Source organism: Artibeus jamaicensis, unplaced genomic scaffold (genome assembly GCF_021234435.1).
Source record: "Artibeus jamaicensis isolate MK-2021 breed Jamaican fruit bat unplaced genomic scaffold, CSHL_Jam_final contig_3243, whole genome shotgun sequence".
NCBI lineage: Eukaryota > Metazoa > Chordata > Mammalia > Chiroptera > Phyllostomidae > Artibeus > Artibeus jamaicensis.
In genome coordinates this window covers 1,940,781-2,084,959 of record NW_026521766.1, presented here as the reverse complement: position 1 = coordinate 2,084,959, position 144,179 = coordinate 1,940,781, and the positions used below count along the sequence as shown (strand labels likewise).

At 38.5% G+C, this 144,179-nt stretch overlaps 1 protein-coding gene across 3 annotated transcripts; it reads right to left on the bottom strand.

Moving 5' to 3' along the window:
• Window positions 1-83,708: 83,708 nt before the first annotated feature.
• On the bottom strand, window positions 83,709-140,389 carry SLCO4C1 (solute carrier organic anion transporter family member 4C1). Of its 3 annotated transcripts, none has more exons than XM_037142640.2 (13): window positions 140,008-140,389; window positions 135,856-136,119; window positions 110,435-110,617; window positions 108,891-108,987; window positions 107,374-107,495; window positions 106,017-106,132; window positions 102,861-103,005; window positions 102,244-102,439; window positions 96,435-96,588; window positions 93,046-93,236; window positions 90,622-90,686; window positions 88,910-89,047; window positions 83,709-86,815 (listed from the first exon to the last, which is right to left on the bottom strand). In XM_037142640.2, the coding sequence occupies exons 1-13, from the start codon at window positions 140,321-140,323 to the stop codon at window positions 86,652-86,654; spliced, it is 2,151 nt and encodes a 716-aa protein (XP_036998535.2). In that variant the 5' UTR covers window positions 140,324-140,389; the 3' UTR covers window positions 83,709-86,651. The 3 variants fall into 3 exon arrangements, with proteins under 3 accessions (XP_036998535.2, XP_036998536.2, XP_036998539.2); XM_037142641.2 differs by having other exon boundaries at window positions 102,349-102,439; XM_037142644.2 differs by lacking the exons at window positions 83,709-86,815; window positions 88,910-89,047; window positions 90,622-90,686 and adding an exon at window positions 90,727-90,776.
• Between the last annotated feature and the right edge of the window lie 3,790 nt (window positions 140,390-144,179).

Sequence of the window (144,179 nt, the reverse complement as noted above, 5' to 3'; positions counted from 1 at the left end):
GAAAAAAGCAGCATAAATATCCTCTGGTCGCCTATATGACTTTTTATCTTCCTTACAATTGATTTTTCAATACCTCAGCAAATGTCCCCTTACTTCTGTATCTTTGACACTAAACATGGTGTTTTGATCACAACAAGAATTTGATAAACTGTTAAAGATAAATGCATATCATTCCTCCTAAGGGCCTGACAAAATATTGTTGTTTTTTTTTAATGTTGCTTGAAAATACTATTGCTTGGAAAGACAACTGACCTTGAAAAAATTAAGAATTTTTTTACTGGCTATATCTCATTTTATTTTACAAGTAAAATAGTCTACAGTGTTGTTTATAATTATTTTGAATGGTAATTAATGTTCACCTCTTCCAATCACACTTAGGTAAGAGTTCTTCCTGGATTCTGTGGCGAAAGAAAAACACCCAACCCATGTAAGGTATTAAAGGTTTATAAGATGCCTCGGATCAAACTCAGATGCAGCACTCACCCCATAATAATTATCATTACATATTCTTTAAATGCTTGTATCACACTGAAAATACAATGGACTCTCAGCAAAGGCTCTGTCTGCAGTAATTCACAAAAGAAGTCGGTCTAACTCTAAAGATTCATCACATCACTATACTTACTGGTTTACCTCACACACAGACATCGAAATGATCTGTGTATATGCTGGTCAGTGGGTGTGAAGTTTCATTTATGCCGGATGAGTTAGTTCTACAGATCTGTGTTTGTGTATATCCAAACTCGTCAAATAACACACACATTAAATATGTGTAGATATATGCATATTAATTATAGCTCAAAAGATGTTAAAATAATAATTTGTGTTTTCTTCAAAAGGTAAATACTTTCACAAGGTATTTCATAGCCTATTTATATAGTATTATTGGAGACTCGAACTATAAATCATGATACATTTCACTTAAAAGAACTATAAAATTAATTCAATAAATTTAGAAAACTAGCAGACTAATAATTTTTCTCTAATATTTTCCACATTTGTTGTGTTGTGTTTGAATTTACACATATATCCATATATATTTACATTAGTTTTTTTTACTCCATGATGAACTTCCCCAATACCTCCACTTATAACATTACCATTGTATTACAATAAACGAAACCACTGTAGCAGTGAACAGAATACTAAAGTAATCAGTCTCATTAACATGGATCATTTTTCTAAAGGATTTTCTTACCAGAACACAAGTACACAGGGGTGGGTAATACAGATTTACAAGCGTTAGTATGCAAAATGGTTTATTCTTATTATTAATTATATTATTAATTTGCATTACAACTGTAAACCTACCTTTCCTCACCTGTATTTAATTCTAAACTCTGTGTCATACCTCCTTGAGAAAGGAAGGAAGAAAAAAGAACTAAAAAAAAAAACTATTTTTTTACATGCTCCTACAGAAAGCAGAGGTAGAAAAATGTGCTTGATGCTGAAAAGGAAGAGTCAAAATAATGAATAAGTTACATTGTAAATACATAGAATCTAGCAACAGTGACTTAAGTAAAAGTGCCTAACCCTTCAAAATTGATCTGTAGGGGACAGGAGATTTAATTTGGATTGGAAGTTTTTAGCCGAGGAACTTCTGTCAGTTTACTGAGTAATTCTCCTCCTTGTCCATTGTCTGGGGTGACTCACATGTGTTGAGTGTGTGACTGGGGCAAACTCAGTTATATTGGGTTGGCCAAAAAATTCATTTGTTTTTTTTTCATAAGATGGTTCCATGAGCACTTAGCTGTTTTTAACTTCATTCAAAACAATTTTGTTAGGTTGTATTGTGACGGCTGTCATGTCGACATGCATTTAAAAAGTTATCAAAATTGGTGAATTTTATATGGTCATTTTAATATTGAAGATGGAAGAAAATATGTAGCATCTTATGCATATTATGCTTTATTATTTCAAGAAAGGTAAAAATGCAACTGAAATGCAAAAAAAAAAAAAATAAGACTTGTGCAATGAGTGTATGGAGAAGGTTCTGTGACCAAATGTGTCAAGTGGTTTGAGAAGTTCTGTGCTGGAGATTACTTGCTGAATGATGCCCCACTGTCAGATAGACCAGTGCAAGTTTATTGTGATCAAGGCATTAACTGAGAACTATCAATGTTATATCACATGGGAGATAGCCAACATAATCAAAATATCCAAATCAGTAAAGCTATTGCTGAAAATGAAAAATGTGTCCTTCATTTCACGGAGAAAACTAAACAGATTTTTTTGGCAAACCAACACACTACAGGGTCTGCCACATGCTGTGCAGGAGGGATGAGCAATGTGGTCCCCAAAGACAACATGAAGACCAAGCACACCATCAAGGTCCTGCATCAGCGCCTGACTAGATTCAAGGTGGACTTCAACAACAAGCCCTACACCACTGTCCCTGACAGAAACCTGGCCAAGGTGCAGAGTGCTGTGTGCATGCTTAGCAACACCACTGCCATTGCCAAGGCCTGGGCCTGTCTGGACCACTCCAGTTTGATTTCATGTACTCAAAGCAAGCATTGTGAGTTCTCTGAGGCTCGGAGGAGCTAGCAGCTCTGGAGAAGGACTGCAAAGAGGTTTGTGTGGGTGCAGTGACAACAGGAAGAAGAAGGTGAAGAAGACTAAATAGGAGAGTGAGGCTGGCAGCTGTTCCTCTCTCTCACCCTCTCCTGCCACCCTTCAGCACGGCTGGTGTCAAGTTGTTTACAATTAAAGTTCCTACATTAAATGATTAAAATCAGAATTTTGTGAACACTACAAACTACTGATTTTTTTTGCCTGAAAATGAGAGAATTTCATTGTATGTGAATTATGTCTCAATAAAACTCTTTAAAAAAACAAAACCAAAAAACTACCATCATTGTCAAGCCAGGTGAACCACTGCCCATCCCTGAAGCCTGTAAACTCCCTCCGCAGGACTTCTCTTCTCTCGCCTGCTGCAGGCACATCCAGGTGACTTATCTCTAGGAGGGTAGCCTGAACTTCCTTCGGATATAGAAGTTGTATTTCATAGCACTGCCAGAACAACCAAGGTGAATATTCAGTGACGTCCTCAAATTGATGTTTGAATTATAATTCCCTGGTTTGTGTGAGGATTAATAAACTAATGTATAAAGATACATTACATTTTCTAAAACACAACCCCAATGCCATGGTAATACATAAGTTAATACATGGTATGTCATGACATGGTAATACATGTTATCTCATTAATTCTGATACATTAAAATTTTACTGGAGTGCCTATACTTTTAAGTATTCTTATTGTGGTAAAATGTATGCATATAACAAAAATTGGCCATTTTAAGTGTGCAATTCAGTGTTGTTAATTACATTAACAATGCTGTGTAACCTCACCATAATCTGTTTCCAAAACCTTTCATCACACTGAACAGATACTCTGTATCCAAATAAGCAAAAACTCCACATTTCCTCCTACCCCCAGTCTCTGGTTACCTCTAATGTACTTTCTGTGTCTACAGACCACTCTATTGTAGATATTTCACGTAAGTGGGATAATGTATTTGCCCTGTGTCTAATTCGCTTAGCATAAAGTTTTCCAAGCTTTTCCATGTTGCAGCGTGTATCAGCACTTAATTCCTTTTTATGGATGAAACTCCATAGTATATATTTACCACATTATATTTACACTTTCACTTTCTGGCCACCGTGAATGCGGCTGCAATGACCATGGTGCACATGTAACTGCTTGGGTACCTTTTCTTTTTTTCTAAATAATTTTTGAATGCCCCATTTCAATTCTTCTGGGCAGGTACCTAGGAGATATTCTGGGTCATCGGGTAAATTTTGTTTAACTTTTGAAGTAAGAAACTGTTTTATATCACATACATGAGTAGGGACTAAAACCCATTATTCTTTCCACTTAAATACATTTAAGTGAATATAAGTTTCATGTGTTTTTTTCATTGAAAAATTGGTTTGCATGTTTTATCTATACATATATACTTGGCCACAGATGTTTTCTGCTGTGCTTTTTTACTTTATTTATTTATTTATATTATTCAGTTGGGAATACATAAGTGTATATATATTTGTTTCATTTGACTATCTCCCCCCACCCCCCTGGACTGGATTGTGTGCTTAAGATACCTTTCGTCTTACCTCCATCCATTCCTAAAATCACACTGTCTCATCCCCTGTGATTGGTTGCACCTAGCCACATAAACTCTTTAAAGAGGCAAGTACCAGATTTTGCCATATACAATGTACTCATGTATATAGTACACATACACATTTTTGGCCCAAACATTCAAGAAAAAAATCTTTCATTTTAATTTTTAACTCAATTTTTATTTATTTATATTTAGAAACAGAACTAATTATCATATTCCTGGGCATTATTTTGCATACAGGTATCATTGCTTTCTAGAGTTACACATAAGCATAAATAAAAGAATTAAAAACATTTATGTAGATATGGAAATAGTACTACCTATGTAAAATGCACAACCTACGTTTTTCCTCAAAAATCCAGGCAAAATAGTACACACTATATGTGGCAAAATATGGTATTTTTGATACACAAGTTATTGCACCTGAACTGAGGTCTCTCACGGCTAACAAACTACAGCAGTATTTTACTATTCCTTAAAGAAAGAGGAAGACTGTTTTCAAACTCAACTTTAAAATGTTTATTAGCTCTTAATTTTTCTACATTGCTTTCAAATAGCTGGAAGCCACTGCCCCTTGCTTATTAATAAATGCAAGAAAATGAATATCTAAAGAACAAAGGAGAAAACTCAGAAGACAGAATCTATTTCTATTTTATTTGTACTTATTTTTATTATATGTGTTGAGGGCTTATGTTTTTTTAGAGACATAAAAAGTAATTTGCCAGTAACCAATTAAGTTCATGCATATATGCTAAAATTGAACCAAACCCTGTTTCACCCAGAGCTGTTTGACCTCCAGAACTTCACACCTTCAACATACCTCACAGTCTTGAACTTGGAATGTTAGAATCATTATGACTCTCAACTGTTTGCAATTTGTAAGATCAGAGAAAATGCCACTGGAGAATGACTGGAGAACAGAGTGGCAATGAATCAGCAGAGCAAATCCACATGCCAAATGCAGAGTCATTCTTAGCCACACGAACCGAGACATTCAGACAAAGTGTTATGGGACAATAGATTTTGGGGGACTCTGTTATATCTTGAGACATCTTAATGAGAGGGAAATGATTAATGAGCAGCCATGCGAGACCTCTGATAGGATTAATAAATGGGAAATCTCTATCGCCAACCCCATCTAAGGATGCACCGATTATTACTTGTCATCTTAATAACATTTTAATGTCAGCTCCAGATTCATTGCATTTTTATGGAATTTAAATCATGCCCAAGTGTGGAACACCTCCGATAATGAGCATGAAAATGCAAAGAGATTTTGATTAACATCAGCTACTGAAGGACTGGAAATGTTTAGTGGGGAGCTGAGGGACTTCACAAACTGTTTGGGGGTCTTTTAGTCACTCAAGTTCAGTTATTATATTTACAGTATCTATGTGCATTAGGATTGTATCTATAAATAATGCTTTTTATTCTGGAATGTAAAGCTTTTAAAATTTAAATGTAATTAATGGACAATATTATATTAGTTTCAGGTATATAACATGGTGAGTTTTTACATTTATACACCTTACAAAGTGATAGCCACAAAAAGTTCCCTATATATTACTTTTCACACTAAGATTTAAGACAGGAAATTCTCATTATGAACAGTTCCTGTCATGGAGCATCCTAAGACACTCTAGTCAGCAGTGCACTTTACACAGACAGAAAATTTCTATTCACAACTTTTCTCCTACAAATGCACAAAGTAGAATGCAGCACAAAGTTTCTCGATTTGATTATAGAAGCCAAGAAAAAGAAATCAACATCATTAACTCTAACAGAAAACTATTCGACCTAATAGATGAATTTGACAAAACAGTGGGATATAAAGTTGACATTCAGAAACCAAAGGCATTTTTATACACCAGCAATGAAATATCAGAAACAGAAATTAGGGAAAATATCTCATTTACTACAGCAACAAAAAAAAATGAGATACTTAGGAATAAACTTAACCAAGGAGTTAAAAGGCCTGTACTCAGAAAACTACAAAAAACTGAAGATGAAGGAAGACACAAATAAGTGGAAGCATATACCATGTTCATAGATTAGAAGAATTATCATCAAAATGTCCATACTACCCAAAGCAATCTACAGATTCAATGCAATCCCTATCAAAATACCAATTACATATTTCACAGATATAGACAAATAATTCAGAAATTTATATGAAAGCATAAATGACCACAAATAACCTCAGAAAATTTGGGAAAGAAGAACAAAGTAGGAAGGATCACAAAAGCTGATATCAAACTATATTACAAGGCCACTGTAATCAAAAAAGTCTGGTAGTGGCATAAGAACAGACACATGGACCAACGGAATAATACAGAGGGCCAGGAAATAAACCCATGTCAATACTATCAGTTAAGATGACAAAGGGGGCAGAAGCATAAATGGAGTAAAAACGGCCTCTTCAATAAATTGCATTGGGAGATTTGGACAAGTACATGCAAAAAAATGAAACTTGACTACCAACTTACACCATACACAAAAATAAACTCAAATTGGATAAAAGACTTAAATATAAACGTCCTAGAGGAGAACATAAGCAGGAAAATTTCAGATATCCCACACAGCAATATTTTCACCAATACATCCACTAGGGCACAGGTAGCAAACGCAAGGCCCACAGGCCCAATCCAGCCCTCCACCTTCTTATCATCTGGCCTGGCACCTTATTTCTTCCTCGAGGAAGCGCTGAGCTCTCGCTTAACTGATTAAGGAGTAGTTACATTCATACAGTCCTAAAATTACATTCAGCCCTTTGAAGGCAACCGTGAGGCTGATGTGGCCCCCAGTGAAAATGAGTTTGACACCCCTGGTCTAGGGCAAAGAATGTAAAGGAAAGAATAAACAAATGGGACTACATCAAACTAAAAAGCTTCTGCATGGTTGAGGAAAATATCCACATACTGTGCAATGCAAAGGGCTAAAGTCAGAAATGACCACTATCATCATTTATAATGTACCGTCTAGTTGAAATGTTTCCATATTTGTTCTTGAAGAGATACTAAACGTCCTCTCTTCTGTACTCTCAGTACTTCTTATATATGACTCTGTTCATATTACTAGGAATGTTAGTTTACCTATCTGTCCACCGCCAGCCTGTCAACCTCACATGAGCAGAAACCCTGGCTAGTTCAACCTAATGCCTGGAGTATAGTCAGTACTCAGTACATCAATTGGTTTGATGAATGAATGAACAAGAATAAATAAGCTTCTTTCCTTTACCATATTTCTAAAAAATGCATAGGTTTTATTCTGTATCTGCACGTGTTTTTCCTACCCATAAGCACATATTTAACTTATCTTGATGTGGGAAAAGAATTTCTAAGTTGTGGAAAATATAACAAAACAAAAAAGACATTTTACTAGAGAATACCAAGAAAAATTACAAGAATATATCACCAAAATTTTAAGATAAATGACAAGAGAAACATTACTTTTACTGACTGTAACAAATATCCAACTTGACTGTTAATCATTAAGTTAATCAATGAATGTCAACTAAAACAATAATGAGATAAAACCCACCTTCGGAAAAGAGATTTTTTAATTCGGTACCATTGAGAATGTAGCCAAGTGGGCACTTGCATAGGCAACTGGAAGGAGGACACTTCCTGGAGAGTTGGGGTGGAAAGTGCCAGCCATTGGGCATCTGCAGGCCTTTTCCCCTCGCTGTTGGATGTGTCTTCATAACTTCCAAGTGGACCGCATGCAAAAAAAAAAATCCCAGAGGACACTAATATCTAATAATCTTTTAAATTATTTAAAATATTCGCAATGATATTACAGGGTAGGATGAAAATGGTTTCAGTTGAGACTATATGAAACAGAGGTTATCCTTCTACTATTATTTATTAATAATTACATTCCCATAAAAACAACTGCAAGCCTACTTTTTGCCACACCCTGTATAACCAATGGTTATCAAAAGGGAATTCTCTGTTTCTGAGCCAGAAATGGTTAAACTATTTACTTTTCCCTGAGACTGTGTATGCCACCATTAAAAACATCTTCCAAGAGTTCAAGAGGAAAAAAATCTTGTTGGAGACTGACCAGTTCTTTAGCTTTCTTTGTGACATCAAAGAAAGTGAAATTATTAAATTCTATTTGTTGCCAATTATTTACTTTCTAGTTGCACAGAAATTAATTGATCTTAAGGTGAAAGACCATCATTCTGTGTTGAATTGTGCTCCCCCCCAAAAAAGACAAAAATTATATGTTGAAGTCCTAACTGCCAGTACTTGAGACATGTCCTTTTTTGGAAATAGGATCTTTGCATTGGAAATAAAGTAAAATGAAGTCAGTAGGGTGATCCCTCATCCAATATGACTTGTATTCTTAAAAGAACAAAGCAGAAAGAAGAGAATAAATCATGAGAAATAACAATATGGGTAGATCATCTGTTAAACAAAGTAGCTCCTAACTGATAACCGATGCCAGCTAATAACATCATTAGCACTACCACCTCCTTACATAGTGTGACCACATGCAGCTCTCCTGCTAAAACCTTCCCCTTATACAATAGAACACTTGTATTTTCTGCAAAGATTCAGTTGTAGTTAGAGTTGAGTTGTAATCCAACAAATATTAATTAGGTGTAACTGTTAGCAATAAATCATGGCATTGCTTTTATTTTCCCCCTAAGACAATAAAACATTTACTAAATGCCAGCAATATGTGTGTTTATCTGATGCTTTAAGGAAATGCAAAAAAAATCAAATTCTAGCCCCTATATAAACCCTTAGAGCTTTGATATACTTAGAAAAAATGAGTATAACACAAATAAAACTATAATGACTCTTCAAAAATGTAATACAATAATGAATTATCAGACAGAAAATGTATTTTGTTATAATGGAATACAGCTTTTGTATTAATTCCTTTTGTTGAATAATTTTGGTAAACTAATTTATTCTGCTGACATGTTAGTCAATTACCTATAATTGTCTGGGTTTTTATAAAAGTTTTGCTGTAGTAGGCCTAAGTAAGGAATAACTTTTGCTGGCTTTGGATGAACTCAGCTGAAGTCATTACCATTCAACTAGGATATGGCCTTGGATAAGTAACTCTTCTCATTGTATCCATTCACTTTACTAAAGCAATCCCATTTACTGCAAGTGCCTCAATCTTCATTCACGTGATTCTTAAATCTATTCGCTAGACTAGAGCTTCGTATTGGACTTCAGACCTTATATCCAATTGCATACTGAAAATTTCCATGTATTTGTCTAATCATTTAAATGTATCCTATACAAAACCAAGCACATCATCTATGCCCTCCCACTCAACCCCACCATCATGCTGCTTTTGTTTCCTGGTCCTATGAACAGCATTCCTTCTCTAGGCAGACGTCTGCATCAGAAAACTGCCTTGGAACTGATCTCCTGGCCTCCACTTCTGCTCATCTGTAATTCACTGCCACATCCTGGCTTACCTAAAGCAAAAAGAACAGGTCAGTCCCTCTTTGACTCTTTCAAAAGCCTTCACCATTGACCACAGGATAAAATTAGAAATCCTTCATCAGACATAGAGGGCCTCCACTGTCTACTTCTCTGATTAACTCTGCAGTCATCTCTACCACAATTCATTTCCCCTCCCAGTCTCCCTTTACTCCTACACCACCATTCACCCAATAATTTTTTCTTACAACACATGATTTGGTCATTTAAAAATATATTTTTTATTTATTTATTTTTAGAGATAGTAATGGAGAGAGAAAGAGAGGGAGAGAAACATCAATGTGTGGTTACCTCTATCACACCCCAGGCATGTGGCCTAGACTGGGGAATCAAACCAGTGACGCTTTGATTTGCAGGCCAGCATTCAACCACTGGGCCACACCAGCCAGGGCGTGATTTGGTTGTGTTTGGCTTTTTCCTTCAAGACTTTGCACACACCCTTTCCTTTATAATAAATGGTCTTTGCAGCTACCTTTTCCTTGGTTAGCTCCTATTCTTTCTTCTAATTTAGTTATGACATGTCTTTCTCACTTTTTCTAAGAAGTCATCTCTGACTGGCTCAGAAATCCCAGTCATGTCATTATGACAGTTCCCAAATTATACTGTAAGTGCCCACTCATTGCCTTTATTCCTTACTGTATGAGAGTCCCGTGTTTGACAAGAATCTGTTTTCCTTGACTTTATCATCTCCAACCCATGGGGGAGTATATGGTAGATATTTTGATAGATATTGAATTACGTATTTAATGTTCATATACTGTCATTAATTTCTCAGCAGTCCAAAGACATCCTGTGATTATATTACAAAATAGTAAGTGAATCTAAACCTTTGACTATGGAATGAATGCCTTCTTCCAAGAAGCACAAGAGATTTAAAAGCCAACCTTAAAACATCTAGAGAAGGAAAGGGGAAATTTCGAGCATACCCCAATTAAGATTTCATAGTTCATTCGGTCACAAACAGCTTCTGACGAAGGCATACCTGTGTTCCTAGTAATAGTTTTTTTCACCTACAATGTGACCATCTGCCATTAAGGGTCTCTTTTCATGGCAAGGCCCTAGAAAGATTCACAACTTCATTTTCAAAAAGGACACACTAATAAATGAAGATAATCTATGGATTAAAACTACATTTCAAATAAACACAACCAGTTTGATTATGTGTTACCAAACCAAGCACCAATTCCCCCTAAACACATCTGGTTCCATTTATTCTAGTGAAGGTTCATTGGCAGTAACAATACGTAAATGTCTTTAGATAGCTTCCTCATGATTACAGTTTTCACTGGGATTCCAGACAATCATGGTAATAAATTTAATTGCCAAAGTTGACACATCCTCCCACCTGCATCCACTCCTCTAAATTCTTCCCAAGCTATTGCTGGTTTCCTCTCCAGATTAGAAAGATACAAAGATAAATAGATGATAAGTAGGTAGGTGGGTGGATGAATGGAGATGGATAAATAAAATGAACAGATTAATGGGTAAATGGGTGGGTGGTGGGTGAATGGAAAGGAAGAAAAGGAAAGGAGGAAGGAAATAGCAAAAGTGAAAAAATGAAGGCAGAGAAACTGATGAAAAGAAGACACGTCTAATGATGCAAATTACTTCAGAAAATACTTTTGAACCACTTCAAAATATCACGGGGCCTGTCCCACTTTGGTAACAGCACCACAAGGCTCAATGACTCACAGCTGCTTTTTTTCCTTTCCAGATAAATTACAGTATTGCCTGCACTGCAGTGAGAAATACCCAGAGTACACAGTGTACTGACATATAGATTTTCTAAATAATATTTACAATTGCATAGATTATGGGCATAGATTTCTGGGTATCACAACTATAATTTAAATACTATATTTTTAACTATGGTGAAATATTACATATTATACAACAAAACACCACCAAAGAGACAAATGGAAAAAAGACATTTCCCCTTGGTGTTATTTTTAAGACCTTGTAGAGGGAATAACAACAGGTGCTGAGTGGCAATGTGAAATTCTCTTATAGAGAGAGAGTCATCTGAAGGGCTTTGTCCTTCACCTTGTCAACAGCAACTTCCTATGTCACCACTGATTAAGGCAACCTGGTAAGAATGCTAGTGGTAGACAGGCTTCCCTGCCTGTCTGCATTTATGGGAGGTTCCTGGTCTGTGTAATTTCACTCTCAGTATCAGAATGTTAACTCAAACTAGTCTTTAGTGAATGACACACATACACTAAGAATTATCCCCATTTTACAAATAAGGAAAGAGATCCTTAGACAGATTAAAGATCTTCCCTATCAGATCACAGATGGTAAGGAATGGGACAAGGATTAAAACATTTCTTTCTGATTCCAAAGTCCAGTTTCCTTCTACAGGACAATCTTGGCTTCAGGAGCTTCTGGAGAGCAAAAGCTTCTGGAATGAAGGACCTGAAGCAAGGAGTGCACACTAAAGTTGTCAAATGCAGTCCGAGACCCTCTATCTGGGAAGTGTCCAGTAACATAGTTTTAAGAGGACTTTTTAATGGTCACTCATTTTCAGAAAGCACATAAGTGTTTTTCCTACACACATTTCTACCCCAATCTGCTGTGATCCTTCTGGGTACAAATTACTACAAGATGTCACAGTGGCCTGTGAACACAGGGCATCATCACTCAGCCTTAGGACAACTTCTAGAAACTTCAAATGATGGAGGTTTTGTGTAATTATTACCTTTTTTTTGTTTTTTTCCCCCCACTGGAAATAAGATGTAAAGACTTCCTTAAGCTGCTATTTTGAAAATTGCAATCCCCATTTTTTAAAATTCCAAGTTTTAATAATATTTTATATAGAAATGTCAATTTTTCTGAATAACTTTTTAGATATTTTTTAGTGAAGTACCATTTCCATGCAATGAAATGCACAGAACTTAAATGTTCGAGCTAATAGATTTTGACAGCTAAATTATATCTGTGTAACCGCCACACAAAATAGAATATAAATCGTTACCCTGAAAATTATCATTACCATAGAATATTCCCTCACACCCCTCCACCAGACAATCCATGACCCCTGCTTCCACACTCCACCCCTCCAAAATAAAATACTTTCTTATATTATCACCACATGTTGGCATGAAATTGATTTCTTTTGCTTAGCAAAATATTTGTAAAATTTGTCCAAGTTGTTGCATTCTCAGTAACATTTTAATCTGACTTTTTCTAAGTTTATTGGAGAGAAAATGAACTTCGGGATGTTATTCAGAGAATAAACATTTCTTTGTTAAGATAACAAATTACTATTTTAAAATGAGCTAGAAGCACCCATATTTGACTAACTGGATATGTCCAAAGCGCAAAAACCGCTTTGGGAGAAACAGCACCAATACAGCAACAATAGGCCAGTCCTTCGCATCAGTTGTGCTTATCAATCAGACTGAAGTTTGTAAAATATTCAGACTTCATTAAACCCTTTAGTTTAGGATACTCGGCTAAGGCATTTCTTTTTAACTCTATCAGAAACCAGTGCCACTCCAATGCAATCCTGAGCATTGCATTGGATAAACCTCTGCCACTGGAAAAACAGTGATCTTCAGAAGCATTACATTATACCCACGCAGACACAATGTAAGGACTGATTTCTATGACGTGCATGCAGAAAGATGTATTTCTCCCATCACTCACTACAGTCATTCACCCACAATCCCCATTAAAACATATGTATTTGTTTAATACCAAGTGTTAAGAAGCGCAGAAAACTCCATTTCACTTAAATCAACCAAGGGCACTTTAAGACCTTGACTAGCACTGTAGCATTGGCATAAGTAGCTGAAAAAGCATTGGTGCGGTAATATAAAATATGTCAAGAGTTACAGAGAGGACCATCCCCTTGATGTATGTTGTCCGTTAGATATAAAACTATCAAGAGCAAGTTGATAGAAAGCCCAGTGGCTGCTGTAAGGTATGCATACACAATTTCTCATTTTTAAAAGTAGCAAAATATGTATTAAAGCAAGTGCAGTGCTAAGGATTCGGAGTTCAGTTCAGGTTTGAATCCTTTGTTGAGGGTCATGGTAGAATCACAGCATTTAACTACAAAGGACCTTAGTAGTGTACATGCCTCATTACACTGATGAATAAATCAAGTCCTCAAGACATTGCTGCTGGCCAATGGCAGGGCCTACAGTTGAACTCTTGTGATCCTAATCCTCTCCTTTTGTCATAATAATATATTGCATTCCTCTGAAAATCCTTCTACTACTCAAGCCTGCAAAGCTTATTTTGATCCTTACTCTTTTTCTTTTAAAATTGTAATAACTGTTTCCTAGGATTTTTTTCTATTACAGAATTATAGGTAAAACCCTTCCCAGAAATAAAACAAGACAGCATATTTTGTTCAGTCCAAAATAATAAAATTGCAAATTCTTCAGCCCGTTACGATGTTTCTCAGCCCCAGCCAATGTTATTTCTGAGAATACAATGTTGAGGTACAGAGAAGAAAAAAAGGGGGGGCTAAGGAATGGTGAGTTCAAAGAACTATCACTAGAGATGGTAAACATTCACCTGCCCCTGTTCTTACCCCAAACCACAGGGACGGTTGCAGCCAGTGCACTGAATGTTGCTCCAACACTATAGTCCAAAGTTTCTGTCTTCACTGCCCTACTGTTGCCAAAGCTAAGATCAAACTGCTGCTTTTAATAGCATAAGTAAAGTTGCTTATGGGTGGGCCAGAGCCTCTGGGGTACTCCAGATGAGTCTAGAGAATATACACAAGACTCCTGTCTCAAGCTGAAGACTCAATATCTTACTGATTTTTTTTTTTTGCCATCTTGGTAATAGGAACCACCTTGGTGCTACCTCATAGTAAACAATGAACCTAAACAAAGGTTCATGTTTATTAATGTGCTCTTCTGCTTCTATGTACTGTCAAGATCCTGACTTTCAACTAATATTACTAGTTTTTTAAGGAGCTCTGAGTTCCTATCTCCTGTGCACTGTATACTTCTCAGACTGACAGTAATAGATTGTATCAATCAAGAACTCAAAGAACAAATCCAGGATTACACTGCATTCAAGCAACACAACAAAATCACCTACTTTGCCATTGAAAATTCTACTTCAACAAATTATTACGTGCTCATCCATGTATTCTATAATTCATTAAAACTATGGCTTAGACACCTCACAAATACAACAGCTTTTCCTACTTTTGTAGGGCAAGATGCCCTTTCAGTCTGCTCTGAATAAAGCAGACATTTACTGTCTACTCTAGGGCAGAGCTAAGTCCAGGAATTACCATACACATCAAAAGCCAAAGAGGCAAACCAAGTCTTCTGAAACGATCTAAGGATACAGATCTGTCCCCTTAGCCATAACTGATTTCAGAAAGTGATTTTCAAGGAAAAGAATTGCACCAAGTTAAAGACTGTGAGGACAAAATTTTATAATATTAGAAAAGAGAAATAGTATTAACCAATGAGAGCATAAACCAATATAGAGAATAAATGCCTTATTGGCATTCAATACAATCAAAATAAAATTTTTGAAATATGAAAATTTAATTTTGTTGAAAATGGCATTTGATAGAATAGATTGAGCCAGCTATTTTAAACTATCTTTTAAGATAGAAGAGACACAACTTTTCTTTATAGCTTGTTTTATAGTATACCTTTATTGTTGTGCTGCTCTTTTGCACTCAAATAATTTTCAGTGTTTTTCTAAACAAAAACAGTGTCTTCACATGGATCCATCTGATTTGACAGCATTATCCTTCTCACTATAACCATCAAGCTGGAGCTTGATTTCACTAAAGTGAAAATTGTTTTCCTAATGGAAAAATGTGTCAAAATTGTGCCAATATAATTTTTGTGCAAAGTCATTTAGCAATGCCAGATTTAACATCAACCCTTTACTTTGCAGAATTCCTCTGCAAATTGTTCCTCGGGACACCAAGCAGGTTTTTTTTTAATTTAGTTAGTTGATTGTTTGCTATTTTTGCTTTATTTTACTACCTATTATCTTATTAGTCCATTTTAGAAATCTGGCTATTTAATGAAAAAATGAGCTCTTGATAATGGAAAAATGATGCCAAATTTTATTTTTTAATATAACAGTTTATACTTTTACATAAAGCAACATGTTACCTTTAGCAAAACTAGAGATGTGGCTGTTTGGGACCACTCTGTGTGGTTTCAGAGACTGCAGCCCCGTGAGACCAGGCTCTGAAAGCGGCTAGTAAGTCTCCCTGGAAAACCAGGTAACACAGGTGGCAGACATGTCATGACCGAGGGTTCCTGTGGGAATCAGGCCTGAGAAATACATTGTATCCTTGAACCTTGCTGTTCTTTGCTTTGTACGGCTTTGTTGATACAAACCAGATGTTTAATTTCAAGGCATAAGGAGTAAACTCCCTATCTCATGAAACACGTCTTAATGACCCTCGGGCGTCAGCATGACTAACAGACCCTGACCTGTGACAGACCTCTGTGTTCCTTCAGTTGTTATCTATAGATAATACCTGTTTTTGTATTGCTCCTTGTAGCCTATTAAGCCTCTGTGGCTCCTTGCTGAATATTAATGAAGGAGCCTGGCTCTGGGGTTTAGGACCATCTTTAGGGCATGGGAAGCAGCCTGGGAGCAAGTGGGAGAAAGCTTGAGGGTCCATTCTTGCCTGCTCTTTGGCAGATTCACACTCACCGGTCCTGAGAAGCATGTTCAACTTGGCTGGATTTCGCTACCATTATTAGAGGGGGCAGCAGTCCATATATTCTGAAAGCCACACAGAAAATTGGGTGGGCGTAAGGTCTCCTGCTTTTGCAGCCTCTCAGACACTGTTGCGTAACTGGTGGACTGGCTAGAGGCAGGAGGCAGATCTAATGCAGGAGGAGGGTGCGGGGAGGGGACATAGGTAAATCCTGGAGATAAGTCCCCGAGCAGTGGGGCAGCCACCTCCTTCCTCCATCTGTGGCGGCTGAAAAACAGCCTGAGATTTAAAAGTGCCACCTGTTTCCTTTACTTGGAAAGACAGGCCCCCTGCTATTTCTGGGCTAGCCTATTCCTCTGTTGGGGGCAGTGGATTTTTATTATTAGGTTCAGCAACTATGCCCAGCATCGTCCCACAGGCCCCTTCTTTTTTGTCTAAGGTTTCCTGACCATGAGGTTTACTAGTACGAATAGGGATGAGAGCTGTTCTAACTAGGCTCCCGGTCAAGAAATGCTGATGTCCTATTAAGGCCCTGTTCTCCTGGTACCGTTTCCATTTCTGTCCTACTTTTTCCCACACTTTTTTAACTCTAAAGAGCCTTTATCTGGGAACCATGGACAGTAGCTCGTTACTGTCTTCAATAAGTTAGTTAAATTCCACTTTTTAACCTGACATCCTGCAGCTTGAAGAAGCTGCTGAAGCAGTCAAGAATACATCTCCTGCTCCTTAGAAAGTCCTGAGCCCATATTGGCAGCTGGGATAGTTTTTTATTTGGTTGGTTTTTTTGGTTTTTTACTTTCACTTTCATCTTCCCTCACCTCCCTCTGCCTAGCTAGTTCTGTACGCCTCTTCTGATTAATTGCTAGAGGATGAGATAAATGTGGTGGGCACAGTGTGATGCTTAAGAAATCTCCCTTCCCTTATCTTACAATAATGGGAGAAGATTCCAGGCAAGGCTCGACATGTTTCCAGGAGCAGAGCAGCTCCTGGTCCTCCAGAAGGAGGATTCGAAGTGTCGAAAGACACATGTTGTCATTGTTTTTCTTCCTGAGCTTTTTTTCTGTCTAAGAGGGGAGTGAGATCTTTTTCCTTCTTTAAATGATCGATTTAAATTCTTTGAGTAGAATCTTTATGATGTAACAACATTAGAGATCTCATTCTATTTATTAGAGGTTTAAGAAAGCATTTTGAGTTGAGGACTGAGCCATTCCTTTCAAAGCAGAAACAAAAGCAAAACCCAAAGCAAAGACAAAATTCAAGCAAACCAGTATTTTCAAATTAAATCCTCTAAAAGGAGGGAGTGAGACACTAGCCTTAGAATCTTATCTCGCACCACCTAGTGCTACAAATGACCTTGACAAGATTTAAATGGCACAAAGCCCAAATGCCAGAGACATTATCTGAAACCAACTGGTACCACAAATACACAAAGGCCCAAACAGCAAAAGACACTATCTCACACTAACCAGTAGAGTGAATAACTTTTAAAGGCTCAAATGGCAAACCCAAACAGCAGAGGCAGAAGGTTCAAGGGTTATACAAAATAAAGATCATGCCAAGTTTCCTGAAAGACAAGAAAGCAAGCAGCCCTGGCTCCGCTTATCTAACTCAAAACAGCCACTGGAGAGGCGGCCCTGGAAGAAATCCCCTTCCCTTATCTTAGACACACTGGCGGCAGAACCAAAAAACTCTTGGTTTCTCTGTCCCTTACCTGGATAAAAGGTGCTGAATCTCATCTATCTACATGTGCCTGTCCTTGCTGATGGCTCATAGCCTCTGCCACTGTTCAGGAAGCCAGATGTGGGAGTTACTCCATCCTGCAGAATTCTCCCAGCCACTGCGGATGAGAAATAAGTTGTCCCAGACAGAATCTTGCTGTTCTGGCAAGAAAGAGGGTGGAGATTCCCTCTAGTGGAGAACTCCCTGAGCCCTTCTCCCAAACGGCTTTCTTGGGAATGTATGTGTAGGTGTATAGCATGCATGTATAGCTCATCAATCAATATTAGAAAGGCTACAGTCCTACAAAAACAGGTATTATCTGTAGATAACAATTGAAGGAACACAGAGATCTGTCACAGGTCAGGGTCTGTTAGTCATGCTGACGCCAGAGGGTCATTAAGACGTGTTTCATGAGATAAGTTTACTCCTTATGCCTTGAAGTTAAACATCCAGTTTTTGTCAACAGCTATACAAAGCAAAGCATAGCGAGCTTCAAAGGATACAATATATTTCTCAGGCCTGATTCCCACAGGAACCCTTGGTGTTAGACTCAGGTCATGTCTGCCACCTGTGTTACCTGGTTTTCCAGGGAGACTTACCAGCCCCTTTAGGGGCCTGGTCTCTTGGGGCTGCAGTCTCCAAAACCACACAGAGCGGTCCCCAACATCTCCCCCTTTTTTTTTGTTATGGCGGACACAGTGGTAAGTCTGATGAAGCCTGCTACTTCATGTATAGGATCCCTGGAAAACAATTTGCATATGCAGAGGGTCTTAAAGACCCTCTGGCGTCAGCATGACTAACAGATCTATGACAGATCTTGATATTCCTTCAATTGTTTCTACAGATAATACCTGTTTTTGTATGACTACAGCCTTTTTGACATTGATTGATGAGCTATACATGTATGCTGTACACCTACACATACCATTCCCAATGAAAGCCATTTGGGAGAAGAGCTTGGGGCGTTCTCCACTAGAGGGAATCTCCACCCTCTTTCCTGCCAGAACAGCAAGACTCTGTCTGGGACAACGTATTTCTCATCCGCAGTGGCCCGGAGAATTCTGCAGGTTGGAGTAACTCGCACATGTGGCAACTAAGCACCAACGTCATTGATAATTTTAAAGAATTCCCAGAGAAAACACAGTGAGCTCCCTTTTGCTTTTTAAAATTTTGATGTTACTATAATTCCTTATTTTAGGTATCTAATGGCTTTCATAAAAAATCAAAGGTGTCACAAATTCAAATTTTACATTTTCCTAATTTTATGTCCCATTAGTCATACATGTACACTATTATCTAAAATGTCATTAAAATGCTGAATAGTAAAGGATCTCATCAATCAGCAATTAATTAGCTAATAATTTGAGTATTATTAAATGATAGCATATTAAGGGAATTTTAGCAGAATCAACAAGTACTCTAGAGATTATATGACAAAGAAGACCAGTCTAACTCAGCCATAAAAAATAAAATTTTGCCATTTGCAGCATGGTTGAAACTTGAGGGTGTGAAGCTAAGTGAAATAAGTCAGACAGAGAAAGAAAAATACCGTATGATCTCACTAATACATAGAATCTAAAAAACGAAAGTAAACAAGTCAAAACCCAGACTCATGCATGGATACAGTGAACACATGAGTGACTGCAGAGGGCAGGGTGTGGAGGCACAAGTTGGTTGAGGCAGAACCAAGGGCACAAACCTCCAGTCATACAATAAATCATTGGGATGGACTATACGGCACGGGGAATACAGTCGGCAGTATTTTGTTAACTTTGTACCGTGACAGGTGGTAACTAGACTTCTTGTGGTGACCATTTTGCAATGCACACAAAGGTCGAATTACTGTGTGAAACCCGGGAAACCAGTGCCCATTATTTGGTGGTGAGAATGAGTGCTGTGGAGAAGAATCAGTTTTATACTACACACTTTTCCCCCACTTGCTTGGAAAAAAGGTATTTTGCTATTCTTATCTTTCAAATTTGTCAAGGGTTGGACATATAAAAAACTGGAAGCATTCTTCCGTAAAATAATGTTTAAAATAAAAACATTAGGTACATTTTTAACTAACTTAAATAGCTGCTTACAAATTATATAAGGTTATTAGAAACCACACTAATGACACCAGGAAGAACCGTGATATGCATGAAGACATTTATTAGCCATTTACCATTATTCTACTTTGTGCCATACCCCGATCTCTTCAGGTTTAATAGCCTTCTGCTGCCCTGATAGGAATGTATCCAATTGTACAGGCACAGAATGTGTCTCGGGTCATTAAAGGAAAAGCCCTTATTCTAGCAAGTAAAGCTAAAGAATATGCATAAATACAATTTTGTTCATAAAGGGAGCTTTTTCAGTTATAGCCTCCTTAGGCTCTATGGTCTTTTTTAAAAAAAACTCTCTTCTGCAACTTGCGTATGTGTTATTGTTACAACAAGTTGAAAATAAATGATGGCACAATGTATAATCTCCCTTCTGTTAATTAAAAAACAAACCAGTTTCCTAAAAACAGCTCTTCTTTGGGGGAAAAAAAACAAACAAAAACTCATCCCAAATTTATACTAATGATCCTTCAGTTCTTTTAAAACTAGAGAAAATCACATGCAATAAAATAACAAAAAAAGTTTTCATTTTCCATTTTTACTTTTTATATTCATGTTTTTAAATTATTTCAAAATGTTACAATAGAATTTTATTTACAGCAGGGTAAATAGGAAAAATCTTGGAGTGAGAAGTAATTGACAAGTGTAAGTCTTAAAGACCAAGTAGGATTTCAGCAGATGGAGAAAACAGCAGAAAACAGCTTTTAAAAAGATGATTATGATAAGAGTTACTATTTGCTGATTACCTAATTTGTTCCAGTATTGCTGTTTGCTTTTCGTCTGTAATTTCATTATACTCATTTTGTTTAGGACACAAAAGTTAGGTGAAATCATTTTACTCATTAGGAAACTGAAGTTATGATATGATAAAAAACCACCAGAGGACCACCAATCACATGTTTGAATTTTACATATAACATGCAAAGGTTCAGTGCAGACCTACCTAACAGAATCTAGACTGTGTCTTTCCACTATGAAACATGAGACCCTCATCAACAGTTTCTGGTATGGTTGGTTATTTTCTATTTTTCTGGCAAGAGACAGACACTGTGTAGGAGTGATACAAAGTTTCCCTTTATATAAATTTTTAAAATATAAAAGTTAATCTATTCTCTAAAAAATATAAAGTAAGCAGGAGCATAGATGATATGCAGATATGGTCAAAACTGTGAAGGTGATAACCCAAGAAGTCTGGGTTTCATTGCAAGGCAGTGCGCCATTCAAAGCATCCCAGACCCCTTGAGACTCGGTGTTCTACGGCAATCATAATTATAGTCAGGCCTAAGGTGGTGCCTGCCCTCTGAGAATGAGGCACTTCAGCATCACGGTCGACTTCACTTTAACTCCTGACTCTCACTGAGAGAAGAAAATCTTCTGAAATACAATATGTCCAATTTAAAAATCATTGTTCAGGATGCTACTGCAGCTGTTCACAGATATCCAAGTCCGTCCAACCATTTGGTATTTCTGTGGACTCTGAAATTTTAATCACTTTTTGGAGACCAAACCTTCACAGGAGAGATTCTACATTATTCAGCATTTTGGTAGTGTTCTGAATCATGGAATCAACAGAGACCATGGGCTTACATCATAGGTCTTCATCGTAGAAAAAAAAAACTAAAAAAGATAATTTTCTTTTCATGAAAAGGAGGCTGGGAACTGTTTTGATAAGTATGATACTGAAATACCAATTTCAACATGACCTCCACATACTACTCGTGATCATGTATTAGAATGTATAACAGACCCACTCAAAAAAATCAAAATAAGCTCATGCCCAGTGGCTCCATTGGCTCTACCATCATCCCATACACCACAAGGTTGCAGGTTCAATCCCCAGATAGGGCACATGCGGAAGGCAGTTGATGGATCTCCCTCTCTTCCCCAACCTTCCCTCCCTTGCTCCCTAAAGTTACTGACCTTATCCTTGGGTAAGAATTTAAGAAAAAAAATCAAAATAAGACTTCAGGTCTTCCTAGGACTACTTAGTTTCTGGTATAGTTGTTTCACAAAATGCAGAAACTTCTGGACCTTTTCTTTGTCCACTAAGAAATACACTCTATGGCTCTGAATGCACCAATATGAGGCATTTTCTAAATTCTAAAGTATAAAGTTATTCATAACAAGCACAATGACTTCACTATCATCAATGGCACAGTTGGCAAACACAAGGCCCACAAGCCGAATCCGGCCCTCCACCTTGGTTTATCTGGCCTGGCACCTTGTTTCTACCTAGTGGCAGCTCCTAGCTCTCACTTAACTGTTAAGGAGTAGTTACATTTACACAGTCCTAAAATTACATTCAGCCCTTTGCAGGCAAACCGTGAGGCCGATGGGGCCCCCAGTGAAAATGAATTTGACGCCCCTGATAGGGTACGCCTGTTGAGTACCCCTTGGAATCACCTATCAAATCAGGTCTCTCAGACTAAATAATTGCATCTGACTGTTGCCTAAAACAGGGGTCCCCACCCTTGTTAGGAACCGTGCTGCACAGCCGGAGTTAAGAAAGAGGCAGACGAGTGAGCAAAGCTTCATCTGGATTTATAGCTGTTCCCCATTGCTCACATTACTGCCTGAGTCCCCGGTGTCAAAAAGGCTGGAAACAGCTGACCTAACCGTTTTTCTTAGTCACAAATTTATCTGGGATAAGGACAATTCAGGTTCATATCACTTGCTTAACTTGTGCGTCCAGGCATCTTGGATATTTAAAAAGGACCCTAACCACTACAAACGGATATCATAAATAAGAATAATAGTTTACAGGGGAGGTAGAAGAGGGTGTGAGGGGCTAAATGGTGAGAAAGGAGCCTTGACTTGGGGTGGTGAACACACAATACATAGATGATGTCCTGCAGAATTGTACACCGGAAAACTCTACAATTTTATTAACCAATGCCACCTCAACAAATTCAATAAAAAAGGAAATTATAATTTATGATTCTACTCACACTGTCTTTTTCCAGCTGTCCCTTCCTCCATCCCTCTCTTTCTCACACGGGTACTCCTGGAAGAAACAGCTTCTAAATGACCAAGAAAAGGAAATCTGATCCCTGGACAACCAGGGCTCAAATAGTTCCTTTTCAGAGGTTGAATCCTTGACACCGTTTAGTAAGCTGCCACATCCAAGTTTCAAATGGTACCTTCAGATGCAAAGCAATAAATCAACAAAGTACGGCATTTCTTCCACAGATCCAGTCAGTACTGCAGCAAACCCTTCTTGAAGAGCCTGGCTCTACAATACGGCATTCCTGAGGCTAACCTCACTGTGTAAAACAGGAATTTCAGAAACTGCTCATATAAACTAGAAAAACTACATAATTTTTTATCTCTATGTGACTGTTTTTTAATAATTTGTAAAGGGTACTATCAAGGCCTGAAATGGATTAGATACCCTGCCTGTCTGCTCAACATCCATCTTTTTTTTTTAAGATTTTATTTATTCATTTTCAGAGAAAGGGGAAGGGACAGAAAAAGAGGAGAGAGACATCAGTGTGTGGTTGCCTCTCCCACTCCCCAAACGAGGACCTGGCCCACAGCCCAGGCATGTGCCCTGACTGGGAATCAAACCAGTGACCCTTCGGTTTGCAGCCTGTGCTCAATCCACTGAGCTACACCAGGCAGGCTGTTTGCCTTACTTCATGACAAGTCTTCGGTGATTCAACTTGAGTAACAGTTAAGAGAGGGACATGTCATTGATATTTAATGAGGCCTAACAAATACAGATGTTCTTGTGTCTAGAATTTAATTTGTCCTTTATCATAATAATCTTACTATGAAAATATATTCAAATTGAATTTTTAATAATTTTTCATAGTCCACTGTTGTCATAAAATATTTTATTTACTCTAGAACATAATACAAGTGTCATGATTTCTGGGAACTTAACTACCTTGAATCTGAATTAAGTGTGTAAAATTTAATTTTTTCTCATTAAATGATCTTTGAAAAATCTTTAACCAATATTACTAATTTAATTTGCCTCACAGTTCATATGAATCTGTTTACTGCAGCAAGAATAAGATATGAAATGTAAATTGCAATTAAAACTGTCAGAAGTATTTTCATTTATTTTAAAACCATCTCAAACTTCACAGAAAATTTGTGAGAATACCTCAAAAATATTTATACTATGCTTATACTATTTGCATGTGAGCTAGAACATGATGCTACTTCTCCCCCAATACTTTGGTGTGTTCCTTATCAATGAAGACAGCCTTCTACATAATTTAATATGAAAACTGAAAAAAGGAAATTAACGCTTGTACATTACTGATACTCTGTCCCTTACCTTGCGTCCTATCAAAAGTCTCGGGATTGAAACTTGTTCCATTAGTGATAATGTTCACTTTGATCAATAATTAAAGCAGTGTTTGCCAGGCTTCTCCATTAAAAAGTCACGCTTTCCCTTTGTAACGAATAAGTACTTTGTTGGAAGTTATTTTGAGACTATAAAAATCCCATTCCTCGTCTAAAGTTCAATTTATTTGTTTATAGCAATATGAGCACAGGATAGCTGTTTTGTCATCCGTTACTATCATTATTTGAGACTCAAATTTTTCCAAGTTTGACCTTCACAAACCCCATCAAAGCTGGCTCCTTTGTACTTGCAACACACCCCCATTGTTTGTGAACACTTTCTTACTTTATGTTACAAAAAGACGCTCCAGTCCCACCTGGTACATTCTCCAGCCCAACCTTGGCATTTCTTTGGAACCTTCACTCTTCATAGGAGAAATCAAGAGCCGGGTGTTGCTAACTGCTATTATTTCCGTATCCCATCTTTTGGGCTACTGTTATTTAAATTCTATATATGCTATAAAATCAAAGTGCATTGCTTCGTATTTTTTTACTTCCTTTTAGAACAATTAAGAACAAAGAAAATTTACTGGTTTTTGTTGTTCTGCATCTTTGCCAGCAGTTGGTATTGTTAGCTTTTTTGATTTTTGCCCTACCAATCAGTGTGTTACACTAAATCACTGCTGTTCCACAGATCCCCCTTCTGGCTGTGGAATGAGGGAGGGCTATGAACTACAGTCCACATTTGGCCTTTAGTAATTTGTTACCAAGTGTAACTGGATTTTTGCATGTTCGTGAGGCATCCAGTGCCTCATCCTCTCGTGCTGTGCACAGTTGAGGTTATGGTGGAAGGGACAGGGCTGTCTTGGCTTCTACACCCTTAGTGGGACCTGCTTTGCATTGGATATCTGGTGACTTGCTTATGCTATGATTTCTTGTGGGCACAAAAAAAGTTTAAAAAATTTAGTTTATTTAGATTATCTTGTATTTGGTTTACATGAACATGCTTTTTCTTATTTTCTATATCCCATGCCCTGGGTAATCTATTAAATTGTTTTTGCATTAAAGACTTAGAGGCTCTGAATAGACACTTCTCCAAAAATAAAAACTCAATAGTAAACTCCTCAAATGACTAACCAAACTTGCTATGTATGCATTTGTTTGTATGTGTGCTCTTATACTTGTAAGTGAATGAGGTGCCCTGGCTGGTGTAGCTCAGTGGATTGAGTGCGGGGCTGCAAAACCAGGCAATCCCGGTTCGATTCCCAGTCAGGGCACATGCCTGGGTTGCAGGCCAGTTCCCAGCAGGGGACACATGAGAGGCAACCATACACTGATGTTTCTCTTCCTCTCTCCTTCCCTTCCCCTCTAAAGATAAATAAATAAAATCTTAAAAAAAAAAAGAAAGTGAATGAGGTAAGTGTCTGTGTTATCCTAATAAGGAAAGTTACAAAGAAGTTCATGAAGATTTTTAAAAACTCCGAACTGCGACACAATTTATTACACAATTTAAGCTAATATCATAGTTGATTTATACACTAGCATTTTATATTAGATGCCAGTGAATGTAATGAGATATAAAATTATGAGACTGCATAAAGCTTGTAAAGAGAAGAAGAATATATATCAGTTGGCAGTTACTGTTCAAGGAAATGGCTGATTAGCTGTTCTTTACCCTGGGTTATTAAAAATCAACATTTTCCAATGCAATCTGAGAAGACAGATTGGAGCCTGGAGATTCCATCTCTGCTGTCTCCATGGGCCAAGTGGACAAATATCAACACTTTATGAATTGGGCTCTTCAAATAGTTCACAGTGCTTTTGGTATTTTTACCTCATATTACAAATTTTATAGTTTTGCCCAAGCCAACTACGAAAATGATGTCCCCCCCAGAAACAAATGTTGTAAAAACTAGGGAAAAACCCCTAAAGAAATCAAAATGAAGGTGTCATCTTCTCTGAAAGTGGAGCCGATACCGCAACACAGCACCGGCTCTGGAGAGCAAGCCAGCGACAGGACGCCTGCAAACCGTGTGCCAGTTAGGGAACCTGCTGAGAGAGACCGGCCTGTCAGAACAGGCGGCTGGTGGAAGACGGAGTGGTGTGGGCGCCCGGGCTGCCTCGGTGGAAGGCATGCTAATGGGAGCTTGACTCATTCATCACTCGGGTGAGTGGGATCCAAGCCCTGCTTACAGTGATTGCTTGGTGCAATACATTTCTTTGCTGAAATAAGTGTTCATCAGCTCTATTCTGGGACCTTAGCATGCTTCACTGTGAACACCTCCAGATTTTGTGGGCAGTGCTCAGTTTGAATCATGAGAGAAAAAGGAGCCTCCTGTCTAGTCATCAAAAACTTTAAACTTAAAATAACATGGAGCATCCCGTCTAGTCATCAAAAACTTTAAACTTAAAATGACATGAACACAGGGAAAGCACCCCAATTTGTTTTAGCGTTATACAGCAATGTATCCAGGACAACGCAGATCCACACACAATACCCTCGCCAAATTCACAGAAAATATAATTTCATGTTTTACCATCGTAAGTTACATATACAGAATTCACGAAATGTGTCCTTTCTTTCTTTGCCAGGTGTACACACTCCCCTTTTCACTACAACCTTCTTCAGTCATTGTACTTTTTCAGGAAGAAAAACTTGACTTGTTCCTCCTCCCAAGGCTGCAGATTTTCATACGCCCATCTCTCTTGCATATCTATCCCAAGATCCGATGTTTGAAACAGGAATGAAGCACTGTCTGCACCACCACAGCTTCGGTGAGGTCTCCTAATGAGAACATTCCTAGAAGTTAAAGAGTTAAGTGCCAGAAGGGAAAGGAAGCCGTTGTGGAGACCAGGGCACAGTGATTCAGTTTATTCTGGTTAGACACTGGATACTAGTCGTATTTTACTCAAGCCAAATGATTTCAACCCACTTATTACATTACTTATGAAACAAAGTCATTCAGAAAACATAGTATTGACTAACTAGGCTATCACGGCTTCAAACTCAATGTTCAGAAAATCCGATACCAATATTATACCTGGACCAAGATGTCACTCTGTTTACCAAACCTGCCTTCAAACGCTCTGCTCAGTCTCTGTTCTCATTTCTCGTCGCATTTCAAACATATCACATGACTTTGGAGTCACTTTGCAGGGTCAAAGTCCATGTTCAATGAGACTTCTATTCAGTTACCTAATTTTCATCTATTTCAGACTTAAATTTCATCTATTCTAAATCAGAAATTTAATCTCGTTTTCAATCCAAAGGTTTCCTCTTCTAGTACATGTCGGTGCCACTATTTGGGACCCATGGTGGGAGAGATAATCTCTGTTCTTCTGTTTTTACTTGACTTTTTTCCTCCCTACCTCCTGGATTTTCTAGAGCCTGTGAGAAGTTTATAGCAACAGGGTGATGTGTTACATTTGCATTTCTCCCTTGCTGACTCACGCTGTCTGACGTCCAATGTCCCTCTGTATGGTAGGCATAAAATTGTAGGGTTTTCTGTGCAGCAGAGAGAGAGCGTTCCTTGGAGGTCCTGTGTGGGCTAGGCCTTTGTTTTCGAAATACGTGCTCTTACACTTGGGCTGTAGTCTTGTAATCCATCCCTACTCAATCCATACTCCCCAAAGCAGTCAATACAGCCTCTTACTTTGAGCTTCTCCCTGCCTCAGCCTGCAAAGGTACTGCTTCTAACTCACTGTCTTGGCCAGTGAGAGTGGAGGAGAGAGGCAGTTCTTTTCCACTGTCAACTGATTCCAGGGGCTTTTCTCATTGTATTTCTTCATTCATTAATTTTGTGATTCTCCCGCATTTAAAAAAATGCACTGAAGTCAAACATTGGCATCGACACTGAAGACAACACATGGCATGGTCTAAACAACCCAAAGTTACTGACTCCGGGGACATCACTGTGGTAAACATCTGCAGCTGATCAGACTCAGCCTCCTTTGCTATCTCACAAAAGCATTTTATTGATGTCCATTTGCAAGACATACAGAAATAAGATTGAAGTCTCCACCTCCTTACAACCTAAATCCATTCTTCCAGACACAGAGAATGGCAACAATGACAAAAAGTTTCTTTTTGACAACATCAGATGTAAATCCACAGCCGCAATTCCCCTTACCCAGGTAAATTTACTCTGCTTGTCATTTTCACCTCTTTTACTTTGTAACAGACTAGCTAAGAACCTGAATGTAGTTCTGTACAGCACAACACATTTAAAATTGCCAGTGACAGAAGTTTCTGTTGTCTTTCTTTGCAGGAAAAGGTAATAGAGGGCAGTGGATCTTATAGACCTGACATGGAAGCTTGTCATCATTGCAGACAAAACATTGTTGAAAGCAAAAATGCCAAGTAATCTGCACAGAGGCTAACACAGGCCACAGTGAGAGGAACCGGTTGGAGTCTGTGCACACAATTTTTTTCTATATGGATACTTTGCACATGCTCAAGTCTACCTAAAGTGCCACACAACTAGATAAGGACACACAGATTCAAATACTACACTGAGTATACTGTTTACAAATATTTAGCTCTGCACACCGTATTTGTTTATAAAAATACCTGCCCACTTCAAGAGAAGACTGTCTTGAAGGGAAAGTTGTCCGAGGCTGCCTCTTGGAAAGAACTGACCTGGGGGAGCCAGAGTGTACTAATCCTTTGCCCGTACCTGAACCATTTCTTATGGGTGAGGCCGAGTTGAAACAAACGTTAGATACAGTCTTGAAAAGAATAAACACATGCTCATATACAACACGGAAAACCCTGGGAGTTTCCAGGCATTCTGGATACCTTTTGTTTGATCCTCCAGCTAGCTCTCCAAACTTATGCACTTTATCTTTTCACTCCCTGAGGAGGACCTGAGTAGAAAACCTTAGAGACTCCAATCCCAGGCCTTTGGCCTTCTGTCTGGTCAGAACAACTGAGAGCCCAGCTGGATATTGGAGGGAAGCATAGAGCAGAGTGATAAAGGGTAGTCACGGTTTTTATTCTCCAGTTCCTTCTATGCGAGGTCACCTTGAATTGTCAGTACCTCCACAACTGAAGGCCACAGCTTCCCTCCAGGTGGCTTCTCTCCAGGTGGCTCCTCTCCAGGTGGCTCCTCTGCACAGTGCTACCTTCCACCAAGTGGTAGAAACCACTCCCTTCCTTTGTCTCTTCAGTTCAAGAGTCGCAACTGCTGACACTGGCCCCAGGATACGACCTTCCACCACGTCCTCAAAACGCATCCTTTACGAAACCATTCTTAAATGAGGTATTTTGGTGTGAGTCACTGTTTCTTTCTGGAACCCTGGCTGACAGACCTGAGGGAGGCTGACGTATCTGCTTCCTTCTCCACCACACACTAAGTAGCTTACATACTGCACGATGAGGGCGGAGAACCAACATTAAATTCAAGGAACGAGAGAGGAAGAGAGGAAGGTGGAACTCTGCCTGCAGGACACATTTGTGTTCCTTCCTTTGGTGATCATCTGGGAGGGGCACTCACAGTAATTGTAGTGAGTCCTTGTCGCAGGTCTCCCCTCCAACATCTCAACTAGACTTAAAAAAGCTGCAGCTGCGTTATCTGCTTTAATGTTAGATGACCTACAGTTCATTCTCTGCATAGCAGTCAGGCTGATTTCTCTAAAAATGCACACCTCACCCCGTGGCTCCCAAACTCCTCTCAGGCTCGTAGATGAAGCACAAACTCTTGACATAGAATTTGCCACCTCTAGATCCTACTGATCCAGGGTGCAGCCAGGGGGGGCGGCAAAAAAGATTTGGAATGGTGTCCAGAATTCAGAGTGTACAGGAATATTGGAGAGACATGTAGGATGTCTTCACCCCCCCAGGGGGAAGGGATGAATGGAGCAGGGGCCATTGAGAGCTATTTTGCATAGCAATAGTTTTGCAGCTAACCTCTGGAATGATTATTTAACATATCTATAACCTATAACTGGCTTCATAGATATGTTAAATAGCTGTGGCCAAGTTTGGAGCCAGGGAGAAGGGAGTGGCTGGGACCCAGGATGGAACTAGGGGCTGAGCCCCTGAGGGAGAGCCCCTGTGTGGGAGCTTGGAAAAGATGGGCTCCAGGACATGAGGGGATAACTGCTCAGGTGAAAGGAAAACCACGCAGCTTTGCCAGAAGGGAGATCCCTGCAGCCAGGTGAAGAAGAAAGCCACATGCTTTTGGTGGAGTGCGAACCCCTGCAGCTTTGGTAGAAGAGGCCCATGCGGCTTTGGGATGCCCCCTTTGGCCACGTGTCCTGGAAAGCAGGAGAGACTTTGACTGGAACTGGGTACAAACAACTCTTGCCAGTGGACCATGAGGTGGTGCCACAGTACTTTGGATTAACTCGAGATCCTGCACAGTGACACAGCTGACAGTGCCAGCGGCCTGCAACACAGACGTGTGCTCTTTTCCTGATTTACGGTACCCGGAGTTGGGGCAGTGGGAGAAGGGAGTGCTGTGCGGGTGTAGGTGTATACCCTAAAAGACTTTGCTATTTTAGTGGTGGCGTTAGGCCCGAATAGCATTAAATAAACATTTTGTTTCCTTTTCACAAATCTCTGGCATTGAGAGATGTCTTTCCAATTGGCGGCGGACAGAAGAGCCCAGTAGATATTAGTATTTTGTCCTTGGGAGGGGCCCCTGTTGTATAGCAGTTTTTGGCATTCCTAGGTGGGCCAGATATTGTATTGCCCCTCCCTCGGACCTCTTGTTCTGTAACACTACCACCCTTGTAGACTCATCGATCATGCTAACAACTCAAATGTCCCAAAGACTCTTTATTCTGACAATAATCTGGCATGTCTCCTCCAAAATAAAGAACTTTCAGCAGAATGGAGACACGTTCTTAAGTCAAATACATTCTGGAAGCACACAGAGAGAAAATACTCTAAAAGTAAATTAGTGATCACGAAGAAAAGTGAGAGACGCATTGAATTACAAAGGTCAAAACACTGGTCTTTACCCTTTAGATATCATAGTTCTCTATTTTTAGCCCCAATAGAAATTTGGCATTTGATATCTTTAGGTAATATTAAAGTTTTGAACAAATCAGTGATTTTCTTCTTATTGTTTCAACATAAAATGCTTGGCTAACAGGACTGAAAAGGGAATTAGAGCTCAGTGTGAATAACAAAAGATTAAAGTTGGGTAAGAGGACAAAAGGGACCTCTGCTAAGGTCAAGAATGGTGATACAAGCCACCACCGCTGGGATGTGCGAACTCCACTGTTGTTTTTCTCTTTTCTCTGTCCACTAATTATGTGAAGAGCACCAGGATATACATCTAAGATTTTGACAACAGGGGAGTATAATTTTCATTTTTTTTAAAGCTTAGGAAATGAAAAATAAGTATACATATTAGTAAATAAGAGATGATGATAGACTCTAAATGTAGGTCATAGAAATAAAGTAAGTATGAGGGACTAAGAGAATAATTTTAAAATGTGTTTTGGATCACAATATTCCAGTATTCTATATGTAAGCTACTATACCAAACTATAAGTAAAAACACCCTTGAATATTTAAATTTATTATTTAATGATTTGTTTATAATATGAAATAGGCAGTTTGACTTTTAAAGAATTTTTCTTCTACTGAATATTTTAAGACTCCTTTTTCCTTTCTTCCCTCTCTAAGGATCAGTTTCAGGGAAGATACATGATGAATCCGAGGGGAATCTCAATGCAGTAAATGGATTTGATACTCCCAAGAAATACCACATTATAGGAACAGTACGGAAAAGCAATCAATCAATAGAGTAGGATGCACTTATTCCGTGCTGTCCCCATCGTGATTTGCAAACTCAGTGTGATGCTTGTGTTTTCATCTCACTCAGCTTGCAGGACATAATTACAGAATTGCAGGCTGTCTGCCCAGGATGAATGTCTCCTCTCACAAGAAGCCGATCACACACAGCTTGTCCCATTTGTTTTGGTTCCTTTTAATATCAATTGCAATGACTGTCAGTTCGACACAATTTTAGCACAAAGATTATACGATTATACCCAGTTATATATCACCCAAGTAAGGAAAGTTCAATGTTTCTCTGCTCTATTACACTAGCCTTTTTCTATTTGCCATCAACATTTATAGCCTTCTAAGGAAAGGAGGCATCACAGTGATAAAGCCCCGTCAGTGAAGATACAATAAAACAGCTACATATTTTCAAGTGTAAGTTCCTCCTCTACTAGTTATATTTAGGACTCTCAGTTATAGACCAATGCACACAAACTTAAGTCAAAAGGCAGTTGTTTAGGGCAGTGATTTTCAACAGGTGTGCTGCCAGCATTTTTAAAACATGCAATACCTGGCTATGTAGTCAGGGCCACTGACCTCTTTTCCCTTAGACTGACAAAGAACAAACAAACAAAACAGAGAAGACAACAGCTGACACATCTGTAACTGTCTGGCGTGAATGAATCAAAATTATACCTATTTTTTGTTGTGTTGTGCTGCAGAATGTTATTAATTGTGTGTGCCATGAGCTGGAAAAGGTTGTAAATCGCTGGTTTAGTGCAACAGCATGTTGAGTATAATTTAGCATTTGAAAACTGGAAAACTCAGACATTCCCCATTTTAACAACACCCCCAGAATCGTTAGTGAACGTTACAGCTTAAATTTTCGAGGAAGCAGACTCTGAGAAAGAAGAGTTCAGAGTCTGAGATGTTCATAAAGAAGTGCCAGTAGGATCCACAATGCGGAAGGGAAGGAATCGGAGCCGAGAAGAGGGAGAGGCCGCACTGCCGCACGGCCTCACCAGACCCCAGGGTCCGCTGGGGCCTGAGTGAACCTTCACAGTCGTCTTGCTGTGGAACAACACAAAACGGGCCTCTATCCTCCTACTTCCATCAGTCATCAGGTGTGAACTGACCCTGGAGAAAGGTGCTGCTAGGTGAGACAGCTCTGCGGTTGAGACACTGACTCAACAGGTGGAGACTGTTTGCTGCAGCAGCTGGGGTAGCCATTCCTTCCTTAAAGAGAGATCTGGGGGGCACACACCCCTGTCCACACGAACCCCCTGAGCACCACTGAGATGCATCTCTGGACATACATTCACGGCTATTATGTAGTCGCTACACACCCATCGTATCATATATTACAGTATTATAAAAGTATGTATATTCTATACTATATACTCTTATATAGTATGTTCTATGTATGTGCGTATATAATATAAAACATTCTTGATTCTAGCTTAAGAAAACAGTCCCAAAACTTATTTAAAAAATAAACATGCATCTGCATTTTTCAAATTGTGCAGTTTTACAATACATTAAACATTTCTCTATAATGGTTCTTATATTCTACAATACAGACTCAAGGATCTAAATAATACCTTTTTCATAAAGGAAAGCTCACCATTTGTTCTCTCATGGAGAAAAACAACTTTTGAGGAATTATTAAATGACTTAACTATAAAATAATAGGTTTATTGCCCTACAAAGGCGAACTCCTTGGTGGAATTAATTCGGTCTGCCTTCACCTTGAGACAGGAGAGTCTGAGGCTGGGAAAACTCCTTGGCGAGTGGAGCAGGGAAACAGAGCCAGGCAGCTGAACACAGTGGCCAAGCAGTTTACAGCCAGGTGCAGATGGTCACCAGGGCGGAAGGCCCCCGTGCCCAGGCAGGGGACAAAACCGGGAAAAACAAGGGCCTCACCCCTAGGATAACCTCTTCCTAGCCTTTCCTCCCTGGAGGTAACATTTAGGTCTCAGTTGTATTTCAGCTCCTGGCTCAGCAAAAACCAGGTGGGTGGTCAATTGCAGTGACTAAAGGCCCTCTTTCTTGTCACGGACCAATCAGTGGACACCATGACCCTGAAAGGGCACACCTGGAGAATGGATGACTATTCTACAGAAACCTTCCCACCTGCAAGAAAGAGAAATTCCACAAGACAAAGGACCTAAGGTGTATCCTCTCCCTCTGGGGAGCAGCCTGCACCATAGCCTTTTTTTTCTTCTTACCACCCACTTCTTTCTTCACAGGCACCACTTCCTAAACTCTAAGACAATGGGAAGCTGGCAGCCTGTCCCAGGCTGATCCCCTGAACTGTCCCCAAAGCCCCCTTTTTCTGACTTCCCAGTGAGCTAAGGCGGCCCAGCCCAGGCTCTCCTGCTGCTTCTTCTATGCTAAGCCCTTGCTTGTTTCGCTGTCCCACTTTAATAAATGGATCCCCCTAGTCACCTTGTCTCGTGTTGTGAAATCTTTCATACAAGAAGTCGAGACCCCACTTGCTATAGCTGACCCTAGACAGACTCACTCTGGGCCAGGTCCCTGTCCAGTAACAATCTCAGAAGGAGAAAGATAAAAATCACAATGTCTGCTATTCTCCTCCAGTGCCAGGCAATGTCATCTAAAACCTTCTTCTCACTATGTAAAAGCTCAATGCGTGGACCAGCATCAACCATCACACTCAAGTACCTATGTTAGAGGAGAAAAGGAGAAGGCAAGATGCGTCATTACAGAATCATACATTGTCCTGCCAGCATCCCCCTGACTGGGTGTGTCCCATCTCCTGAACCACAGCACAAACATTAATACATTGTGGGATATAGTTCCCAGGTCAACTTAAGTGTTTGCTTAAAGTGGATTCCATTGTCTCTAAAATTCCCTGAACTAAAACCAAAATTCTCTAACTTTTGGTTTTATTTAAATTGTCACACTGCCATCTTGTGGCTGTCGTTGGTAGAAGAGGACAAGCCTGGATGCCTCTCTGCTTTGAACTTGGGTATTAAGGCCATGACATCATCTCAGCTGCCTGAGTCATGAGAGGCCAAAAATGCTTTGCTGCTCTGACTGGCAGCATTAGGATCAGAAAGAATATGGTAGAACTTTTATACAACAGGGGATGTTACTGCTGAGCAGGAAAAGGCATCTTCTCAATTAAGTATAAAATAAGTAGAAACTGAATTAAAATCTGAAACAATCTTGGAACAAAATACCATGTAGTCCTCTAAAGAAGGACAACAAGGTTATTTTTTCAGGATCCTGTACTATTTTCTCTAACTGGACAATTACAGAATGAATGCTTCTCAGAGGCACAACAGACTGGACATTCAGTCCATGCAGCCACAGATCTAGTTGAAAACAGAAGCCAATCCAAAGGAGTCTCCCTGCTTTGCTGATCTGAAAGCTCTTCCAGGCCTGCCTCCAGACAAACAGAGTCCCCATGCCTACTTTGATTCCCTTATTACCAACCCTATTTTGAATCTTTTTTTCCTTAAAAAAAAAAACCCTTCATTTGAAACATAAATGACATAGCCTAGTATGTCTGCACATTAACATCTAAACAAATTTGCCTGTGGATTCACTAATTCATCACAATTTGCTATTTAATATTGGGGTCTAGAAGGAAAAATATGGACTTTGTAAAGCAAAAGTTGTTTTTTCCCCAGAATATTCTAGAGCAGGAAATTTTTCAAGAGAAGATAATGTACCTGAGTGCCAAGTAAGCAGCACCTGCTCAGTTAGCCAGGGGCAGGGGTGATAATGATGGTTCAGGGAGCCTGGGAAGGAAGAACAAGGGAGCAAAGGGCAGGGCATTTGAAGGAAAGCCACAGGATCTGGAAGACTGTATTTTATACTGCCTTAGTTTGAGAACACTCTGCAGTCTGTGACCACCACTATCTCCTTGACAACCAAGAATGCTTGACAGAGAGCAAACGGCAGTTCCCAAGATGCTGCCACCTGGCCAGAATGAGCAACCACAAACTGAAGAGATGTAAGGACTTCAGGTTACCTGGTACAGCCTTCTCCCAGTGAGCTCCCCCAAAACACAGAGTAGCTGCACCACACATAGGATATGTACGTCCAAAACCATATTCATCATGGCGAGTTCTACTGATTAATTATAGGGAACTGACCACATGGCAATAGCCAAGCCCCTGATTTGGAAAACCAGCTGGGAGTGAGTCAGCACATAGGAACCGCACCCATGGATCAGTTTTCCTATGGGGAACCAGCGTGCATTGTACCTAGGCCACTATGAGGCTTGCTTTTTGCTATAACTCCCTCACCCTGAAATGAGGCAGCAAATGTTTACTATATATCTTTAAAGTAACTACCTAAAGTCTGTGCTAAACCTCCCAAGGATGGAGTGTAACCAGTTCAACCACTTTTCCCCTTGCATTTGCAAATATCCTTTTCTTTGAAGTAATCAGCAACATCCTTTCCTTTGTTATCTTAAAAGGTATTCACCTAAAGCAAGCCTGTGCTTAGTAAATGAGGACCATCTTTGATGTAATGTGCCTAGAAAAGCAACAAAAGCCTGTCCAGGCAGGGGGCAGGGTGCTCTCTCACTCAGAGTGGCCTCGACATCCCTTTTCCTCCACAGGACTTCTGCAGTCTGTGTGAATTGGTTCATCACACCCATAACACACAGACCCCGCTGGCAGGAGTCCACATCAATTAATAACTTCTAGGTAAAACAAAGTTCTTGTTATTCTTTCACTTGCTCCAGCTAGTCATCAAACTGGGAAAGGCCTAAACTGTTTATTAGGTTTGAAGGGCCATATTTTGTTTCTTTTTAATCTTTAAATATCCACTAATCTCAAAGATGTTGTATGTTTTCTTACTAGTCTCCTATTGATTCGAGATGTAGATTTTCATAAACAAAAATATGCATTTCTATCTCCACCTCAGTAAAGGATTTCTACCCCATGTATTTATTTCCTATTAGTAGCAGATATGTAGTCAAGATTATAATTTGGGGGAACACTCATTGTCCTTATACACGGTGGGGCAACATGTATATATACAGTTGTGCAGATATGAAACAGCTTATTCTTGTATTATTTCTATGCAAACAACCATAAGCCTACTTTTGCTCCACCCTGTATGTATGACCGCTCGCTTCAGAAGTTAGGAGACCTACACCTCATCTTAGAGAATATCCTACACTTTTATCACTATGGTAATTGCTTGACAGTGGTCAGTGTATCCCTAGAGACATTTGGAAATGAAATTCCAAATTTAATTTGCTATTGAAATAGAAAGAAACAATGAAGAGAAATCATCTTTTCAAAAATAGGAATTATATTTATCTCAAAAATCGATCCTCTGAAGAAAAATTGTTTTAGCCTGGCTGGTGTGGCTCAGTGGGTTGGAGCATCATCACGTAGACTGAAAGGTCACAGGGTTTGATTCCTAGTCAGGGCATATACCCAGGTTGTGGGTTCAATCTCTAGTCAGGTCACATACAAGAAGGGAACCAATCAATGTTTCTCTCACACATCAATGTCTATTTCTCTCTCTCTCTCTCTCACTCTCTAGCCCCCCTCTAGTCCCCTCTAAAAAAGGCAATTAAAAAATGTCCTAGGGTGAGAATTTATTTTAATTTTTAGACAATTCTTATAAAGACAAATATCACTATAGGAATTTTTGGCTTAAGGAAATTGAAAATACTCTATAAGAGGAGACATTCTAGGAAGCTGAAACACTTGTTTTTGTGTCAACTTATATCTTTATTTGGGTGGTATAGTTAAAGGAACAAACTTTGAAAAATAAAACCACCAGCACGAATAACACTCCTTTTTTATTACAAAATCATAAGCGTGTAATTTTGTAACAATATCACACTCAAGCACACTGTATGCCATTTTAAGTGAAATGTTCAAATTAAAGCTATAAATTACTACACACATGTTATTACCCTACCAATCACACTCAAGCAAGAATTACTTCTGCTGCACCCTGTATTTACATTCCAAAATTTATAAGATACCAGGTCTGGTTAAACTTTAGATGTACTTGTGCATGTTTCTGTTCTTGTGCTTCAGAGGGCCCAGAATGAGCCCACCTCATGCCCCTCGCTGGGAATCAGCGTTGGCCAGGCATGTGTGATAACCACAGAAAAGGTCTGAAAGCAGGTGAGTTTTGTGGCCTGAGCTGATCTTCTGCAGCTGTGTGTAAAGAGATGAATTAAGTCTTGACTTATCCCCAGAATGAAATTTGAACCAAGTGGTAAGGCTACAGGCGTATATAGTTGAGTTATATTCTTGATATACTAGACGCAGTTCTAGCCCTGCAATAAAAACATGTAAACTTGAATCACAAAATTAACATTCTCTGCAGTTCTGCTAATACTCATCATAGCTCTAACCTCCCTGAGTCCCAACTTTACAAGTATCGGAAGCTAGGTTCTGGCACTGACTGGCATTGCCAAGGTGGGCATCAATCGGAGTGACAGACACATATCCATGCTTTTCACATCCAACAGCCATCATGGAAAGGGCTAGAGCTGCAAAGGAAGAATATGGCAGCTATGCACAGGGTAACTGTAGAGAGAGAAGCCTTTTACACCTTCTGCCTTGTCTTTTCCCGGTGATTTGACATGAACAGCATGATAAAGAGCAAGGTTTCTAACGTATAAAAGCAACCTTTGGTTAAGCTCAAAACAGAGGAAGTCATTTCTCTGGGTTGAAATTCAATATGTCACAAAGCGACAGCCCGTCCCCTACTGCCTGCCTCGTGTAGGTACAGAGCAGTACTGGTGCAGCTTACTCACACGCAGCCTTTACTAACAGGAGAGCACTGCAAAGCAACACTAGCCCTTCGAATGCTAATCTTCCTTATGCAAATTATTCAGACTTCAGGGTTCTTTGTTGTTGATGTGTATTAATTTGAAAGTATACACTTAATTTTGTGATAATCAGTTGAGCTAACAATGCAGGCTCTGAAAAAATACACATTTAGTATGATAGCGCAATTGATAAGAAAATCATAATTGGTCAATGAATATAGAACACTAGGAGAGCACTCATTTTTTCTGAATACTTTCAGGGTTTCCTTCAATTAGTCTTACTATCACATATTTCTCATTTTGAGAAATCCCATTTACCAACATAGGAAATATACGAACACTAACTTGAGTAAACCTCTGAATGACAGGAATACACACATCTACAGTTGCCCTGGACATAATGAGCAGGAGGCTGCCGGTGTTCTGGCTCCGTGGGGGCCTTGTTACTGATGACTAACATTTTTCAAGCCCTCAGACAGACAGATCTGGGCGGAGGTGGGGGGGGAGTGGGGGGGGAAGTGGGGGAGGGAAGTCACTCCGAAAACTTTTAGTGGGCCTGGGAAATTCTAAAAATACATGAAACTTTAGCTGTCATCCTGGTATCTTGCTTGTCTTTTCCTCAGCAGAAGCCTGATCTGGGTTAGCAAGTAAAGCAGTAAGCAGAAATTGAAGAATAAAGCCACGATTGAGCAGGAAGACAACTAAGCAAGTGGGAGAAACTTGATCTTAACCACCGATAACCACTAACATGGCATGCAAAGGTAGGTGTGATTGAAGGTTAAGCCTGAATTTACCCCCTCCAGTGGAAAGCTCAGAAGAAACCTATAATGGGATTCTTACCTCTGGTCTGAGAGAACAGTCTCCTCCCATCCACTCTCCTCCCAACCCAAGCTCAACACGCCATCTCATTTTTCCAAATTTCATATGAACAAACTAGCACAACCACTTTTGCTCAAATTTTACTCAAGATATATTGTATTTACATATGAAACATTCAGCCAAATAATTCAGAGAAAAAATATAAACCTCTAAATTGTCTTATAGCACATCACATAGACTAAGAGAAATAGAAATTGTATTGTCATGATAAAAAAACAGAATATTTTCTCATTCCCAACTAAAATAAGAAAATGTATTTTTTCCTATTACCAGTTAGATTTTACAGACCTTTTTGGCAATACATTTTTCCTTGTTATTGAGACTCAATACAAAATCATAGTCATTTGTAGTAAAGACACAATCACTGAAATTAAAATTACATGTTTCTTTTAAATTCTGTGGCAATCTTTCTCTTCCTCAATACTCTTTGGGATTCTAATATTTTCTTTATAAAGATCACAATTTCACTATTCACCTACCAAATGGTATGTAACTCAGCTCTATTAAGACATAAATAACTTTATATTATTTTCCTTTTTATTGTCTCATTAAAATTAGAGATTTCACATAAAGCCCCACTGGAAATCTTTATTGTAGTTTAGTTTTTTAATTTGTTGAAGGAAAGTGGTGCTTTTATATTATTATAAAATTATATTTTAATTCATGCAAGCCATCTTAGAAAATGTTAACAGGAATAGGATTCCTTTAATCAGCCATCATTTTTTCCATATATTTATTTACCAGAGTTTCTTCATTGTTCTGGGTTATATTTCATTTCAATATTTTTAAATATTATTGAACTTTTCTTTGTGGCCCTGTACATAATTTAGCTGTGGGAGTTAATATTCACAAACAGCTGAAAAACTGTATTGACTACAGCACATGAAATGCAATACACATCTATTGATTCTATAATACTTTTTGCAGAATTATTTATATCAATTTAATTAAATAAAAATTAATTTGGTGCTATTATATGGCAGGTTCTCATTTAAATTTTATTCATGTGACCAGTCACAGAATCAATAGTTTTTATTTAGTCTGCCATTACAATTATATATATATATTTGTATCAGTTATTTCTTCTGCTTATAGAAATTTTTGTTTTCTATGTTTTGATTTTATATTATTCAACATTAGGACTTGTTTGTTTTTACATAATGATTATTATTAATGTATTTTGTTTTTTGGTATCCATGGTTCCCCTTAATTTTACTTTAATTGAATTCAGTTCATTATACATTATATCTTTCATTATTATCTAATGTTCTTTCAAGACCTTGCAAATGCCATGATGTTGAATTACATTTGTTTTATACAATCAAACCTGAGACTCTTCACTGATAGGCCAAAAAGTTTAGCCCTGGCTGGTGTAGCTCAGTGGATTGAGCACGGGCCTACAAACCAAAAGATCACAGTTTGATTCCCAGTCAGGGCACATGCCAGGGTTGCAGGCCAGTTCCCAGCAGGGGCCAGTTCCCAGCAGGGGTTGCACAAGAAATAACCATACACTGACATTTCTCTCCCTTTCTCTTTCCCTTCCCTTCTAAAGATAAATAAAATCTAAAAAAATTTTTAAAAGACTGGACCATTTACTCTCTTTGTTATAATTATTATACTAGGATCAATTTTAAGTTTTCCTATTTAATATGTTCTACTTCCATGTTCTCTTGACACTTTAAAAATTTGTCCTCCAGGTAGGCACTGGAACATATTTATATTTGTTTATTATTACTATTTATAAAACAGATGTCCTATATTTCTTTACTGGGGATTATTTAAAAACACAATTCAAAAACATTTTGATCGGCTCTATATTTGTGATAATCTAATAAGAAAAATGACTTTGAATTTACTTTTAAAGAATTAAACTGCTTCGTTAAATATTGTAACAGAGAAAGAACATGAAAACTGATTTTTAATTCAAACTAGAGTTAAGAGTGTGATTTGTGTTGTGGATCTTTAATCATCGAAAATAATCCCATTGCAGGAACAAAAACTATGAGCATTAGCACTATAAAGAACTCTGCCTTCCCAATTTTTTTTTTCTGTTTCCCATGGTTCTTGACATGTAAGTTCATCTATTTAGTCATGATATTGGACATAAATCTATTGCTTCATCTTGATTGCCTTCATATATTCCGTTTCTCTCTCAAAACAATGACTGCCATGTTCCCATTACTGCTATTTTGATCTTGATTACACAGCTGTTGCTAAATTATCTTAATTCTAATGTTCACCCTGCACAAAGGGAATCCAAAGTGTTTTGAACTTTATTTCTTATACCCTAAGAGTGTAAGTGGTATATACTCATTATACTTGCAGTATATACTGGTATTTATGATGAGTATACTCATGCCGTATACTACTAAGTGATGAGATGCCTACCTTTTCCAGAGTGTAATTACACTTTCCACTGCTAAAATAAAAAACAAATGGAGACCAGCCTCAAAAATTCCCTGAGCAAACAAAAGCAATTTAGTCATATATACAAGCAAGCTCATTTAACTTATTCTGCAAGACTACCTTCAGCTGGGTCATTTCTTGTTTATGCCTCTGGAAATCATAAGTAAATCTCAAACTGTTTCCCAAGAATGATAAGAGGTAACCACTAACCAATGTCCTTTCACTTAAAACAATGTTAATACAATAACCAATCACTGTGAAGAATTAATAGTCACTGCTTTCTCACTATATGAGCTACTTTTTAAAATTTTATTTAGTTATTTTTCAAGTACAGTTTTTTGTCTATTTCTCCCATCCCAGCCACCCCCCTGCCCCATGCTCCCAGATTATTTTTATCAAGCCAGCATCATCCTAATCCCCAAAACAGATAAAGAAAGAAAACTTCAGGCCAATATCGCTGATGAACATAGACGCTAAAATCCTCAACAAAATATTGGCAAACCGCATCCAACAATATATCAAAAAGATCATATACCATGACCAAGTGGGATTCATCCCAGGAATGCAAGGATGGTTCAACATTCGCAAATAAGTAAATGTAATTCATCACATAAACAAAAGCAGAGACAAAAACCACATAATCATATCAATAGATGCAGAAAAAGCTTTTGATAAGGTACAACACCCATTTATGATAAAAACACTCAGCAAAGTGGGAATAGAGAGAGCATTCCTCAATATAATAAAGGCCATTTATGAGAAACCTACTGCCAATATCATACTCAATGGGCAAAAACTAAAAGCTTTTCCACTAAGATCAGGAACAAGAAAATGATGTCCACTTTCACCACTTCTATTCAATATAGTTTTGGAAGTTTTGGCCACACCAATCAGGCAAGAAAAGGGAATAAAAGGCATCCAAATAGGAAAGGAGGAAACAAAACTGTCACTGTTTGCAGATGACATGATAGTGTACATGGAAAATCCTATAAACTCTACCAAAAAAATGCTCGAACTAATTAATGAATTTGGCAAAACAGCGGTTACAAAGTCAATATCCAAAAATCAAAGGCATTTTTGTATACTAACAATGAATCAGCAGAAGCAGAAATCAAGAAAAAAATCCCATTCGATATAGCAAAAAGAAAAATAAAATATCTGGGAATAAACCTAACCAAGGAGGTAAAAGATCTGTATGCAGAAAACTACACAGCATTGAAGAAAGAAATCAGGGGAGACACAAACAAATGGAAACATATACCTTGTTCATGGATTGGAAGAATTAACATCGTCAAAATGTCCATACTACCCAAAGCAGCATACAGATTCAATGCCATACCTATTGAAGTACCAATGGCATATTTCGCAGACATAGAACAAACACTTCGAAAATTTATATGGAACCATAAATGGTCCTGAATAGCAGCTGCACTTTTGAGAAAAAAGAACAAAGTAGGAGGGATCACAATACCTGATATCAAACTGTATTACAAGGCCACTGTAATCAAAACAGCTTGGTACTGGCAAAAAAACAGGCCCATAGACCAATGGAACAGAACAGAGAGCCCAGAAATCAACCCAACTCTCTACAGTCAATTAATATTCGACAAAGGGGGCAGTAACATAAAATGGAGTAAAGATAGCCTCTTCAACAAATGGTGTTGGGAGAACTGGACAGTTACGTGCAAAAAAATGGAACTTGAGCACAAACTTACACCACACACCAAAATAAATTCAAGGTGGATAAGAGACTTAAATGTAAGTCGTGACACCATTAAAGTCCTAGAGGAGAACATTGGCAAGAAAATCTCAGATATTTCACGCAGCAACATTTTTACTGATATGTGCCCTAGAGCAAGGAATATAAAGAAAAGAATAAACAAATGGGATCTCATCAAAATAAAAGCTTCTGCGTGGCTAAAGAAAACAGTATTAAATTAAAAAGACAACCAACTGTACGGGAAAACATATTTGCCAATGATACCTCAGACAAAGGTTTAATCTCTAAAATATACAAAGAACTTACACTACTCCACTCTAAGAAGACACCCAACCCAATTAAAAAAATGGGAAAAGGACTTGAACAAACACTTCTCCAAGGAGGACATACAGAACATCCAGAGACACATGAAGAGATGCTCAATATTGTTAGCTATCAGAGAAATGCAAATTAAAACCACAATGAGATATCACTTTACACCGGTCAGGATGGCTATCATAAACAAAGCAACGAACAACAAATGTTGGAGAGGGTGTGGGGAAAAGAGGTCCTTAGTTCACTGTTGGTGGGATTGCAGGCTGGTACAACCATTATGGAAAACAGTATGGAATTTTCTCAGAAAAATAAAAATCGACCTGCCTTTTGACCCAGCAATTCCACTGATAGGATTACATCCTAAGAATTCTAAAATATCAATTTCAAAAAACCTATGCACCACAATGTTCATAGCAGCACAATTTACAATAGCCAAGAGTTGGAAGCAACCTAGGTGCCTGTCAGTAAATGAATGGATCAAAAAATTCTGGTACATATACACAATGGAATTCTATGCAGCAGAGAGAAAGAAGGAGCTACTACCCTTTGCAACAACATGGATGGAACTGGAAAGCATTATGCTGAGTGAAAGACAAATACCATGTGATCTCACCTTTAACAGGAAGCTAAACAACAATACAAACAAGCGAGCATAATAAAAACAAAGACACTGAAATAGAGAACAAGGGGACAGTGACCAGAGGGGAGAGGGAAGGGAATTTAAGGGGGAAAAAGAGGGAGGGGTTTGAAGGAACAAATAGGAAGGACACAGGGACGAGAACTAAGGGGGGTGAAAATGGGAGGGAGGTGGGAGCACAGGGCGGGGGGGGGCGCTGGGATGAGAGAAATAGACAAAAAACTGTACTTGAAAAATAACTAAATAAAATTATTAAAAAAAACAAAAAACATATCATTGTAGGACTTCTACCTCCAACTTTAGAGGATTGAACGATCATACCAACCTTTCTAATAAGAACAAAGAAAATATAGATATAATACTTTTTAACACTGAAAACCTACATAATTTCACCAGTCAATAAATTTAACTTAAAAAATTAAAATATTTTATAGTTTTACAATAATTTTTAAAACACTTGACAACATCAAGGACCAACAAAGGCAGGCAAGGCTGAAGTTGTAAGATTATCTGTGGCAGGCTGAGTGCTGAGTGCCCCAGTACCCCAGTTCTCCCGCTTGCACCCATTATTAGTTGCAATTTGATTCTGTCCGTTCTCCTGGCCAAAGATGGAAGCTTTTCCCACATCCCTGTATGTACCAGGTGGATTTGTGACACACTTTTAGCCAAAGGAATGAAACTAAAGACGTACTGTGACAGTTCCAAGCCTGTTGTCAAGAAAATTTTTGAAGTTTTCTTCTTTCTCTTAGGGTCCCTACCACCTGCTTGGTGGATCGTAACATGAGAACGGCCCCCACCTTCAGAAATCTGTCTATTTACTCATAACTGGTGTAAGAGAAACCAGAAAACCCAGCTGAAACAAAAGTCCTCAACAGAGTACATTCTAAAGTATAAACCTACAGAATCTTAAGTAAATGTTTATAATTCGAAGGTACTGATTTTTAGAGTGGTTCACAGCACTCGCTAACGAGTTCAGGCCTGGGAGAAAGAAAAGTACCAACATCGCATTCCAATGACACTTTCAACAACAAAGGAAAATGAAGGTCATTCCAGACAAAGGGCAAACAGAAGACCTAGCAATGAAGAACATCTCTCCCTGACCTGGTGCAGGTCTTCCGCGCAGCTCCAGCTTCGGCCCCACCCAAGTGTGGTCCCCCGCCCCCAAAACTGTGGCTCTGAGCACCGTCTGTGCGCCCCTTTTCCTACCTCAAAGTGTCCCCCAAGGGCTCTCGCCTGTCCTCGCACCTCTCCGGGGCCCACGGTGTGGGCAGCTTCCACTCACAGTCGCTGTCGCACTACAATGTGACCTCCTCGGCCACCTGTAACTTGCCTGCATCTCTCAGCCAGCCGCCCCTTTGCCCCCAGCGTCCTAGGGCTGCACGAGAAGCAAAAGCAGCGTGCGCACACCATCGCTTTTGATCATCTGCGCCTATAAAGAGCAGCTGTGGAGCCTCAACGCCCGCTTCACGAGTTCCAACAGGTGCAAGCAGAATGTTGGTAGCCTCTAAGAAAATCTCTCAGGAAGGTGAAAGTTTTGAAGAAATATTAGATGGAACAGTAATATCTACTAAGAAAACCGAGAAATCAAATGTGAAGAAAGCACCATTTCAAGCTAAAAATATAATTTTGTTGCTTAAAAACAAGCTAATGCTCAGGAGAGAAGGACACGCAGTTCACTTGTTAAACATCCTATTCTTGAACCAGAACACCTGTTACCACTTCTTCAAAGGTTCAGTGTTGTATTTAGCATGAATACTTATTCTCTCTAGTAAGAAAGCCTTGCTCTATATCAGAACAAACTGCAGTCCTAGCCATCACAGAGTAGGTCTCTCTCCACGAACACAGTTTTCTCACCCAAAACTCAGGCTGCACAGCGATAGATGACTCAGGTGTGGAGTGGAGGCAGGGGTGATGGTATAACCTAAGGGTATAACCCAAGGTGTTAAATCTGTGATCATTGTCATTTGCTGTGAACTGAAATTAAAACCTATATTCACTACCCATACCCAGTCATTACCAGTTATATAATCTCACTGGCTATTTAAAATATAAAATCACTGCCCAAGATAAACCAATGGCCCACACCACTTGGATAGAAATGTTTCACAAATGATAGGTGTCTGTTTAATCGTTACTTTCACTCTCCCCACCCATACTCAATTCCATATGTTCTTTCCATTCATTCAGGAAAAAGAAGAAAACAGACTAGTGTAGTAGTCTTGTAAACACATTGGCAGTTTTCTCAGAACTTGTCCCCTTTACCTTCTGTTGCTCAATGGCAGAATTAGCTGCATGTTGACCATTTCTATAATTCACATGACTTCTCCCTGCCCATTTCATATCTTGCAATTCTTAGCTTGAAAAATGGCAATGATATGTTTTAAGAGTTGCCCCCAACGAACACAATAATAAAAAACGTCCCTAGATATTAGGCTTTCAGCTTATTCAAATCCATCTTCACAGGAGAAAAAAACTACTTTGTTAGGAATATAGCTTCTCACCTTGACTCTAGAAGCTCAGTCATAGTTATCTCAAGCTGTGACTGAGCTGACGTCAGATTTAATAGTCATATAAGCTAGAAGAGGTAAGTAACTATATGAATGGAAAAAGCCAAGGTCTCATTTTTCAGTGTCAGTTCATTTATGATAATACAGCATTGGCTTTCTCATGCCCTTACACTTAGACAGAATGTGCAAATGGGCCTTGCTTTCACCCTCCTATGCCTTTTCCGAGTGCTAAGTGTACATTACTTTATCATCCAGACACAGTTTTATTGCCCAAAAGTAAAAGAAGTTAGCCTGGTCAATCAAGACCACAAACAAATATAAAAAATCTTTCTTTTCTAAATCTTGCCCAGCAGTTTTCCCATGGCTGCATGATTGGTAGGCAATCCCTCCAGTATATCCCTGGAGAGGGATATACTCAGACCAGTGAAGGGACACATATGCTCCTACTCACATGCTAGCAAGTAGATTCTAGAGCATAACTCTTCAACCGCCCTGCTGTGCATGGCCCCGTCTTCCATGTGTGCCAAGACTGATGCAGGATTCCCTGTCAGAGTCTCTTCTACCAGAGCTAACGAGTTGCCATGTCTCTGTCACACATCTCTATTAAGGGCTCTGCAGTGATAAGTTCGTGATGTTGTTACTGAACTTCCTTATCTTAGCAACGTCTGTCCGTGGCTAAGGAACTTGAAAGATACATTTCTGTTCTTTCTTTCCCTTTCCATCCCTATCTTTATTCCCCAAACTTACTGTAAAACGTTATTAAAATAAGAATTAAGTCATATGAATCCAACCAGGAAAAAAAGTGGCTAAAAGGAATTCCTTAAACAGAAAGTAAATGATAAAAGAATCTCGGAGCATCAGGAAATAAACAAAACTGGGAAGAGCAGAAATATGAGTACCTGCAATAAACTATCTTTATTCTCATGAGTTTTCTTATGGATACAATTTTTTGACATGTTGTTAGGTTAAACCCAACAAAATATAAATAGTATAATATCTCATCTTTATGGATATTTTATTCCAAGGATTAGAGGTAGTTAACATTTACACTGTTAATCAATATATTGCTCATTAGAGTACCTGCAATTATATAGTTATGCCAATAAAGGTCAGTAAATTTAAGAATCATTTAACAAAATTCACTCATGACAAAAAGTACTAGAAAAGTATGGAAAGAGTTTATTAATGTATAAAGAATATCTACTAAACAAACAGCAAATCATATTTGACCTGATGGTGGTGAATTTTAAGACCTTGCTTCCTGAAATTGTGAATGAGACATCTTTGACTACTATTATTCCTTCCACTTAATATTATACTAAATAATCTAGACTATGTGATAATACAAAAACCAACCAAACATAATTTTTCATTTATTGCTTTCTCTTAGAAAAATTCAAGACTCTACAGATAATTTGACTTTTCTAATGTTATCACTTAAAACAGTATGAAACTATCAAACACCTAGGAATAAAGAATGCAACATCTATAAGACCTCTACACATAAAGTTACAAATATTGAGTTAAATTGACATAAATAAATGAAAAGATAAAGCATTTGTAAATCAGAAAACTCAGTATTGTAAAGGTATTATGCCTCTCTGAATGTATGGATTCAGTAACACTCCAATAAAAATCCTAGCTACTTGTCTTAGGGAAACTTACATGCTTATTCTCAAATATCTATAAAAACCCAAAGAAGTGTGGACACCTAAGACAATCTTGAAGAGCATACATTGATAAAACTATAGTAATTAGGACTATGTGGTACTGGCAAAATAGAGCAACAGATAGAACATGTCATCCAAAAAGAACTATATAAAGTTAGAACTTGATTATAGCAAATTTGGCATGAAAAATAATAACACACGACTTTCTAGTAAGTTTTTCTGAATGTACTGGGTAACCACAAAGAAATAAATGAATCGATTGCTTTCTCACAATATACACAAGTACATAGTATTCTATATTTTGACCTTGATGGTGAATACATGTGTGTATTCACTTGAAAAGAAAATGGTCATACTTTATATTCATGATTTTCCACTTTTCCCTATGTATATTATAGTTCATATGATATTATCCTGAAAAATGAATTCTAAAAACAACCTTTATACATCTCTATTGTAGATCCTGGCATTAGTGGCCTATCTGTATCCTTGCCTTTGGCTCTGAAGTTTTGTTGATCCCACCTGTATTAGTCTGCTGGGACTGCCATATCAAAATGCCATAGACTGGGAGGCTGAAATAATTGAAATTTATTTCTCTCAGTTCTGGAGGCTGGAAGATTCAAGATCAAGGTATTGGCAGGTTTGGTTTTCCCTGCAGCCTCTCTCCTTGGCTTGTGGGTGGCCGTCCTCTCACTGTGCCTCACAAAGACCTTTCCTCCCTTGGTGTCTCTTCCTCTTCTTACAAGGCCAGCAATCCACCAAATATTGGATTAGACTGGGTCTCACCCTAATAACCTGATTTAACTTTAATTATCTCCTTAAAGTCCCTATCTTCCAATACAGTCACATCAGGGGTTAGGGGTTCAACATATGAATTTTGAGGGGACACAATTTAGTCTATAGCATCACCACTCTGATTTTTGGGCCCAGATATATGACTTGCTTTACCGTATTAGATATGAAAATATGATCCAGAACCATGAGCCTGGATTCAGTAAAAGGGATACAACTATTAGAAAGTAGCGAGCCATAAAAAAATCCACATCTTTCCAAAAATATAATAAAAAATCTGTGATTCAGCACAGAAAAACAAAACGAAACAAAATACAAATTATCGCCATATAAACAAAAAAGAAAAAAAAGAGATAGAAGTAGAAAGGACAAACAATGACATACATACTCATATGCTCTTCTAGACGCTTTGGCCCAGATTATGACCAGGAGACAGTGCGTGGGCCCAGATACTTTGGAAGGAATGTTAAAGACAGAGGGGTTTAGGAATCTGAAATTCTGAAAGGAAACCACTTTGTAGGCTGACCCACACCATCTTAAGGGCAATCATGTTAAGGTAGGGTAAACTGCATACGGTCAACAAATATGGATTAAACAAACGCCATATACTTAGATCTATGATAAAAATTTTGAAGTATATGAAAGATAAAATATCCACCCTGCTTTCAAGGAATGCACAGTCATTTTGGAGAAAAAAGACATTATTGGAGCTACAAATAATAGACACAGATGGTAATTTTGAGGAGTCATATAATCAGTTGTAAGGAAACAGTGCCCATGTTTTTGCTGCAGTGTTGTGATGTGAAACTGGTGGATGGCTAAGCTTGGTATTTGAAAAGGAACCCCTGCCAAAAATCTTGCTGCAATATGTTCCAAAGTACACTTTTACACAAATATTTCATTGTCAAAATGTCAATAAAGCCAAATGCCACACAGATTTCTAGTCTCCATGCTATGAGGCAACACATTTATAGTTTTTGAAACTCAGTTCATATTAACCAATAAGTCAGTATGTGTCTAGTGTCTTTGTAAGGAATCCATTAGACAGGTGGAAATTAAGTCAATTAGTGATGCATGAACTCAACCCCTTTGAATAGTTTTGTTGATCTTATAATTGACTTCAATTGGAAAGAGATGACTGATTTATTTGTTGTCATGGTTTTACATGGCCTCAGGCCATTTCTCCCTCTTTCATGTGCAGTTCTAAAGCCAAGGGCACAACATGTACTTGGTGCTTGCTTTTCATAATTGAAGTACAGACTGTGCGGAAAGGGTACAGTTTAGAGCACATTTCATTACACATTATAAAACACTTAACCATTTTCAATTATATCTAGTCGGGAAGCAATATTCAAAAATTATTTTAGTAAAATCTCATTACTGTTCTTCTCAATAAGCAATGCTTTTATCTAAAGCCTTGTTTTTCAAAGGGGAGTAAAAACTTTCCATGGACCCAAAGCTCTGAGGCAAGTCTGTATCTTGAGTTTGTCAACAATTCATATTCTTTTCATCCCTACAATCTCTTTCTTTACTTCCATTGAGATCCATATTGCTTTGTTTTTTTCTAATTTCTCCTTCTCTCTCCTACTTTACTGGTATTGTCTCACTGTCTTATCTCTCTCTCCCCCTTTCCTTCCTCCTTGCCCTTCTTTCTTATTCCCTTTCCCATTCATACACACCCACAGGCATTCTTTTGCTCCCCTCTCTCTAAACCATAGCACACATAGGACCCACAGCCTGACTTCAAGAAGCTCATTCCACCAATATGGTGTTACCTTACAGGCAAGAGGAAGTTACTCATGAACAAAAAAATTACACTTCCGCAGCAGCAGGGGTTCCTATGCTCCAGATAATCTGTGGTGGACAGATATGAGTCAATACGAACAAGGCTGACATTGATAGCAGCTCACTCTTCAGTCCACACACAGCCAAGTGTTGGGCAAGGGACATAGACCAGCCTGAATGAGATCTTTCCCTGGTGAATTTTCTTGCAGTTGACAGAAAAGACCTTCTTCTTTGTGGGATGTGTGCTAAAAGGACAAAACCTCGGTGATGCCTAAGGCCACCACTCTCATCCAGCAAAGAGGCTTGCAGGAATGAAGGTGGCCCTTGGAGAAAAGAAGTGATGAGATGCAAAGAGAGGATCCTTGTTGCATGAATTTCCTAATTTGAGTCTATGGAGACAATAGGGCTTTCCTACTCTCAGAATCTATTTCTATTTCTTTTTAATATTTTTTATTAATTGACTTTACAAAGACAGAGGAAGAGGGGGAGAGAGGGACATTGATTTGTTGTTCCACTTCTGGATGCATTCATTAGTTGATTCTCATATGGGCCCTGGTCAGGGGAATGGAACCAGTGACCTTGGCATATTGGGACAATGCTCTAACCAACTGAGCTACACAGTCAGGGCCTTAAAATTTATTACTTCGTGTATCCGCCAGGGGTGTTTTTTTTTTAAATAAATCTTTTAGTTTTATTTAGTTTTAATTATCTTGTTGTTTTTATTAGAGTTCAAACTGTGTTTCTGTTACTTGTAATTGAAAAAGTCCTAATTAATATTACTATTTCTATCTCACTCCTTAACAAAACCTTCTGATTCCATTTTCAAGTTGCAAAGTATGATGACTAATTCTATGTTTAACTTGACTAGGCCACAGGGTGCCTAGACACCCACAAAAACATTATTTCTGGTTGTATCTGTGAGAATGTTTCCGGGAGAGATTAGCATTTGAATCTACAGACTGGTAAAGCAGATTGCCCTCCCCAAGGTGGGTGCCTCATCCAATCCCTGGAGGACCCCAGTTCAACAGTTCTCGGGCTCCCTCTCTCTACCCCTCCCCCTGCCTGACTGCTCAAGCTAGAATATTGGCAAGTCCTGCCCTCAGACCGGAACTCAGACCATCAGTGCTCCTGATTCGCAGGTCCCTGGACTCAGGCTGGAACTACACCACTGACTTTGCTGGGTTTCCATCTTGCAGACAGCGGATCAGGAGATCATGGGATTTCTCATACACCACCCCCTACACACACACACGCATTCATTCCCCTCTTAGTTCTGTTTCTCTGGAGAACACTAACTAATACACAAAGTTATAAGGAAGTGTACACATTTATAGTTTGACAAAGGTCAATCTTTATCACTGAGCCTCTCTAAGGTGTCTTTTTTTGCATCCTAGATGACATAGCCTTGGAATGTCGGAGTAATCCCCTTTTTCAAACCCTTCAGGGCACAACCTCTGCACCCCAGCAGGAGACCGCAGAACCCCTCATTGTTGTCTTATTTCCCCCACACCATCTCTATGTGCTGTGAGTGTTCATTATTGACTGTTCTACACCCGCTGATGTGAGAGCGGTATGTGTCTCTCCATGTTACTCTGCATCTTCTCTCAGTGATGTCCTCGCTTTGCTTCCTCCCATCCCCCTACTCTATCACCAGTGGATCTGACGTGACCTTCCTTATGCCTCCTCCTTTGATTGTAATGTGCAAAACGAGCTGCAAAACTGCCATTCTCTGGAGCATTTTCTCAATCTGTTAAGATTTTGCTTCGCAGAAATTGTCATCAGTTTGGCTCAGGTAAGTTTATAAAAATTCTTTATAGGTTTGAATGTTTCTTATGTTGACAGTACACATAGTAACAGCCATGGGTATGAACTATTTCAATAATGAAATTCCCTCCTCTTTAGTTTTTAAAGCAAAATATGTCCTCATTTCTCATCAGTGTTATTGATGTTAGTGTGCTACGTGCAATTTGGTTCTTGTCACACACTTGGTTTTTCAGTTTTCTTTCTTTCCTGCTCCTTGCCTCCCACTTTCCAGGCTAAGGAGGTCAAGTAGAAATAGATGAGAAGTAAAGCAGTTTTAAATGAAAGACATCATTTACAATTGTAGGAGGAAATTAAAGCCAAGAAGGAAAGTCAGAGTTCTTCACTCGGTGCTCTCAGAACAGACCACGCACCTGGCAGGGGCAGAGAGTTGCCGGGACAATGCCGTCAGAAGCTCTCCTTCCTTGAGTTCCTCACCACTGTCGGGGGCCAGACACCAGAATGATTCACAGGAGCAGGCAAAACCTCATCAGAGAGCTAGTGAAGAGAGCTTTGCACTTCTCATTATCTTGACTTATTTCCAGTGGAGAGACAGGATCTCTGCAGTTTATCACTCAGGGTAAACTGGAACATGTGAAAATATGAAGCATGTGAGTAGACTGCATCAGAACCATTATTGCCAGTGGAGAGGGGTTGGGATATCAGAGCTTTTTATGAAATGCACATATTATACACTGGGTATAACCATGTGAAGCTATAGTCCTTAGGGTGGAAAAGTTACTTTAAATAAATAGAAATGTATTAATTAAATGTATAGATTGATATTGGGTGGTAAGACCTTTGGGAGCTTCCCTAGTGTAACCTGAAACCAGCCCCATTCTCAGGGGCAGGGATCGACCAAAGAAAAAGGCAGGCCACTCTAGGTTGGTAGGTGGCAGGTTTAATAAGCAAGGGCACTTATGATGCCCCAATAAAAGTAGATTTCTGTACCCATCCACCAAATCTTAAAAGTTTACATAGAGGCTTTAACTAAGTTTAGTCATGTACCCAGTCCAGATAGTCTCATCACCACATTTCTGTCTCAAGGCTGTGTCCTTGCACAGCTTCTGCTGAGGGGAATACAGGGAAGCACAAGCTCCAAGCCCAGTGGGGGAGGGGAGCCTCCAGTTGCCCAGGTCCACTTTGCAAGGCAGTCCAGCCCTCACATCTTCTTAATGACCTTCCCCAACAGCCGATGGCCTGTACTTCCTTTGCAACTTTGCGCAGCTGGTCCTCTGTTGCAGGGCCTCCCAGCCACTCATCACCAGTATTCCCTGCTGTCCTTGCAGCTCCCTGCATGTGTACACACACGTGTGCACACACATGCCAAATGAGCACCAATTTAGGGGTCACAGAATTCTTGTAACTTTTCTGGACATTTTCCCTTGTGGTGTACAACCCTCCCAAAGTTTTAAAATCATTTAAAGATGAACTTTCACAAAGGAGACAAACATACAACATCTGGCTGACAAAATAGCTCATGATTAGCCCATGAAAACCTTGGAAACCAGGTAACAGTTATACCATAATTTCAATCACACAAACAAGATGCTGTTTGAATAAATTATGGTGTGAAATTATAACTAAACCCTACCCTCATTAATAATAATATAAACAGAAATGAATCCATTTTGTTAAGAGGCAGTAATATGTAAGTAAGTATGTTTTATGAAAGAATATAAATTATGGATTTAAAAAATATTCATTCTACATAATACTTCTAAGAATTCCACTGTTAAAACCAACCATGTTTAGCTAAAGAGGTAATAAAAAATTATTTGGCTTAGACCTAATGTATCAGGGTGCAACCATGAGGGGGGCCCCAAATAGGGATTTGGAATGGGGTCCAGAACTCAAGGCATCCAGGAAATATTAGAATATATATATATATATATATAATTTCCTCACTCCCACAAGTCTGAACTGAGGGATGAGACACATGGATCAGGGCCATCCAGAGCTGTTTCGAATAGCAACAGCTTTATAGCTAACCTCTGGCATGGCCATTTAACATATCGATAACCTTTAACTGGCTGCACAGATATGTTAAATAGCTGTGGCCATGCTCTGAGCCAGGGGGATGGAAGTGACTTCCATGGAAGACGTAACTGGGAGGCAGCTCCATCTGGTTACAGCGCCTGTGTGAGAGGTTGGAGAAGACTGGCTCCATGCCATGGGGCCACACCTGCCCAGAGTCATGATGGCAGCCCAGTAAAGCTGGAAGAATGTAGGAATGCTGGCTGGTGTAACTGATTGTAGGAGGAGTCAGAAATGGGGCTGCAGAGGAAGACTGGTGCAGCGATTTAAACCCAGGTGCGGCAGCCATGCACAGGAGAGAATTACGTGGCTTAGGAAGCAGGAAAGACTTTGCCTGGAAGAAAAAGGGTGAAAGGACTCTTGCTGGTGGGTCATGAGAAGGTGCCACATGGCTTTGGATTAACTGGAGATTGTGGTGGTGACACAGCTGATGGTGCTGGGAGCCTGAATCATGGACTCCAACTTCTTTTCCTGAGATGCAGTGCCCCAGACTGGGCAGAGGGAGAAGGAAGGACTGTGTGTGTCTGTGGGTATTCTAAAGGACTTTAATATTTTAACGAAGACATTAAGTCACCATTCTAAGTCTGTATAGCTTTAAATAAATCCTTTTCTTTTCACAAATCTCTGGCATTGAGAGATGTCTTTCCTCTGGTGGTGGGTATAGCAAACCTAGTGGGGGGTCCTTTCAGTAATAGTACACTGTGCACCCCTACTTGCTTCTGTTCTGTAACACTAGTATCTGTAAATGTTTGTTTTGATCCTCACCATGGGGTCAAAGTTAGAGCTAAAAAAATAAGTGCACACTGCGCTACTGGAGAAACCTCATCCAGAGGTTCCCTATACATTCCAGGTAAAATGCAGGCATGAGTCAAGGTACCTGCCATCTTCTCAGCACAGCAGTCTGTTATATTATTCTATAAACTACCCTAAATGTAACTGAATATCCACTCTCAATTGGTACGGCACTCTACAGTTTAGAGCTGGTGCATAGAAACAGAGATAAAACGAACATATATGTCTCCCAATGTGTAAGAATAGGAAGAAAGGAGTCGACAGAACTCTGTGTGTGGTAGCAACATGGTGTGAACATGCCGCATGGTGACTGATATCACAATATTAATCTTAAAATGTCTTTCTGATTTATTTTCCACTTATCTAGACCATAATTATGATGTTTTACTTAATTTATTTGAAAAGTTAAGTGAATGTTTTAGCATTTCTGGGAAAAACAAAGCAACAATCCACTCTTCTGAGTGCCCAGTCATTGGCGGTTATTTACACAGTAGGAAAATAAAAGCAGGCCATGCGTGACAAGGGCGATGTTTGTTGAACCCTCCTGATTTATATTCTCCGCTCCGTAAGTTTATTTCTCCCTCCCGGCCCCTCCCTGCCACTAGGATCTCAAGACGGGAAACAGAGTAAACACCACTGCACAAAGGAGACACTGATTTAAGGGACTGCCTAGCAGGGGAGAAGAGAATTCCCACCCATCCTGTGTGTCTCCTGACGTGCTAAATAGGGGAGAGATGGTGAGAGAAGACAACCTATGTCCTCATTTTTTTCTTTCTGGAAAATTCCTGTTGGGAATGCTGGACCTTGAGAATAGGGGAGAGAGAGAGAGAGGATAGTGACATATTAACCCAGGGTGCCCTAGGAAGGCTACAAGCCCCTAAGACATGAGTCAGCAAGTATTTTCTGTAAAAGTCCAGGTATTAAATATTTAGGCTTTGGCCCTGGCTAGTGTAGCTCAGTGGATTGAGCGCAGGCCTATGAATCAAAGGATCCAGGTTTGATTCCCAGTCAGGGCACATGCCTGGGTTGCAGGCCAGTTCCCAGCAGGGGGCGCATGAGAGGCACCACACACTGATGTTTCTCTCCCTCTCTCCTTCCCTACCCTGTGAAGATAGTCTTTTTTAAAATGTGATTCAAAAATATATTTACACTTTGTAGCCTATGCTATTTCTGATGCAACTACTCAGCTTCGCCCTTGAATCCTGAGAGCAGCCACAAACAATACACAAACGAATGGGTGTGGCTGTGTTCTAATAGAATTTTCTTTATAATATCGCCTCCCAGAAGGATGTGGCCTATGGCAATAGTTTGCTGGCGCCTACTCTAGGGAAAGCCTTGAATGTGTTCATATTCAACTACATGTCAGGGTCATGTAGTGTTGGAAGACAGAAGTAGTTAGAGAGATTGCCCAAGGTTGGCTCCTGACTGTGGGAACTGTGGTGAGGTGTCAATAGTTTCGATATACCCTGGCAAAGCGACGCAGAGGGTTAGCAGAAATGGGAAGACCGGGATCAACATGTTACAGAACAGACTGCAGGGGTGCTGAATGATATAAAAGACCCCCCTTTTTCTCCGGGGGTTCTTCCTCCATAGTAGGTTTGCTTTGCCTGCTGCCAGAGAAAAGATGTCTCTCAATGCCAGAGATTGGTGATAAGGAAAGGAACTATTGTTTATTTAAAAGTTATACAGACTAAAGATCTTTAGAATACCCACAAACACACACAGCTCTTCCTTCTCCCTCTGCCCATTATGGGATACTGTATCTCAGGAAAGAAGTAGAAGTGTGTGATTCAGGTTCCTGACCCCATCCATGAGGCAAAAAGGGAGCACTTCCAAAGCCACGTGGTCCCCCAAAAGATGCCAAATGGCTACCGCGCCTGTGTTTTAATCCCAGCACCAATCTTCCTCCGCAGCCTCATTTCCGGCTCCTCCCACAATTGGCCACAGCTGCCGGCATTCCGGGCAGGTGCGGCCCTGTGGTGTGGAGCCAATCATCTCCAAGCTCCTCTGGACCCCATTACAAATCCCTATTAGGGTCCCCCTCTTGGCTGCACCCTGTTACAAAGCGAATGCTATGTATAGGGACTTCATGACTGGTGACAAAAGATGGGAAGCATCACTCTAACAGTAAATGTCAGCATATTGCCCTCTTAAGTCAATTAAACAAGACCATCAGACAGGTGCACTAGGGCTATGGTGGCCTATGGAAGCAAACAGAAACCTAAGCCTGTAAATGCCTCCAGGTTACAGAACTGAAACCCTGGGACAATAGATCACAATACCCACCCAACTAAGCTTCAGCTATAGCCAATCAATAATTTTCTTCTTTCGCTCCTGCCTTTTTTCTATAAAAGTCTCTTGCCCAGCTCATATCAGTAGAATATCCTGTTTTGTACTGGCTGATTAGAATCAATTTTTGCTCAAATAAACTCTTAAAAATGTTAATACGCCTGAGTTTATCTTTCAACTGCACAAATGTCCACCGATCCACCACAGCAGTCTCTGACTCAAGGACTAGACAGGAGCAGTCACTCCACACCAGAGACCCGACAAAGACGACATCCCAGCAAACAGCTTGGGATGACAACTTTTTATTTGAACTAGCAAATTGTGCCCAGAAGAATTAGCTACCAAGTTACCTAGGTTAAAGTTGTTTAAGCTGCTGAATTTGAATGAGCTTACTGTATCATTTTAACAGTGGGGATTGTAATCCACCTCACAATCCCTTTGACATTGTCTCTATAAGCACTGACTCTGACTAACATGTAGCTTGTAGATGAAGAGCATGTTCGTATAAGAATCCTAGGAACTAACTTCAGAAGACACAGACTCCAACCTTCAGGCATCCCAGCTCTGGGAGATTTGCTGACCTTCAACCGTGGAGCCAGGATGACGTAAAGTCAGGATGACAGGAAGACCAGGATGTTGCACGTGGGACCGTCACTCGACTTATCGGAATAGACTGGGCTCATCTGCATGTAGACTTTCCAACCCTCTTCCTTCATCTCTTTGTTCTGCTCCCCTGTCCCTCCTTACAAATTAATTTTAAAGCTTTTCTACCAGAATGACCCTTTAAAACTTGAATAATGATGTCAATAACTTTCCAGAAATCCCATGTTCTATTATTTTTTTTACTATAATAAAGCTTTTGCAAGGACCCCCTGCTATTTAACTACTAACTTTTTTGTTATATAAAAAGAAGCCTCAGTCTTGAAAGCAGTGACTCTAACACATTACATTACATTACATTACTCTCTAAATTTTACAATATTGTGAAGATGGAGAGAACAAATGCCTGCATTCCTGAAGTTACAGATAACTAATAGTGCACAAAAGAAAAGGGCTTCCCTGACCAGGTGGCTCAGCTGGTTGGAGCTTTGTTCCAAAAGGGACGATACCAAAAGGTTGCAGGTTCTATCCCCCATCAGGGTGCATACCAGAGTCACGCACTTGATGTTTCTTTCTCTCATCAATATTTCTCTTCTCTCTCTTCTTTTTTCTTCCTTCCCTCCTTTACTCCTCTTCCTCCCCCTTCTCCCTCATCTTTCTCCTCCTTCTCCTTTCTTTTCCTCTCTCTCCCCCTTTCTCTTTCTCTAAAACTATTTTTTATTTCCTTAGGTGAGGATTAAAAAAAGGAAATAGGGTCAAATATTCCAAACAAAGAATGAAAAAAATAGTATTATGGTAATCATGACAAAGATTAATACCATATTTATTTAAACCCACAATTTTTTCTCACAGCTTCACTCAACTGAAAGGTAGGTGAGTACCCAGGTTGAGATCCATGGCTACTTTTAAATTTTTTATATCTCACCATTAAACAAAAAATAATGACTGCATTTAAGAGCTCCTTTTAAGTACATGGTTAAAAATAAATAAGTACCCTTAATTGAGGCCTTCATTTCCTTGTATTTATTCCTTTTAACTACCTAATTATACAGAATATAATGTACCTAATTATGAAAAAAGAAATACAAATCACCAGACCTTTCTTTTTACATTTTGACTGTGGAATTTTCAAGCAACTTTGTTGTCATGAATGAGGACAAACAGGCCAATGTATTTGTACTATCTATAATTTACCCTACTTCAACTTCAAGGCTATAACCAGATCTTCAGTATTTTCTTGCTAAGTGAGTTTTGCAGGATAGGAAAACAAAATCTCACAGCCAAGTCTTTTCTCTGCCCTTTGGAGAACATTAGTCTAACGAGGATATTATTGTAAGTGTGATGAAGTGGGGGGCACAGAGAATCAAATCTTCCGGAGCTTTATGAAACCTCGTACTGGGAAATAGGATACAGGGAAGTAAAGCAAAGGACAAAGGAATAAGAGTAACACAATTTTCTTTTGGGAGGACAGTAATCCTGCAGAGTATCTCTGAGTATTTTTTCAACACTCCTCAACTCTTCATCTGTGCCAGCAGTGGTAAAAGCCAGGAGAATGGATTGAGAGGTTGGGCAAAAAGGTCAACTGGAGATTAGAGGAAGATGAAGAGGCATCTGGAGGGGAAGGGAGTGTTCCTTTGGCCACTCTAAGTGTCTGACTGTGGCAGCGCTGGGCTAGTTACCTTTGAAGCAATAACTTCATTTCTGATTTATTTTGTAAAGAGTAGTACAAGTTATAAAAGGTGAATGTTGATTAAAACTGGTATATTTTGTATTGTTCTTTCAGTTTATTTATGAGGAAATAAAAAGTCAAATGTCACATAATCTGATCATTTCCTATGGTCTTCTACTGCCAGTGCTTTCTGCTAATATACGGTAAATTTTATGATGCGTGTTATTATTTCTAACTATTAAAACATTTCCTGGACTATGCTTAGTTATAGAGCTGTTCAGGGCGATTATTTACTAGGCCGAAGGCTACCACAAAAAGACACCTTTTGTGTGTTGTATACAAGGAAGAAAGAGGGAGGTCTTTATGTTAGGGTTTACACAGCTCCAAAGTGTATTCTTTCATTTACTTTACAGAATGTTTGAACAGCAATCATTTTCCCTTCTCAAATCTCCATTTCCTCATCTAGTAAACCCAGCCAATAAGTCATGTGGACTAAAGAAGTTGTTACATGTAAAGACCATTGTACTGGTCTCAGGAACACAGCAGGTTCTGAACGTACGCAAACTTTGTTGAATTATTGAGAGCCAATGATGAGATAAGCAATTGGGATGCACGTTCTTGACCCTACATTTCTGAGGCACATTCATGACTAGGCCAATAGCAGAACTTAAAGCATGACCAATAAACTTATTACAGATTAGCATTCTGTCCCTGGCAATGATTTATAAAAGGTTCCTTATATACTTCCTCCCTGGGCTATTGGAGCTTTTCTGCCAGAAGCCCAGAACTCTTTCAGCACTGTCTGCAACATAGAAATTTTAAAGTCTTCTGGGCTAGATGTCTGCGTCAGGCACTCTAGATCAAGTTCCAATGTGCTTCTATTCCCTGCACTTATGGTGTTTCATCATCATTTTAGTCATGACCTTGCTTTATTGCTTAGGGAAAAATTCCTAAGTGGCCATAGAGAAGCCACATAGAAAACAGCAAGCTCATAATAAATGTGGCATGAAACCAAATGACTGGCAGATGATGGCCCAGTAAGAGAACAAGGTGGATAGGGGACCCATTCACTAGATTTATGTGGCAAGAAATGTAATTTGTATGATTTGTTTAAGGCAGGCATTTCCACAGCTTCCTTGGAAGAATGGGCAGGATGATAAAAGGAATGTACATTTTATGCTAGCCCTATGAGGACACTTTGAAATTTCTTTTCATTTTCTTACAGATGTTTTGCAAGTTTGTCCCTGATATTTCCATAAATAAATAGCTAAGTATATAAAATTGTGATTATCTATTTTCCGTAAAATCACCAAAAATCTTTTTTAGATAACTAATTTCAACATTTTCAGTCTGTATATTTTATATATTTTAAATGTTAGTTTAAAAATATTAGTTTCCATTATAAGCAGTCACCTACCTCCCTGGCACTTCCAGCCAGCTCCAGGCCTGGTCAAAACTGCACCCATGACCAGAGAATTTCCAAACGCCAGCAAGTTTGGCAGCTGTCAGTGACTCACCTCCTGGGGCTGGGCTGAGGGCATGTGGCTGGGCATAGTGAGGGATGCTGAAGAGTCCAACAGATTTAAGGTGATTTGAATCTTTGTGACTCAGAAGTAAGTAACAGAATAAATACAGCCAGAAGGAAGAGCAATGTATAGACCCTAAATCCAGTTTTGGTAGCACTGGGTGTGTGATGGCAAAGGGACATCAGAAATGTGTTGGGAACTCAAGAACCAATGTGAGTGACCCTCAAACAGCATAAACAAGAAATCTGGGGACAGGAGTTGAATAGATCTCTATTGCCTCCCCCCAAAATAAACTTAAAGGTTGAATAAGAACTAGATATTACTGTATTACCTTTACTGGCATTAAACTAACAGGATTATGCCAGTTTTGCAACATTACAATTATTTATTCAAGATAATTTGACTGTAACATTAATTTGCAGATGTACCAAAAGTTTATAGAGTATTTGGTTTTGCAATATTGTTTCATCCATCACTGATTTAAGAGTGGCTATATGAGGAAATGGTTAGACTAACAGTTATAAAAGTATACATTGTTGTTGGGAACCTTACACCTGGCTTCTAGCTAAAAACATTGCATTGATTACAGGAACCTGTGCGCTCCACAAAGCCAATCGGCTACAGGTAAATGAGGTGTGCATGCGCTCCCCAAGCCAATCGGCTACAGGTACATGAGGTGTGCATGCGCTCTCCAAGCCAATCGGCTACAGGCACATGAGGTGTCCACGAGTACCAGTTGCACCCAAGTAATCAATAAGCGGGCCCTTCTTTGTCTCAAGCTAGCCAATAGCAAGCAACCTAATCTCCTTCCTCTCCCTCCCCCCTATATATATACCCAGTTCAGAAAAATAAAGTTTGCAGCTTGATCAGAATCTTTTGTCTTGCTGCCATTCTTCGCGCCTCTTGTCCCCCCAACTCATTTGTTCTAGGTAGGTGGTCGAGCCCCAGTTGATTGCTCCGCGGGCCGGAGCAAGTGGCGCCCAACGTGGAGGCCCGATAGCCGCCGGAACAAAGCGCCGTCCCCGCCAGTGACTTCCCCGCACAGATTGGATCGCCGCGACTACTCACCGCGAGACAGATCCAGGAGCCCCCTCCCCTCGACGGCGAACTCGGCCAGGTAAGGCCCCCAATCATGGGACAAGCATGTTCACAAAGTGATATTTTTATAAGTAGATTAAAGCAAACTCTCAAGGTGCGAGGAACTCGAGTTAAGAAAAAGGATTTAGTTTTATTTTTTGACTTTATATTCAAAATGTGCCCCTGGTTCCCCCAAGAGGGGACGATTGACCCGCAGTGTTGGAACCGGGTCGGAGATTGCCTTAATGACTATTATCGAATCTCTGGCCCTGAGACCGTCCCTATCACTGCCTTCAGTTATTTTAATCTTATTAAAGAAATCTTAGTCACTCATGGGCATTCTCCGGATGTCCAGAGCCTCTGTAAAGAGGGACAAGAAGTTCTAAAAATTCAATCCTGGTCCCCCTCGAGGGCCCCTTCAGCCCAAAATCTCTGTAAAGAGGGACAAGAAATTTCAAAAAATCAATCTCGGCCCCCTTCGAGGGCCCCCTCAATTTGCCCCTCAATTCCTATTAACATAGAGGAAGAGATTAAAAAAAAAAAACCCCTAACCCTTCCCGTAATTCCTCAAATAACCATGTCGACCAATTAAACCCAGCAGAAGAGGCCGAATTCGAAAAAGAGGCAGCTTCTTACAATAACCTTGACTGGCCTCCTCTCTCTTCTGCCCCCTTACTTAAAGATCTCCCAGCTTTTCGGCCGCCCCCCTATGCACCCTCAAACCTACCTCCTGCGGCCACCCATATTCTGGCCCCCATTCTAAACAACCCCAAGCCACCAACAATCCACCAAAAATCCCTTCTCCAAAAAACCTCCATTCAAGAAGCCTTAATTTTCATTTGAGAAATCAAGGCCGTGGCTAAAGAATTCACTGATTTAACCATATCCACCCCCCACTGAATTACTAGCTTTCCCCAAACTGCGGGGAGTAGACCTAGATACCCAGACTGCTGACATTTTAATAGCCACACATCAAGCTCTTAACATATCTAACCCTCACCTAGCCGAGGATTGCTGGTTATGTATGAGCCTAGGCACTCCCATGCCTTTAGCTATTCCTGTCAATATATCCACCCTTAATAAATCACAGCTACAATGTAACCCTAGTTTACCTTTTAGAGTCCAACCTACAATATTTCCACCCTCCCCGTGCTTACAAGGCATAGCTCAAAATAATAGCTTCGACATTCCCGTCGGCTTTATAGAATTTACTAATTGTAGAAGCATAACCAATTATAGTAACCCCCTTTGCCCAGGTCATGGACAAATATTTGTGGAAACAACCTAGCCTTTTCAGCCATGCCCGCTAACTGGACCGGGCTATGTGTCTTGGCTACCTTACTACCAGATATAGATATTCTCCCCGGAGACGAGCCTGTCCCCATTCCCAGCTTAGACCATATTGCGGGGCGACAAAAAAGAGCATTTACATTCATACCCTTATTAGTTGGATTAGGCGTCTCTGGAGCAGTTGCCACAGGGACTGCAGGATTGGGAGTCGCAGTCCATTCATACACAAAGCTCTCTAAACAACTAATTGATGATGTCCAGGCTCTGTCCAGTACCATTAGTGACATCCAAGACCAAGTAGACTCCCTAGCAGAAGTTGTCCTTCAAAACAGACGAGGTCTAGATTTACTTACTGCAGAACAGGGAGGTATCTGTTTGGCTTTACAGGAACACTGCTGCTTCTATGCCAACAAACCAGGCATCGTCCGAGACAAAACAGTTACAAGAAGACTTAGAAAAAAGAAGAAAAGAACTTTCCGAACACCCCCTTTGGGGTGGACTTAACGGAATTCTCCCCTACCCCCTTCCCCTCTTAGGACCTTTAGTTTCTATCACCCTCATCCTCTCTTTTGCCCCCTGGATTCTTAGACGTGTAACCAATTTAGCCAAAGACCAACTTAACAGTGTACTAGGAAGGCCTATTCAGGTGCACTATCAACAATTAGAAATGCTGAAACATGGAGCGGACTCTGAGCCGTGCAGCCGCTGGGGTGCTAGCCCACGATTCCTGCCAGGTTCCCCTCCTGCGGGAGCAGCATAACCCTCGAAGGTATGCTTCACAGCCAAGTAGCTGTGATAGACACCGCTGGGTGCAAGGCAAAGCACTGCAAGGAGAGGCCTGTACATACGGCCACTTCGAGTCTCCTGAGAGGTAAGCTGACTTGCAAAGAGGTTGGTACCCAACTCCTCTCCTCCCAAAAGGTACCCTAAAGCTCAGAATGAGCCCAGGAGGAGTCAGGCCTCTGCCTCCCCCAGCTGGTTAAAGTCTACCCTACCTACATTCTCCTCGCCCTCAAAGTAATAAAAAGGGGAGCAGATGTTGGGAACCTTACACCTGGCTTCTAGCTAAAAACATTGCATTGATTACAGGAACCTGTGCGCTCCACAAAGCCAATCGGCTACAGGTAAATGAGGTGTGCATGCGCTCCCCAAGCCAATCGGCTACAGGTACATGAGGTGTGCATGCGCTCTCCAAGCCAATCGGCTACAGGCACATGAGGTGTCCACGAGTACCAGTTGCACCCAAGTAATCAATAAGCGGGCCCTTCTTTGTCTCAAGCTAGCCAATAGCAAGCAACCTAATCTCCTTCCTCTCCCTCCCCCCCTATATATATACCCAGTTCAGAAAAATAAAGTTTGCAGCTTGATCAGAATCTTTTGTCTTGCTGCCATTCTTCGCGCCTCTTGTCCCCCCAACTCATTTGTTCTAGGTAGGTGGTCGAGCCCCAGTTGACTGCTCCGCGGGCCGGAGCACATTGTCCCTAAACCTTAGTTTTTAATCTTGCTGAATAAATTCTATTCTATTTTCAGAAATATTACCTGCAGGAAAGTCTGAGAACAAATGTTCAAAAACTGAAATTAAAACTGGGTTTTGCCCTGGCTGATGTAGCTCAGTGGATTGAGCGCGGGCCTGCGAACCAGACAATTGCGGTTCTATTCCCAGTCAGGGCACATACTGGGGTTGCAGGCCGGTTCCCTGCAGGCCAGTTCCCAGCAGGGGACCCATGAAAGGCAACCATACATTGATGTTTCTCTCCCTCTCTCCTTCCCTTCCCCTCTAAAGAAATAAAATCTTTAAAAAAAAAAACAACTGGGTTTTGATTTCAGTTAATTCAAAGTGACTGAAAACAAGGAAAATACTTTGTTGAAAGCTAGTATGTAACTTTACTTATTGTGTTCATTAACACAGACCCCACAATAACGTAGTCACTTGGTCAAATGACTTCTCCTTGTCTTTGTTTACCAGAAATGTTTTAATTGTTTGTAACTTAGCGATAACCTGAAATAACACTGCCACTGCCAAATTAGTCATGTTGAGGACAGCAAGTGTTGCTCTTCTAATCAATGTCACCCTTCTGGTCCCGGTGCCTGGGGTTTATGTGACTAGAGAAAATATGTTGTAATACAAGTATATCAGAAACTCACTAGCAGGAGGAAAGGGGAAAAGACTGTGAGGTCCTTTTTAGCTTATTCTTCCGGGTTATTAATTCTCATGGTATTATCTTAGCAATGTAATGAGCTTTTTTTTTATAATTGGTTTGATGTGGAAGCCTTGGGTATCTAGATATTAAATGAACTCAATGATGATTTTAGGTTATGTTTCATTTTCTCAGCCTTATAGCTTAATTCTGCTTATCACTAACAACAAAGAATGATTACTTTGATTTTTACAGTGCTTTACTGTACTTATGCAGAGATTTTTGAACAAAGATCATTGAAGTCCATAACTGTTAAGGCACAAATTGAGCTAAAATTTATCCCATGGGAATGACTCACAGAGCTTGCCTCTCTGACCAACTCCTGATTATTTTCATCCCATGAGCTGCCAGTATTTAGTTTTCAATTAAAAAAAATGTAAGGTTGTCGGGAGCCAACCAGCAGCCATCCCTTGACACAGTCGTGACAGATGAGATACATCTGCACAGCAGAGGCAGCTGTGGCTGGATTTCCTGTCTCTCTCTCCTTGCGTGTTTGTTTTTGTGATTAATAGGTGGTGGGATTTTTAGACACCTGCATTTCAGGCCCAATGATCCGCATAATTCCAATGAAGTTGTAGAAAATAATGTCTTTTTAAAAAAGATTTTATTTACTTATCTTTAGAGGGGAAAGGAAGGAGAGAGGGAGAGAATATCAATGTATGGTTGCCTCTCACTTGTCGCCTGCTGGGAACTGGCCTGCAACCCAGGCATGTGCCCTGACTGGGAATTGAACCGGAGACCCTTTGCTTCACAGGCCCGTGCTCAATCCACTGAGCTACACCAGCCAGAGAAAATAATTTCTTGGCCAGAGAACAAATTTCCCCCTTATGAGGTAGCCCCTGAATATCTAAAAGTTGTTAGAGTAACAACCCCTCCTCTACCTTGGACAGAAACAGAATTAGGTAAGAAAAGCAGGACATCAAAAGCTCTATTCATATAGCTGGCTCTAATTGTCTGACTAATGACTCTTCTGGTCAAAATAACCTTTGTTTAACATAACTTCATGCCATGCACCTGCTCCTTTAATGTTATGTATCAATCTCTATAAAAATAAAGCTTAAATCAAACCCTGGGAGTTCAGTCAGACCCACAGAGGCTGGCTGTTCTCTGGCATCCAACCGGGTGTCTGACTCTTCATTCGTTGCCTGCACTGTCCATCCTTTGGGGACCCTGAACCCTGCAGAGGCTGGACCCCAGCATAAGGTTGTGCTTCTGAACATAAAAATGAAGTGTTCTCTTCCTATGTATTTCTATTACTGAAATAGAAAATTTTCACATCTCAGAATTTGACTCCTTCTTTGAGAAAAAAAGAGGGAACATGTGTGTGTGTGACAGTGTGAGTTACCAATTCAACCGATTCCATAGCAAATGTATTTACACACTTCTGTGAAAATGCTAGAAAGCTCGGAGTCTGTGTATACATGATGTAAAACAAAAATTTGGCAATGGGTCAGAAGACATTGCATTTCCTTGAATAACTAAATTCTTCCTGTTTTAGCTAATTATTCTGACATCACGTGCACATAGGAGTGCACAATCAGCTTAATCTTCCATTTTTATCAAACTGTTTTTATCAAGTAATCAAACACTTTTATCAAGTAGTCAAAGTTATCTTTCTATATTTGTAGGTAAGTCACAAATTTCAGGGAGTCTTCAAATTATATGCTTCACTTTGAGATCTATCAGTTTCTGTTTATCTCTTTCATAAATACAGGGGAGGAATAGAGTGAAAGAAGATATGTGATGAAAGTGTAGTAGGGTGCAGCCATGAGAGGGGCCCCAAATAGGGATTTGGAATGGGGTCCAGAACTCAAGGTGTCCAGGAAATATCAGGAAAAAAATATATATACAAAATTCCCTTACCCCACAATGATACAGGGTGCAGCCAAAGGGGGCCCCCCAAAAAAAGATTTGGAGTGGTGTCCAGAATTCAAAGTGTATGGGAATAATGGAGAGACATATAAGATGTCCTCACCCCACCCCCACAGGTGTGAGTTGGGGGGGAAGGGACAGTTTTGCACAGCCACAGCCTTGCAGCTAATCCATGGCATTGTCTTTTAACATATCTATAGCCTCTGGCGGTCACTTGGATATGTTAAATGGCTGTGGCCAGGCTTGGAGCTAGGGGGATGAAGTCACTTCCCCCAAGATGTAACTGGGGGCAGGTCCCCCCAAGTTACAGCGCCTGCGTAGGGGCTTGGAGAAGATTGGCTCGAGGACATGGGATGATTACTGCCCAGACTAACGATGGCAGCCCAGTAAACTTGTATTAATACAGAATACTGGCAGGTGTAACTGATCTTGGGAGGAGTCGGAAATGGGGGTACAGAGGAAGATGGGTGCTGGGATTTAAGAGCCAGGCACGGCAGCCATTGAGAGAGAGCCATGCGGTTTCAGCAGAGTGAGGACCCCCTGTTGGTGAGGTGAAAGAGGGAGCCACACGGTTTTGGCAGGGTGTGGACCCCCTCTTTCCCAGGTGAAAGGGAAAAACCACGCAGCTTGGCCAGAATGGAGATCCCTGCAGCCAGGTGAAGAAGACAGCCACATGCTTTTGGTGGAGTGCGGACTCCTGCAGCTTTGGTAGAAGAGGCCCACGCGGCTTTGGGGTGCCCCCTTTGGCCGCGGGGCCTGAAAAGCAACAGGACTTTGACTGGAACTGGGTACAAAGGACTCTTGCCAGTGGACTATGAGAGGGTACCACAGTACTTTGGATTAACTCGAGATCCTGCACGGTGACACAGCTGACAGTGCCAGCGGCCTGCAACACAGACGTGTGCTCTTTTCCTGATTTACGGTACCCGGAGTTGGGACAGAGGGAGAAGGGAGCGCTGTGTGGGTGTAGGTGTACAACCTAAAGGACTTTGATATTTTAGTGGTGGCATTAGGCCTGAATAGCATTAAATAAACATTTTGTTTCCTTTTCACAAATCTCTGGCATTAAGAGATGTGTTTCCAATTGGCGGCGGACAGAAGGGCCCAGTAGATTTTAGTATTTTGGTTTTTGGGAGGGGCCCCTGTTGTACAGCAGTTTTGGGCATCCCTAGGTGGGCCAAATATTGTATTGCCCCTCCCTCGGACCACCTCCTCTTGTTCGGTAACAACAAGTCTGAACTGGGGGATGAGACACATGGAGCAGGGTCATCCAGAGCTGTTTTGAATAGCAACAGCTTTGCGGCTAACCTCTGGCATGGTCATTTAACATATCTATAACCTTTAACTGGTTTCATAGATATGTTAAATAGCTGTGGCCATGCTCTGAGCCAGGGGGATGGAAGTGACTTCCATGGAAGACGTAACTGGGAGGCAGCTCCACCTGGTTACAGTGCCTGTGTGAGAGCTTGGAGATGACTGGCTCCACGCCGTGGGGCCACACATGCCCCGACTCACAATGGCAGCCCAGTAAACCTAGAAGAATACAGGAATGCTGGCAGGTATAACTGACTATAGAAGGAGTCAGAAATGGGGCTCCAAAGGAAGACTGGCACAGGGATTTAAACCCAGGCTCTGAACCCATACCGAAAAGCAGAACCATGTGGCTTTGGCAGAGTGAGGACCCCATGGCTTTGGGGTGCTCCCTTTTGCGGCATGGCTTAGGCAGCAGGAAAGACTTTTCCTGGAAGAAAAAGGGTGAAGGGACTCTTGCTGGTGGGCCATGAGAAGGTGACACATGGCTTTGGATCAACTGGAGATTGTGGTGGTGATACAGGGTGCAGACAGGGGGGCCCCCAAAAAAAAGATTTGGAATGGTGTCCAGAATTCAAAGTGTATAGAAATATTGGAGAGACATATAAGATGTCCTCATCCCCCCCCCCCCCCCCACAGGGGGAAGAAAGAATGGAGCCAGGCCATTGAGAGCTATTTTGCATAGCAACAGTTTTGGAGCTAACCTCTGGAGGAATGGTTATTTAACATATCTATAACCTTTAACTGGTTTCATAGATATGTTAAATAGCAGTGGCCAAATTTGGGGCCAGAGAGATGGAACTAGAGGAGAAGGAACTAGCAGGGACTCAGGATGAGGACTCAGGATGTAACGAGGGGCTGCGCTCCTGAGTGGACTGGGACTCAGGATGTAACTAAGGGCTGCTCTCCTGAATGAGAAGTTTGTGGCAGGGACTCAAGATGAAACTAGCAGGGTCGGAGGATGGAACTTGGGGGACTCAGGATGGGAACTAAGGTCTGGACTCCTGAGTGAGAAGGGCTTGGACTGAGGAGGTAATGAGGGGCTGCGCCCCTGAGGGAGGGTGCCGCTGTGTGGGAGCTTGGAAAAGACTGGCTCCGAGACATGAAGGGTCCCCGCTTGGCCAGATGGAGAGAGAGCCACGCGGTTTCAGCAGTGAGGACCCCCTGTTGGTGGGGTGAAAGAGGGAGCCACGTGGTTTTGGCGGAGTGTGGACCCCCTCTTTCCCAGGTGAAAGGGAAAAACCACGCAGCTTGGCCAGAATGGAGATCCCTGCAGCCAGGTGAAGAAGACAGCCACATGCTTTTGGTGGAGTGCGGACTCCTGCAGCTTTGGTAGAAGAGGCCCACGCGGCTTTGGGGTGCCCCCTTTGGCCGCGGGGCCTGAAAAGCAAGAGAGACTTTGACTGGAACTGGGTACAAAGGACTCTTGCCAGTGGACCATGAGAGGGTACCACAGTACTTTGGATTAACTCGAGATCCTGTCTGCGCGGTGACTACAGCTGACGGTGCCACAGCTGACGGTGCCAGCGGCCTGCAACACAGACGTGTGCTCTTTTCCTGATTTACGGTACCCGGAGTTGGGACAGTGGGAGAAGGGAGCGCTGTGTGGGTGTAGGTGTATACCCTAAAGGACTTTGATATTTTAGTGCAGGCATTAGGCCTGAATAGCATTAAATAAACATTTTGTTTCCTTTTCACAAATCTCTGGCATTAAGAGATGTGTTTCCAATTGGCGGCGGACAGAAGGGCCCAGTAGATTTTAGTATTTTGGTTTTTGGGAGGGGCCCCTGTTGTACAGCAGTTTTGGGCATCCCTAGGTGGGCCAAATATTGTATTGCCCCTCCCTCGGACCACCTCCTCTTGTTCGGTAACAGTGGCAACACAGTTGATGCTGCCGGGAGCCTCAATCACAGACTTCTACTTCTTTTCCTGAGATATGGTACCCCAGACTGGGTAAGTGGGAGAAGAAAGGACTGTGTGAGCTTGTGGGCATTCTAAAGAACTTTAGTATTTTAATGAAGACTTTAAGTCATTACTCTAAGTCTGTATAGCTTTTAAATAAATAATTCATTTTCTTTTTACAAATCTCTGGCATTGGGAGACATCTTGCCTTTGGCAGCAGACATAACAAACCTAGTGTGGGGGAGCCCCTGGAGAAAAAGGTGGGGTCCTTTTGGTAATAGTATATCACACACCCCACCCCGGTCTGTTCTGTAACAAAAAGTATATCAAATTTAGGAACTTGTAACTGAAGGAAAATTTTAGACATTTCACTGAAAAACCCACAAAACCTTTTGAAAGTCAATGTTTTTTTTTCTTCCTGAAAATACTGTTTTACTAAGTGAATTAAGAGGGTTTTAACTGTAATTTAACCTTTATATATACACAGAGTTTGAAAAGAGTCTGAACCTCACTAGCCCCAAGGGAAGTGCAAATCCAAACCACAATGCGATACCATCTCACACCTGTTAGATGAGAATAACAAGTTTTTCAGAGGATGTAGAGAAAAGGAAGCCCTCATTCGCTGCTGGTGGGAACGTAAACTGGTCGAATGTAAACTGGTACATCTCTATGGAAAACAATGTGGAGCTTCCTAAAAAATTAAGAATAGAGCAACCATATGACCTAGCAATCCTTCTCCTGTGTATATACTTGAAAAATTTTAAAACACTTATTTATAAATATATATGTATCCCTGCAATGTTCATTGCAGCATTATTCTAGGTTGCCAAAACATGGAAACAATCTAACTGTCCTTCAATGGATGATTGGATAAAGAAGTGTTACAAGTATATAGCGGAATACTACTTGGCCATAAAAAATGATGAAATATTGTCATTTGCAATGAAATGAATGGATCTTGAAAGTGTCACACTAAGCGAAATGTCAGAGAGAAAAGAATAAGAACCATATGATTGCACTCATGTGGTATATAAAACAATAAGGAACAAGAACAAACTCATAGACACAGACAACAGTGTGGTGGTTACCAGAGGAAAAGGGTCTGGGCAGAGTGAAGAGCGGGAAAGGGGTCAAATACATGGTCACAGAAGGAGACTGGACTTTGGGTGGTGAACACACAATGCAGTATACAGATGATAGATCATAGAATTATACACATGAAACTTATATAATGTTATTGTGAGGCCCATAATGAGTCACTTCAGGAGGTGCCTCTGAGGTGTGCACATCGTTTGAGCCAAGGGCAACTGTAGCCTCCGGCTCAGAAGAAACTTGTTCCCCTCCCTACCTAGAAGAGCTTGGATTATGGTCCTTGCTCAGAAGAAATAATCAGAGATAAGTTATCTCTGATTATTTCTCAACTATATAAGATTTCTATTTACTAAACCTCTGATCTTTTTATAATCCTATAATGACCCTACGAAGTTCCCAAGGGGCTTTTCTAAGGTATCAGTATCATATCTATGAAATCAAATGACACGGTTTCAAAATGATCAAAATGACAAAGAAAGCTTTTTATCCTCTTATAATTTTTTATGTGCTAAAATCACTGGATGTCCTAAATTTATTGGATAGACCATATTTTATACTACCATGTGAGATTATTTAGTTTCTTGGCAACTGAAATACTCATGAAATTCATCTCCTGTGTCTGAGCAGAATAGCATTCAAACGTATTTAAAGACATTGGTCTGCTGCATTACATTTTAAATAATGGAAAGAATAGTGAATTAATCATAATATCCATACATTAGAAATCTATAGGTTGTTCAAAAAAGATTGCAAACTTGAGTCTAGGATTATATTTCAAATCATATTCTCAAGAATCATATTCTCAAACTGATGAGAGACTCAGATGGAAAAATTTTAGTTTCAGGTAATAGCTAATATGTTTAGCAATCAATGCATGTAAAAAGCTCTTGTTCCAGGAACTGAAGGTGTGACCTACCTTGACTCCAGGAGACCATAATCAGTTCCACCTTTGTGCCTCTGGAGGACCAAAAGTAATGAAGATGGTATCTGAGCCATTGCAGTCCAGGGTGAGACTCCTATGCCCAGGACACAGATGAAGACCCCTACCCAGGGCACAGATAAAAGAATGCTGCAGCTTATAAGATTAATTTTTCCCCTGCATTCCAAACCCCTTACCTACACTTTTCTTCTACTTATAAGAAGGGTTGGTTTAAAAATGGAATTTGTCCCTTAGGGTACAAACCCACCGTCTCAGATCGTTGGCCATCTGAATAAAGTGCCCATAAAGATTCAATTCCTGTCTATGCGTATTGGGTTTTTTAGGTGACAGGCAGCACGAATCCAGCTTTTCTGGTTTTAAAACTAAGACCAAAAGCTTGGAGAAATATAATTAAAAACAGAATCCCCGCCCAACAGAAAGAAGTTGTAAGTTTTCTAAAGAAAATACTCTAAGAAAGGGGAGAGAAGTCTCTTCCCTTATTTTCCACATGGAGAATTAAGCCTCTTATTTTAAATTTGCATTTGCCCTTATTTGTGTCATAATAAATTCACAAAGGCCCCATGGGATATTTAAATTTATTCAGAAAATACAACACCGGATACCTGTTCTCTGTACAAACTGTTGGCTTGAAGAATTCAGTCTTAACATTCTATTGTACCACATCTATTCCTGTAGATAATGTCATACCTTAGAAAAGCTGATTTCCATCAATCCCTCTGATGAAAAGTGCATACTTACAGAAATCAGCGTGGAATAGGAAACCAGGATGGCATCTGGAAGGTTCTGATTCTGAGGTTGAACAAGTTGTGCCCAAGTGGTGCACACATAAGTAACTGTAATTATTTAAGAATTAAATAAAAATATAACTTTTTTCAAGTTACATGTTCTTTTTTTCAAATGACTACTCACTTAAAAAATTATTATTTGTTAAAATTTTGGACCTAGCTAGTTAATAAACACAATTGTTAACCATTTCTTTGGGTCTAGATTTACTGTAAAAAAAATGGAGACACTAAGTTTGTTGTGAACTAAGAAAGTGTGGGAGCTCTGACTGATTGGCTCAGTGGATTGGGCATCATCCCACAGGCAGAAGGGTCACTGGTTTGATCACTGGTCACAGTACATGCCTGGGATTCATGCCAAGACCTGTTTGGAGGTGTGTGAGAGGCAGCCAATCAATGTTTCTCTCACACACTGGTCTTTCTCTTTCCCTTTCCCTTTCCCTCCTTCTAAAAGTAAGCAAATACAATCTTTGAAAAGAAACTTTTGGAACCCCTGCATTAGCACTTAATATCTGCAACACTACTGAGCAACACGGCAGTGGAGTGAACTCACCTCATTATGTGCCTCCTTTTCCTACAACTTTAATAATAGAAAGGTATTCGTTCTCTTCCACCCTCTGAGTTAAGTGTATATTCATTAGCATGGAAATGATTCTAAGATCATCTTTTTATCTAGGACTTATCAGAGATGGCACCAAATTTAGGTTTTATCTCCCCTATTCCTATCCCTGTGATTCTTGTCCTAGGAATAATAAAGCATATTATTCACATTTACATAAGCATGAGAATGAATCTGAAAATTTACTTTCCACCAAACTGGAGACATCCACCCAACAGAGGGCCAAAATTCCTGGGCCTGGCAACTCACTGAAAGTTGGGAAAATGCCCTGACTGTAACCACATCGACATCATCTCATTTTTTTTAACATGGCCTCTTCTCCTTTCTTTCCTGTTGATCCAAACTGACCTCATACAGTACCCTGACTCCTTCACACCACCACTTCCTTAATCATTAAGCCCTCAGGACAATGAGGTTCTGGTCAACATTGAACAATCTTAAGACAACGCCTTAGGTCTGTTGACCAAAGAGATGGTTTTAATCAAACTAGAGAGAACATCTAGGCCTCAGTTGTGTTTCAGCTCCAAGACAGAAAAGCTGTAAAACAGATGAGACTAGGCCATGCCCGATATACGGACCAGATGCACCTGATCACCTACACCTACCATTGCACCAACCAATCAGTACAGACCATGACCCTGACCATCATCCTAACTCCCTCAGCCACCACAGTTTTTTCCCCTCTGACACTCATACCCTAGAGGATATGGAGGAGCAAGGTTTTTGGGCATTATTAGCTGTCACTCCAGGTGTGGGCCACTTCCTGGAATAAACCCTTACTTTTTTTGTTGCAAACTCCTATTTGTGTCTTATTTGGCATTGATGTATGTGGGGAAAAAAACCCTTCATTCCAGCAACATGACAGCTCATTTCTTCATCAATTAAACAGTTGTTAATATATAAATCCAGCAGTTTTTTGACTAGTGAAGAGGAAATGACATTGGAAAAGTAAGTCTTCAGCTAGATAGGCATAGCCTATTGCATCTCCACTAAGGTTTCATGTTGTATACCCGAAATGTAGCTAATTACCTAAGCCGTAAAGAGAAAAGAATAAGGAAAGAAACAGAGAAAGGCAAAAAGGAGCTTTCCTGTATGCCATTGTATGTGTTTTCACTCTCTTATAAAAACTGGATTCATGAACCATCGTCAAAGAAGGTCATTCACTTTAACTGGGATGAAACACAATAGCAATGCAATTTTCTTAATCTCCGGTATGACTTTCCTTCCATGCACTACATTTCCATCCCTCATTTCTCTTGTCTCATTTCATGTCTTCTATTACAGCAGCTTTAATATGCTTACTCCCCAATCTCTTATTGGCCCACGTTCAAAGCATTTACTGCAAGTAATTAGCTTTAGTGTTCTGAGCCGGTTATCTCTGCTGTTCTCTTCACGGTGGTCTTTTACTAGTGTCTTCTTACGTCAGAATTTAAGAGCCAAAATAGGATCAATGTCTGTTAAGGACACCATGGCTTAGTTCTTCACAGTTTCTAGCAACTAATTGCTCTATTATATTCTTTTGATTAAAAGCACAAATCCACTGACAGATGTACTGTTTAATTAAAAAGTAATGGGGTAAGTCAGACTAAAACTTATGAAGGGCTATTATATTACAGATTTCCTAAATCCAAAATCAAATACCAAGCAACCACAAAGATATGCTGTATAAAATGCACTCAGAGAGATTGTAGGAAAAACTGAAATGAAACCAAAGAATTTGCACACCGCCCTTGACAAACAGCCCTCACATCCCACTCAGCTCCTTCCTGACTGGGGACCCCTGACCTCTCTTTCTTAGAACATTTAGAACCCTGGTCATTGTAAATTCTTTCTTTGCTCTTTTGACACGTAAGTATTTTTTAAAAGCAAGAAGTAAATATTTTTTACAACCTAGGAATGTCTCTCTGAGGTATTTGGGTACCATTCCTTTGAAATGTCGTCATCTGGGAGGACAGCACCCCTTCCCCAGCACCCTCCCCATGTCTGTGGAAAGGCAGGAGCCTGGTTTTCAATGGGTTCCATGCTCTGCTCTGCACTGTAAAACTACTTTCTGTCATGAAGATACGACAAAGTTTACTTTTCTTTTGTTTAAAGCCAGTTGGCAAACACAGTTGTCTTAAAACTCCCTACCTCTTAAAAAACAAACAAACAAACAAACAAAAAACCCAAACTGCCTTTTGTTTCTGTGGAGTTAAGATCAGATTTCAGACTGAATCTGAATGATTTCTGGTCTCTCTTACCTGTTTAAATTTGCCCAGTACAATTTTCTCTTTGACACTCTAACATCTGATAAAATTACTTTAAACATATTCAAAACCATCTATTTTACTTCATAGCTTTTCCCCAGGACTGGCTCTGACCCATCAACTGGCTATTGTGGAGCTGGGAAATCAGGATTAAGATAATAAGCATCTCCATTCTGAGCTTTTATCAACAAGTGATTCATATTTCAGATTACTAAATTATCATGCTTTCATGAAAGAAATGTTTGAAAATAAAATTAAGCCAATAAATTAAATTTTGCGTTTTATCACTTGATTTTTCCCTAATTCACTTATTTCTTGGGTATGTATAGAAAACAGAGAAATAAAAATTCAGTCTATATCTAGACTTGACATTCTGTTAACTCTGCTTTCATAAAGCTATAACCCAATACATATTTATTGGAGAGATTTAAAACTATGTTTATCTGTTATCCTTTCCTTGAAATTATAGCCATTATATACAATATTTGTTGCTAGTTTACAGCTTATTGTCAAGATAGAGATTGTTTATGGATTTAGAATAGGATTTCTTGTGGGTTTAGAATGCAAAGGCAGAGAGAGTCTAGGAGTCAGCTGGGTACAGCCAGTAATCAAAATGGAGAAAACAAGAGAAGAAAGGAGGCCAGCCTGGGGGAGGCAGGGTAGATGGTGAAGTTCAGTTGCTCACAAGGAGAGTTGGTGATAAAACTATGACTTAGTTCAAGGGAGAGCTCCGCTGTACATATTCTGAGCATGGGGAGGCTGACTGAGACTGTGAAGTTGGGCATTTAGAAAGGATTAGGGGAGAGAGCAAATTTTCTAGAAAAGGGAGAACCTTAAACTCTCTAGATGTGAAAGAGGAAGGGAGAAGAGATGAATATGTTCTACAGAGCAGGGAAATTAACTCAACAGGCTGCTGAGGAAGACTATCAGAGGGATTCAAATGGAATAAAGGTAAAAAGATTACCTTTATAACTGAAGAAGCTCTTTTCCACAGAGATGGTACAGAATAGACAAATATTAATTTGTAAACAGGGTATAAAGAGACATAAACAGAAGCTGAAAAAGTCCTATTTAATGTCTCTCTCTCTTCTGTAAAGCAAAAAACAGTATCTATCACCTGCAGAACATGAGGTCGGGGCCCATACTCAGGGCTTCTATGTGTTTGTTCCACTGTGGACCTGGCTCTCACTATACTGGTCTGGGCACAAAGCTGTGCAAGTTCTTTGTGGTAGGACATTGCTTTGTAACATTCCGTCAATCCACTGCTTTCTAAATCACGAACACAGCTGTCGCTCCACTGCATAAAAATTCTAGATAGAGTTGTCGAGTCACTCCCATTTGTACATTCTGGTAACAATTTGAACACTCCGTATTATATTTCTTTACAGATGTACTGACTGTAAGTGCTGGCTTGGGAGGAGCAGTGAGAGTAAGATCTATATTTCTGTGTTATCAGCTGTGCTTGACACTAAACGCCTTTACATACAAAGCCTGGTGATAAAATTGAACTATATTTTAATATAATTGATTAGCCACCATTATGTTTACAAAAGTCCATGAGACCCTGAAGAATACAGACAAAGGGCCTTGCAATGCCCTCTTCCACACAATTTTTGAAGCTCAACACAGCTCCTGGCACTAAGTAAAAAGCTAATAAGTGTTTCTGGAAGCTGAATGTTTTGACGTTTATTTAAATCTTGAATTGTTTTACTTGCTAACTCTTCACACTGAGGTGTTGCTTCACCAGTTAGATGCTGAGGTTCTGAGGACAGTAGCTCTAGTCACGGCACTGCACATTAAAGCCCCAATTGGATTAAAAAGAAATTTTGAGAGACACGGTCTTGCAAGAAAACTACAGAATCTAATGCATTTCCTGCTACTCAAAAACAGTTTGAGAACTATGAACACACTTGTATGTAATAAATATGAGTACATATTATCTATATCCTCAGATTCATTTTTAAAAATTCTATTTTCAAGTGGTTTTATAGCTACCAATGGCAGAAAATCCTAGTATGAGGGTAAAATAATAATAAAAATGTGGGTATGCACAGAATTCATTCTTGCCAATGGAGAGACAACTTGGTCAAAATTTAGAAATTTATTATTTTTGCTATTTCTTTTCTGTGCTTTATAAGGATAAAATACTTTTAATGGAAGATAATTTAAGTAGTTATTTGGTGTTTAAAATAAAATACAAAGTACCTAAAATTCTCTCTTGGTCAATATCTGGCAGAAAAACCCATGAAAGAAGTAATCTGTGCCATTCTATTTCAAAAAAAGAAAAAAAGTAGAAATAGTAAAATTCACCCAGCAAATACTTCTTGTTAGTCCCTGAATAATTTTCCTTTATCAGGAAATCTATCTAATTATCTGAAAAAAAGAAAAGAGTTCTGGGAAAATCACTAGAAGGATAGAAATAATGATTATTTAAAATGGGAATAAAATATTTACCAAGGAGCCAGAAATACTCTTCTGTTAAGAAACTGTACAGGGTCTGAAAGCAAAGCATCTTTTTTGTAGTAGTAAGACCACCACCACCTGCTGGTAAAAATATAAATTGCAAACCTGGAAAAATAAAGAATTTAAATTCGATTATTCTTGTAACCAGCATATTTTATATCGAGTGACTCAAATTTTCTAACTATAACTTTATGAAATATAATTTTAGGATTAAAAGCAATATTGGATAATCTCCACAATTAAAAGTTGTGGGGGGGTTGTTTGTTTGTTTTTTGGTTTGCATTTTTCTTTTAAATCTATGTAACTTATTCTCAGTGTGTTCCAGTGAAAAAAAAAGCCCAAACTTTAGAACCACACATACTTGAATTCAAGTTCTAGTTCTGACACTTACTAGCTTTTTGGCCTTGAAAATTTAATTCCCCTGGGCTTTAGTTGTCTCTTATGTGAGATAATTGTTAATATTAGAGGGATTATAAAACGTGCAATAATCTAGCACATTTCCTCACACCCGATAGATAAGCAATAACTGATATTTTCAATGAGCAATAACAGCCTCATTTTCACTAGGATTGCCTGAATTTGCTATATTTTTAAGTGTTTTCATGAGCAGTATTAGCCAACAAGTTTTGCTACTTATAACTTTCAGACTTTCAAATTGCTTGGCAAAGACATATCATTATCATTACACCATTTATTTATATGTATAAAAGGAGAGCCAGTAAGAGATTGACTCTAAGCCAAGGCAAAAGCAGGACATACAGTATACAAGACAAGAAAAAGAGAAGAAAATTGGGTATATTTGATACAGTGATTTATCTTTCCCTTTCCTTGGGTAAGCTTCTGCTTTGCTGACTACCAGCAAAGAGACTAGTCGCAGTATTCTGCCATTGGGAAGCCAGACGAGTCCGTGTTTCCCTATTCTTTGGCAGATCCGAAGAGCATAGTGGGGGAACACGTGCCAGGATGTCTTTTATGTCTGTCAGTGTGTTAAGCATCTCCACTTAATTGTGTCAAATCTGCTCCGTTTTCCTCTACCGGAATTTCTCATACTATTGCTACACGATGCCATACACTCAACCCTGTTCTTGGATCTCTCTGTGAAATAATCTGCAGTGAATGTTAATGCCCAAATTACTACAGAAGTGACTTGTTCATACACGAAAAGAAGGAAGTTATTAAGTGCAGTTCTCCAAGTTTTTATTTCTGAAAGGAAGAGCCTTGGGAAAACTTTGGAAACAAGTACGTTTCTCTCCATTGCTTTCCAACTTTCTTCCCCAGCTCACCTAACTCTGCCCCAGACAGCACATGCTTTCATGTTTTCGGGAGCCCCCAAATTAGCAAATTATTCCTTTTCTGTCCTTTGCTTTCAAACCAAACTTTTATTCTCTTAGAGATCAAATTGGAAATTAAAAAAAATAAATCACAGTCAAAATGTGATTTACGACCTTGGCCTCAACTTCTTCAAACCCTTTCCATCTAACCCTGAGTTCACTTTAGAGTCATCTAGGAAATTTTGAAAAAGTGAATTTCATTGGTCCTGGTTGGGAGTTGACTAATTTTTAAAGCTCTGTAGGTGACTTTATTTTGAGGATTGTTGGCAATCACTCAATCCAAACTCTAATTAATCATTTTCAGAAAGTTAAGGAATTCTTATCATGGGTTAGAGAGAACTATACTAAAATCACAGTGTTTATATTTTTGAATAAGTAAAAGGATGCAAAGATAGTAACATAACTAGAAAGAGTGGAACTCAGGTAAACCCCCTTATCCATTGTACACCCCCTTCAGATCCATTCTGTACAATATTAACTCCACCCCCTTGCCAACATTCTTGGAAAGACTCCATAGGTACCAGGCCATTTTTAACTATCAGAAAGGTCTCAATTCTGTCAAGCCCCAAGTTAGAACTGACTTGTAGAGAAGGATCTTACTAAGGGAAGGGATAGTAAACTCAATAGTCCTCATCTCCTGTATTCTCCTGCAGGGGAGTGGGAGAGAGGAAAAAACCTGACATTACCAGGACCCATGTTCTTTTCTCTCAACAACTCCTGGATGACCTCCATGCCCGCCTTTCTGGCAGGCCCCCCCAAAAAGCTGCCCTAATTAGGAGATACAATTGTCGGTCAACAGTGGTGGCTGAAGTGATCTGATCCCAGACAGGTGGATGCTCCCTTGAGCTGATTTCTTACAGACTTAGTTCCTGCCTCTAAGGTTATTCTTCCACTGTTGATGGGATTACATCCTGATAAATTCATTGTAAATTTCAAACATCCTAAATCAAAAAGGTGCATTTAATACACCCAATTTCCTGGACTACCTTAAACATGTTCAGAACATTTACAGTAGCCTAAAGTTGGGCAAAATCATCTAACACAAAACCCATTTTATAAAAAAAAGTGTTGAATAGCTCATGTAATTCATTGACTACTGCATCGCAAGTGAAAAACCAAATGGTCGTAGGGGTGGGTACTCACCATTAACATTCACAGCTGCAAGTGCACCGGGCTGAACAATGTTGGAAACACTGAAGTAAAACAAAAAGCGCTGGCCACTCAGCACGCTGTGGAGTACCAGCTGTTTACTCCGCAGATCGCCTGGCTGACTGGGACGAGCCGCTTGTTGTCCCTGCCCAGCATCGCGAGAGTGTCACACTGGACAGCACCACCCTGGGAAAGGATCAAAATGCAAAGTATGGTTTCTACTCAATGTTTATTGCTTTCCCACCATCATAAAATTGAAAAATCACAAGTCAAACCATTCTAAGTCAGGGACCCTCTGTCAGACCTCACAGCAGGCAGCCCTGTGGCTCAGTACCTACCATCAAGACTTGCTCAAGAATGTCATGTTCTTGGCTTCTCAAGGCATGGGCAATTCCTGTCTTCAGGTAAGAGCGGCTACTCCTCTAAGGCTTCCTCTGTATTGTGGTACCTAGGCCTAAGCCAGGAACCCAATTCTGTGTTCCTTTCTTCCCTCAAAATGTCAGTGTACATTCTTCAGTCTGATGGGACTGAATTCAGCAAGCATCCAATTTAGGGAGGAGATATCAAGATCCTTTCTTAGAAACATCCTTATCCCTAGCATGATTCCCAGAGATGTTCTTTAAAAACAACAAAACAAAACATTGTTTGTAATATTATTTCCTCTTTACAAGTCAATTCTATTGGGGCATGATTTACTTATAGCAAAAACACCTTATTTTAATATGTACAGTTCAACAATTAATAAAAAAAAAACACTGACGTTGCTCACACAGGAAATAGTCCTACCATGCCCTTTTGCTGATTTTCTCCAATGCTAATTTCCTGGGGTAGATAATTGCTCTATGGACCATGTAAAATGTTAACATTGGGGGGAGGGAGCCTAGGAAAGCTTATAGGAAAGTTCTTTGTACTTTAAAGAAAGTTTTTATAAGTATAAAACTATTACAAAACAAAGTTTCAAAAATTCAGACAAGCTGACTTTAAAAAGAAGAAATTGGGGTGTCAATTATTGAGGGCAGTTTTTATAGAATAAATTAATTGTAGCTAAAACACGAATATGTTCTGATCCAATGTACTAATTCAATTTTTAAAATATAGCCTTTTATTTACTTTCGATCACTCACATATAATGTATAAGTTCATGTTTATTGATTGGGCACACACAAAAAAGACCGGAGGAGACTGAATGTGTTGTAGTGAGGGGCAAAAAAACATTACATCTCAAATTAATGTCCAATCTGATCCCTTTAAATCTATTATATGATTTTGATAACCCGATGAATTAAATATAACTTTTCCAAAACACTACTTTCGCAGTGTCAGGTATTTCACAACCCACCATCTGTAACATGTATCCTGCTCATATGAATATTACATATCCATCTTTCATACATGAAAACTATTGTGTGGAGAATTTTTGTATGCATTTCATAAAGTATGTGGTTTGTATTGAGGTATACATCTGTTGAGAAAACAGAAATCACCAGATTAACTAAATTACATTGAACAAGTTCAAGAGTACTCTGGTTTTCCCTCTCCCACCATCATTTGTGTATGTAGTCATAAACAGATCAATCATTTCGAAATCCATACCATTTAAGAAGGTTAAACACACAAAAATCTATTATAAAGTCTGAGTTTAAGGAAGGCATAATTATACATTTTGCATAATTGTTCACAATTTAAAAATCTGGAAAGAAAATAGAGCTAAAATTTTATGTATATTTTCCTCCAATTTACAGAGCTAAATCACCTGTATACAGTTTTCTCCCTGTATAAGTTTTACATGTGGATTTCTTACAGTAAGAAAATCTAAATGTTAAAAAATGTTAAAAATAAGACATATGCAGTTAATTGCATTCAAAAATCACCACACTTGTAGATTCAAGCTTATTTAAAAAATCATTATAAATTGTGAAAAACACAAATTATGAAAAATTGTGTTTTAAAAGTAGCATAATACCAACCCACGTCATCTAGGTAAACCCAAAAGTATAAACAACATTTATAAATTACAGTAGTGTCTATACTGCCCTATCATGAAAGGAGGTATTCTCTGTAAATATGTATATTATAAATAAGAGACTGATGTCCTTCAAGTGCCAAAATCTTTACTTTGATGATTACTAAAACGTTTGTAAAATGTATCACGAAATAAGTACCCAGAATACAATAAAATCCTTGACAACTAAAACCATTAAGTATGCCAATTATTTAGTGACTTGTTCATCCAACTATTTTTATGTGTGGAGTTACTTTTTTTTCTTTTCTTAATTAAGTGGCCTTAGAAGAATGTTTTCATAGTTATTCTGTTCCCTCTCTTGCTGTGGTTTCACATCACTATCAATGAGTTCCTCAGAATTTGCCGTTTTTTTACATCTAGACAATTTTTCTATTCAATTCCCTGCTTCCACACAGACACAGAAAGCCTGAACTCTCCTCTTGGTTGGCTCCCACAGGGAGCAGCACCGAAATGTGCCGGGTCGAGGGGAAGGGAGGTTGACTCTGATAGAGGTATTGTGTGTTCCCTGCTACCTTGCACTGAGTCTTTGGTTGCTGTGAATTTCCTGCTTCTCCAGTTCCTGGGTTTTGACTATACATTGAGCTTCAGCCTCTGATTTCTCTATGCTCTTGGTTTGTTTTTCTGTCTCTCTGATTCCTACCCTCTGCTCTCCTCTAATTCTCTCATAGTCAGGTGTGCTTGCTTGCCTAACTCTAATTCATTCCTTTCTGTATTTTAATTAATAAATGCTACTAGTTTCTTGAACCACCATTGGCCACAGATTACCATGGAATATAATCTGCACATTCTGTGAATTAGCAGTGCGTCTGATCCTGGTTTCCTATCACACCTTTACTCTCAGTTTGTTATTCTGATCACAGTGTACGCAACACACTGTTTGTAAAAAAGCTAACCTTATTAAATTAGCAACTTCATTCCACAAAAATGTCAAATGGGTGGGAATGAACATTTTCTTAATCGGTAAAATTCTTGACCAGGCAGAAGTCAATTTTGATGATGTTCATTGATCTATTTTCTCCACATTCTGCGTAGACAAAGTTGGCCGAAGTCTGATCTGAATAAACAGTGTTGTAATATCAGACAACTGCAGCATTTTATCTCTCAGATAAATGGATCAGTTGAAGAATGTGTTTCAATCAAACAATAATAGGACATCCTAACTTATAAGCACAGCACAATTTTAGTGCTAGAAGGAATGTACTAATCAGTTTTTTAAATGATAAAAATAAAAGTACTATCTAAACATTAATCATTCATTAAAATTCTTTTCAAAGAAATAAATAAAATGCACCTATCATGAAAAAAGTCTCTTTGTGTCTAATTGGCACTTTTCTTTGCTGGAGCTGGTGCTTTCCTCTAGAAGATATGTAACTGAACAACACTATCACGGATTCACATAAAGGGGTTCAGTGTTATGAACCAGCAATATTAACAAATTACCTCCTGGACTTTTTGAGTTAAAATGCAAATAAGTGTACAATGCTGATATTTCTAAATTCACTATATACTAGGACACAGAGAAGGTAATTAACATATATCCTAATAGTTCTTTACATTTCTGTGATAAAAAACATATTAGTATACGCAAATTGAAAAAAATATTATTTAGCTGGTTTTAAATTCATGAGATTTCAATAATAGTATTTGAAACTCATTACACATGAATTTAATTAAATTCGTACACATAAGTTTTAACTAATTATTAGCTTTTTTCTCTGGCTTAGTTTATATTAGTTGGGAATTTCATACCAAGACAATGAGAATTCACTGTGTGTGTGTGTGTGTGTGTGTGTGTGTTGAAGCTTTTGGTGGATTTTGAAGGCACAGGTCTGTTTCTTATATTAAAACAAAACAAGTTAAAGTCCATAAATATACAGAAATATACAGAAAAACACACTGAATTATCAAACACCCATTTTTAAAAACGATTGTCCGTATTGAGAACATAATGCTGTGAGGGCAATGTACATCCTCCTAAGTGGAGGCCAGTTTCCCAGCTGCCAGACAGTCTCCCCATTTTCTCCGTCACCCTTCATCATTCCCTGCTGTGTTGAAGTCACACTCCACTGAGTCAGCAGTCGCAGCTTTGTTCAAATTTTGAAATGATACATCTGTGTCTAACGGTGGTGGTTTATACAAAAAGATTGCAAGTCCATTGAAGAAAATGGTGATAATTTTACAAGTAACACCTAAATATAAAAAGAAAAATCAGTCATACATTTGGGCCTTTAATGACTAAAGAAACCAATTCTCATTAAGAAATTCTTCACAACTAGGAACTCTACATTAAAGAGAAATGTATAAGCATTGTAATTATATGTTTCATTTTTTATTTTACCCTCACTGGAGGATGTTTTTATTGATTTTTAGAGAGAAGAACGGGGGGAGAAAGACATAAACATAATATCCATGTGATAGTGAAAGAAACATCATCAATGGTTGCTTTTCTTACATGTCCCGACCGGGACCAAATCCGCAACCTAGGTGTGCTGACGAGAACAGAACCCACAGCCTTTTGGTGAAAGGGACGGCACTGCAACCAGCGGAGACAGCAGGCCAGGGCAAGTCATATGTTTTGAATGTTTAGAACTTTAGGAAGAATGGTGATATTGCTCAATAAAAATCTTGTAGGCATTTCAATGAACTAGGCTATATTATTTGTCTGAACAATAAAAATATACAATTAGTTTATTCTTGTTTATAATTGTACATTGCTGCAAAATAAGTATTCTATACAATGAAGTAAATTCATGTTCCATACCTAACTTTACTAACAATCCCATACCTATAAAAAATTACAAGCAACCAAGTCAATGACAAAGGAAAACAGCTTACAACATCCTTGAACCTGAAATAAAGTTACAGAATTTTCATGTTCATGATGGAAAAACAACGCTAATAATGAAAAAGCTTTGAAGTTCTTAGGAGAAAGCCCCTGTGAGAATATATCACATTTAATACTTAACCAAATTTACTTTTAAGTTATCAACTAAAAATATACAACATTGAGATTCACTTCACCAGCTTGATTTGTTTTCAAACAACTTGGAATCTGAGATCAGCTCAACAAAGAGTAGCGAGAGCTGACCACCACACAGGCAACTCAGTTCCAGTCAGACCAGCGACCTGGCCTCACCACCAAGTTTTTGCAATGTAGCTACTTTGTGTTAATCATTAATATTTTACTCAAAATGTGTCTTTGAAAAACAAGAATGCTCAAGACACTAAGTATTTCTATGTTTATAGGAAGATTAATTACATAAGCGCTACTGTTACAATGATTTTGAAAAGTTTACAGGTATATATGTTTCAGGGGGAAAAATTCTCACATTCACCACAGTAGGAAAAGGGACAATTCATTACCTATATATTTTGGTGAAGCAGTACAAACATTATGAATTAAAATTTTAAATATAAAAACATATTAAATAAAAACATTTTTAGCAGGAAAAAGTGGTAAGAAGATTAATTTTTCCTATTCTGGTCAGTATTTACTCTCCCATTTTTTAAATTTATGTACTTCTTTCTTCATTGGACATCTTATTACTCTGTCATCATAAATTCAGACAGCACACTCTGAGTTTAAAGACATGGAAGAGCAATAAGCTATCATGATACATGTGCCAAAGTAATTGTGATCACAATTGCAATGAAAATTACACATCATACAAATATATATATATATTTCTATCTAGGATTTCTGTTTTAAAATATTCTAATTTCTTAGGTTGTTTTAAAATTTTTATCTTACTCTCACAAGATGGATGCATTACTCTGCTTCCTTAATCTTAATTTTCATTTATTCCTTAACCAAGACTACATAAGACAGACTGGGAAAGGCAAAAAGGGTTCAACATTCTGGCTTATCTTCTAAACTTACAAAAGGATTTCTTGTAACCTGCCTCGGGCCGGACACTTCCCTGCCTCAGCTCCGCAGCCTCTCCAGAGCCTAGGTTCCTAGATGAAATCACTCCAGTTTCTAGGAATTCTCCTTCAGTTTTGGTTAGATTTCTCAAGAAGAGTTTGAGAAAACATGTTAAAAGAAAATTATGTGATATGTGATGTACTGAAAGCTAAAATGTTATTTTCTTTTTTTATTCTACACTGAATCTTGCCAACTCCAGGTAAAGCTTTCTCTTACCTGAGGATAACTGATCTCTGCTTCAGGACTGCAGGGCAGCCCAGCAGCACAGACTGAACCCTTCAACACCTAAGTAACAATAACTGTTTTTTCTCACAACATCATCGATTGAATCTAAAGTTATCGGTAAGTCACTACTTACTTATGGCCACCAGCATATGGGCCATCCTGATGTTATCATAAATCCAGCAAGCTCCTTTAATTCCACATTCGTTGATATCCCAGAGAACACATGTGCTGTCTATTGCAGCACCAAAAACAATGGGTCCAGGTATTGAGCCTAGGAGAATTATGTGTGAAACACACACGGGCAAAGATTAGTTTATAGCTATAGATTTTTGTTCGTGATGATACATATATTTTATGTAAATGAGAGTAAGTATTAAATCTATCCATTTAAGCAAAAAAATTATTGACTTTGGCTTCCTATTTTTACTTGAAACCTGTGTGAGCAGCAATTCTTTAAAAAGTCATAAAGCAGAACTTTTAATGCATTTGAGTTATTCCAATACTCAATAACTAATTTCTCTGTAGAAAACATCTGTCCACTTGCAAATTAATCAGTTCATGTACAATTAATAGGGATATAAAGAAAAATAAGCAAAAATGCCAAAATAATTATATATAACTATATATTTCTAATCAATTGATGTTTATTTTAATAAAAATCTCTAGCATATATTGCATTAATATTAAGTAAATATTTTCATTCACTGCTTTTCTAATTTAATAAATGTGTATTTGTAATTAGCTATTACAATTTTTAAAAAATCTAAATAAATTACTAATGTACACAATAAGTGCTAAGAACTTATTAGTATTTGTATTATATGTTTTATGTCTCTAGGCACACATATACACCCACACTGACATGTATGTGTGCATGAGAATGCACACGTGTACCCATGAACATTAATCTAATACACCTAGTGCTGCTACCTGAAACACACACTGCCCACCCTGTGGGAGGGCAGAAGGCACATAATTAAGGAGCTTCCCAATAGTTAAAAATGATTTGAGGCGGTATTGCTCAGACAGCCTTCAGCCACATCCAGCCTATTTTTTCATGACCTGTGACACGACAGAGTGAAAAGGACACTGGGCTGAGCCAGGAGACCGTGTCCTGCTCTCATTTGCACCATGAATTGTGTGACCAGGGGCAAATCCCCGGATCTCTCAGGCCTTCATCTACTCACCTGAAAAATGGGAAAGTTGGTGCAGGTGACCTCCAGTGTTCCTACTTTGTTTTTTTTTTTTAGGTGATCTTAATACAATGTGTATAATATTGTGTGTGTAAGTATAAACACATAATTAGGTACATAATATAATGTTTTTCTTTCTTACTCTTCCTACATCTGGAACCTTATAAAGCTTTCTGGTATAAATTTTTTCTCCCATCAATCTTAACTAATGTTTATTGCTGATACAACATAATCATGTCCCAAATGGAGATAAATGGAGGAAGAAAAAAATTACATAGTTATAAATAAGATTTTGTCATTAATTTATGCTGGTAATAAGTTTTTTATGAATAGGAAAATATGTCTATTAGAAATACATCTATGATCAAATATTTCAAATAAATACAATATAACCTTTAAGGTTATATTTGCAACAGAATTGGAAAAAATATTTAACCAATCAGATAGGTAAAAAGTCAAGTCATTACCCTGCTATGTGATATACAAACAATACATCTTGAATATTGGAAAACAGCTTTCTTTAATGACATTTATGTGGTTTTCTAGAGGGCTTAATTAATTACTTTCTTGGCGCATACCAAAAATGGACAAATCAATAACACTAATGAACAAAAATAATCAAGTTACTAACGAATTAAGACAAGTGGCATACCTAATAATCGAAGCACCATAAACTGTATTCCCAATGCCAGAGACCGCTGCCTTTGGTTAACACACCTAGGGACAGTAAATACACACAAGGCCAAAAGTGGTTGTACAGTTCATTCACCTTTTGAGCAAATTCATTTTTGTACCTGGGTAGCATTTCTAGATTAAAGTAAATGTTATGCACATTAAAAAAAACAAATTATTTCTAACAGTTCATATACAGTTCAAACTTTCTGGAATTATAAAAGGAGGAAAATGTTTTCTGAATGAAAATACTTCCAATAACACCAAAAAGAGTCAAATAAATGTTAATAGATGCACTGAAAATATATGAATTTTAACAAATGTAAAGGAAAAGGAGTATTCATTAATAAGACCTATGTTGACTATTGCTGAATTCACGGGTCACATGAATTCATTGTTTGCTTTTAGTCTCAAGCAAACAATTCTTACTCCCTTACTAAGTTTGAGACAGGAGCCATACTTATGGGTCAAGAGTACAAATTGGAGACCATGTAAAACGGTTGCTGAGGCTCATTCTGAGTCAACAACAATTCTTTAGTAACTAGTCTAATGTGAGTGAGACATGGTGCTGGGACATGAGAACTGGATGTGGGTTAAAGAGATCAATTACTCCTTAAAAACAAATTTGCAGTTGAAAAGTAACATAGATATTTTTTTCAAAATAATTTTTTACAAAAATCTGAGCACTTTATTTTTTTATATTTATTTTTTAACTGCAGTTGGCATACAATATATTTCAGGCATATAACATAGTGATTCAACATTTATATACTTTATGATGTGATCACCAGACTAAGTCTAGTACCCATCTGTCACCATACACAGTTATTAAACATTGTCAGCTATATTTCCTATGGTATACGGTATATCCTTGTGACTTATTTATTTCATAACAGAAAATTTGTTCCTCTTATTCCCCTTTACCTTTTTCACTTGTCCTCCCACCCTTCCTGACCCCCTGGCAATCATCAAATTTGTTCTGTTCCTAGAAGCCTATTTTTTTAAAGATTCCATTGTAAGTGGAATCAGAAGGTATTCATCTTCCTCTGTCTGACTTATTCATTCAGCATAATACCCTCCACATCCATCTACATGGTCACAAATGGCAAGGTTTCATTAATTTTTATTGCTGAGTAATATTGCACTGTATATATGTATGTAACTAATCACATCTTTCTCCATTCATCTATTGATAAACAACTAAGTAGTGTGGTCATTGTGGAGGGCATAAGGGGGCTAAATGGTAATGAAAAAAATACAATAAAATTTTAAAAAATAAAGTGAAGAAGTGAAAAAGATCCAATGAAAAGTTTGCAGAGAAAATGAATAGGCATTTCTCTAAAGAAGACATAGAGATGCTCAACATCACTAATCATCAGAAATGCAAATAAAAACCACAAAAAGATATTACCATACCTGTTAGAAGGGCTAGTATAAAAAACTCAACAAATAACAAGTGTTGGCAAGTATGTGGATAAAACGGAACTCTCCTGCACTGTTGACACTGTCAATTGGTGCAAGTACTATGGAAAACAGTATGAAAATTCTCCTCAAAATTAAAAATACAACTGCTGTACTCCATAGCAATTCCACTTTTGGGTGGGTGTTTGAAGAAATCTAAAACATTAATACAAAAAAATACATGCACTCCTGTATTCACTGCAGCACTATGTACAAGAGCCAAATTAAATTTTTTAAAAGCATATTCTCTATTCTCTAAATGACTCCAATTTTCCATGTAGTGTGAGGTTACCAGACTAATGTTTTTAGACATAGTCTCTAAAATGTCCACTCATCAAAAGTATGTAAAAAAAGGTGAGTATTGAGGAACCAAAACTGAAAAAGGAAAAAGCCAGAGTTTGTTAGAAAAGAAATAGGGAGGCTGAAGTGCTTATGGAAAGGGAGATGGGAAATATTTTTACAAAGTGGTGTGGATAGCAGATGAGCAACCAAAAGCACAGAACACTGTGAAAAGCCAGGCAACAGTTAGCTGTGTATCCATTAGTATGGTTTACAGGAAGGTTTAATATCACAGCACCTGCTGTATAAAATAGAATGCATGTCATTCTGACTCTGACATACATGGAGTGCTTTGTTTCCATCACACTCAAATCCAATTGAACATATTTCCAGCTTACAACAAAGCCTCATGAGAGAAGCAGAGAAACCAACATCAAGCATATAACAAGTGTGCAATGTTAGGACACTTTCACATACATGATTTCATTTAAACCTCATACATGTGAGACTCAGTGATTTTTAATAGCATCAAACTAATGATCTTGTAAGGGCTGAATTTGCATTAAAACCAATGGTCAGTGTAAAGCCCAAGTGAACCCCTGAGTCCATTTTTTTATTCAACATGTTGCCTTAGGGATGGCAAATTTAAAAATATAATACATACCTTAAGATGGACATAGTTATAGGAGTCCCAGCCATAAAGGTAAAAACAATTGCAGCAAAGAAAATGCCAAGGAATATGGGCAAATTTGTGCATCGAGTTTCACATTTCCCAGCTTTAGCTTCAAAACCAAAACTTCCTCCAGGATGTGTTATTTCTGTTTTCATTTCAATGCAGGAACAGTTATAATATGCCTAGAATATTAGACACAAAAATGCCAAGAGTGTTTATCCTGAAAACATGCTTTATCACTGTAAATGCGGTGATCTCTAGACATGGCTCTCTTACACAGTCTTGATGCATACACAACAACCAAGAACGCCAAGAAAGAGTAATTCATCCAAAGAGACTGAGCTAACAGGTGTCCATATTCATGAAGTAGAATCACCTGTGTTTGACATTTGTGTCCATTAGTTCAACTTGTAACCTATTATTGATTCAGGACTCACAAAACAAATTGAAAACGATCTAACAATTATGTTATCACACACATTCTAGACTGCTTTGAATTGATCATAATCATTCAAATACTTTTCCTGCTTGCTTTCTTCTTTTCCATTATCGGATACAAAAAAATAACTCCATTGCACTAGTTTAAAAGAACAAACACTACAACTTTAACAAGTGATTCAATAAAATTTACTAATATGTCACATGAGTTTGGGGGGAGGATGCTGCTTTCAACTGGACCTTTTTACTATAATTTTTTAACTTTTATGAATGTCCTCACTAAAAGCAAACTGTCTCCCTCTTATGATGGCATATTTATGAAAATCAGAAACTAGAGGCTATTACATTATCTGGAAGGTTATTTTATACATAAATAACATACTTGCTATTTAATTGATATATATATACACATATGCATACATACATATAAATTTGGAATGTGAAATGTTGGAAGGCAACATGTCAAAAAATCACACACAGCATTACTTTTTTGTATGAAAACATTCAGACATTTTAAAGGTAGGCAGCATTATTTTTTAAAGGCTTTTTACATCTCAACTCCATCCTTAATATAAATCTTTTTACACATCTAAGGCCTCAGTAAAGTCAGAGCAGAGCCAGAGAAGTCAAAGGGAAGTGATGGTGCTTTTACTGTCTGGGTGTCAGAGATCTTTGGGGATTTGGGGTGTTAAAGGTGTCCTGGGGCCACTGGTACTGACTCAGGACACCCAGACAGGCAGATGACACCCCCAAAGTGGACTACTTTATACTCAGCCATCAGATACATCAAAATAAAGTAATGCAGTCTTTAAAAATTTTTAGAAGAAAAACTGAGAATATTTTTTTTCTGTTATGATGAAACTACAACTTTCCTACATAAAAAGGTATACATTTGCCTAAATATAGTTGCTGTTAGCATCTGTTTTTTGTAGTTTGGGTCACTGGTGTGAAATATAAAACTAATATTTCTGTAAAGAAATGTATGTAGTTGTTTATTACATTATTATCAATGCATTTGCTTATTTGAGATATTCTATAGAGAAATATATTTAGAAAAACTGAGGTGTTACATGGAATAGTTGGACATAAAAAAGCCAGGACAAATAGAAAATTTGGAAGTCAAAACAACTTGTTTTTCCTAAACAATCCCTAGAAGACAATTTAATGTCTAAAATAGCAATTATAGTATGTGGTAAAAAAAATAGTAAATATCAAATTAATCATATCAAAATAACCAGTACCACTTCAAGTAGGCTTTTTATTATTTACTTAGTTATTCTTGGTTTTCTTGTGCAGGATAATATTTGTATGTATAAATTTTACTATGTAGGGAAAACCCTTTCCTTAACTTCCATGTCATAATTCTCTAATTAGAGTTAGTTAATAGCACTTACTGAGGTCTGATTCTATGATATACGTCATGTTCTTTATAACCAACAGAGACATCTAATTTTCCAAACCTATTTTGAAACTGAAGCAACCCTAGCTATCCACTGGTCAGAAGGTATGATAGCTCTAGGTTTGGGGATTTAAAATACTCCTGATGTCTTTTATTAATTTTCATTGGCATGTCATGGTAGTGATCTAATTAGTTTTATTCTAAGAATCAGATGTAGTCATGTCTATCAGAGGTCTGCTATGACTCAACATGGTCTTTTTTTTTTTTTGGCACATTTTTTGACGTTCCCAGGTGATCATTTTAAAAGCTGTAAGCTAGGTAATGTTTAAAAAAGTACATTGTTTTTCACATCCTGGGTTATACTCAGTAGGAAGATCAAATTCTAGTCTGTTGAGATAAATGTTTAATATTTTTATCACCTGCAAAATTTAATTAAATATATGCATATGTATGTATAAAATATATTTATGTGTGTACATATGAACATATAACTGTTTATAACCACACACACATAGATATACACACATCCATGTTAGTTGTAGGAGAAATCTGAAGTAATTTTATAGATTATTTCAAATAATTCTTTTTCCGTATTTATACAGAAATCTTTTCTTGCCATCATAAATTTACCTTTAGAAAAAGGAAGGCCGTATCTCAAATATTCAAGACTGGGCTTTTTTGTCATCTTATTCACTGTGGTATCATATCATACTATATATTTCCCTCTGCTCTTTTTAGTATTACCACATAATTTATTAATGCCTAAGATATATAGTATTAGTAATATGAATATTATAAATATGGTTTGTCCCCAAAGTTCTTAAATATAGCTAACATAAATCCTCAGTTTGTACATGTAGTAGCATAAAATTCTATTGGATTATCTTAAAACTATTTAACTGTAGTTAAAAAAGCACATCTAAGTAAACTGATATGCATTCTAATCCAGAATTAAAAGTAAATTTGTACTTGAGAATGAGTTATTGATTCTGGTACTTTTTAATGAATCCATGCTGCATCAAATAAAAGCAATAAATATTTATGATATTTCTACTATATTCATTGTAGTTAGTAAGAATAGGAAAATTCCCTGACTTGAAGGGAGGTGTATAGTTGAGAAAAAAATAAAATGATGCAAAATGGTAAATAATATTTCATTAAAATAACATTACAAGGATGTAACTGCCGAGTTAATTTTTCAATGATAACTGCATCTGTGATGTAAAAAATGACTCATTCCCTGTTGTATTGGTCAGGTTTTGTGGTTTCATTTTTGTTTTTTTAAGGTAAAAACACTTCACCTGAGCTCTACCCTTTTAACAAATCCTAAGTGTATGATACACTACAGGTACCATGTTGCACAGCAGAGCTCTGCAGCTTATTCCTCTTAGTGACTGAGACTCTATACCGGGTTTCTGAGTGGAGGAGGAGGTGGGCCAGGAAGGAAGGAAGAGGCACTGTGGAACTCCGTGAGAGAGACTGAGAAGGCCATTCATAAAAACAGAAACATTGCCTCATTAAGGTAGTAGCAGACACAAGTTACCTCTGGCCGTCTTTCTGAAACAGAATTTTTACAGCCTGCAAAGCAGGGAGAAAAATACTGGACTCCATCTCTGCCGCAGACAGGATAATAACGGGATCGCACGCAGTTACAATTGGCATTACAAGGAGTGGTCAAGTTTCCCAGGTGCCCTGTCCTGTCAACGGGAAATGAAAGACAGGCAAATCATCTATATTATAACATTTAGTGGACAGTTCAGAAGCATTGTCATATCTTTCCATTTAGTCATTTATTCACTCACTCAGCATATATTTAATTACTAAATGAATAAAGTAAAGGTCTGCCTTTTCCCATAGAGCTTAGCTTTTTGTGGAAGAGAGAGGCAGCAGAAACAATAGCTATATTTGTGGTCTGTTAGTGATAAGTAAAATAGGCCAAGAAAGCAAAAATAATTTCTCATTTGATACCAGAAAACTTTTTTGCAGGAGGAGGGGTGAGGGATCTGATTCTGGGGATTTCAGGCTGTTCAGCATCCCAGGCCCATACCCACCAGATACCAGTAGCATCCCCTCAGTTGTGACAGCTGAAATGTCCCCAGACATTGCCTAATTTTCTAGGAGTGCAGGCAAAATTTTAAGCCTGGAATGATGAATAAAGTCATGCTCAATATATTCATTTTATCAACTGGAAAACTGAGGCCCAGGGAAATAAACTTAGTATTTTTCTATATTTGCCAAATATGATACTCCTGGTTCCCAGGCTCACTGTTGTTCCATGCGGCCTCTTAATAGGAAGCAACACCTCTGGTAATAGAAAGGGTTACCCTAGGCAAAGAATTTCTCCAAACTCTTACTTATTCATTGATTCAGCCAACATATATTGAGCAAGTGCTGGACCTATGCTAGGTGTTGGGAATACAAAGCTGAGTGAGATATTCACTGTCCTCAAAGATTTCTATCTAGGAGTAGAGATGGATACATACTTATACACATCTGCTAAGTGTGGCTATAAATATATACTGAATGTATTTTACAAGCACTGGGGAATAACTCTTGAGACAAGCCAACATTTAGATAAGAGGGTCCAAAAGAGCCACTGCCTGAGATGAGTTTTAAAGGGTAAATAAGAGTTAGCTGGGTAAATGGAGAAGGTGAAGGGTACTTCCAAGAAGCTGGTACAAAGGCATAATGCTGAGAAATATTTCCCGATACAGAAAAATATGAATGGTGTCTGAGGCAGAGAGTAACAGATGTTGGTAGAGAGGAGTCAAGGACCAAATTATTGAGGGCTTGCTGGGCCTTGTTAAAAACATCGAGCTTTTTAAACTATTTTGAAAAGGCAATCAAACTATTTTTAGACTGGACAGTGACCATCAACAGCACATTAAAAATAATAATCTCAGGAGTTATATAGAGTATGAATTTTAAGAAAGGAGACCAGTTACCATACCACAGACAGTAAGTTATGATAATGTATAGGAGAACTAAAATAAGATATTTGGCTATAGCAAACATATTTGGGAAATATTTTATAAAGTCAGTAAGATTTTACGTTTGAGTGATTGAATCCATATTCAGGATGGAAGAGTCAAGAGTGACTCCTAGTCTTTAATTTGGCATTTTGCTAGAGAACTAGTTTGGGGGGCAAGATACTTGGTTTTATGCATATTAAAATTAAGAGTCTCCAATTTGGTGCAGAAATCTGGCCAAGAGCTAGACCTCTTAATACCAATTTGCATATACCCATAGCTGAAACCATGAGAATGGTAAGATCAACTATTTAAACAGTGTAGCATGAGGACAGTAGAGAGCTCTTGGACATCTGCTGACTTTGTGAAAACATAATGAATGCAAGTGACATGCTAGAGCCAAAACAGTGAAAATATAGTTAAAAGAAATAAAGAGGTAGAGATAGATAGATAAAGGGGAAGAAGGAGGAAGATAAAGAAAGGAAAGAAAAAAGGGAAGGAGAGATAAAAATTTTCCATCATGAAACTATCCTGCACTAGGTGTGAACAAAAAGTACATTAGTGATTTTTCGAAGTATTAAAAGGTAATAATTGCTATGTTGAAAAATGATATTTAAGGAGTAGATGGAGAACAAGAAATTCATAAAAGAAATAGATTATACACTAGAAAACAAACTGGGGAAAAAATCAGTGGGGAGTTTAAAGGAAAGGATGGTCAAAGAGTAAATCTTAAATAATTTGTCAATCTACCTAGATACTCTTCTGCTTCCAGGGGCACCTAACCTCTGGGCTTCAGACAAGTACCAGGTGGGGCCTGTTAGGAACCGAACCGCACAGCAGTAGGTGAACTTGAGTATAATGCACTTGAATCATCTGGAAACTACCCCCACTCTACCCAGTCTGTGGAAAAATTATCTTCCATGAAATCAGTCCCTGGTGCCAAAAAAATTGGGGACCGCCATATCTAATCTAGTCCAGAGACTGCCACCAGATTTCTTTCGCAAGTGTGATTCTAGTCACAAAAAAGAAGCATTACAATTAGTCTGCCAACAACTGGTTTAAATACAGATATAGAAATAAGGGGAATAGAAAAAAACTATCCTTGAAACTCAAGAAATAGACACTACACAAAATTTTAAATGTAAATTTTCAATCTATATCCTTATATTATTGATTATTATTGAGAATATGAAATTTTGAGACAGTATAATGCAAACTACAGTAGAAACAAGAAAATATATATTCCTTATTACCAAGGGTCGGTCACTTTAACGTAAATATTTTATAGTTTTACCTCATGAGGTAAAAAGGAAACTATTATTAGAAAAATAACCAATACTCAAAGTTCATTAAATTGCCTTAATATATACATATTATTTTCAAATAAATAAAGTATTTTAAATTTTTAAAATCTGGAATATTTAAAAATATGTATATGTATATATATATGTATGTACACACATACATGTATATATGAGAAACATGTTTATCACAAACAGTAGAATTTAAATGTTAATTTATTTGAATATAAAGTATTATTATATAATTATGCCTCTACAATAAGCAAAGATTTCCCTAAACTTATTGCAACAGTTTGACAGATATAACTCTTTAAGGTACTAGTTTAGAAAAACAATGAGCGTCCAGGTACAGGCAAGATAGAGAAAAAAATAGTGTATGTACTTACTATGGTATTTCTTTCTTTTTAAAAAAGATTTTTATTTTTTATTTTAGAGAGAGAAAAAGAGGAAGAGAAAAATCAATGTGTGGTTGCCTCTCACATGCCCCTTGTTTGGGACCTGGCCTGCAAACCAGGCACATGACCTGACTGGGAACTGAACCAGTGACCCTTTGGTTCACAGACCTGTGCTCAGTCCACTGAGCTACACCAGCCAGGGCCTTACTACAGGATTCTAACTTTATGAGGTTCTAAGTGTAAAGTAAAACACATGTGACCTTTACAAACATTACACTACCAAAACAGACCCACAGTTCCTATAGATTAAGAAAATATAAGAACAATGGGAATTTTTAATAATAGATTTCTAGAAATATACTTAGTTACCTTTAAACTGAATTTAGTGTTTTGCCCATATTAAATACTTAATAATAAATTCTTCAAAATACTATGAATATTAAAAACATCTCCTGAAATAATCAGGATTACTGATCTTAAGCTTTCTGGATATAATGTTAAATAGAGCTTTAAATGAACTTATTGAAAAGCTTCATTCATTCCATTCACAGACCCAGAAGCTCTTTTTAACTCACCTGTGTTTACATGGCAAAGGGGAAAGACTCACTGCACTCTCCACTAGTGGTGCAATGAGTCTTCACAACCCTCCCTTCTTTCCCCCACTCACTAATGAGGTGTTATTTGAATTCTCTTGTTAAAAAATATTTAATTTATTTATTTTTAGAGAGAGAGGGAAGAAAGGGAGAAAGAGAGGGAAACTCCACTGTGTGGTTGCCTGTCACATGCCCCCAGTGGGGACCTGGCCTGCAACCCACGCATGTGCCTGACTGGGAATCAAACTGGCCACCCCTTGGTTTGCAGGCCAGCACTTAGTCCACTGAGCCACACCAGCCAGGGCTGAATTCTTACTTTCTTCTTTCCAGATACATGTTTCTTGGATTAGAGTATTTTGACTAAGCTGCCCATGATATGGGCATTTTAAAATGCAGATTACAAAGCTAAAAATAAGAATTTGGGGCATAGGGAAAACAATGTTCCAACAATATCACCTCTCCGTGACATCCAAGTCTATCTGTATCTATACTTACACACACACGTGTGTGAGTGTGCATGCATCTCACTTTTGGGTTTTTTCCCCACCAAGAACGTGTGCATTAAGCACTATACGTCAGCTCTTGGTATTTCTTGATGACGAACCCCTGCATGCACCTCAAACGGGTAGCATCTCATTTGCTTTCTCCTCTCTGATTAGACTAAGGGCGGTTCATCTGGTAGTAACTCTTGCCTTAGGCAGAAAATACTAAAAGGATTTGCATCTACTTGGTTCATCTGTCAAGGTGATAGATTAGTATTAAACTGTCCAGAACTTTTTGTTCCTCTAAAAGAAACACACCAAAATGACTGGTTTCTTGAGATAGGTGTGGGTGTGAAAGTCACATCTGCCCAGCTTACCTTTAGTACCTTTCAGTATTTCCAGATATTTTTCTACTATTTCCAGAAACATGACCTAAGCCAATTTAAATGGGTCCTGAAACCTAGCCTTCAACTTCTAGCATTTATTGGCTTAATATATTCCCTCTGCCTTTCCCTCTTCTAATATCTTTACCTCTCAAAATTCTTTGCTTCCCTAAAGGACATTTCATCCCCATTTTTATTCTGCCATGAAGCCTTTCCTGAATCTAGTCAAAGGAAACTGAAAAGCTCTCTTTCTGAATTTCATAGCCTTTTGCATAACTCTCATTACCTAATGCATTGTTCATTCACTGTTTTATTTCCCAGTCTCTCCTGCTACAATGAAAACTCCTCTAGAGTATAGATTTTTGCCATAAAGTTCTGCCAGAGGAAGCAGTCAACGAACGCTAAATAAATGTGAGCTGAACTAAACACGGCTTTAGAATGCTCAGCATCTCATTTGTGTAAAGCAATAACAGACATATTCAGCAATTATACAACATGATAACTGTTAATGACAAACTTTTCCAAAGTATATTTTAATTAGGTTATTTGAATGCCGTATTATACAAACTACGAAGTCCCTGACCTGGAGTACCATCTCCCCAACAGCCTCAAACACAGGTAGTGAAACTAATATCACGGCAGCACTGCAGGCTATAAAACACACTGCCATGCACCCTCCTGCCTGAATCGCTGCTCTTGGCTTTGGACTGCAGAGCAAAACAAACAAGGCAAAGAGAGAGAAAATGGTCAAACCAGTTCAAGGTGGAAGTGTAGTTACAGAGCAGAAGGAGAAGTCATGTATGTCTTTACAGTAAACATGAACTTCTAAAGTAGATATAACAGTGATTGTTACCACCTAGGACTAGCTTCATTTTAGAAGCTTGATTCAGAAGACATGAAGACATGTCTCTAAGTCAATAGGAACATATAACGTGAAATTCTCCCTTAGATATAAATCACTTCAGAGCAAAGATTCTGCTGTATTAAATCTTTGTATCCCTGGGCTATAATATCAGTACAGAATAACTGCTCTCTATCTACTGGATTCCTGACTTTTAATAAGATGTCAATTATTTAAACTAAAATAAAAAGTACCTATTCTGACACAGGAAAAATGCTTCCAATTAAAAAGAAATACACAATCTCTCATCAATTTATAACATACTTGGAAATACACACATAGTTCAGTACTCTAATATTAATTTCAATAAGCATTGAAATATATTTACCCATTATATGATTCAGACACACCAGCAAATGGCTCGTTTTCACAGCTGGCATAAACAAATACAAAACCCAGCACCAGTGCGATTAAAGATGTGAGCAAAGCAAACCTCATTGTGTTTCTACACGTCATTTTGAATTTCGAAACAAGAACACCACCTAAAATCTGACCGAGAGCAGCTCCTGGAATTAAAATAGCGCCTGATAAGAAAGAAGACACAGTGAGAAAACACACAAATATACTCAGTAACTCACACCAAAAATTGGAGATCATCAAGAACAAGCGGTAAATTGGTTTTAACATGCAAAAACACTTGTGATTTAGATGCACAGGAATAAATGACTTAGTAGTTATGTTAATAAATTTAAGAAAATTAATGTTTTGCATGTTAATAGTAATATGCATTCTCTTTAGCTACACAGCTATATAACCTCTGTGTCTTTCAAGTTCACACAAAAGATTGTTTAATGTCAGAATATCAGAAACTTTTATCAAAATCAGTATGAAGTTTATATTTCAAGGATTTGGCTATCAAAAATTATATGCTAATGTGTATTATTAAACATTTAATATAGTGCAGTAAAATTATTAGATTACATGAAAACAAATAAAATGTTTTACCTCCAAGTGTAGCTGCAAAGCTGGATGACAATCCAAACTGATTTTCTATAAATTTAGATAAAAATGTAGCAAATCCAGTAGTAATTAAGGCTTCTGAAGAAGTTGATATAACTAAACACATAAAGACAGTATTCTTCATCAAATTCTAAAGAAAAAATACAGTTCACCAAATGAATAACTATGATCAAACTGCAAAACAGCATCACAATGGCAATTTTCAATAAACACCATATAATTATTTGTAAAATTTCAGCTTTTCTTCAGCATTAAAGTATAAATATAGATTATATAGCTTTACACAGAGAATGTTGAGAATATCAGTCTGTGGCGCACCCAGATGACTGACAAATGATGATGCATCAGCTGAACGGCTGTGCCTTTGTCATAGGCAAGGGGGTGGAAGAAGGGGTAAAACCTCATTGGAAAGCCTACCTTCCCCAGCCTTCCTGTAAATCTCCATACAGTAAATCTGCCCCATAATCGATTTTTATTGTGTTCTGAATTCCTGTGCCCAGTAAATAAAGAACCTGACCATGAACACACCTGAGAATGGTCCTTATTTTTTTAATTTTTAAATTAATTTATTTTTTAAAATTGATTATGCTGTTACAGTTGTTCTATTCCCCCCTTCATTCCCCTCCACCCTGCCCCCCAACCCCACCATTACCCCCCTTTAGTTTATGTCCATGTGTCTCAAGTCCTTTAGGTTCTATATTTCCCATGCTATTCTTGCCCCCCCCATCTATTTTCTATCTACTGTCTATGCTACTTATTTTCTGTACCTTCTCCCCCCATCTCCTCCTCCCACTCCCCTGTTGCTAACCCTCCTTGAGATCTTCATTTCTATATTTCCACTCCTGATCTAGCTGTTCTTTTAGTTTGCTTTCGTTTTAGGTGTGGTTGTTAATAACTGTGAGCTTGTTGTTCTTTCACTGTTCATGTTTCTTTAACTTCTTTTTCTTAGATAAGTCCCTTTAACATTTCATATAATAAGGGCTTGGTGATGATGAACTCCTTGAATTTGGTCTTATCTGAGAAGCACCTTATCTGTCCTTCCATTCTAAATGAAAGTTTTGCTGGATAGAGTAATCTTGGTTGTAGGTCTTTGGATTTCATGACTTGGAATATTTCTTTCCAGCCCCTTCTTGCCTGTAAGGTCTCTTTTGAGAAATCTGCTGACAGTCTGATGGGGACTCCTTTGTAGGTGATTGTCCCCTTAGCTCTTGCTGCTTCTAGGATTCTCTCCTTCATTTTAATTTTGGCTAATGTAATTATGATATGCCTTGGTGTGTTTCTTCTTGAGTCCAACTTTTTTGGTACTCTCTGGGCTTCTTGGATTTCTTGGAAGTCTATTTCCTTTGCCAGATTGGGGAAATTTTCTTTTATTATTTGTTCAAATAGTTTTTCCACTGGTGGCTGTGTCTTTCCCCCCTTCTGGTACCCCTATAATTCGGATATTGGAGCGTTTAAAGATGTCCTGGAGGTTCCTAAGACTCTCCTCATTTCTTTGAATTCTTGCTCCTTGACTCTTTTCTGTTTGGCCATTATTTGGTTTCTTCTGGTCCACTCCATTGATTTGAGTCCCAGTTTCCTTTTCATCGCTATGGGTTTCCTGTGGAATTCCATTCATTTCCCTTAATTTAGCCTTCATATGTTTCTCTAATTTGTGGCTATAATCAACCAGATCTGTGAGGAAGCTGATGACCAGTGTTTTAAACTGTGCGTCTGAGAGTTTTGCTATTTCTTCATCGCTTAGATTTATCTCTGGGGCTTTGAGGTCTCCCTGCGACATTTTTGGTCTGTTCTGGCCCTTTAAATGTGAGAAACTGCGCCTTGGACTCCCAGGTCGCTGGGTTGTGACGCTGTATGTGGGGGCGTGGTCAGAGTGGGGAAATGGCGGCACCCTCTATCGCTGCTGCGGCCAGTCCAACCGCCCACTCCCTCGCTCGCGCGCAATTAGGCAACCGCAGTCAACTCGCTGCACCGCCTCCCCACTGTCTCCTCTGCAGTCGCTCACCCGGTGGGTTGCTCGGTCGCTCACTAGGTCCAATCCTGGGTTTGGAACCCGTGCGTCTGGATTCGCGCGTCTGGATTCCGCACCCGGGTCCCACCGAGCTCTTCCTTGCAGCTCCTCACCAGACGCCGGTTTCGCCCCTTACCGGTCGGGCTGAACAATTTGTTGTTAGCGGACTTCCGAAAAGTTCAGTTTTCCGTGTTCTGGTTGTGTTTTCTGATGCTAATATTTAGTTGTCCCCAAACTTGGTTGTGTGAGGAGGCACGGCACATCCACCTATACCTCCATCTTGGCGGAAGTCCGAGAATGGTCCTTATGTGTCTAACGTGTAGTTCCGAGGAGGAAGGACTCGGGAGTTACGGACCTCACTCAGGCACAGAGTTATGTAATTTTAAAGAGGTGTCTATGTTGCTAGACAGAATGGAGTATAGAGACTCATTATCTCAATATATCTAACCATCAAATAAAAACCAAAATATATTTCTGGAATATTAAAGGCAAAAAAACTTCATAAAACCAACCACCACGTGCACACACACACACTCACACACATGCAAACGCAAGGGTCACAAAGGGGCAAAATAAGAGATTTAGAAATCAGAGCCAGATGATCTAGGAAAAGTAAATTTAAGATCTTGAAAAGGTAAAAGTATAAAGTCTTTCATGTGAAATACTTTTATAATGCTAAATAGAAAGAATGCTTTTCTGCTGAGTTCAACAAACAAACCATAAAACTTTGTTTAACCTCAGATTCAAACCAAGTAGCCACTGACTGCCATTTCTTTCACAAGGGAAAGGCATTGGTTTGATGTTCTCAAATACAGGTTTACAAGTCAGTGATACTGATCTACACGATACAGAAAGGGAATGGCGTGGAGTATGGGCCACAGTGAGAATGAGGAACCACTGAATATTGATATTGCCAATAAGATAACTCATTTTCTTTCAACTGTTCTACTCTGGAATAGTTTTCATTTACCCAAAGTACAATACAATGAAATCTGAAGAGTTATTTATAAAAACTAGAATAACAGTAAGTAAGCAAACAATAATGCGTTGTGGAAATATCTGTATATGTGTGTATGTGTTTACATACCTACATATGTGTGTGTGAGGGGTATGTGTGAACAGTGTTATTTTACCTTAAGAGCAGCTGGAAAATCTTTAAACTTTTTTCCAAAATTCTCATCTGTAAGTTCTAAAGAAGTGTTACTCTGATGAGTCTGGGAAGTTCTTCCATCTTGAATTTTTTCTGTACCTAAAGAAATAGTACATGTACTTGCTCTATCACTTCATTTTTCATTTTTAAAAATGCATTCTTTTCAATTGATACACACTTCTACAAGCATATAAATTCCAAATATAAGAAGCCAGTTTCTCGCTTTGTAAAAACAAAAAAACAACAACTGTATGAAAATCCATGTTGGCAAGCTGGCTGTCCCAAGATCTACTATTATCACCATTAACTAAAAAAAATTCCAACCTATCTAAAACTTAAAAATGAAATGATTTTACTCCAATATATATTTATTCTCTTTATTGAAAATCTCTCAAAAATATTTTCTTCCATTAAAATGCTTCTCTTTCTCATCATTTATACCATAAACAAAGTATGGTAGAGCCTATTACTCTCTTTAATTCTAACATGCTTTGCAAATAAAACAATATTTACCATCTACTACCAGGTCCTTTTGGTGTTTAATAATGGTTCTTGGAATAAGTCTGAGAAAACAGTCAATATATAGTATTATAACTGGGATGGTCCAAGAGAAAAAAAATCAATGGTTTCACCTACTTCTATTCTGCCAACTTATCATTTGCCCATTTCCAAATGGTAATTATACAAGAGAAACAATGAAATACCCTGAGTGTAGAGAAATATATATATATATATATATATATATATATATATATATATATATATCTCAAATATATATATATATTTGAACTACATGATTGTACAGAAGCAAAATGTCAGAGAGAAAGAAATGGATATTCTCTTCTATTAATCTTTTCTGTTTTGGACAGACTGTCTAGCACTAGCATATACTGACAATGAGCTGGTGACAATTGGAAAAAAATCACTTGTACTTTCAACAACAAATAATTAACATCAATTATCTAAGGTAGACTTGTAATGAAGTTAGTGCCTAACCGAATACAAGGTAATAATTTAAAAGCTATCATATCTTACAAGTATACATAAAGCAGGATTTCAGATAACACATAAGAAACAAACACAGTAAGTATACAGGAAGGAGGTGAGTATGTACAGTTTTACTGATTCTTAATGGAAAATAAAGGAAAACCATGAAAATTAAGATTCCTACCCAATATCTTCTAAAATAGAGACAGCTATTTAAAAGTTTGCATAGACAGACAATTTAGATTTTTATAAAACAAACAGTGCATTTCTTGGGTTTTTATCAATTTATAGAAAGCAATACTTTGTCTTAAATTGGAAATACAGCTCCCTGGTTTTAAAGAAAACATTTTTACCTGGTAAATGTTTTGGAAAGCAAGAAAAAGGTATTATCAAAGACCAAGCAAAAAACCAAGCCATAAGAAATCCAATCCACCACGCCCCCAGCCATCGCGGGTCATCCTCCGTGATACCAGTGCTGTATGATAGGAAAACAGAAGGTTAGAGTCAACTCTGTCTTGTTAAGTAAAACTCAGTTATGATAATTATATACTTTATAATTCAAGTGCATCTATAGAGGTATATGTTTTAATATCCATATTTCAAGTGGAGTCATTTTGATGAATCAGACAAGACATAGTAGGCTAGGCATAAATGAAAGCTGTAAGAATAATGGTTTGCAATGTATTTCAGAATGGCAAGTAAGACATAAAAGTTTCAAGTATTTAATAGTAAATATAAGTATGTTAAATATATGAAAGCATACATAGAATTTCTGAACATTCTTTATCTAACTTTGGCTGTTTTTCTTCTCTACTACATTAAATACATCCCACAGCTGGTCTTGTTAAAAGTCCATACGCTGTGCTTCAATTACAGCATTCATTTAATTATAATGGTCTTCACAGAGTGATTTATTACATTTTTCAATAATGGTTTTCATATTTTATATCAATAGTCTCTTCCCCAAAACACAACACTCCCACAACTTATGGAATTTTCCACTAAAATGTCCTTTCTTAAAATCCAGCTCTCTGCTTCAAGGGCTTCCTCTGACACCTTTTCATATAGTCTCTATTAACTAGGACTAGCAGCTCAAAGGACATATGCCATAACCACATATTCATTGTTCACAGTCATGCAGAGGATGGTATAGTTATAATCCCCAGTTGTAAAGTGAGAAAATAGGACCTCAAATGTCACTAACTTCTCAATTTGGGAAAAGAAGAAGGTGACTCAGTGGCTAAGATGGGGATTTTGGAGTCAAAAAGATCTACTTTGATTCATGTCTTGACCACTTACCCAGCTATGTGTATCAACTATCTCATAAAATTATTAAGAAGAATAAAATTGGCATGTAAAATGAGGTAACACAGAACCTATGTTTCAGAACATAGTATAGTATAAAGAAACATTACCTATTACCATTCCCCATCGTCACAGTTATTAAAACTGCACAACTGTGATCTCTACAACATCATCAGAGCTACTACAGAACTTAGTCTGAGAATCACAGACTCTTGACCCTTCAAGCTATCCACCTCCAGCTAAATCTACTACAAGCATACCTAATTTTGATGAAATTCTTCTTTTGAACAATGCATGGGGTCTTGTATATCTATTTTGAAAAATTTAAACCAGGTTATTTCTAAGCATTCTTATTTATTAATTAAAATTTTATATTAAAAGATTGTATAACATTAACTTATGAAACAATGCAGACAAAATATTATATAAAAATTATGTTTATTCAACTTTGTTTCCTGATTCCTCATGCCATACTAAGAAAATATAGTGAAGATGTTCTGTCTATGATGTTAACATTATAATAATAAAATAAATTTGAATAAAAGAAAAACAGATATTGCCTTGCCTTTTTCCCAAACCAACATCAATGTAAAAGGTTAACAGCTGTCCTCCCAACACATAGCCAACAGCAGGGCCTAATATTGACATAGAATAGCCAATTCCTGGAAGAAGGACAAAAACATGGAAAATGGTCATCCGTGCAATTGTGTTTTGAATGTATAACAATAGCAAAGAAACACAAATATTTTATTGTAGAAAGGTCAAAATTAGGATTACATGAAAATTACACATATTTTCACTAAAATAATGCCACTTGAATGGTGTCGCCTATAAAATCCAAAAGCTCAAATATATAGTTCAGTGTAAAGGTTGATAGGTTATAACAATAATTGCAATAAATCCCAATAATTATTTCTCTTTTTTTTAAGATTTTATTTATTTATCTTTAGAGGGGAAGGGCAGGAGAGAGGGAGAGAAACATCAATGTATGGTTGCCTTTTGTGCGTCCCCTGCTGGGAACTGGCCTGCAACCCAGGCATGTGCCCTAACTGTGAATCGAACCAAGATCATTTTATTTGCAGGCCCACGCTTAATCCACTGAGCTACACCAGCCAGGGCCCAATAATTATTTCTGTTGTTTGTAAGCCAACCAGTCTATGGTATTCTATTGTAGCAGTCCAAATGGACTAATTCAGTCCCTTACATTAGAATAACAGATTGATAAAGTGAAAACACATGTGCAAATAAATAACACATTAATTGGCTGTGGGGCCATGGATAGTCTAATTAGCTCTACCTTATAGAACATCAGGGAAAAAATTTAAGAGAAATTTATGCTATCAAAAATTTAAAAAATTAGATCACAAGAAAAAAAATCAAGCCATATATCAAAAGGGTTCATCTGAAAAGCCACAGAGTTTCTGGGTACTGTCTTGTGGTTTCTCTTGTTGACTTCAGTCAATAGGATGTGGTAAATCACACAGAATAGCAGAGCTCAATCTCTACACCCTGTGTAAGTTAGCCTGGAATCCAAGCAGTCTGTCTACTGCTTGGATGGCACTTCCAGGAAGGTGTGCATGCTCAGAACAAGATATAGGGCAGGACATTCAACAAAACTCTTTTTTAAAATTATTTTACTGTTGTTCAATTACAGTTGTCAGCATTTTTCCTCCACCACTCCCCCACCCACCCCAAACAAATCCACCTCCCTTCCTTACTTCCACCCTCCACATTTGGTTTTGTCCATGTGACCTTTACAGTAGTTCCTGAAAACCCTTCCCCCCCCTGTTGTCCCCTCCCCTCTGGCTATTGTTAAATTGTTCTTCATTTCAATGTCTCTGGTTATATTTTGTTAGCTATTTTCTTTTGTTGATAATGTTCCAGTTAAAAGAACCTGTGCACCCCGATGTGCATAACCAAACTCTTAACTGCACTCAAGTGAAGGACATGATGTCAGTAAATAATAAAACAAAGTAATATCGCCATGTATCTCATGGAAATTCTTATGAAATTACATCTAACTTTTAAAGGAAGTATGTGTTTGCTTATTTATAATCAAGCAATAAGATGAAATGATACTGAGACATTTATATTACAGAGCAAACTTACCTATATAAAGAGAAGACTTATGTGTGGGTACAGAATCATCCAGAAAGGCTGTTCCCAGGGTATAGAGAGGAGTTCCTCCTGTCCCCAGCAATAGTTGTCCCAAGATGAAGACATACAAGTAGTTGGAAAGTGAAGAACTTGAAGAGGTACAACTGGTTCTATTCCTTGCTATTAAGCAAGTATCTTTAGGAAAACAAATAAAGTGATGAATATAAAGAAATTCAACTAATATTTTAAGTATTTATCTTTATAAATTATACCTGCCTAACATAACCCTCTTTATTTCTTCACTTCACTTTGATTATATTTAGCTATCTTAAAATACATATATTAATAAAGAGAATTATGAAACATTACCATGTTAAAATTTAGAAAATGTAGAACAAAACTGAGAAACAATACTTTAAGAATCAAAATTAACAAATTTACAGCTACATTAATGTAAACACAATTGAAGCAAGTGGTGCCAGTCATGCATACAATATGCCCACCGCACTGGATTTATGAATGAACTTCAACACATTTGATAAGTGTACTTGGGTTATGAAATATTTTGGTCAAAATAGTAATTCTTAATATTCACCACAAAGCAGTAATATTTGGAAGCTATGTCTAGTTTCTTTTTTACAGATCAAACTATTTTATTACCTTTACATTTTGAAGAAATCTATGGGTCTGCAGGATATTCTTTTGAATATCATCAAAAGAAAAATGGTTCTCTTTAAAATTTTATTTAAACCTTAAAAATCACAGTCAAACTCTGGGTGAATCCATATTTTTTAAACTTATCTGATAATATTAATGAACAAAGATGCTTTTTAAAAATATATCTCATCTCTCCCCTTTGAATCTGGCATTGTACCCAGGAACTGGCATTTTAATAATGACCTCGGCTAATTCTATTTTTAGTTCCTTAATAGCAGATCAAGACATTTCCTGTCATTATTTGTGTACTTCCCTGACTATGTTGGACATTTGAATTGTAATTCCTGGTTTCAATATTCAGTTTCTCAGAGATAGTAAATTGGACTAACAATCTCATTATCTGGCACATAGCAAGATTTAATATATGTTATATTTCTTGGTTTATGATTTTTTTCTATTTCTTTTGTGCAGTGGGTAAATTGCCTTTTTAATAAATAGGCAAATATCCTTCTGTAGTAATCCGGTAGAGATTTTCATTATAAGAGTATTCTGTGGGGCTTTGGTGTGTGTTGTTTTCCAGAAGTAACCCATGAAGATTCAACATGGTCTTTAAAATGAATTTTAAATAGGACAGAAGAATATTAGAGAAGAACATTACTGTCCCTTCCCCCCGCTTGCTCCCCTTTATGCTCTCCCAGGTGCTGAGACGGAGGCGATAAACCCCTGTTGACAGTTCTTTTTATCACTTTTTAGACATTCTTCTCCCACATGCATGTTTTATGTCCATTTACTTTTTTACACAAATATGATTATACTGAATATATGGTTCTCATATTTAACAACTTCCAGTTTTCAGTTATTATGTCCTGAACATCTTTGATGTTGGAACTTAGAGCTATATTTAAAATTTTTTGTTGGCACTGTTATATTAATCCACAGCCTGAATGTCCCATGATTTATTTACCTAGTCCACAATCTGTATTTAATAATAATGTAACATATTATGAATATTATACATATGTTTAGGTCATTACAAACAATGTTATGATGAATATATTTAAATTTATCTTTGCATATTTGTACAAACAAATCTGTAGTTTAGGTTCCAAAGTGTGAAACTGCCAGGTCAAAGCATATAAGTATGTATATTTTGATGTAGCCAAATTGCCTTATCAAAAAGTTACACAACTATTTAATCCCACCACCAATGCAGCATTTACATAATAAAAAAAACTGCCTCTCTCATTGCCTATCTCTACACATAAACATAATTTTAAAATTTTATTTTTAAATAGTATCATTGAAGTTAATCACTTTTCCATGTTTATTGGCCACTTGCACTTTTTATGTGACACAGCTTTTCAAACTGACTTCATAGGTTCTGACACAGAAAAAGTCTTCCCTTCTCCAAGATGGCATATAAATTTGCAATGATTTTATCCTAACATTGTTATTACTTTTTTAACCTTCATATGTAATATATTTTAGTGGGATGAGACAGGGATGCAGCATTCTGTTGGGTTAACAAAAGAGCACATCTCTTACAACATTTCTTATGTGTGGGTTTACTTCTGAGCGCTCTGACTGGTGTGGCCCCTCTCCAGCACACGTTTCTGGTAATTACTTCAGCTGCCTAAGCTTTGAGGGTATGAATACCTTAGTCTGCAGCTAACCCATTTTTCAGTATTGCATGAAAGGCTCTGAAACAGTTAACATTTTATTTTATCATTTTCCCAAATTAACAGGGCCTCAGATCTACCTATGAAAACTTTTATTTATTGATTTCAGAGAGACAGAGTTAGGAAAGGAGACAGAGAGGAAAGGACCTAGAGAGAAATGCTAATTTGTTGTTTCACTTATTTATGCATTTACTGATTGATACGTACCCAGTCCAGATACTGAACCCACAAACTTGGCATTTCTGGATGATGCCCCACCAAACTGAACTACCCAGCCAGGGCTACTTTTCAAAATCATTGGGTCTAATATATCACTCTGCATTATTTCTAAATAATTCTCTTCTATTGATATTCTTAGAATTGAAACAAAGAAATAGCATATCAGGACAGAAAGGCATGAATATTAAAAGCATATTGCTAAGTAAAAGAATCCAATCTGAAAAGGCTACACATTTTTTATGGTGCCAATTTTAAGTAGTTTTATTTATGACATCGCATTTTCCACTTTATAATACAGTGCTTGCGAAGTGCATTATTTCCTTTCCCTTTGCACATAGTCCATATTCAAGTATCCAGAATGCTCAGTTTTATCATATAGCAGCTCAATTTTTAAAACTGCCATTGCATTTGCTACATATTTGGGTCTTTCAATATTTCGTGTGGAACAATGCTAAATCTATGCAAGAGGTTGGCTTAATCAACCTCTTCAGTGGTGGGCTGAGAGGAGGCCCCCCAGATGGAGGGGCTCCACCCCCAGGGAAGCCCCCAGGTACTCCTCCTGGCTTGCTACCTGCACTCTGGTACAGCTTGGCGATGACTGGGTGGGAGACTTTTTCCAGCTCTTCCTGCTGATACTCCAATTCTTCCTTTTCTGCAGTCTGGTTTGCTTATCAAGCTAGTTGATGATTTCATTGCACTTGTCAAAAATCTTGTTTTTCCTCATCATGGATCTTGCCTCGAAGTTTCTCATCTTCAACAGTTGTTTTCATGTTGAATGCATAGGATTCAAGTGAGTTCCTGGAGGACATCTTGTCCCCCTGCTTCTCATCTTCAGCTTTGTACTTCTCAGCTTCCTGGCTCAGTGTCTTCCTTGCTCAGGCAACCCTTGTTGTTAGTGATGATAATCTTGTTCTCTTTTCCTGTACTCCCATCCACAGCAGAGACATGAAGGATGCCATTGGCACTGACAGCAAAAGTGACTTCAATCTGAGGAACACCATGAAGTACAGGAGGTATGCCTGTGAGTTCAAACTAGCCAAGCAGGTCATTATCCTTGGTCACAGCATGCTCACCTTCATAAATAGGAATGAGCACACCAGGCTGGTTGTCAGACTAGTTGGTGAAGGTCTGTGTCTGCTTGGCAGGAATCACATTGTATGATTCCAAGTGTAAAACTATCTAGAAAGGCACTATTTCCCATAGTGATGGTAAATACATTAGTGGTTGCCAAGGGATCAGGAAGATGGAATGCGGGTTAAATAAATGCAACAAAAAGAATTTGTTTAGGGTGGTAAAATAATTCTACATGATAGTTTAATTGTGGATATAAAAGATTATGAATTTGTCTAAATTCATTGAACTTTTTGGCACAAAGGAACATTCACTGTACACAAGTTTTTTAAATAATTAAGAGGTCAGAGATTTCCAGGATAAATTGCAGAAAGTGACAAAAGTATCTAACTATAATGAAAATGCATAAAACCACCTCACTAAAGGGGGTGGGGGTAAGGGTGCTGACCTAAGTAACTTTGGAAATGAGTGGAGTCTGAACGACTGCAGGCAAAAGGAACTGTACATAATCATTGTTTTCTGGATGATAAAATCATTTCCCATTCTCTAATTATTTTGGGATTTGATCTCAAATCCCAAATTAATTAGGAAATTATTAGAGTGACTTCTAATTATTTGGGTTTATGTAGGGGAGAAAAATGTTTTACTAAAAAGTAAAACATTTACCCATGCGGGGCACCCACCTCAACGGAGAGAATCCCTGCTTGTCCAGAACAGCCCCTCTGCTGCATAACTACAATTTTACGTAGAACTCCAAGATGGTCCCCCAAACTCCCCATCCTGATGCCTGAGACTGTGACTATGGCAACAGCATGCCTTTGGTTATGTGACAGTGGCAAATGGGATTCTGCACGGTAATTTAAGGTGACTACTCAGTGGACTCTGAACAAGTCAGGAGGATTATCTGGTTGTGCTCAACCTAATCATGTGAGCCCTTTAAAATCAAAAGGGTAAAGCAAGTATGTCACAATAGTCTCCAGAAAAATGTCACCGTGATATAAACTTAAAAACTGTCATATTGCCATACTTTTAAAAAAGTAATAAAAGCAATTGTTTCTTAAGAACAAAAGCTGAAAATAAGGATTTAATAAGATCATAAGTGTGGTGAGATTAGAGAAGGAAAACGCAGGCTAAAAGAACTCAGGAAAGACATGAAATATGCTGAAAACTCCTACAGAAATAAAAGACACCAGCATGAACAAAAGAGAGAAAAGAGACTGAGAATTACAGGGACGGACAAAAGAAGCTTAAGAAATATGAACAAAATTAGACGAACAAAAACTAAAAGTTAAAAGATTACAGAGAAAATTATATAAATGAGATCCAAACAAAACTCAAACCTATGTATAATCAATCAAAATATTTTTAAAAATATATTAGAAGGTAGAACTTAGGAAACTTTCCTGAAGTGAATGAGGACTGATCTATATTTAAAAGGGCATAGCACGTCCCAGAAAATTCTGTTTCAGTGCTTTCAACAAGAAGACATTCCCTTGGAAAGTTACTGGATTTTCAAGGTGAAGAAAGACTTCTTTGAACAGTGAGGGGAAAACTCACTTTCTGCCGAGTGAAATGAAAAACGCTTAGCCGAAATCACACTTCGTACAGCAACATTAACCCCACAGAGACAGCCAAGGGACGGCACCGGCAAAGGCAGAAAGACAATATGGTTTACAAATTGGATGTTCCAGCTGTCATTTAAACATAAAGGCACCGTTGATTTTTTCTGACGTGACATTATTATCACACCTGTGACAAAAATGTTGTTATTATCAGGAGGAACATGGTGCCGTACCCTGTCGTCTGCAACTTACCTCGGTTCAAAGTACAAGGAACCATACCCCATGCATAAATGAAGCAATGGTGGGACAAACGGATGGTTAAACCCAGGGGGGTTAAACTGTTAGGAATACTCACTTTATCCTTTGTAACTTTTCTATGTGCTTAAAATTTTTTATGATAAAATGTTGAAAAATAAAAAAAATTAAACATAAAGGCAAAAAACCAAATATTTAAATATATTTAAAATGTCATGAAATTAACCTTTCCTGGGGGAGATAAAAAGAAGCCTGTGAGAGGGTGTATTTCAGAGATATCATGGGGGCCCGAACACAATTCATCATAAGTAATATTAAATGATTTATTACATAGCATCTGTTAAAAACATCTTCATAAAATAGATAGATTTACCTATAATATAAATTCTGTGGCATTATTTGTTGAGTAAACTATTTGAACCTAGAAATTAAACTTCTAATGGGAAATTTAAAATTTTCTAAATAAAAATATTTGCAACACATTTAAAAAGCACATGATTTGACTATGTACCACAAGAGGGAGCTCCTCTGTTGTTTATGAACATGGAGCCTTGCTAATAAAACTTAATGGACAAACTAGGAACCTGTCTGGCCCACTAACATGTGCAGGAACTAAAGGCAAAGGGACAAAGTGAAATCTACACAGCAGGATGTTTAGTAGTTAAATATCAAGTTCATCTCAACCCTCACCTCAGTCATTTGCCTTCAAAACCTAGAAATTAAGAGGGACCATGTTTTCTTCTGGGCCCATCCTGCTGCCTGCAGTAAGGTGGGAGGCTGCAGTCTGAGATGAAATTCCACACCAACCACGGCTTTCTGGAAGTACTTCCAGGAAGTATCCAGGTGTCCTAAGAAGCAGAACAGGGGTGCTCGGGTCTGCCTACTTACCTCTATCAGGCACTTTGAGGGGGCTAACATTAATCAGAAACGGCCTCTTTCTCCCTTCCCAGGGAGTGACTACATTTCTTCTCCTGGTTCTACTTCCCATCTCCTAATCACTGCTCTGAAGAAGAAAGAGCTGTTGCCTGTATTTCAACTTGACCATTCCCAAATTTAAACACCATCTCCACCATGGCCTAGAGAATGTGGGTCACCCTTACATCCCTCTCTGATAACCTCTGTTAACCTATTCTGTTACCAACCTTTCCAAAGCCTTTCTTACAAAATTTTCAAGAAGAAAAAATATCTTTGAGCTTCAGCGTCTGTGATGTGACATCCTCCACGCACGGGGCTCAGAGCAGGGCCCTACTTTCTAAGCATAAGGGCAGCTGGTGGAGAAAGAAAGAAACAATACTCTTCCTGAAAGTCAGGAGCAACAATAAAGTCCAGATTTTCCTTCCCTGTAACAACCGAAACAGGAACAAGAGATGTGTCAAGGTAGCAGCAAGGATTTCATGAGTTTCTCTTGTTCCTAAAAATAGACGCGTGCGTGGAAAGAGGTTGCACAAGGAATCTCGAAGACCATTCAGGACTCCATCTTTTCGGGAACTGAAAAAGATAAGAGCTTTTGCCTGGGATGCCAGCCTGATCATTCACCTCCTGTGGGTACCTACCTAAGCCAATCAAGTGATTTTCAAAAGAAATATCACAGCATCCATACAAAGAAGTTCTAAGAAGAAAGAGCAATGCACTTTTATTAGGGTTAGGGCACTGACCACAAAAATTTTTCATGGAGCAGGTGGCAAGTGCGAACTGACCACAACTGTTTACACATTGTATCATGAAACAAAGCTTTTATTTATATGTGGAAGACGGCAAAGCATAAATGAAGTGGTGAGAGAAAGATAGAGGAGATTCAATATGTTCTGGCAGAACTCAGGAAAGACATAAAAGAGGAAAATAGAAACCCCATAGAAAAAATAAATAAATCTGGGGTACAAAGGTGAACAGATTGAAATCATTGTATAGGCATACAGTTTAGAAATGAGGAATGTGAGGAAATGAATGATAAGAAATGTTAAATACACAAGATGGCCAAAGGAGATCATATTTACACATAACTGATGTTCTGATTTGTGTGTCTTACTGTGTACCCCAACACTCGGAAGCCTCTGACATACTAGGGTGGTGTCAGTTACAGCCTGCAGAATAAAATTTCCTTCCCTATAGAACATGGTATATGTGTTAAATTAGGCAGAAACCACTTCTGTGTTGCTTGCTCTTCTGTGTTGCTTGTCATGGAATAAAATACTCAAAGATACAATTGAAGAAAAGTCCCTAAAATTAAAAAATATGCCTATAAATTCATATACTTCAATCCACATTACTGGGTGCCTGGGAAACACAGCATGAACAGGCACAGCCTAGACAGAGCTTGGACCGGGCTTTGAAGAGACACTGAATTGCACAGGCACTAGGACTGTTGAGAATAACGTTATTTTTAGAGAGTACCAGCAGCACACTATGTAATGACTGTCACAAGCACTTGCAAATAACTTCAGAATACACAGGTGGACAGAGGCTATTGAGTCCTTAAGTAGTGTAAGAATGGGATAAGAAATTCCAAAAGAGGCAATGATCAAATTCTGTATGCACAAAGGAAAAACACTGAAGCTACAAATATGCATAGTACCTTCTGACAAATAACCCACTAACATGTAACTACAATGAAATATATCCTATTTTACTCACAGTGTATTGTTCGGGAGAAGAAATTATATATAAATACTGCTAGAGTTGTGGTGCTTCTTGATACCTAAAGCTTTCATATATTAATATATTTCCCAGCCTAATCTTTACAACTTCTTGTAAACATTTTATAAATGGAGCAACTGAGGCCCAGTTGCTGGGTCATATTCTTTTGGTTCCTATTCTTCTGACCCTCCTAGGTTACCTCCATGAGCTCTGATCTACAATTTAATAAGCCAAACCATCCTCTGAAGAGGTATAAAGGAAGATTTCCCCACATATACTTTGTGGAACCCAGTCTTCTGAGAATTTCCAGGAACAAAATGGTTCGAAGCAAAGGGTCCTCATGACTAATTTATTTAAACCCTAGTTCTAGAAATCATGTCTTCCTTTCCCTTGCCCTCCACTTCTGGCAGGCTAAAGACAACATCTCGGCTTAAGTTGTATTTCAGCTCCTGGGTCCTAAGGTGGAATACCTCCTGAGGTGCAACACAGCAGCTATTGCAACGTGGCTGGTGGGGAGCAAATGAGGGAAACAAGCACCACAACCTCCTCCCAACATGCAAACTCCCTTTGGCTGAACCCAACTAAAAACCAGGGGGCAAACATGCTGGGGCCATGGGGCTTCCGTGGGATGATAAAACAAGGTGATAAATGGCAAATGGCTGATCTGGAAGGGAAAACAGAGAATATCCATCATTGACCAATTTCTCCTTTGGTACCTTAGCACCCACTTTTACCTTTGCCCAGATGAAAAATGTATCTGCAACACAAGGAGTCCACAAAAACCTGTCAGCAAAATATCACCTCGGGGTAATGTCAATGCATTTATTCCCCCACCTGAAACTCAACACTGAAATGTTAGGCACCACCAATGGGCTCCATACAAGTAGTAATGCAAAACAAAGGCAGTTGGACAATTAATAAGCTCTGTAGTTCTCCCTCCTAGAGCTGTTCAGAAAGCCTGAGCTGACGGTCATTGCTTATTTTCCTATCATTCAGGTCATGTTCCCTTTACTTCTGCCTGCACCCCAGTTGGTCTGGGATTTTATGCTTTCTTTACAAGTCTTCAATGGTCCTATCGTTGTTGCTTTGGGGTGGTTCTCCTTTTAACAAGTACTGTTGAGCGTGGGTTGTTAAGAGGCACCCAAATGAATTCCCTCAGTCCAAAATACATCTTCTTTGTCAAGGTATAGAATGTACTCTTACTAACTAGGATCTCTCACTTCTGCCAGTTCAGTGACCACCTTCTCTTCATGTTGTTAATTTGACATGAACAGATCAAAAATGGTAAGAGAACAATCTCATCTTTGATGCTAAGGGAACAGGACTGTGTTGCCTTATGGAAGCATTCAACCTGGGGTGCTAGGACTGAACAAGACCAAGACAGGGAGCAAAAATCCTATGAGTACATTTTTTAAGTACAGTAGCAAGAGGCAGCAATCCACGGACATTCCCTAGTTCCCTTTCCTATGTATTCTGGCAAAGGAAGAGCAAGCAACACAGAAGTGGTTTCTGCCTAATTTAACACATATACCATGTTCTATAGGGAAGGAAATTTTATTCTGCAGGCTGTAACTGACACCACCCTAGTATGTCAGAGGCTTCCGAGTGTTGGGACACATAGTAAGACACACAAATCAACTTCATGAGTAGGAGCTTGTTACCATAGTTTTGCTGCAGGTGACTTTCTTGATCAGATTTGATGTTGTATAGGATATCATAACAATGAATAAGGCATATATAGCAAGTCAAACAGTTCTGAGTGTGGACAGAAGCATTGTAGGCAGTGAAAACAAATTCATATCTAGAATATACCCTTATCTCAGGAGGACAAATTGCAACCAGGGTAGATATATTTTGGCTGCCCTGGAGTATACGGGGTGCCCTGGGGAATGCTGCAATACCAGGAGCTCTCACAACTGGCCCTTGCAGGTTGGTAAACCAGGCAGTGAATCTTCAGTGGAGATAATTAGAACAGCTTTGATGAGGGTAACAACATGTTTTTGAACTCTGGCTTAGCTTCCTTTTATGCTATATGGCCACTTTTAACATGGGACAATTCCATAAGCCCCACAGCGGCCAGGGGAAAACACTGATGGACATTCACTGCACAGACCACCTGTTCTTCCTGACTGAAAGCCTTTCCCACAAAGAATACCTTCAAGTGAGCATTAACAAGTGGCAAAACTAGCTTTACACTCTGCACCCATGCTCAGAGGCATACTATACATGCCTTAGCTGGAATTTCTTAAATGTTGTAAACAAGTTTCATTTTTGTTTGTTTCAAGCTTCTGACTGGCTAGCTTATAAATTAGTATTGTTCATGAATCAATAGAAATCTATGCCTTATGCTTCTCTTCTACCAAAAGAGAATTTCCACTTATCATTGCCCTTTAGGGACATGCCTAATTATAGCTGTTATTCAAGAGCAGTCCACTTTCTGTGGGTGCCAGCACACCTTACAAACCCTCTATAAACCAGGCTATACTTCTTCCTCCTCTATTAGCAAGCCGCAGAGTACTCTGTGAGACCCTTACAATGAAGACATCTATGTTTCTGTAGTGAGGCCATGCCAACTTCTGCCTATAATGGTAACCTTTCTGCATTTGAAAAGAGAGAAGTGAAAGACAATAAAAATAAGTAGCACAGTAGTCTGAGATGCATGCCTACATAGTTACTCGTCTTCCAAACCTACCTGTATTTAAGATTTCTTTTAACAAGAAGTGCTACATCACACATCTAGTTTTATGATTGGCCATGGCAGACATGATAGTTGTTCAGGTCACATAATTTTCATAATCATGTCTATGTCTAACAAACCAGCATCAAGGAGCAATCCAAGAGTTGCTTTTCAAATGAAGAACAGTGTAGGCAGAAGAAAGTATCATCTCACTGCAAAAACCTAGGGGTTCTCACCTCGATGTTGCCATGTGGACTTGCCAGAAGCTTCCCACATCCTCTCTGCCATAAATACTGTCTGCATCTGCTGCAAGAACTTTGTCTTGTTACAGCCTTATGCATTATCTAGTAAATCGGTTGGAGTAATCCACACAACTGTGGCACATGACATCTCCCACATCCCAAGCCCCGTGCAAGTGCAGAGGGCACATGGTGGAAAGTGGAAGCTGTGACATGGCCCAGGCCACTGGACCCTAAGAATTTAATGGTTAGGGTATGTCCCTTAGTGTTTTTGTGGTGTATCTCCTATTCTCTGCATGCAAATGCTTTACTAAGGCAACTAAAATACTTCAACTCACCAAGTCCTATTAGTTTAATACCACCATTATAGAGTCCAACACGAAGTTTTGTGAGTAGTATGGTAATTGTGATACATTCAGACTACTTTCACAATCTTGGCACTATTGCCATTTGAGGCCAGATAATTCTTTTTTTGTTGGGGGGGAGGGCTTTCCTGCACCTTGTAGGATATTTACAAGTGTCTCTGGTCTTTACCAACTACATGACAGTGTAACTGTCCAACCCAACCACAACAATCAAAAATGTCTCTAGAACGACCAGCCTCAGCTGAGAACCATTGCTCCAGACCATATTTTGATAGAGAAAAAGAGGATGTGTGTAACGCTGTGATAAGCTAGTGATGATGTACTCTTGTTTCTCCACAGAAGAACAAACCATCTTGACTGTCTTTGCCACTGAGAAAGGAAAGAAAACATTTGCTACACCCACAATATTTTAAGTGTCAGGGTCTGTGCAGACTTGTTCCAAAAGAGGCACAAAACTTGAAACCAGAGCTGTAATTAGGATCACCACCAGATTATGTTTACCACGATCTAGAGTCTTTTTTTAATGACTTTATCTTGCATTTGCACCAGATACACAAAAAAGAGAACACAGTAGGAACCACCACCCCTGTAGCCTCCAAATCTTTGATGGTATCACTAATCTCCATAAGTTCCTTAAGGAAAGAGTATTGTCTCTGGTTTACTATCTCATATAGGGACTTCTGCTTAACTCTTCCTGCAATAATTTTTCTTCATGCAAAATAGAAACAAGCAAAGTCAAACAAAATAAGAAGACAAATATGTTCCAAAGAAAGACAGGAAAAAATACTAATGAAACAAAAATAAATAATCTGCCTGACAAATTCAAAGTAATGCTCATAAGAATGCACCAAACTTGGGAAGAGAATAAAGAAACTCAGTGAGAACTTTAAGAGTTAGAAAATACAATAAAAACTAATCAGAGCTAAAGAATACAGTAATCAAAATGAAAAATGTATTAGGATGAATCAATAGCAAATTAGATCATTCAGAACAGATTAGCAAACTGGAAGACAGAATAGTGGCAATCACCCACAACAACAAAAAGAGAAAAAGAATTTATAAAAATGCGGATAAGACCCTAGCTGGGTAGCTCATTTGGTTAGAACATTGTCCCGATAAGCCAAATTTGCAGGTTTGATTCCAGATCAGGGCACATACAAGGATCAAACAATGAATGCATAAATAAGCGGAACAACAAATTGATGTCAATCTCTTTCTCTCTTTCCCTCCCTCTTTTTCCTTCTCTCTCTCTCTCTCAACAACAACAAAAAAAATGAGGATAGTTTAATAGACTTCTGGTGCAATGCCAAGCACACTAACATTCACTTTATAGTATCCCAAAATGAGAAGAGGGGGGAAAGGTAGGCAAAAAGCTTATTTGAAGAAATTATGGCAAAAGCTTTCCTTGCCTGGGAAGTAAAAATACATCCAAGTCCATGAAGCACAGGAAGTTCCAAATATGATGAAACCAAAGAGACCTACACCAAGACACGTAATTAAAATGACAAAGTTTAAGAGAAAGAGAGAATCTTGAGGGCAGCAAGAGAAACTGAGTAGTCACAAATGAGGAAAACCCCAAAAGGCTGATTTTTGACAGAAAAACTATAAACTTGTAGAAGAAAACATAGGCAATAAACTCTTTATGTCAGTCTTAGCAATAATTTCTGAATGTCTCCCCAGGCAAGGACAACAAAAGCAAGAACAAATACATGGGACTACAGCAAACTAAAAAACTTTTTTATAGCAAAGGAAATAACAAAATAAAAAGACAACCCTGTATGGAAGAAGATATTTGCAAATGACATGTAAGAGATTAATATATAAAAATATAAAATATATATCATATCAGATATAAATTAAAAACAGAACAACCATGCAGCCTAACAATTCCACTTCTGGGCATTTATCCAAAGAAAACAAACACACTGACTTGAAAATATATGTTTACCTCTATGTTCATTGACTCATTACTTACAACAGCCAAGATAAACCTAGGTGTCTGTCCCTAGGTGAATGCATGAAGAAGGCGTGTCACACATGCACATGCACACACATGTGCACACCGCTAATGTCAGGATCTTATTCAGCAATAGAAAATGATGAAATCTTGCCATTTGTGACATGCATGGACCTATGGGGTGTAATGTAAGTGGGAGAATTCAGAAAAAGATACATACCTTAAGATTTCATTCATGTATGAAATCTCAAACAAAACAAAACAAGCAGAAACAGCTTCATACACACAGAGAACAGACTGATGGTTGCCAGAGGAGTGATGAGTGAGGAGACAGGTGAAAAAGTATACAGGGGAATAAGAGATATAAACTTCTAGTTATATATTAATGTTACTAGAATGTAATGTAGAGCACAGAAAATACAATCAATATCATGAAAACTTTGTACCGTGACAGGTGATTACTAGACATAACATGGTAAGCTCATCTAAAGGTAAATAAATGCAGTATCACTATATTGTACACTTGAAACTAATATATTACCGTGCACCAACTATACTTCAATTAAAAACAAATAAATAAGTTAAAAACCCTATAATTGGAAAAAAAGATGTAGTACTTAGAATACATGAGTAACTCTCAAAACTCAACAGCAAAAACTAAACAATCCAGTTAGAAAATGTGCAAAAAACATGAACAGATATTATACCAAGGAGACTAAACAGATGGCACATGAGCATAGGCAAAGATGCTCAACATCATTAGCCACCAGTGAAATGAAAATTAAAACCACAGTAAGATTTCAATGCAACCCACCTTCATAGCTATAATAAAAAATAAGAACTCTAAATCCTGACAAGTACACAGATAAATTGGGTCACTCATTCACTGCTGATGGGATGTTTTAAATGATACTGTCACTCCGAAAAACACTTTAAACAGTTTCTCAAATACCTAAACATAGAACTCTCATGTGAGCCAGCGATTTTATTCCTGCAAGTCTATCCCAGGGAAATGAAAACTATGTGCATGCAAAAATCTGTCCACAGATGTTCATGTCTTTATCATTAATTGGCAAAAAAACTGAAACAACCCAGACATCCTTTAACAGTTGAATGGTTAAACAAACTGTGGTATACCCGAGCCACAGAATACCTACTAATTAGCAATAACAAGAAATGAACAATTGATAAACAAAACCCTGATGAGTCTTCAGAGAATATTCTGAACAAAATAGCCAATTTCAAAATGTTAAATACTGTATAATTACTTAAATATAATAAAATCATGAACAATAAGTAAGGTAATGTATAACAGAAAATATTTTAAATGCAAATATTCAATTCTATGAGAATGGTTAAAATATAAACTGGAAAGCTATGCAAAAATAAGAATGCTCACAGGTTGCAAACTATGCAAAATATTATCGTAACTCTATAAAATAAAGCCACAGTAAAAAGATTAAGACAACTCCAAAGTTGTTCTCCTTGAGAAAAGATTAATAATAATAATATACTGGCATTTTTCTCCTTCCACTTCTTAGTATTATATAAATTATCTACAATGACTAATAGAACTTCTCTAGCCAGAAAAAATTGTATTAATAAAAACACAGAAAAGAATGGTTGACTAAATAAATTATCTATAATATGAACTAACATAAGAGTGTAAATATTCTGCAGCTCTTTTTCCACATATAACAATGTCCAATATATATTCTAATTAAAAAAATTAGATATACATAAGTTCAGAATCTTATTTTCTTAAAATGTGCATTTGAATGTGTATGTGTCAATGTAGAAATGATTATGTCTGAACATCAATAATAGTGTGTGGGTAGGAGTGTATGCATGACTGTGCATTAATGACCATGTAATGTAAGCGTGCAATTGTGTGTGACTACTTGTGAATGTATATATACATTTAAAGGCTGAACAATATTAACAGTGCATAACTGGGTTATATTATAAGAAAGTTTTATTTCCTTTTTCTTCTGTTTTTTACTTTTCTTCTATTTTTGTGTTTTCTATCTTCTGAATGTTTTGCAAAGGACATATTTGAAATTTTACATTAGAAATAAGATATTTTAAACCAAGGAAGTTGGCTATTTAAAAGGCAATATTTCAACATGATATTTTGAGAGGATTCAATTAATCTTGAGCTACACCAAGTAAACTGATTTTCTTATCTCACAAGAAGAATACAATCCTGCAAACATATCAAATTAACACCATTTCTAACATTAATTTCAAAGTGGTTAGCCGCACTGCCACACTTTGGGAGCGTGTTAGTATCAGTGGCATCCACCAAAAAAATATATACCATATTCAAACATTTTTAGTTGGTTATACTACCATTGACAACAATTAAGCACACCGAGAAAGGCAGTTTTTTAACATTAATATAGCTGTCACTGAGTTAAGGAACATCTTCATTAGTCACTGCTAGTGTTTAATGAGCACCTGCAAAACACTGCTGTGCACAGTCTCCTTAGCACAGTTGTGTTCAATCTCCTATAAGGAAGCAGTTATTATCATCATGATTTAGAGTTGAAAACACTTGCCCAGAGTTAGACAATACTATCATACAGTGCTGAAGAAAATTTAAGCTTAGTTTTGTCTGCCCTTAATACCCCTGCTATACTATTCCATATTTCCATTCAATGCAGGGGGCTAATGGCATTAAAATGGAAGACAAACATATACACACTCACTGGCTACTTGGTGCATTTTTAAGAACACTGACTAAGAAGAGAGAATTTCCTCATTTCTTTCTTGCCACAAACCACATTTTAACCAACCTTTCTGAGGAAGCTGCAAAAAGCATTACTTAATCTTACTTCCCACATGCATTGTATGTGGTTAGACACAGCCATAGCTAGGATCCAGCTGAATGCCCTGCTGAAGCATCCTTTTTTGCTATGTACATCAACATAGCAAAATAAGGGTGATCACTACTAATAGTCTATCAAAAAACAATCCTGACATTTAGCACCACCTTAGAAGTACAATAGTGCAGTAGATACATACTGAAACCAAGATTTTAACAAGACAAAAACCAAAAGCTACTATTTTCTGAATATGCTTCTCATTTTAGCTTCCTTTTTCACACTGTAAAATTTTCAGATCCCAAATCTTACCACAAAAAGATCATTAATGGGAAAAATTTTGCCTCTGATAACACATTTCTTCCCAAATTCAGTGGCCAAAAGAGAAAATGACTCATTATACTTTAGGCCAAGTTTGTGGAATATGTGAACAGACAATAAAGACAGCTTCTCATCTGCCATTACCTACTCTTAAAGCCTTCTGTGGAAGAACAAGTCACAAGATCCCTAATATGCCTCCTTTGAAGGAATCGGTCACTCATGAATTCATTTAACAATTCAACAAACATTTCCTCAGCACCTACTATATATCACATTCTGTTCTAGGTGCTAGCCATAATGATGTTTCTAAATTCAACAAGCACTTTAAAAATCACATACTTAGCCCTGATTGGTGTGGCTCAGTGGATTGGGCGTCGTCCCACAAAGCAAAAGGTCACCAGTTCAATTCCCAGACAGGGCACATGCCTGAGTTGTGTGGGCTAGGTCCCCAGTTGGGAGTGTTGCAAGAGGCAACAATCTGTGTTTCTCTCACGTTGGTATTTCTCTCTCTCTTTCCCCCTCCATTACCTTCTCTCTAAAAATAAATAAATGTTTAAAAAATAAAACCATGTACTTAGACATAAGAGAGCACAGAAGAGAGTTTCCCAAAGACTATTCAATGAAACACTAATCTGGAAGAAAAAATGTGGAGTGGAAGCGGGGTAAAAGGACACCAGCATAACGGCAGAGTCTTTTCATTAATGATTTCAGAATTCTACATATCATTTACCTAGCTAAAGAATCACAAAATGCATTTATTTTTACAGTGATGCAATGGAGACACCTCTTTAACTTCCCCTTTTCTCCCCAAATTCATTGAACCATGGAACACTTTTTTAACATATTATTAATATCTTTAGAAACCATGCTTTAAAGATCATACTTTGGGAACTGCTGAGACATATTCTCTTGGTCAAGGTCATGGATTTTTAAGATGTCTACCTATCTGCAAACTGTAGCTATGAGCAAAATTGAGTCTGTGCTAATTTCTCATTTCCACATACTTTTCTACTTATCTCTGTGAGTTTCCTTTATTTCAGAAGTTTGGATTTCAACAAAAGTAGTTACATTAAGGTACATAATATTTCATGATGATTATGAAACTCCTATTTTAAAGGAAAATATAAAGCAATAATCCTGTAATGAAGAGAGACCTTTCTCTCTTTGCATACAGTTGAAAGTTTATAAAATTATTAAACATTAAACTGGACATGTGTTTCCCAAAATGAACTGAGAAGATAATCTGGGTAATTTAAAAATATATATACAAATTCCTGAGTCCTACTCCATACTTACTAAATAAGGATCTCCAGTGGACCTTAAACAAGGGGAACAACCATAGAGGGTAATTCACATTATCTAAGAATTTGGGGTAATACTGAAGTGCCTCTGATATTAAAAACCATGATAATTTAACCAGGAGCACTGATTAGCTCTAGTTCTTTTATTGTGTGTATTAACTATAAAACTCTTTCTGAACAATTTGTTCTATTACACCATTTCATTTTCTAACTTAAGAAATCACTTCTCCTTTTTATTCACTTCAGTTATATAGGCCCTGAGAAAGAAAATGCCTATTTAGAAGGGCTGCTGATATCTCAACTTGGCTTAAATTTGAAAAACATGAATAACAGCCAAAAGAACAAAAACAGAGCCTGGATGCCATTTCTAAACAGGAGCCTCACACAAACCACACTTCAGAGAGAGGCCTGCACTGAAGTGCCTTCCTACACTGTGTCTCGGACAACTGAACAAGCCCTTGAGAAGTTCCTGGAATCTTATTTCAAACAATAGAATTAAGGCTTCCCCATCCAAGTAAAGCTGCATAGCTATATTCCCATCAGCATCTTTACCAACTAATCAGAGTAGCTCCACTCTGACCAATCAGGACAGTGCCTTTTGGACCAATCAAACCTGGAGAATTTGGAGTCCTCATGTGCATGAGGATGAATCAATTAGGGACCAAGGGTGGGACCGCTATCTATATAAGCTTGGAGAATGCACTTTCCTTTTTTACTGAAGACTCAATCTCCAGATTCCAGCTGGAGCTGAAATACCAAGAACCAGAGAGGAGTAGGACAGAGTAGATTAGAGCAGAGCTGCCTAGTTGGAGAGGGCCTAGCCCGGGCCATCTCACAGATCTGCTGCTTCACTATTGAGCTGTCCCACAGCCGTGCTGTAGCACCGCTGAGATGTTTTTGTACTGAATGAAGTTTCCGTCTTCACTGTACCTCATACCAGGGATTCCTGTTGGTGTCAGTGACCATGGTTTGACAGTTACAATAAAATTAAAATATAAGGAATAAAAGTGATTTTCATGAGGACAAAGTAATATCAAGAAGAAGGAACACTCAGAAGCCAAGCAAAATTAAGGAATCCTGAACTGAATTAGTGCTTGAAAAACTAAGGTTCTCAGCACTGTGTCTTCTCCAATCTAGGCAAGCATTTGATATTTTTTTAAAAATCCTTATGCATACAAGATAAAAGACAAAGCAGTAATTAAAAATTAGTATAATTTGGAGCCCCCCTCTAATCATTTTCCTAATTTAAATTTCTTAAGTAGTCACCTTGCATAATCAAATCCTTTGTGGAACAGAGTTATCTCTGGACTATGAATCTACAACATTAGAAATTCAGTGCTGAAGCAAATGAAACGTGTTGTGAACTGCCTTTTTCTTTTTTGGTGAGAAAGGGATAGAAAAGAGAAGAAAATAAAACTTAAGAAAAGTTATCCAAATATCAGCCAACAAAGAAAAAAGGAACTTTACTGAATTTAGTAATTACCCTCTACAATTTCCAATTATTTACTAATGACTAAGAAGCTCCTACCCAAAGTCTCAAAGAGAGAAAATACTATTTGTTTAACAACATTAAATTAACAATCACCCAAAAGGAATGAAACAGTACTTAGATGAAAACAAAATGTCTTGTGATAAAGATTCATTTATTATATTTTTAAAAAAATGTTGTGTTACATTAAAATACATCCAAAGTGTCAAATAAAATTTACTTGAAAATGTTTTATAATCCTTTTATTTTTCAGGTTAACATATACAAAAATTAGCCCTTAGAACCCCTTAGAAGCATGTATTTCTCTAATTTTGTATCTAGTAAGAACCACCAAAATGTCCCTTTGATAAATGTTTTTATCTCCATTCAAAATTGGATAGTCACTTCTAACCCTTGTGTCTCCATAAAAGCTCCCTTTAAAACATAGGTTTTCCCAAACCTACTTAAATGTATTTTTTACAGAATAGAAAATTCAGACCATTTCCAAACACACCTTTCTACCTTTTGCTAAGTCCTAACCTCCTTTTGTGTTCTTCTCACACATGTGGAAATTATAATGCTCATCGTACTTCAAATTTTGTTTACTTCTACATTACTTTAATCTTTTCTCACAAAGATAATCTCAGCCAAACTGGGCCCTGACTTTGGTTTCCCTCAAATTCAAAAATAATAGCTACCCCCCCCAAAAAAGAGCAATCAGGGAATACGTTAATTCTCTCATTGTCAGTTTCAAATTAAATTACATGTATGATTTCAATTATAAAATAATTTCTTAAGTTATGCTCTTTAGGCTATGTTACCTGAGAAGATTGTACATTCCCTTGCTTCTAATTTATGCACAGGAGGTTTTCAACTAATTTGTTTTCCCTTTTACCACATGAACTCTCAGTTTTCTTCTACACTAAATAATCCATATTTTTGGTTATAGGATCCTGTAATTGTAAAAGTAGATTAATTCACTTAAGCAGACAAGTTATTGTGTTTTAAAGAAAGCACAGACCATTATAACTGGCATTTTCAAACTGGGGAAGAAGTGGTTTAAATTTATAAAAATATTTAAATTATTTCAGCTACATGCAAAAAAATGAAACTTGAACACCAACTTACACCATACACCAAAATAAATTCAAGGTGGATAAAAGACTTAAATATAAGCCATGACACCATTAAAGTCCTAGAGGAGAACATTGGCAAGAAAATCTAAGATATTCCACGCAGCAACATTTTTACCGATATGTCCCCTAGAGCAAGGAATATAAAGGAAACAATAAACAAATGGTATCTCATCAAAATAAAAAGCTTCTGCATGGCTAAAGAAAACAGTATTAAATTAAAAAGACAACCAACTGTACGGGAAAACATATTTGCCAATGATACCTCAGACAAAGGTTTAATCTCCAATATATACAAAGAACTTACACGACTCCACTCTAGGAAGACATCTAACCCAATTAAAAAATGGGAAAAGAACTTGAACAGACACCTCTCCAAAGAGGACATACAGAATATCCAGAGACACATGAAGAGATGCTCAATATTGTTAGCTATCAGAGAGATGCAAATTAAAACCACAATGAGATACCACTTTACACCAGTCAGGATGGCTATCATAAACAAAGCAACAAACAACAAATGTTGGAGAGGTTGTGGGGAAAAGGGGACCTTAGTTCACTGTTGGTGGGATTGCAGACTGGTACAACCATTATGGAAAACAGTATGGAATTTTCTCAGAAAGATAAAAATCGACATGCCTTTTGACCCAGCAATTCCACTGCTAGGATTATACCCCAAGAATCCTAAAACATCAATTTCAAAGAACCTATGCACCACAATGTTCATAGCAGCACAATTTACAATAGCCAAGAGTTGGAAGCAACCTAGGTGCCCATCAGTAAATGAGTGGATCAAAAAATTGTGGTACATATACACAATGGAATTCTATGCAGCAGAGAGAAAGAAGGAGCTACTACCCTTTGCAACAACATGGATGGAACTGGAAAGCATTATGTTGAGTGAAATAGGCCAGGCATTGAAGGACAAATACCATATGATCTCACCTTTGACAGGAAGCAAACAATAAAACAAACAAGCAAACAGAATAAAAACAAAGACACTGAAATAGAGAACAAGTGGGCAGTGACCAGAGGGGAGAGGGAAGGGAATTTAAGGGGGAAAAATGGGGAGGGATTTTGAGGAACAAGTATGAAAGACACAGGGATGAGGACTGGGGGGGGGGGGGGAATGGGAGGGAGGTGGGGAGACGGGGCGGGGGGGGCTGGGATGGAAGAAATAGACAAAAAAAATGTACTTGAAAAATAATTAAATAAAAAATTTAAAAATAATAATAATAAATAATAATAAATAAATAAAATATTTAAATTATTTAATATAGTTATAAACCAACCATGAATAATAAAGAAAATCTGGAAAATGTTAAACAAAATATAAAAACTAGTTTGAAATGTTATTGGCCATCTATGAAATCACTACTAAGTCACTTCACCTCTTGTCCTAAGGTTCTACACTGTAGAAAAAGGAATTTATGACTTCTAACATCCTTTATGCTTCTAAATATCTGAGCTCCTGTAGAAATGTAATACAATTTGAGTCCTAAGTTTTGTGTCTGCTACATTGTAAACACCTCCCATACACAAAAACACACCACAATGATATATTAAAAAATTTCTCGGGAAAAGAAAAGTGTGAAAATTCAAAATAGCCATGAGGCATTTTCATATATCAACTGTGGGAGAATACCTGCCATAATCCTTCCTAAAGCATGACATCATCTATGAAACCTTGGAATGAGGAAGCCCTTCAGATCCAGTATTTGCACTTCTAGGAATGAAGAATAAAGAATGACTTGCACATTTACATAAACACACATGTTCAAAGATATTATATTACAACATTGTATATATGATACACAACTCAAACCTAAAGTCCAAACCTGAGATCTTGATTTCACTCCCGATTCTGTTCTACCTAGTCTTCCACATTTTAGTAAGAAGCGGCCCCAGTTGGTCAAGGCAAGTATCAAAAAGTCATCATTCAGCCCTGGCTGGTGTAGCTCAGTGGATTCAGCGCAGGCCTGTGAACCAGACCATCACAGTTCGATTCCCAGTCAGGGCACATGCCTGGGTTGCAGGCTGGTTCCCTGCAGGCCAGTTCCCATCAGGGGACACACAAAAGGCAACCATACATTAATGTTTCTCTTCCTCTCTCCTTCCCTTCCCCTCTAAAGATAAATAAAATATTTTTTAAAAAAGAAGTTATTATTCATTACCCCTTCACAATAAACCCACTGAAAGTCTTATCTTTTTTTCCTATAAAACACAATGAAAATCAGTCACTCCACTAGATCTCTACTGCTACCACCCCAGTCCCAAACACCTTTATGTCTCACCTGGGCTACAGCAAACACCTCCTGATGATGGCCTCCCACTTAGCCTTTATTCCTCAGAACAACAGAAGCCCAAACAATCATTTTAAATAAAAGCATGCATTTCTGTGTGTAAAACTCTTTCACACCTTCCATGCACTTACAGAATCTAAATGCCTCATAACTCTACCTGCCTTTCCAAGCTCATCTCCTGCTATGTTCTCCCTTGCTTTGATCATGCCAGGCAAAACTGACCATTCCTAAAACCTACCAGGCTCTTTCCTGTTCCAAGGCCCTTGAGCATGTCTTTCTCCTCCCTGGAAATCATCTTTCGAGGCTGGCTCCTCATTATCCAGTTATCATCGAAATAGCCTTCCCTTTGCCCACCAACAAGTATTTTCCTTTTTGTACAGTATTACTTAATAATACCTGTTCCCATCATATACTCACCTCCATCTTTATGTGTTGTTTATTAATTATAATTTTTTCACTCTAGTGCATAAAATCCAGATGGCATTAATGGTTTCACTATTTTCCTGGCAACATGTATAGTTCATATCAGTAAGTATTTATTATATGAATGACAGACTAACATAAGGGCAACCTGAGTTTTTGCTTTCATTTGCCACAGATAAGCAATTGTTTAAATTAAGAGTCTTAATTTAAATAATGTACTGAAAGTTTATCATCTGGCTTCAGCAATCTTCTTGGCTTCAACTCAGGCCACACACACATACCTTAATCTGCGGCCACTTCCCTTTGGGAAATATAAATTGATTTGATTGGCTGTAACTCAAGGGGTGTTCGGCAAGAGCCGAAGCTAACAAGACTGCTGAGGACAGATCAGGCTTTTGTCACAGAATAGGCGATTATGTTTTAGAGAGAGTCAGAGGTTTGTTACCAAAGCCTGTACACTATACAAACTAGTAGGGTATTTGATAAACTGCAAGAGTGAAAAATTGGATTCACTACAAAGGTTACCTCTTATAAACATAGTAACATTTTTGCGATCATAGAATCAGTAGTGTGTTTCTTGTGTGACACACTAAAATTTAGATTTTTCCTTGACTATTAAAGATTTCAAAGGTTTTACACAAAAGCCTGTGTGCCTTGTTCCTAAAACTACCCCAGTGAAATTATGTGAAGTTGGCTTTTTGAAATCTTACCCCATCTTAGAAAATGTACTAGATTCAAAATAAATGCTCTTTCCACTGATAACAGTCTCCTCATCTCACTCATTCCAAATTGTACCACATTTTAAAAACATACTATTGGTTCATATGCTTGCAAATCCTTCTTTTATTTCCAAATGAAGTATGTTTATATAAAAAGTACTTCTAAAATCATGCTGCACAATATATACTTTGTTATTGAAACTATTTTGCTATTTATCACTCTATAATTGGGAAATTTTAATACCTTAATATTTATTTTCAATATTAATTCTAATAAAAATAACAATCTTAGCGTTAAAAAAAATAATGCCTATACCCTGGCTGGTGTGGCTCAGTGGTTAAGTGCTGGCCTGTGAATCAAAGGGTCCCAGGTTCGATTCCCAGTCAGGGCACATGCCTGGGTTGCAGGTAAAGTACTCAGTAGGGGGCACACAAAAAGCAACCGCACACTGATGTTTCTCTCTCTCTCTTTATCCCTCCCATCCCCTCTGCTTAAAAATAAATAAATACAACCTTTAAAAAATAATGCCTATATTGCAACAGGTCCCAATCCTCCTTTCTTTTTACTCGAAGACTTTTCTTCACTTTCCTAGACCCTGAAAGCTTCTGATTTGGTTGTTCTCTAATTTTCCTCCATATCTGCTCTTAAAATCCCAGGAAAGACAAGAGAAATGTTAAGATCTACTTTCATTAGCACATTCCTCTCCTACCACCATAACTGTTTTTCCATTAAAAATGATCCTTTGTTAAAGGTGAGATCCATTTGATCTCACCTTTAAGAGGAAGCTAAACAACAAAACAGACAAGCAAGCAAAATAAAAACAAAGACACTGAAATAGAGAACAGGGGGACAGTGACCAGAGGGGAGAGGGGAGGGAATTTCAGGGGAAAAGGGGAAGGATTTACAGGAACAAGTATAAAGGACACATGGACAACAACTAAGGGGGATGGAAATGGGAGGGAGGTGGGGAGCATGGCGGGGGCGGGGTTGGGCTGGGATGGGAGTAAAAAACAGAAAATTGTACTTGAACAATAATTAAATAAATTTTAATAAAAGATTCTTTGTGGGGGGGGAGTAGAAAGACAAATAATCAAATTTCTTGTTTGAGCCTCTGAGTAATGCTGCTTTATCTACCTGGAGCAACATGTTTGATAATTCCTGAGGTTCTGTATCTCTGGAGAGTGATAAGTTCTTCAGTTCTTAGGAAAAGCTTCAGTTCTCCCATAAATTTCACCTGTCTTTATCTCACCTCAGGAATCAACAAGTCCTGAGGTAGAGCCATAACTTTATCAAATAAAACTGCACAGGGAAAAATGATCCATCTTAGAACTCCAATAAAGTCACAACCTCCAAAGAAAACAGGTTATCACTTTTTGAGGAGGACTGTGTGTAATATGGGGAATGAGTACCCGAGGATTAAAACTTTGGAACCCCTGAAGCGCTCACTAATGCATAATCTGCCTTTGTAATCTACTTCACAAAATTCACATCAGGACAAAGCAGTGAGCAGTGAAAGAGACCTTCCCCTAACTTACCTGTAAAAGAGAGTTGCAATATATAGTCAGTGGCCTAGTTTCATGTTACTTCTTAAAGTAAAACAAACAAAAACACAACAGAAACTTACCTTCATAAGGGGACCCTAATTGATATTTTCCACTAAAAAATTTTGGCAATGAAAATACAAGGGCTCCCAGTCCGATCATAAAGGAAGCAAATGCAAGCCATCTTGGTTTGTGTCCTCTTTCGCCAATATAGGATACAAATAAAGACAACAAACAGAAGGCAATATCATAGCTCGATGATATCAGGCCCGTCAGGGAACTCTTCATTTCATAGCGCTTCTCAATAGTGGAAATGCTAATATTTACTAAGCCATTTACTACGACACCTAAAAGAGAAAAAAAATATTATGTGCATTATTACAACTTTACCATATAGATCATGGTTATTAACACAGTGTACTAAAGTTTGGTTGTTTCCTTTGATACTTTTAAATGTACCAGTTTTAAAAGACTCAAAATTTCAAAGGTAGGCAACCCAAACATACCTCCTTACAAATCAGTTTCCTTTTAAGTTGCCCACTTGTGAATTTTCGGGTGTTAAATAAAATTGATGCTTACCACATCCTACACTATGGCTAACTTCATTTTTATTTAAATTGTAATCAGAAAGTCAGACTGATAAAGAAGGTCTCATAAGGCCAGTTGAGTTTCTCAGTGTAACATACTCTCACTGACCTCATTCTGAAGAGCACAAAAAGTACCACTGATTGCAGAGGTCAAGTGAGTAAAACTCAAGCACTTCCCAGGTTACTCAATCCTTAAACATATTTACCTATAACAAGAGACCCTTGACTTAGTTTTAAGAAAGTTAAAATTGAACTCTCAAGCCCTTTTTCTTTCTTTAACACTCTTATGGACACTAAAGTTAAAGGTCCTGGAGAGAAAGTGAACATAAATTAAGAGTATTATTTCAATCACTGGCATTTTAAATCATAGGCAAAGAAGGGGAAAAAAACCTTACACTTCATCTGCTTATTATAACTATGACAGAGAACTACAATATAAACAAGGAAAAGCTGTTTTGACTGAAGTCCAATTTTGACTGAAAAAAATATATCCTGTCCAAATACAGATTCATTTTACCATTTAAACAGTACTATAATTTTTTAAAATGCATCCGATGAAGTTACAAAGTTTTTATTTATTGGGGTGACTAGAAAGTGTGCATATTTTTTTCTGTAAAATAAGACACATTTTTCATGTTCACCAATAACTTTACTGATTTGGATATCTTGAGTATGTTGGCTATCTCTCGTGTGGTATAAGGTTGCTTGTTCTCAATTCAGATTAGATCACTATCAACTTCAACGAGTCTACCCAACTGCAGAGCATTGTCCAGCAAGAAATCTTCAGCACAGAACTTCACAAACCACTTTTCACACGTTCAGTCAGTCACAACACCTTCTCCATCCACTGCACAAATCTTATTTTTTGTTTCAGTTGTGTTTTCACCTTCCTCAAAATAATAAAGCATATTATGCTGAAAATGTTGCTCATTTTCTTCTACCTTCAATATTAAAACGGCCACACAAAAATTCACTAATTTTGATGCTTTTTTAAGTGCATGCTTATACAACAGCTGTTACAGTACAATCTAACAAAATTGTTTTGAATACAGTTAAATACACCTAAGTGCTACCAGGGCCACCTTATGGAAAAAAACAAAAGAACTTTTTGGCCAGCCCACAGTTACCCCTTTTACTTTAGAGACTATAAGAAATTGTTTTCATTTATTAATTAATAGAAAGAGTGTACACAAGCCATAATCTATACAATTTCTTTAAATATTTCATTTATTTATTTTCAGAGAAGAGGGGAAGGGAAGGAGAAAGAGAGGGAGAGAAATATCAATGTATGGTTGCCTCTCATGCATCCCCTTCTGGGAACTGGCCTGCAATCTAGGCATGTGCCCTGACTGGGAATCGAACTGTGATCCTTTGCTTCACTGGCCCGCACTCAATCCACTGAGCTACACCAGGCAGGGCACAATTTCTTTAAATTTTGGTTTGTCAAGACTGTAACTGGAAATACATTTCAAGAAAATTAATAAAATGAATTTAAAAACCCTGAAATAATTTTTACTTTTATGCCAGTTTAATAAGTCTGTAAGTCAATTTATAATTCCTAAGATTTCAATGTAGAAAAAGGTATCTAAAATACCTAGGAATGATATATTTGTAAGGAGCTAAGGTTATGAGAATATGAAAGTTCATCATCCAAAAATCAACTTCCTAAAACATTTGCCATACTGATTAAGTCAGTCATTAGAACACCTTGCCATTACAGTAATACTTTTCTGAAAAAGTAAATTTGTAAACTTTTGCAGAAGTACACGTTAATCATCATGTCCAATGTCAACTCTGTGCTATAGAAATTCCAAGAACTCTGCATTTAAAAAGAAAAAAGGAAAGAAATTCCACAGAATACCACATAACATGTCTTTCTACCATGAACACATGAAGATAAGAGGCACATTGGGAAATTAAGTTCTCAGAGAAATTCTGTTATCTCAGAGAAATTAACTCAGGGTTGAGTTAGATAAACTCACTTGACAAGTGCTGGGGTTCTCCCCAATAAAACACCTATTAATATTCCATGGAAATGGTCTTCCCAAGGATCATGTTTGAGAAACATATGGTAGTAACGTCTTCAGTCATCCTAACTTAAACTGAAACAAGAATGGTAGGCCATTTTTATCTCAAATTATGCTTCTTAAACTGGAGACCTCTGGGTAGATGGAGCTCCAGGCTAAACATTTTTTTAAGAGTACCAATTATATTCAATAAACATCTTTAAAATGGTATATTAAATGTAAAATGACATCTGGAATAACACAGAAATTTCAGAATTCATTTTAACATAAAACACAAGATGTCTCTTGGTGTCCAGATTCTTTGAACCTTCCAACCCTTCGACTCTGAGATGCTCCACAATCTTGGATTTTGGACGATTAAGATCGAGAAACTGAGAGAAGGTAAATTTTGATGGGGACAAGAGAGGTGGAAAGGAAAATAACTCTTTAGCACAAAACTACCTTTGGTAGAAGGGCTGCAGTTAGACCGACGTGCAATCAACAAACTCTTGGCACCTAACAGTACAAACCAAGGGGCATGGAGTTCTTTTGAGACAGAGGAGCAAAAGCAAGAACAGGAAGTATATATTTAAATCTATTCTGTTGATCTTAGAAAAGATCAATTTCCAGCCCCTCCCCCAGGGTTCCTTGGATGGCATTTCTTCCCATCAATCGTTGCTTGACTACTTACACAAAACTTTAAAACTATGACTTAAATTCTAATTAGCCTTCAACAAGTCCTGTAAGGCGCTCCGCCCCATTCTGTACCTCTCCCCAATTTGCCACGTTGGTGTTAGTGTAATTTCCATTCTTTCGCTGCCTGCAGGAGATCCACCGCCGCTGTGCAGCTTCAACTTTCTACCTACGCTTTCCTTCCTGGGGCCATTCTCCCGTACCCCACCCTCTGCTCCCTCCTCCGAACCAAGCTTAGACTGCAAACTCCTGAGGGTATAAACTTGGACTTTATCAGTAACTCTCAAGAAAAAGTAAAAGAAATGCTTGGAGAAAACAAATACCGCCTAACTCTTGAGTATTTGAAAAACCTCAACCTTCAACAACGCTCCAAGCCGTAGCTAAAAGCACTGGACTCCACTCGTACCCTCAAACAATTCAAACTAACTGAACTCTCGGAACATGAATGCTTGTATCTAACTTCTGCTTTATGTACTCCACAAGCTTCTCCTCTGAGAGTCACCCTACCCTCACCAGCAAATTTATTAATTAATCCTTCCATTCTAGAAACTGTAAAAAAAAAAAAAATCCCTTCATTTGGGGGGGGAGGGCTTATAAAAAATGCATGCTTTTGTGGTCCCCGGGACACCCCGTTGCCACTGGAAAACTCAGGTAGTTTCGATCTTCCTTGGAGGTATTGAAATCGGCTAAACTGAGGTTCGGCACCAGAGAGAAAAGGCTGTTTGGCAAGCCTTGAATAGTTGCTGCTACAAAGGAGAAGCTAAAATGTGGAAGTCTGAACCTAGTTGGTTAACGTGGTGTGAGCGCTTAGGAGCCCACTGCCGGGGTCGCCCCCGCGGGGCTCGTGGACCACCTGGCCCCGGCGCACCTGTCCTCATCCCCCCCCAGCCCTCCGCGCCCCTCCGCGCCCCTCCCCGCCCTCCGCTCTCCAGCGGGCGCTGGACGGTACCTTGCGTCAGGGCCAAGAGGCAATAGTGGACCAGAAACCCCTGGGGCGTGTTGCACAGCTGAAGACACTGGGGCTGGAAGTTCCCCCATCCGCAGGGCCCCTCCTCAAACTCGGACTCCGGCTCGGTCGGCTCCCGGGAGTCGGGGGCAGCTGCGGTAGGCAGATCGGGGGGCCGGTGTGTCGGCGCGTCCTCCCTCGGGGGGTTGGCGGACAGAGCGGAGACCTGGACGTGAGAGGGCGACGCGGAGAAACGGCGCGGGGTGTCGGGGCTGGAGCTGACGAAAGCTGGGTTCTCAATGCCTTTGAGGCCCTTCATCGTTCGGATGGGTTCTCTGGACTCCCGTGCATCCGAGCAGGAAAAAAAGCCACCCAAACAACAGGTCCGCCGTGGCTCCGCCCCAGGGCAGGTAGCAGCGCCCCCCGGGGGAAGGCTCCACCCTCCCTGCCTCCCAGCTCCCCGGCCCGGCCGCCGCTGCCACCCTCCCGCGGGAGCTCGCCGCCTGGCGGCCGCGCAGCCTTCGTTGGCGCCCCCACGCCTCACCTGTCCCCGCGCGGGGGGGGGGGGCGCGACCGGAGCGCGAGGGCGTGGGCGTGGGCGCGGGCGTGCGGCCCGGCCGGCGCCAGGTGAGGAGGGCAGGGCTCCCGCGCTGGGACCCGCCCGCCGCTCTCCCTGGGAACTCAAGTACCGGGAACCAAGTAGAGTGTGGGAGTCTGGTGGCCGAGCTCCCCTTGGGTGCTGGCAGGAGTTGCATCAGGAGATCTTTCAAGAAAATACCATTTGGTTTTCTTCCGTAGCTGTTTGCCAAACCAGCCTAGGTCTGGACTCGAGGAATCTAGCAGCCATAGGTACAATACTTTGCGTTCTGTGAACATGGTGGTGAGAATTTTACCTGCCACCCTCCTTAAAAATGGGAATCCCTACCTCTTGCAGCCCGACCCCGGCACCGCATCACAACATAGCTGCTTTTTTTATTCTGCTTCTCCCAAACTGAAGGAACAGAAATTAAGAAACTGGAAAAACATATATGTGATCCTTTTTCTGCAGTATATTGCAGGCGTAAAATCAACAGTGTTGATAATCATAAATAATTTCTACCTGGGGAATAAATAGGAAAAACACTCTGAAGAACTGTACACCATTTACGATTGCAGTTACAATTTATTCATTGAAAAATATTTATATCCTGGGCACCGAACATTGTTCTAAGATCTGGGGATGCAGTATGCATAAAAACTGAAACATAGCCCTGGCTGGTGTAGCTCAGTGGATTGAGCACGGGCCTGCGAACCAGACAATCGCAGTTCGATTCCCAGTCAGGGCACATGCCAGGGTTGCAGGCAGGTTCGCTGCAGGCCAGTTCCCAGCAGGGGACGCACGAAAGGCAACCATACATTGATGTTTCTCTCCCTCTCTCCTTCCCTTCCCCTCTAAAGATAAATAAATAAAATCTTTAAAAAAAAAAAAAACTGAAACATACCCTGGCCTTCTGGTGCTTGCATTCCAACAAGACAGGTAATAAGCAATAAATGTATAGTGTATTTCACTGTGCTAAGTGTCAGGGGAAAGTAAATCAAGGACAGGCTAGAAGGTGTGTTGTGTATATTGGGGAAGGGGAGGAAGGCGATGCTATTTTAAACTGGGTGGTCAGGGCAGGGCCGGCCTTACCGGGAAGGTTACATTTGAGATAAGACCTGGAGGAGGTAAGAGAGGAACCTGACATGTTGGGGATACAGGGGCTGCGGTGGAATGAGGTAGTTGGAGAGAGTAGGAGTTGAGGGCAAGTAAAGGAGTGCACGCAGGGTGGAGAGGAAGTGATTGGGGCCAGACTTGTAGGCCATTATAGGGCGGTAGCTTTTATTGTGAGTGAAATAGGAAGATTTGGAGCCAAGGAGTGACAGGATCCTGACATGATAAGGTTTTCAGATGATCCATCATCTCTCCCCTTCGGAAGATAGACTAATCTATCCCAAAGTAATATATTTTAAACAAATGCTTTTAAAACTATACCTAAAGATCTCGGAATGTTTATCTTTCCCTAAATTAAATGTTGATTCCAATAAAGAACATAATGAAAACCATACATATTTTCTTTTTGCTAGTCAATCAAAATCACATGTACAAAGTTGTTATGCTTCACAAGACTGTAGAGCGTTAAGGAACCTACTTTCTCAGATCTAATTACTAATTATATAATATCTCAAAACAGGTCTCAGGTGTCAGTGCATAATATACTGCTATATTACGTTGTTTTCAATGCACTGCTACTATTATCCACATATATGGGTCCTTTTATTAGAAGTTAGAGTACTTCACTACATACTGATTAATCATACTATCAAGTTGTAGAGATAATTTTTGTCTTGCTATCCTCACTTAACACTTGGCTAATTGCCTGCCCAAGAGGCTACTTCTACTTTCAGTGATAATACCTCTTGAAAGGCAGTGACTCGGTAGCGTATGATGGTCACCTCCAGTGTAGGCTTGAACCCAGAGAAGAGAGTGTGGTGATGGAAGGGTCTCCTCTCATAGTGAAACAAGGTGTTTCTGTGTCTTCTCACTGTAGACACTAGGCTCAATTAAAGTAACCTAGAGGAATGGTTTTCAAACACTTTTACTGCCTAATAAAATAAACTAGAATTCAGAAAAGAATACAGAATGCATGACACATACTATAAGTAGTATTTTGTGAAACTTTTGTTTTTATTATATATGCTTTATTTACTGAGTTGAGGGATTGAGGCTTTAAAAAATACATCTTACTTGGAGCAGACGTACATCCAGTTTCTTGTTCCTTCACAGTCAAAATAGGTCTAGACGGACCTAGAACAGAGTGAGAGTGCAGAAATAGGAAATGACATTTTTTAATGTCTACTATATGTCCCATTATTAATCCTTCTGAGAACAACAGCTATCAGTATCTATGTTTTACATATTAAAGAGCAGATTAGTAACTCACCCAAAATCATACAGCTAAATAAATGTCCTGCCACCTATTAAGGATATGAAGTCAGTTTTCCATGTAAGATATCTTCCCTGAACTTTGCATTTTTTCTTTTATTTGCTACAGCTTATCTTTATTGGTTAGAATTATTACATAGATTGTGAGGGCAACATTGCCCACAAGTCCCTCCGTCCGCCACGGATGAAAGTGAAACTACCAAGACATGATCTGCTTGAGGAGGAGAGGTGGCCAATCTCTCAGAGGAGAAGGGCCAGGAGCCCCTTCGTCAACGGCTTTTATTGGGTTGTAATACACAGGAATACAGGTGGCAAGGATCAAACAGTAGATAACATTTCAAAGAAATCTGAGGGCTTAATCTGAGTCAGAGTCTATCAGGAAAGGGAGTTGCAGAAACTTTGGGAGACATACTAATTTCCTGATCGGACCCTTATTATATGAATGAAAGCACTCTTAGCAACGCAGGTTTCACAGGACTTTTAGGAACTCTTTCTTATTCCTGATCACCCCAGATCCCACTCTAGCCAGCAAGGGGCCACACCATCTCCCCCATCACAGGTTTTTAGGCTTAAGTGGATTAGACCCAGGAAGTGCTTCTCCCAGAGACATTGGGACTTGGGCTATGTCAGAATAGCTGGGGGGCAAGGGTCCATCACTCCCTCTTTGTTGCATGAGGGCCTCCCAAGTGATCATGTCTGTCTTAGGTTGCCCCTCCTCTGAGGGGTGGTACCCATCTCTGACTAACTGACCATGCAGTAGAGGCAGAGGAAGAAGCAGAAGCAGCACGTGCTGCCAGATACAAGCTTTGTCTCCTAAGTGGCTTGAATTCCAGAGGTTGCTCACTCAGCCTTAGCAATGGGGGGCAGTTGCAACTCCTGAAAGCAAGCAGAGCGGTTCCCAACAATAGATATTCTGAGATATCAAGACTCATATTTACCTATTGATGTAGTCTCAGGACTAATTCTTCTCAGAATACCCCCAGAGGATTCAGATACCCAAATTAGGCTATCAGAAAATGTTTAGACACAAATGGACAAAAGGCAGTATCAAAAGGTATGAACAAATATGATCACCATTTTATCTATGAAATATGAAGCAATTTAACCAATATGAAAATTTTGCTTTCATGAGATGTAATTAAATAAAGTCACAATTTAGGATTATTTTGCAGGGTTGAATTAATAGATTCAAAGAAACACAATTGAACCATTA

Excerpts from the sequence above, each read along its gene's own strand:
- SLCO4C1 (XM_037142640.2), bottom strand. The coding sequence starts at position 140,323 with ATGAAGGGCCTCAAAGGCATTGAGAACCCAGCTTTCGTCAGCTCCAGC. Across the intron at positions 90,687-93,045 it reads ATAACTATGTCCATCTTAAG|GTGTGTTAACCAAAGGCAGC; the intron begins GTATGTATTATA and ends TACTGTCCCTAG. Across the intron at positions 89,048-90,621 it reads TATGGTGCTTCGATTATTAG|GCTCAATACCTGGACCCATT; the intron begins GTATGCCACTTG and ends TAATTCTCCTAG.